The sequence below is a fragment of the Moschus berezovskii genome, chromosome 13 (genome assembly GCF_049115385.1).
Source record: "Moschus berezovskii isolate FMDL1 chromosome 13, NW_MosBer_1.0, whole genome shotgun sequence".
NCBI classification, from domain to species: domain Eukaryota; kingdom Metazoa; phylum Chordata; class Mammalia; order Artiodactyla; family Moschidae; genus Moschus; species Moschus berezovskii.
Window position 1 is genome coordinate 71,937,062 of NC_142472.1, and position 144,179 is coordinate 72,081,240.

The following is a 144,179-nucleotide window of genomic DNA, read 5'->3' on the forward strand; positions in this document are numbered from 1 at the left end:
TATTTCCCATGAAGTGATGGGACCAGATGCCATGATTTTTGTTTTCTGAATGTTGAGCTTCAAGCCAACCTTTTCACTCTCCTCTTTCACTTTCATCAAGAGGCTTTTGAGTTCCTCTTCACTTTCTGCCATAAGGGTAGTGTCATCTGCATATCTGAGATTATTGATATTTCTCCCAGCAATCTTGATTCCAGCTTGTGCTTCTTCCAGCCCAGCGTTCCTCATGATGTACTCTGCATATAAGTTAAATAAGCAAGGTGACAATATACAACCTTGACGTACACCTTTTCCTATTTGGAACCAGTCTGTTGTTCCATGTCCAGTTCTAACAGTTGCTTCCTGACCTGCATACAGGTTTCTCAAGAGGCAGGTCAGGTGGTCTGGGATTCCCATCTCTTTCAGAATGTTCCACAGTTTATTGTGATCCACACAGTCAAAGGCTTTGGCATAGTCAATGAAGCAGAAATAGATGTTTTTCTGAAACTCTCTTGCTTTCTCCATGATCCAGCGGATGTTGGCAATTTGATCTCTGGTGCCTCTGCCTTTTCTAAAACCTGCTTGAACATCTGGGAGTTCACGGTTTATATACTGCTGAAGCCTGGCTTGGAGAATTTTGAGCATGACTTTACTAGCGTGTGAGATGAGTGCAATTGTGCGGTAGCTTGAGCATTCTTTGGCATTGCCTTTCTTTGGGATTGGAATGAAGACTGACCTCTTCCAGTCCTGTGGCCACTGCTGAGTTTTCCAAATCTGCTGGCATATTGAGTGCAGCACTTTCACAGCATCATCTTTCAAGACTTGAAATAGCTCAACTGGACTTCCATCGCCTCCACTAGCTTTGTTCGTAGTGATGCTTTCTAAGGCCCACTTGACTTCACATTCCAAGATGTCTGGCTCTAGGTCAGTGATCACGTTATCGTGACTATCTTGGTCGTGAAGATCTTTTTTGTACAGTTCTTCTGTGTATTCCTGCCACCTCTTTTTAATATCTTTTGCTTCTGTTAGGTCCATACCATTTCTGTCCTTTATTGAGCCCATCTTTGCATGAAATGTTCCCTTGGAATCTCTAATTTTCTTGAAGAGCTCTCTTGTTTTTCCTATTCTGTTGTTTTCCTCTATTTCTTTGCATTGATCACTGAGGAAGGCTTTCTCATCTCTCCTTGCTATTCTTTGGAACTCTGCATTCAGATGCTTATATCTTTCCTTTTCTCCTTTGCTTTTCGCCTCTCTTCTTTTCACAGCTATTTGTAAGGCCTCCTCAGACAGCCATTTCGCTCTTTTGCATTTCTTTTCCATGGGGATGGTCTTGGTTCCTGTCTCCTGTACAATGTCACGAACCTCCGTCCAGAGTTCATCAGGCACTCTATCAATCAGATCTAGTCCCTTAAATCTATTTCTCACTTCCACTGTATAATCATAAGGGATTTGATTTAGGTCATATCTGAATGGTCTAGTGGTTTTCCCTACTTTCTTCAATTTAAGTCTGAACTTCGCAATAAGGAGTTCATGATCTGAGCCACAGTCAGCTCCTGGTCTTGTTTTCGCTAACTGTATACAGCTGTTCTTCCCACAGGTCAAAGAAGTAGAAATGAAAACTAAGTAATTAACAAGATGACCCAATCTCTTCCCTAGCTTCCCCTTCGGTAATCTCATGAACCAACTGGGTGAACAAGATAGCATCTACAAGCCTGCACACAGTCTGTACACAGTGGGGGATGGCAACAACTCTGATTCCCAATCTCAATGATCAACTGAGGTTACTTGCCTTTTTTCTTTTAAAAACTCATGACTGAGTGGAATATTCAGAGGTGGTTTTAGAGGGGCACTGATTCCACTGTCTGCTCACATCACCAGCATTCTGATTAAAAGCAACATTCCTGAGTATTTTTGACTGATGAGCAGCTAGACTTGATTTAGTAACAGGTCATTTTTTGAACTGCTAGCTTGAAAAGACCCTGATGCTAGGAAAGACTGAAGGCAGGAGGAGAAGGGGACAACAGAGGACAAGATGGTTGGATGGCATCACCAACTCGATGGACAGGAGTTTGGGTAAACTCCAGGAGCTGGTGATGGACAGGGAGGCCTGGCGAGCTGTGGTCCATGGGGTCACAAAGAGTTGGACACGACTGAGCGACTGAACTGAACTGAGCTTATCATTTTTTTAGGTTTCAGCTTAAATAACATTTCTTTAGACTTTCCTTCTCTCTATACTCAGGTAGGATTTTCATCCTCAATTACCTGTTGGAGTGTCCCACACCCTGTTTTCTTTATAACACTTACTACATACAGTATGTGACTCCCCCCCAGTTTTATTGAGTAGTTAACATACATCACCATATGAGTTTATGGTAGGCAGCGCGATGCTTTGATTTACCTACTGGGAAATGACACAATAGGAGTGGCTAACACCCATCTTCTCATAAATTCACAAAATGAAAACAATCTCCTTGTGAAGATAACATTTAGGATTTCCTCTTTACTTTCCTATCTACAACACAGCAGTTATTAGCAATTGGCACTTGTCATCTACCTACCTCCACAAAGATTAGATTAGATGCTGCTGCAGCTGCTGACCTTCAACATCCCCTGGAAGTTCAGGGTGAAGAGCAGAAATGAGGCACTCTGCTCTGGGAAAAACTGGCTGAACAGGTCTTCAGATAGTTATTTTCAGGAGCTAGTTTTATGAACCCAATTCTTCTATCTCCTCATATCTAGAAAAGCACAAAAGTACTTCATGGTTTTTTCCTTCATCCTCCACTGCTGCTCATGATTGGAAGTAACCTTCCTGAGACTTGCAGAAACCTGCTGCAAAAATATGTGCTTTAGTTGCATGCACTCCCCCATCACTAAAATCACCAATATACTGACCTTCCCCTACCTCACTGGAGCAGTTTCTCAGAGCTATCTGAGATATTGTCTCCTGGGCTACAGTCCTCATACTGCCCCAAACAAAACTTAACTCAAAACTCTCACGTTACGCTTTTAAGTTGATATCATCATGTGCACTTACTTTTAAAATGACATCTTCTGCTCTCCCACTTATCATGAGGCACGGAATCTGGGTTACGTACCTGTGAACACTCTGTAGTGACTAGCACAGAACCTCCTTTCATGGACAAGGGCTACGAATGTCTGGTTCACCACTGTGTTCTTAGCACCTAGAATACACCCGGGTATTTAACAAATGTTTACTGAAAGAACAAGTGCAGTATTTCCTCAAGAAATACTTACTATAGGGAAATGACCTGAAAATTCAAAGGCTCTCTTTCCTTGATACTGTATGTCCAGATTCATTTAATGCTTAGTTTTTGTATTGCTAAGTATCTCCTTTGGTCACTTCCCCAGTTAAGGAAGAGAGAAATCCTGAGTCCTGTTTCCCTAGTAGTTTAGTTTCTGACACTATGTAATACAAAATTAGAACTTAAAAACGAAAACCTCATTTCTCCCTGGGATTATAAAAGAATATATGCTTTCTGAAAGAATTTGAAAAGCAGAAAAGGCAAACAGAACAAAAAAACCCCTCAAAACAAAAAGCAAAATCCACAGAATCTCATAATCAACCAACCCAGGAAAAACCCACAACTGTCATATAATCCTCCAATATGCAGAACAATGAAATATTGGTTATAAAGCTAGTGTCAGCCCCTCTTGTGCCATGGTGCTCTTAAGATCATTTCCAAATTGTCTATCTTATGTTTTCAAATAAATAGTTAATTTTTTATTTAAGGCTGAGCTATGTGGCATGAGGAATATTATTTCCCCAATCAGGGCTCAAACCAATGCCCCTTCCATTGGGAGAATGAGTCTTAACCACTGAACCGCCAGGGAAGTCCCAAATAGTTAATATTTGCAGTTATATTGGGATAATGAAAATCTGGCAAGTGAGTTGGGTTGAAAGACTTTACCCCCACAATGACCTGACTGGTTAGAATAAATCTTTACAGGACATTCTCTTTAAAAACATTGCCTGCTTCAGATAATTAATATTAAAACAAAGAAAAAATAAAAGGCCACAACTTCTCAGATATAGATGCATCTTTATTCATACATAAAAAATAATACCTCAGAAATTCTTCTTTTCTAAAAGCAGTCTTTTAATCATAAAGTCAAAAATGAAAAGGTTGAAAGGCAGTGTATAGTTTTTTAATTCTGTACACACTATAGTCACAGTAAATATTTAAGCTGCAAAAAAATATACCTCTCCGATAACAGGAAATGCATGATCTTCTGGAACTGTAGACTAAACTTACATGATAGTTTCAGAAGTCAAACTAAAAAAAAAAAAAAAAAATTAACATTCTCAAGTAGAAGACTCAGCATTGCTGTTATATGGGTGACTCTCTCTAGCTACTTGCCCCATGTTGATTCTTCCTCTTAGGTATACAACTCAACAGAGAATTTATTTTCCCTAATAATACTTATCACTGCCATGGAAAACAGGGAAGAGAAGTGATATGGGCTCCTGTAAATAGTCTAAAAACTATCTCCCATGATCATATGTTTCAAAGTAATAATGTTAACATTATCCACCCGATATAAGAGACAAAAAGTACCAAGATGTTTCAGGATCAAATAACTTATATATAATGACTGATTATCTCTCCTGGAGCATGGAGCATGTAGGCCTTGGTACCATGTAAAGATCAACCTTACTTCTAAAAAGAGCATTACTTCAAAGAACCATAAAACGTTCAAGTGACAAATGTCAAGAAGCTGCTACATCCAAACAAGATAAAAACTTCTTAGTAAAACTGTAGCTTTTCTTTGGGCATAGGGATTACTTTATGGTATTTTTCCCGACACAAAAAAGTGTTATCTGATGAGACAGCTTTATTATGGGTGTAGCTACCACCTCTCACCTTTTGTTTCCTCTGCCAATTCCCCCCTTGCTAGAGCCATTGATTTACCGGTAATGCTGGTACTATTTGAAGCATCAAAATCTGAGATGACAATTTAGAGAGTGGAACAAAACTCGTATAATTTCAGGGGCAATGAAACTCAAACATCACCTTCACCAAACAGGAAAAAATGTTAAAAGTGTCTGCTTCACTCTTTGACTTGAGTTGTTCTTTTTTCTTCTTTATTTTTAGGTTTCAAAAGAGGTCACAGTTCTACAAAATTGGGCCAAGAAGTAAAGAAAATTAAAAAGTTCTTAGAAAATGTCAACAATCCCAATTTTTTGCCAGGGGGAGCACAGACTTGATTTTTCGGGCCTTGAGCAGCTTTGAAGAGGGGAGGAGATGAAATGAAGACCACTTCTCCATCCTGTGCAAACCGCTGTTTTGTTCCTTTATTGTCAGTGTTGTTATATTGGGTTTAGTGTCTCCACAGGGCAAAAAACCTCTGGTTTGGCCTCACATTTTGTAAAACTGTCCTCAGGGTGGCATGAAATAGCATTAGACCTACGATACCAGTGATGTGGTCACTCGCGGAAAGTATCAGTATTTTCTCCCTGTTGGTGAGGTTACAGACATTCCAAGCATGATGGGAGAAACAGTAAATACATACTATAGGAACATCCCTCTCTATCTTACGGTGAGGAAAGCAAAGCAAAAATAAGTATTCAAAGACCACATTTTAATCTTAAAAATACCAAAAGCTTCTCAAAAAATGTTTACATGAGGATGAGGAACTAGAAAATATCTCATCAGAAGAAAAAAAATTATAACAAAATCAGTGAAAGTAATAGACACTTCTACAAAGTTTTGTGTTCAGAAAATATCACCCACTAAAAATGACATCTTTGATCAAAAGGTAGCTCTGTTCAATTCTGCTTAGACTAGGAACCTTTTCAATTTGCTTAGGAAAAAAAAATTAATCTTTTAAACAGTAACACTCTTGAGTGGGTTACTCTTATGGAAGGTATCATTGTATTTCTATAGTCTAAGAAGTCTAAGAAGAAAAATCTGGCCCATAATCTGACTGAACAATTTACTCATTTCATGAAGCCTAAATGAACTAGGACTCAGAATCTTTCCCCATTAAAACCATGTGCTTCATCAAAACTAGAACACAGAACTAGCAGAACAACTGGGATTAATCTGTAAGAAAGTGTAACTTCCAGAATTTGAATTTAGGCCTAACTGTTCAGAATTTTCTGTTTAACATCTTCAGAGGCAGTGCTTGAAGCATCACAGACTTACCATCCTCCACCACGGTGAGTTTGATTACTTTCCATTTTTATATCCAGGGAATATGAGTTTGATTAAAAAAAAAAAGTCGTTCATGGTTGATTGCAAAGATCTGTCCACCATGAATTAGTTAAAACATGTTACATATAAAAATAAGCCAAGTCAGATCATCCTGAAGCAGTTTAAAGACTTAGAAAGCTTTGGTGAAGAAGAGAGACCAGGTCTCAGACCTCACACCACTAAAGGTAAATGGTGTGACCTCTGAAGGCATCCTCTAGGATTACTTACTAAGGTTGGAAAAATCAAAACGGTTTTTCCTTAGCACATGAAATAACGCACAGGTCCCTCTTTGTGACACCAACCAAGCAAAAAACCCAAACCACAAAGAAAAAGCTCTGATAGCCCAAACAAGCAAACTGCTAACAAAACAGAAAAAACCTTCACACCCTCTGTTTCCAAGTAAATGTTGTCTGTTCACTGAGTGCAGTTTAGAGGGAAACCAAAACAGCTTCAAATTCATGGATTCACTGGGAGGATCCCACTCAGTCTCTCAGGGCAGGCTGGTGATATCTGATGGGGGGTTCAGGCTGTGTGAGAGATGCCCTGGATCGGCCTGAGCAGATCTTACGGAGCACTTGTGAGGGTGGGTGGGAGGATTCTAAAAATGATTATTTGAAGAAAAGCCCACACATCCTCAGAAGCCAAAGACACATAAATAAAGTTCTCCTCTAAAAAGACACACCGATTTTATGTTTTCACGTGATTTTAAAGAATGCACAGAACAAGGTAAATCTTTTTGGTTTTTTTAGACTAAAGTCATCCTCTAATCCTAAGAAACTCAAAAGAAAGGAATAAAGGTGGACAGAGAGAAAAAAAGAGTATTCTTCAACTCTTCTTCATTGCACAGGGAAATCCCCCTGAAGTAAGAATAAGAAAATTCAGTAAGTCGGAAAATAATTCTCATCTGAACAGTATTTTCCCTTAAAGCCACACTTTAATACTGATGTAGGTTTCATCCAATTAAAAATCACAAAGATTTTAAGAAGCAACCTTAGCTTTTATTCAATCACCATTATGAACCCTTGTCAGTTTGGGCTATGTACGAGTGATGTAATGGCTTTGAACCTTAACTTACACAGAACCTTTCAAAAGCAATGAACATCTTCTGTGATCTTATTTAATAACATAAGAAAATTGCTAAGAAACCTCATTCTTTAATAAAGCATGCAGATTTACTCAAGCTTCAAATCACACTTTTCTCTGCCGTTTCTCACCAATGAAAAGCTTTTATTTCAGCATTCTGAATAGTAATGCCCTGTTAGGTTATTATCAGGACCAGTCTACTTTTCCAGGATAACATATTTTTTATTCCACAAGGCTGAATTTTCAAAATTGACAGTTATTTAGAAAAAAAATCTGCAGGTTTATAATCTACTTTATTATAAAAGGAAATCGGTTTTTACAGTTATAGGTAACAGCATTTAGAAAAAAAGTTCAAAAGTTATCAATATGAAAATATACCTTACTGATAGATACTTACTTATAAAAACATATTGCCTTTGCCATGTGAAAACCTGCTGTTTAGTTCTCTAGATTTCTTTATCAAGGCTTTTTTCTGAGCTTCATCAAACCGATGAACTTTGAGATCTGTATCACGGTCAAATGGTATTCTCTCTTGGGGCTTATTTTTATCTTCAGAAGCCTTATTCTTTAATTTTTTATGATGAATGTCCATAAGAGATTCTGACCTTTTTGATTCCTGGGGAGAGCAAGACGGTAGAAATAAAAATCTTAGTTTGGATAAGTCATTGGCAGAATATAATAATCATGAAACAAAAGAATGAAGTAGTAATGGTGAGCATTAAGGAAGGCTATTTACAACCCCAATTGTTTTTCTTCTTTTTTAAAAAAAAAATTATTATTTTTATTTATTTGGCTGTGCTGGGTATTAGGTGCAGCATGTGGGATCTAGTTCCCTGATCAGGGATTGAAGCCAGGCCCCGTGCATTGGGAGCACAGAGTCTTAGCCCCGGAACCACTAGCGAAGTCCCCTTCTTTTTTTTAATACTTAAAAAAAATTATTTATTTATTTTTGGCTGCGCTGGGTCTTCTTTGCTGCACAAGGACTTTCTCTAGTTACGGCGAGCGGGGGCTACTCCCGACTAGCAGTGTGAGGGCTTCTCACTGAAGTGGCCTCTCCTGCTGCAGAGCACAGGCTCCAGCACACGGGCTTCAGGAGTTGTACCATGTGGGTTCAGGAGTTGTGGCTCTTGGGCTCTACAGCATGGGTTCAGCAGCTGTGGTGCACAGGCTTAGCTGCTCTGCAGCTTGCAGCATCTTCCTGGGCCAAGGATTGAACCCATGTCCCCTGCATTGGCAGGTGGATTCTTAACCCCTGGACCACCAGGGAAGTCCTTCAGTGGTTTTTCTAAATCCAAGACAGCATCTCTGAAGAAAATATGTATTAGAGGCAAATTCAATTCAACCAAAATAAAGGTATCTATGAACTCACACCACATGATCAAAAAAGAACAAGACGGACATGAAACTAATGTTTAAATAACCATCATGCAAAGCATTGTATGATGAGTCAGTGTTAATTGTGAGAAAGGAGCAATTACTTTCTCTCTTGGGAGCCTGATTAAAGCTTCATGGATGCACTGGTCCACGAAGCCTTTGTAGGTGGAATGGAAAAGACAGGTACCGCCAGGCTGAAGCGAAAGCACACTCAAAGCAGAAAAACAACAGCACAGAGATGACAAAATCCAAGGCTGGTGCAGGTAAAGTCTGCACGGTCCTGGCGTAGGCTGTGTGCCAAGAGAATTTCTGTCTCTTTCAGCTTTCCTTATCGCCCTCATTTTCTTTCTTTCAGCTGGGGAAGGTGCTCACATTTTCTTTTTTAAAAAAATTGAAGTATAGCTGATTTACAGTATGTTATTAGTTTCACATTTTCAAATACATCTAGGAGGATGAGGTTTGAGCAGAGGCAACTGGTTTTATAAATTAAGAGATTTATCACAGACCTTTCGGTATTAGTTAAAGGACAAGACAGAATAGCCCTGGATTGGAGGAGCAGGGCGTGAGATGCGGGAGTAGGTACAGGCAGTATAGACCAGCAGCCATCCAACTGCAGTGTGTGTCTGTGTGTATGTGGTGTGTGTGTGTGTCCATCCAACTGCAGTGTGTGTGTGTGTGTGTGTATCCATCCCTGGGAGCCACACAAAGTGGATTACAAGTGGTATTGAAGGCACCAGGAATTTAAACGTTCTCTACCCATGATTCTCAGCTTCTTCACGTAGCCTCACTTAAAACGGACTCGCCTGATAATGCATCTTGTCAGGATGTCTACCCTTTTACTACAGCCCTTTTCCATTTAATGAAGGAGAGGGCTTTCAGAATCTTATTAGAGAACACTGTCTTGGGGAGCAAGGCTTCAGAGCATCAAATAAAAAAACCTGCAATACTGGTATGAATGAAACTTCTAATCAAGGAACTGTAAACCCAGGAGGCTTTGTGCTCTTTTGGGTCTCAAACATAATTTCTCTTAAAGAGTGTAATATCCTTTTGGAATGGTATTTCTGCTGTTGTTGGAATGTTTCTGAATTCAGATACATTGCAGAATGGGACAATGAAAGACATGGCAAGTTTTGCTTAACAACCACATCTCTTCCAGACCCTGTCTCCTGTCAGAGTATACATTTGAGAGCAAAGAAATGAAGAGAGCTCAGTGAAAGCAAAATAACTGGCAAGAAATGTTAAAGGCGGCAGCATCTTATTTCATCAGAAGACAAATTCATGGCACCTACTCACCTACAGTACAATTCAGAAGTGTCATAGAAATGATCATAATCATATTTATTTGAACAGAGAAATGAAGTCTGACTTTTTCACAGAAAGTCAGCCTCACTTGTCTAATTTGACAGTGAGATCTGACTTTGTCAACTAGGTTATCTGGTTATTTCCTATAAACTTAGCTCTAGCTGGATGCTATAACACTTAAGTATTTATTTAAATTGGCACTATTTCCAACTTCTCAATCCCTTTCATTTCATAAATTGGTCATTTCATACATCTTTAGGAAACAAAATGATTTGCAAGTTAAGTGCTTTCCAAATCTTTATTTTTAATGAAACTGGAGGCAAAAAGAATCAAATATTGCTAAGAAAAAATAACCTATCAATACACATAGCATGGAGAAACAGTTAAGAACATAAGTGCTGACTTTGGGAAAAGCAGAGTAGCAATGATGGTGCTGACATTTTCAGCACTTGTTGATCACAGGCAAGTAACCTATGCCCAAGTTTCTCAGCTGTCAAATAACAAATCCTAGTAGTAATAATGTCCAAATATTTGGATGAGGTAGGAATTAGGTCACCTAAAGAATACAAAGGATTTAGTACCATATCGGGGTACACAAGAATCAGTCAATAAATGTTAAGTATTCAATTTACTGAGCATTTACTATATTGTAATCTGGACAACATCTAAATTTATAATCAATATAAATTAAATGTTATTATTGCTGTTATACGGATTTGGAAAGTGAGACTGAGAAATATACCCTGTTTGGGGACGCTGGAGAGTCAGGGCACTGCAGTCCTTCCCCTCACTGTTTGCCCCGCCCTTCAGTATCCAGTAGGGGCAATGCTGCCAGCTTGGACCCTTTGGAAAAAGATGGAAACAGCCCTCAGCTGAGAAGTTACTAAATGTCAAGCTGTTCTAATTGCAAAAAAAAAAAGGAACTGATGTGAAAAAAAAAAAATCAAATTTGAGACAGAGTGAAAGTTGGGATATCATTAATAATAATTTTTTGTTAATAGATCATTCTGAGGTTTAAGTAAATAAATAGAAACTGTTTAAAGAACTGAATGACATCGTGATAATGAACTGTGTTCCATTCTTACCCACTGCTTTATGTGAACATGGTTTCCTAACTCTTAACCGTAAGATTCTTAACTATAAAAATGAACAAACAAAAGAACATATTTGATGTTGAAATCTGTCTTATTCTAGCAGTAGGTAACATTCAATGAAAGACCAGAAAGTAACTGGGAAAAAGGTCTTTCATTAAGATATTAAGTTTACATTTTACTTTTGACATTTAATAATTATCAAAATCTGAGATATGTTTCTATTGTTTCGATCAACTGAATTTACAGCTTAATCCAAAAGGAAAGAAAAGTGTAAACATTTAAAGACTTTAGATACAGGAAATTAAAACCTTTTGGTTTCAATTTATGTGCACAGATTTGCTGAAGTGAAATATGACTTATCAAGTCTAATCATAAAAGACTTTCAAGCATAAAAGTGAATTCCATTAAGATAAAATTTGTGGCATAAGAGAAATGAAATTATGTATTCAAGGAGAAAACAGGATGAAATAAAATTTCCAACTGTTAAGGAAGAGCTTCTTCATACATATTTTTAAAGGATAATAATAGATAATGAGTTGCTAAGGCATTTAGATTCCATTTGAACCACTGAAAAGAATAATAAAACAAGCTATAAATTGTATCTCTGCAAACTGTTGAAACTTATAATGACATCCAAACTGTTTTTGGATGTCCAGGAGAAGTTTTCTGAGGGGACAATACTCAGTAAATACTAAGTAAAAATACTTGAAAGGCCATCTCTCTCCACCCCTGACTGGTTGAAAAGAAAAACAGATTCCTGAGCCCCATGACATATCCAGTGAGTCAAAACTGTCACCGTGGATCTCAGGAACCTGTGCTGTTAAAATCCACCCAGGTACTCACACCGGTGTCCCGTAAAACAGATGGTTTTGTCTGGTAGTTTGGTATTAACAGAGGGGGAAAGAGAATGGAAAGCACAGGAGTAGGGTTAATCTGAGGATGGAGAACTATAATGGATAATAAATAAAATTATATGCGTACATATAAATGTAAAACATTTACACTGTAAAATTTAATCTTTTAGTGCAATTTCTCCACATTTGCCCTCCCTTCTTCCACTAATGAGATAATAATTTACTAATGAGACAATAAGGATGAAGGCAGACAGGCTATCAAGAGTTGGAAGGGAAAGGCTGAAGATTTCAGAAAGAGCTGGAGGAAACAGACAGCGGAGTTTGGAGAAACTGAGAAGCTGTAGAAGTCCTGCTGTACTTTCTAGAGCTGAGGAAAATGGTCTACACTGTTGGGTGACACTGCAGAAGGCAACAAAAAGTGAACGCAAATGGAGGAAAAAAAAAAGGTCAGTTTCCACTGACTGATCCCCTGAAGTAGTAAACTGAACACCAAGCAAGACAGAGGGATACATTAAACCACTAGACTATTACAGTCAATTCACACAATTCAAGTGGACCGTTAAGATAAAAGAAATGAACTGTTATATCAGTCTGTTTCAGGTGCACCGTCTGCCTGGTTTAGCACAATTTGCACACTGTGACTGCCACAGAGGACCGAATTGATACGTAAGTAATAAAAACACCTAGAAGCAGTTAGTTCACAGAAAATCACACCAAAAGCCAACTCATGTGAGATCAATTTGCTAAACGATCAGTTTGTTGATTTACCAAATTTAATAATTTAACAAAACATGTATGTTTTATACTAATTTGTAAAAAGCTAGGGCAATTAATTTTGAATGTGATAGTTTCTCAGAAGCTTTAGAAAATTCATGCTAAGATTCTAATTGTTTGGTTTTTCTTTGGCCTTCGTGTGCTTACTTGCTCAGTCATGTCCGACTCTTTGGCCTTCATGGTCATATTTTATAAAGATTGTTCAATTTATCAATACTAGGAAGTTGTTCAGTCTGAAAACAATATTTTGAAAAGTAGGTCTCATAAGTAACCAAGATTTCACCATAAGACTCAAACCCTAATTTTTGGGAAGCATTTTAAAGTAAATTGCAGACATCATTACATGTTCTATATTTGTTTACACTGTTTTCTTTTAAAGTAAATTTACATATAATGAAATATGCAAATCTTAACACTACATTCACTGAGCTTTACAATTTGAACTCCTAGCAATATGCGGAACGTATTTCCATCACTTCAGGAAGCTCTGCATGTTCCTTTCTCGTCCATCTCCATACTCCCATTCCAGCAACAACTATTCTGATTTTTTCCCACCACAGACACATTTTGCTTATTGTGGAGCTTCATATAAATGGAATTGTACAGTGGTACATGTGTATGAAATCTTGGGTACGACTCCCTGCACTCAGCATAATGACTTAGAGATTAATCCACAATGTTGCATTTATTGTAATTTGTTGCTTTTTATTGCCAAGTAGTATTTCATCATATACACACTCCCCCTCACCCCCTGCTTACTGATAGATACCTGGGCTTATCAAAGAAATTAGCTGTTAGGAATAAAGCTCCTATGAAGATTCCTACAGAAGTCTTTTTAAGGCTATTTTAAGTGAAGCACTCTTAAGCCTGTGAAAACTTTGCTAACTATATTTTTAATGCTTATAGAACTTTTCATAAAACAAATGCACCGGGAACAGAAGGTAATTTTCCTAAACACCTGAATACCTTTCAGGAGCTGAAGGGTTCAGTGGTTTATTTATTCTTTGAGTGAAATACCAGGTTTTTTTGCTGCTGTTATTTTTTTTCTTAAATGAGTAAGAGACAATTATAAAAATAATACTTCGCCCAATGAATCCTGACTGTTTTCAAATTTAAATTGAACCGTATTTTAAAGTTTCATACTTTTATTTAAATCTTTACATCAAATATTCCAAATTGGCTTATATTTAGAAATGTATGAATCGGGATCTCTAGGAGTTAATAGGGCTCTTACTTTCTGATCATGTGCTACCCATCTCTAGGAATTGAATTTCTGATATGTGATTCAAGTAAAAAATGAACTGGGGTGGGATGATTTGGGAGAATGGCATTGAAACATGTATATTATCATACGTGAAACGAATCGCCAGTCCAGGTTCAATGCATGAGACAGGGTGCTTGCGGCTGGTGCACTGGGATTACCCTCAGGGATGGGATGGGAAGGGAGGTGGGAGAAGGGTTCAGGATGGGGAACACATGTACCCATGGCGGATTCATGTCAATGTATGGCAAAAACCACTAAAATATTGTAAAGTAATTAGCCTCCAATTAAAAAAAAATAACTAAAAAAAAAAAAAAGAACCAAGAATATTAAGAAATGCATTAAAAAAGCCCACAACATGAAAATTATACATATAATACATATATGTACACACAAGAGTATTTTTCATGACAGATGTATAGAAAAAAGACAGATGAAAAGAAAAACATATAAAAGAGAAACAAGAAAAAGAGAAAAAAATGAGAAGAGCATTAAAAGATGTTAAAAAAGAAAAAGGTTATGCATTTTATTCTCTGACTTACATTGTATGAGGATACTTGCTCAGACAATCTCTTATCCCTTCCTGACAGTATACACTCTTCATCCTTCTTACTGAATGACTTTCTTGCTTCTTGCATCTCCTGAGGAATGAACAGATAACACATTATGGAACCACAGTATCAGGAAAAAATGAACAAGAAATACTATTATTTTAATTCAGATTGAGTAACAGGAGACTAGACAAAGCCAGGCCTGTTGATTCTCTTCCCACTAGAAATGTTAGTATTCTTGGTAAGGGATCTGTTAGTCTCCTACTCTAACATTTTCCTGAAAACAAGAAAAAAAAGCCCACAAAACCTCCATCCAATCAACTAACTGGATTTTATCAAACTCAGAGATGAGTCTGACAAATGGTAATAAAATGCAGAAGAGAAAATAAGGCTTAAGAAGAAATCTTAGATTAACTGTTTTCAAAACCAGGAAAAGCACTCTTGACGGAAAAAAATGAAGAGAAAGAAACAAAAGGGGTATAGAAAAATAAAAATAAAACTATCTTTATTCACAGAAGACATATGAGTGTCAACGTAGAAAACTCCACAGAATCTATTAAACAACTCTTAGCATTAATAAGCAAGTATAGCAAAGCTGGGGCTTCCCAGGTGCCTCAGTGGGAAAGAATCCGCCTGCTGATGCTGGAGAGAGAGGAAATGTGGATTTGACCCTGGGTCAGGAAGATCCCCTGGAGAAGGAAAGGGCAGCCCACTCTAGTATTCCTGCCTGGAAAATCCCATGGACAGAGAAGCGCAATGGGCTGCTGATCATGGGGGCGCAAAGAACTGGATATGACTGAGCACACACAGATGCACAGCAAAGCTGCAGGATACCAGGCCAACAGACAAAACATACCAGCAAGGAACAATCAGAATTTGAAATTTAAAAAGATATACTATTTATTACAGCACACACACTGATGAAATACTTAGGTAAATTTCCAATAAATTTTAGTTAGGAAAAAAAAAAATTCTGGAGAATACAGCCCCAACCAGGAATGAATAAGGCTCAGACAAAAAACTGAAAACTATTTTTCTCAAAGCATGTTTTTATACTGTTGCTATTTGCTTAAGAAAGTCAAAGAGGACCCCAATTTTTATCTAAATAATGGACTAAAACAATACTGTACTTAATAAAGTACATTAAAAAACACAGGAGTAGTTCATTTCTCATTTTCCCATAACAATTTTCCCAGAAACAGATTCTTTACTTGTAATATTAAGAGAAAAATGATGTTCTGATAAGATGGAGGTGAAGACCTGACCATCTAAGAGTTAGTATATCTAGTCAAGACTGGGAGGTGAGACCATAACAGATCTTATTCAATTAGTTTATGTATAACACTTTCATTTCTTTCTAATTTTACTTCATTTAGGCCATGTTGGCATTCGTGGTAGGGAGAGGAATGCTGGGGAATCAAATATATAAAAAGTAAGATTGCTGGGAGAAATATCAATAACCTCAGATACGCAGATGACACCACCCTTATGGCAGAAAGTGAAGAGGAACTCAAAAGCCTCTTGATGAAAGTGAAAGAGGAGAGTGAAAAGGTTGGCTTGAAGCTCAACATTCAGAAAACAAAGATCATGGCATCTGGTCCCATCACTTCATGGGAAATAGATGGAAAAACAGTGGAAACAGTGTCAGACTTTGTTTTTTTGGGCTCCAAAATCACTGCAGATGCTGATTGCAGCCATGAAATTAAAAGACGCTTGCTCCTTGGAAGGAAAGTTATGACCAACCTTGATAGTATATTAAAAAGCAGAGACATTACTTTGCCGACCAAGGTCCGTCTAGTCAAGGCAATGGTTTTTCCCGTGGTCATGTATGGATGTGAGAGTTGGACTGTGAAGAAAGCTGATCGCCGAAGAATCGATGCTTTTGAACTGTGGTGTTGGAGAAGACTCTTGAGAGTCCCTTATACTGCAAGGAGATCCAACCAGTCCATTCTAAAGGAGATCAATCCTGGATGTTCATTGGAGGGACTGATGCTAAAGCTTAAACTCCAATACTTTGGCCACCTCATGCGACGAGTTGACTCATTGGAAAAGACTCTGATGCTGGGAAAGGTTGGGGGCGGGAGGAGAAGGGGACGACGGAGAATGAGATGGCTGGATGGCATCACCGACTCTCTGGACATGAGTTTGAGTGTACTCCGGGAGTTGGTGATGGACAGGGAGGCCTGGCGTGCTGTGATTCATGGGGTCGCGGAGAGTCGGACACGACTGAGCGACTGAACTGAACTGAACTGACTGAAGATGATAAAATAAATTTTAAAAAAAAGGGGGGGAAATGATGGAAAAAACATACAAAAAGGATATTTGGAGAGAGAGAAAAAAAGGAAACTTGACTAAGATCCATCACAAAAATAAAAAATTAGTCTTGACCTTTATAAAGGACAGCTCTGTGATACTTTCTGTGATAAACTCTACCACAAATATAAGTCTGCAGTATTACATGCTGTGGTATAGTACCACATAAGATTTAAGGGGTATCAATAATCCCTTTGTGAGTCTGTTGTAAATATACAACAAAACACTTTCAGCCATAAAAAAAAAATGACTAGATCTAAAGAACTCAGTCACAGGACCTAAAATCTTAAGTTCAAATTGTACTGGTTACTTTCTCTTCATTCCATTTTTCTGTGATATTTTTCTTTGAGGAAGACTTCTTGCATATCTAGCTATAGGCTAGACATCTACTCACACACAATGAGGAACAGGAGGTCTGAAAAAAGCACAAATAAAAAGTCCATGTAAGGGATTTTCCTGGTGGTCAAGAATCTGCCTTGCAACGCAAGGGACACAGGTTCAATCCCAGGTTGGGGAATTAAGATTCCACAGGCCACAGGACAGCTGAGCCTGCACGCTACAACTGGAAAGTCTGTGTGCTGCCACCAAAGATTCCACATGCCACAATGGAAGATTCTCCATGCGGCAAGTGAGACCTGAAGAAGCCAAATAAATATTTTAAAAATATTTTTAAAAAATCCATGTAAGCAAGGGTATTAAGTTGTCTTTATGGAGACAATCTTATAGGCTAAATTATAAAAATGCCAGTACGTTATTTTTATAAAAGACCAGTTAAGAAAGAGCAGACAGGCATTCCAACACTAGTCATTCATGGTGTGTGGCTCACATCTTTTAATTTTTAAAATTTATTTAACTGGAGGATAATTGGTTTACAATATTGTGTTGGTTTCTCTCATATATTAACATGAATCAACTGTAGGTATATATATGTCCCCTCCATCTGGAACCTCCCTCCCAACCCTCCAGGTTGTCACAGAGCCCCGGTTTGAGTTCCCTGAGTCATACAGCAAATTCCGACTGGCTCTCTATTTCACACATGGTAATGTATGTTTCTGGAAAAGACTGATGCTGGGAAAGGTTGGGGGCAGGAGGAGACGGGGACGACAGAGAATGAGATGGCTGGATGGCATCACCGACTCTGTGGACATGAGTTTGAGTGAACTCCGGGAGTTGGTGATTCATGGCGTGCTGTGATTCATGGGGTTGCAAAGAGTCGGACACGACTGAACGACTGAACTGAATGTATGTTTCCATGCTATGCTCTCAATTTGTCTCACCCTCCCCTTCCCCTACTATGTCCACAAGTCTGTTCTGTCTGCGTCTTCACTGCTGCCCTGCAAATAGGTTCATCAGTACCATCTTTCTAGATTCCATATATGTGTTAATATACATTAATTTTTCTCTGTCTGACTTACTTCACTCTGTGTAACAGGCTCTAGGTTCAGCCACTTCATTAGAACTGACTCAAATTCATTCTTTTTTTTATGGCTGAGTAATATTCCATTGTGTATACGTATTAATACCACAAATTCTTTATCCATTCATCTGTCGATGGACATCCAGGTTACTTCCATGTCCTAGCTACGGTAAACAGTGCTGCAGTGAACACTGACGTCTTTTCCAATTGCAGTTTCCTCAGGGAATATGCCCAGCAGTGGGGCTGTGGGCTGTGGCTCTCTTCTATCCCCACCTTCTGTCGCCTCCTCTGCCCCCAGGTGTGTCGGTTCACCTCACTTGTCTAACTTTTGGATTTCCTTGAGTTTTCAGGGCAAAAGAGAACGTATGGTTTTACCACATATTCTGCTAAAACGAGGTGATTTCCACACATCATCCACATTTTAAGAACAACACCATTTCACAACCAATTCTTCATGAAAATCAAAGTGTCTTAAGGAGTTTTTTCTGTCACCTGTGACCAAACATGATGCTTGCCAGAGGAGACATTCAATTTTTGGTTACAGAATGAAAATAGAAATCTTTATAATTCTAGGTACTAATGAACAAGACAAACAGAGTTAGGGGCATGAATTAAGTAAGGAACTGTTTAATTTAGAACTGGTAAGTTATAATCATAAGGCGCCAATTAGTCAAGCATTTAAGATAGCATTCACAACTCAAGGAAAATGGAATCTCTGATGAAGTGAATTTAAGGAGTTAGTACTGGTTGGATTCTTAACAATGGAATATTTCATAATAATTGTAGAAATCCAAGAAAAGAAAATCTAATAATAATGATGTATTTTATGCATAGTTTTTTCTTTTTCTGGTAAATTATTCAATGTATTAAGGAAAGGGCTTTTTTGCCTATCTTGACAGTAATGTGAAGTTTAGTGCACTGGAGCTACTGTTATTTTCAGAGACAGTCACTATCTATCACTTAATTTGCTAGGTTGATCTGTGCCTTGATTTTTTCCAAGATATTTTAAAAGAAACTTTCATGGAGACAGTATGACGTATAAAGACTGGGGGTTTTGGAATCAGAAAGGTCTAGAATGGAATTACTGTTCATCACTTACCAGCATTTAATTCCAGAAAAAAATGACCTCATAGGGGACAGCGTCTCCTTTCATAAAATGAGGTTAATAAACTTATGTCTCCAGGTTCTCTTGAGGTTTAATGAGACAATTTATTGGGAAACAGTATCAGTATAAGTGAATACACAGGAAGCAACTGGTGTCGCTTTCTTTTGACTTTTCTGCAGGGGAAATCCTTTCCCTTGGGAATCATAAGCTAAGAAACAGTACCCTGGAATAATTCTGCCTTCTATTTTTTCAAAATAGAGCCAACATGGACAGAAATACAGGAACGCAAAAGTCCTTTCACCTTAGCTTTCCTTTCCCTGTCGGCTGGAGTGTCGGTCCAGACTGATCGGTCTCCAGATTTGCCATCAGCTCTTCTCTTGAAAGTTCTGGGCCCGAGACCAAAGTCTTTCATTTCTGGTGGAAGTTCAGTCATCCAAGACTCTCTCGTAATTGGTTTAGATGAATCCTTTAAGAGAAATAAAAAGTTAAACAACAAAAAAAGGTAGCCTGGAAAGTATGGACATGTGTGCATATATGTGTAGAATACCACCTAAGTGACTACGCTTCTCAACTGAGGCAGATGTTAAGAGAGAGACATTAAGTGAAAGACAAAGGTCCGTCTAGTCAAGGCTATGGTTTTTCCCGTGGTCATGTATGGATGTGAGAGTGGGACTGTGAAGAAAGCTGATCGCTGAAGAATTGATGCTTTTGAACTGTGGTGTTGGAGAAGACTCTTGAGAGTCCCTTGGACTGCAAGGAGATCCAACCAGTCCATCCTAAAGGAGATCAGTCCTGGGTGTTCTTTGGAAGGACTGATGCTGAAGATGAAACTCCAATACTTTGGCCACCTGATGTGAAGAGTTGACTCCTCGGAAAAGAATCTGATGCTGGGAAAGACTGAAGGCAGAAGCAGAAGGGAACGACAGAGGATGAGATGGTTGGATGGCATCACTGACTTGAAGGACATGAGTTTGAGCAAGCTCTGGCAGTTGGTGATGGACAGAGAAACCTGGTGTGCTGCAGTCCATGGGGTCGCAGAGTCAGACACAACTGAGCAACTGAACTGAAGAGAAAATGATTTAATAGATGGCTGGTTTTTCTTGTCATATATGTTATAAATACTGTCATCTAATTTATTGTTCTTTGGACTTAATGTTATCTTTTGCCATACTGTCATTTTTAATTGGGCAAATTTGTCCGTTTTCTCCTTTTATGGCTTCTGAGTTACCCTAGAGACCAAATTTTTATATACATACACACACAGAAGGACATTTTTAAAATGCCTGTTATCAAAATTGAGATGTTTGATCTATCTGGTTGATTTCTCAGAGTAAAGTGTACCGTGTATTTGAAACTTACGCCATCTCCTTTAGTCAGTTTTTCTTTCATTCTCTGGGCCCTCTTTTCAAACTCTGTTGTTACACTGGAGTTAACTGGTCCTCTGGCAGGCATCGGGCCGACAATGTCTTCCTCCTCACTGCTATCCATTTCCTTCTGAAACAAGACAGGACCTTTAAACCAAGAGTGGAGCGACACATTATAAAAAATGATCCTAAATTACTCAAAATTTAACTGAGACCGATAACCGAGAAACAGAACGAAAGAGCAAACACCGTGTCACTGGCTAATCACTGAGCACCTTTCCTGTGTCTTCGTCATGTACAATAGAGATCACAAACCCAGGGTGTGAGATCTGTCCCACCTCGTCCCCTGCGTCCACGGCAGAGCTCATTAATTCACTTCAGCTCTATTCCCCATGGACACAGATGTGGCCTCACAATTCCTATATAATACTCCGGGGAAGTGGTCAGAGAAGACAGAGTTGAAACCATTCTCTTTCCTGGTACAGAAAGAGCTCTTTGGAAGAAGAAACACGTGAATAAGACATTCTTGGAAGCTTCATGATTTAGCATGGTCCACTGAAACAGAAATGCTGTGTAGCACCTTCCAAAATGCTGGCCCAAATGAGTGCATTTGCTGCCAAATTACTCTAGAGACACAACATTACTGCAAAAATTGAATTCAAATTGTTCTTGGTAAATCATTTTAATAAAGGGTTTTCCTGTAAGACTCTGTTAGATGCTATATACACTAGGGTTTAAAATAGTCCTTGACCTCGAGGAGGAGAGAGAATAAGATAAACAACAAGATGAATCACAGTAAGATGTTTGTACTCCAGCTCTGACAGGTAGTTTCTTCCTCTTATTTTTTCAGCTACCAGGACCAGGCGAGTTAATTTGTGTTGTTTACACTTTCCCTGTTAACCGCTCAGCGGTAACTCTCTATGGTTTCTGCTCTGAGCCTTTACAGCACTTGTTCTCAGTACAAATAACTACACCTTGTCTATGGATGATTCTAAGCCACAGTCTCTCTCTCAATAACTGGACTTTGTCTCATTTGAACCTCATAATAAAACCGGGAAATAGCATTATTATTCCTGTTTTCTTTTTGAGGAAACCTAGGTTTAGAGACGGAGAAGGCAATGGCAAGCCACTCCAGTACTCTTGCCTGGAAAATCCCATGGATGGAGGAGCCTGGTAGGCTGCAGTCCATGGGGTCACTAAGGGTCGGACACGACTGAGCAACTTCACTTTCACTTTTCACTTTCATGCATTGGAGAAGGAAATGGCAACCCACTCCAGTGTTCTTGCCTGGAGAATTCCAGGGACGGGGGAGCCTGGTGGGCTTCCGTCTATGGGGTCACACAGAGTCAGAAACGACTGAAGTGACTTAGCAGCAGCAGCAGGTTTAGAGAACTAAACTTGGAAAGATTAAACAACTTGTCTGAGGTTATAAAACTTGTACCTAAGACTTAAATGTTCTAAGATCAAAGCAAGTATTTTTTCTACTTACACTACAGCAGACTATTATTTCCTTTATTTCAACGGCTAAAGATTTAACTTTAAATGTTTTAGCTTTTCTCAACAACAGTAAGCTCTTTGATGGCAAAGACATTATCTTAAACATATTTATAGCCCCCTACAAACATAACACTTGGTGACATAAAATTAGCAGATGTAAAAGGTATAATAAATTTAAAAATTACAAGAAACGTGATATCAATAGAGTGCTGACATTTAGGATGATGGGATAAGCTAATATTTACACTTCCTTCTAAAAAGAGATAGTTTTATAAAGGTAGAGGCCTGAAATTTGTAGGGACTGTAACAGCTCCAACCAATAACTATTGCTAAGAGAACCCAGTGTTTTGTTCATGCTGGTTGGAATCACGCTCTTTAAACCTTCTCTAATTCCTGGGGAAAACGCTGATAATTCTAAGCCAATCACTTTGGTCTCACTCCTTGTGCCCAACTGATTGGCTTGAGCATGGGCAACTGATTCAGTGTGTGCCACAGAAATGCGAGGAGAGGTCTATGGGAAACCTGGAGAGGTTTCCCTCCCCCTAAAAAGGGGGTACAAGATAGGGTTCATTCTTCTGTGTCTGGACATTGCCAACTGTGTGTCAATCTAAGGACTCTGGCAGGCTTCCTGGTATAAGGAAGGGATCGGCCTAAGAGGAATTAACATACTGCAAGTGACAGAGAAGACGTACAGAAGTGGGGTCCTGGGTGATCTCGTGAGGCTATTAAGTTAACCAACTGTGGAATGTCCCTATCTCTAGACCTCATCTTAGGTATGAAACACATTTTCCTTAATTTGAGAATACAGATTCTAAATCATTCAGGAAGTTATACAAACAACCCATTTGCTAACTAGGAAGGTTGAGACTAAGCTTCATTGTGAGTTGGACTTTCTGTTATTAGCAGCTAAAAGTGCTATAGCTGGTGGAGAGCCAGCCCCATAAATATCTGGGGGAGATGTGGACAGCCGGTATCAAGACTCAGGGGTAGGAGCCTGCCTGGCATATTTAAGGAGCGAGTAGCCCAGTGTGGTCAGATCAAAGAGGAAACCAGGGAGTTAATGGAAGCCAGATTGTGGAGGGCCCTGTAAGGACTCTGGCTTTTATGCAGAGAGGGGAGCAGCAAATTAGTTTTGAGTGTGACTGACCCAATCTGACTTTATCTGGGCCACTAGCTGCTGTGTTGAGAAGAGGCAGCAGAGCATGGAGGGCTAAGACATGAAGACCAACAATAACACAGGTCAAACAGGATACTGGCTTGGGTCAGGGTGGCAGCAGAAGTGGCTGGATTCTGGACGTTTGGAAAGTGGGAACAGAATCTGTTGTCAGATTGATTTCTGTGACTAAGAGCCTGACACACTTAGGTGTTCTACAATCATTTCTAGGTATTCTATATCATTCATTGAAAAAAATGAGTAAATGCTGGAGTTGATGAGCTTAACCACAGAATTCTATTTCCTTCAGTAACAACCTCTGTGGAACTGATGAATTCTCAGTGGAGATGCACAGGAGTCTATGAATTCACATATAGGAAGGCACTGCAGAACAGCAGACTGAACAGTGATTTAAAGTCCTAAGAATTGGGTTCTGAGTTTTGGCTTTGCTAAGTAGAAACTGTGCTATTTGGAGTAAGTTACCCAATTTCTCTGGCTTTTATCATCTCTAAGATACAGATCGTAATTATTTCATAAGGCTTTGGAGAAGCCGAAAATAGTATCCATATATGGAGAAAATGCGTTACAAATTATGTTCTTCAAAGCTCAGCTATTGTTAAAGACTAGCCCTCTAATAGGAAAATAGACTTCTTCCTTGATTTTGGAATCACCTGCTCTTTCTTTTCAAAACATCTTGTACCCACGAGTGACCCTGTTAAATAACGGTACCAGAACTGGGTGGGACAAAGTTAATTTCAGTATTTTATAATAATTATTTCACTATTTAAACATTTCTCAGCTTGTTCTCTTTTGCATCAAATCACAACGATTCCTTAAACTGTTCACCGTATTCTACTTTCTAGGACTTAAAAGCTTCCCTTTAAGGATGAGAAGCATGAATAGGTCACACCCTGTCAACACATGACTGACTTGTTATTTTCCTAACAGAATCTCAGGTCTGTGACAGCTTTTGATTTCGTCTACCTATGCTACAGTCCTAAATTAGTATGACTATGACACATCTTACATTACACTTGAGTCAAATGATTATAGTTATTACTATGTAAAGTCCTGAGTTTCTTACATCTTGTTCTTTAATAGAAAAATCCCCAAACCTCAGAGTTGAAATATGATGATACTTGTCCTGGATCACTTCTGCCTTTGTCACTTTTCTGTGTAGATTTAAGAAAACCAGGTGGTAGTGCAGGACCTATCATAGGCCTGAAAAATAAAACGTACCTTTAAAAAGTCAGCTTTCAATTGACTTTTACTTTTTAGTAAAAGCACACATAAATAATAAAAAGCCATATAATAATAACAAATGTGGGAAATGAGAATCTTATTCAATGTATTATTTTTACTCTGTAACTTAGTATCATGTATGGATGTGAGAGCTGAACCATAAAGAAGGCTGAGCACTGAAGAATTGATGCTTTTGAACTGTGGTGTTGGAGAAGACTCTTGAGAGTCCCTTAGACTGCAAGGAGATCCAACCAGTTCATCCTAAAGGATATCAACCCTGAATATTCATTGGAAGGGCTGATGCTGAAGCTGAAGCTCCAATACGTTGGTCACCTGATGAGAAGAGCCAACTCATTGGAAAAGACCCTGATGCTGGGAAAGACAGAAGGCAGGAGGAGAAGAGAGAGACAGTGGACGAGATAGTTAGATGGCATCACTGTTAGACTTGATGGACATGAGTTTGAGCAAGCTCTTGCATTGGTGATGGACAGAGAAGCCTGGCATGCTGCAGTCCCTGGGGTCGCAAAGAGTCAGACATGACTGAGCCATTAAACAACAAACCTAGCATTTTTTCACTGAGTATCATAAAAAAATTTAATTTCTACACTTTAATTTTCTATTTATTAGTTAATGATTAGATGCTAAACCAGTAATTCTCAACCTTTGTGACAGTGGTGTAAACCCACTTCCTAAAAGAACTACGGTAAATAAAAATAATGACCAAAAAACCCCCGAATCCTTATTATGTATTATGGACTAAAGCCTGTGAAGATCTTTTTATCTTGTGCCTTGGCTTTCAGTTTTGATAGTCACTGTCCACTGAAAAATACCTTAGTGGCATTTTAATTATAGTCAGAACTACTTAACGACAAATGGAGTCTTAAGGACACACGTAGCAAATGCGCACAAAGCTGTTAGTAATTTATTTATGGTTACATGTGTCAAGGCAGTATAAAAACCAACATTTTGTCCTTATTAACAACCCAATGATGATGCGGAAACGTGTAACAAAGAAAATAGTTCATCTGAGACCCAGAGAGAAAGGAAAAGGTAGTACGCTAACCTCATTTCAACCAGAGTGCATTTTTCTGTTTCCCTCAAAAAAAACCTGGTTAGTATAAGTCGCTCCATTTTCTACCTAAGCAAAATGATGCCCAAGGACAACACAAACTAGTAAGTGGCAGAACTGGAGCTTCTGCTTTGTTTGTTTTGTTTTCTTTTTGGCCATGCTGCATGGCATATGGGATCTTGGTTCCCCAACCAGGGATCAAACCTGTATCCCCTGCATTGGAAGCATGGAGGCTTAACCACTGGACTGCCAGGGAAGTCCCCAGAGCTGGAGTTTGAACCCTGGTCTACGTGATGTCAAAGTTCATTTTCTTTCAAGTTGCCCTATTGCCACAGTCTGAGGCAACTAACATCTGTTCAAAAGAGAAAACTTGCTGAAATTCTGGGTCTTCGAAAGAGAAAGTGCTACTCTTTGTGTGGAAAACACAAAAAGAGGAATGATGCTTTCTGCTCTTTCATACTGTCAAGTTTCTCCATTCTATCTTTGCTCTTTCCCAGAGATGTCCCTGTGTCAGTGGAACCAACCAAGATGGCAGTGATGTCCTAAGCTGAGTCTTCCAGATGGCACTATGTTCAATCAGGGTCTTACACACAGGTCTCCCAGCAGGGCAGAAACAGTACTAGAGTCACAAGGTCTGGGTTCTGATCCTGGCCACTTAGTTACCTCTTGTCTTGTTCATAAAAGTGCTATGAACCGAAACAATTGTACATATGAAAAATGCGCAAGTCGGTGTTAAGAGACATCAAATCAGTTGTCATTTATAAAGTAGAAGGAAGTGCTCTAAGAGTTTTTTCTGAGTTTTCAGCAGATCTACAAATGCAAGTACAGCTCAATTCTCTGGCCTCAGGGAATTTTGTGAGGATAAAATTACTAATACATACAATTTTAAAATATAGTAAAGGAACATAACCATGGCATGCCACAGGCTTATGGAAGGTTTTGTGCTTCCAATACATACTACCACCTGTTTATTTCAAACATATATTTTATTATCGTCAGGACAGAATTCTCAAGAAACTGCTATGCCTCTAATAACTATTTTCTTGAAAGGAATGTTACATCCCAGCAGTCAGCAAGTTTCCCATAAAAAGCCAGGCAGAAAATGTTAGGCTCGGAGGGCCACATTTGGTCTCTGCCTCATATTTGTCTTTGCATTTTAATGGCCCCCTAAAGAATGCTCAAACTACCGCACAATTGCACTCATCTCACACGCTAGTAAAGTCATGCTCAAAATTCTCCAAGCCAGGCTTCAGCAATATGTGAACCGTGAAATCCCAGATGTTCAAGCAGGTTTTAGAAAAGGCAGAGGCACCAGAGATCAAATTGCCAACATCCGCTGGATCATGGAGAAAGCAAGAGAGTTCCAGAAAAACATCTATTTCTGCTTCATTGACTATGCCAAAGCCTTTGACTGTGTGGATCACAATAAACTGTGGAACATTCTGAAAGAAATGGGAATACCAGACCACCTGACCTGCCTCTTGAGAAACCTGTATGCAGATCAGGAAGCAACAGTCAGAACTGTACATGGAACAACAGACTGGTTCCAAATAGGAAAAGGAGTACGTCAAGGCTGTATATTGTCACCTTGCTTATTTAACTTATATGCAGAGTACATCATGAGGAACGCTGGGCTGGAAGAAGCACAAGCTGGAATCAAGACTGCCGGGAGAAATATCAATAATCTCAGATATGCTGATGACACCACCCTTATGGCAGAAAGTGAAGAGGAACTCAAAAGCCTCTTGATGAAAGTGAAAGAGGAGAGTGAAAAGGTTGGCTTGAAGCTCAACATTTAGAAGACAAAGATCATGGCATCTGGTTCCATCACTTCATGGGAAATAGATGGAAAAACAGTGGAAACAGTGTCAGACTTTATTTTTTTGGGCTCCAAAATCACTGCAGATGCTGATTGCAGCCATGAAATTAAAAGACGCTTACTCCTTGGAAGGAAAGTTATGACCAGCGTAGATAGCATATTAAAAAGCAGAGACATACTTTGCCAACCAAGGTCCGTCTAGTCAAGGCTATGGTTTTTCCCGTGGTCATGTATGGATGTGAGAGCTGGACTGTGAAGAAAGCTGATTGCCAAAGAATTGATGCTTTTGAACTGTGGTGTTGGAGAAAGACTCTTGAAAGTCGCTTGTACTGCAAGGAGATCCAACCAGTCTATTCTAAAGGAGATCAATCCTGGGTGTTCATTGGAAGGACTGATGCTAAAGCTGAAACTCCAATACTTTGGCCACCTCATGCGACGAGTTGACTCACTGGAAAAGACTCTGATGCTGGGAAAGGTTGGGGGCGGGAGGAGAAGGGGACGACAGAGAATGAGATGGCTGGATGGCATCACCAACTCTGTGGACATGAGTTTGAGTGAACTCCGGGAGTTGGTGATGGACAGGGAGGCCTGGCGTGCTGTGATTCATGGGGTCGCGGAGAGCGACTGAACTGAACTGAATGATCATTCTTAGCTTGGGGGCCAGACAAAAACAGTCATGGATTGCCCAGCCCTCTTATTTCTTTTAATAATAAGCATCCTTTTATTTGTAGACACCATTACAAAAACTGTTTTATATTCACAACAAAAAGTGTTTTTTTGACTTGTAGTCAGAGGCAGTTACTTCCAGAAAGTTATATGAAAATTAGAAGCTGACAATTGTGATTACAACCTCTGAATATAAAATGTACAACAGCCTTTCCTACTTGTTCTTGCACACTGGGATATAGTGTTATGAATTATAAACAATTTGGTGTGCAATTTCATAGTCAGCATTTAAAAATTTTGTAATATCAAGAAGACAGTATATACTATATGTTTATTCTGTGCGAGGCGCTATAGAAAAATCAAACATTTATACATGTATACAGACACGACATCTCAATCACCATGACAATTCTGTAAGGGCTGTGTTGCTATCTTAATCCACAGATGACACAATTGCAGTTCAGTTAAGTTACCGGTGTAATTTGGTACATAGGGATTTGCCTGTTCTTTCAATAAATAATTAAGAAGATGTCTGAATTAGATCCCCGGTTGGGGAACCAGGATCTCGTATGTCAAGTGGTGCAGCCAAAAAAAGAAAGAAAGAAAAAAGATCAAATACCAGGATTCTAGTCTTTGGCTATATGTGAAACTTCGTTAAAAAAAAAAAAAAAAGGGAAAACGGTTATCTTTCACCCAGTCTATCACAGAACGCTGTTGTGAGTATCAAATAAAAGATATGACTGTTTTTCATGAATTGTTAAGTGTCATAAACATGTAAATAATTATTTTTCTTATGTGGATTTTAAATTTAATTTCAAATTTATTTCAAATGTTATATAAATATATAAGCTAAAAAACAATTTCAGGGACTTCCCGGTAGGTCCAGTGGTTAAGACTCTGAGCTCACAATGCAGGTGGCCCAGGTTCGATCCTGTGTCAGATCGACACAGAACTAGATCACACACATTACAACTAATAAGACCCAATGCAGCCAAAAAAATAAAAAAAACAAAACAAACAAAACAACAATTTCAGACAACTCTTTAATGAATTAATAGACAAGAGAAAAGACTGCCCGAAAGGGTACACATCCTTACCGTGGAGGAGACTCATCTTGCTTTTTAAACCCGGGAGGAAGAGCTGGTCCAAAAAACCCTTCATCGTCATCATCGTCGTCATCATCTTGATTTCTCCTCAGTTTTCTGAAAACAGAGTACTGTAATTTTATGCATGTATGTCAGAAGCTTTTTCATAGGGAAATTTTAATTTTTAAAGGCATATTAACTTCAACTAGTTATATAAACTCTCTGAGACAATAAATTTATCTTGTCAAGTAAAAACAAAAAGCTACCACAGATCTTATACTAATCTTTTCCAGGAATTCACTTGAGGTCTAAAATAGAGACTGGTTATTTCTTTACAGCAGTAATGTATCAATTTTCTGTATTTTCTGTGTTGATAAAAACTCTAATCAGTGAAGTTTCAAATATTCTACTTGATAGATATTTTTAAGCAAAGAGGTTATGACACTGGCTTGCAAAGAGTCGGACACGACTGAGCGACTGAACTGAAGGGTTGCTATTTTTGTCCCTTAGTCATTAAAATGTATTAAGAAAAAACCCTTGCTATCCAATAATAACGATTTGATTTCTTATCTACATGGGCCTCTGGTGAGTAAGGCTAGGTCAGAGGGAATTCTTCATTTACTTAAACAAAAAGCACACACTGCACTGCACACATAATTTTTAAAAGAAGATGTACGGTTTATTCAGAATATTTAATCACTTCAATAATACCTTATGGAAAATCTTTTATATAGGACGTTTATTGAAATTCTAGCTATCTCTGGAGCTATATACTACTAAGACACATTTTCTGTAAAAGGTATCATTCATGAGGAAATGAAATGTGAAGTGATTTCCTCTTGTGCTGTAGCAATGCAGGTTGCGATAGCTCCTTGAGAGAGTGTCAGTCGCTCAGTCGTGTCTGACTCTTTTGCGACTCCATGGATGGTAGCCCACCAGGCTCCTCTGTTCATGGGATTCTCCAGGCAAGAATACTGGGATGGGTCACCATTTCCTTCTCCAGGGTATGTTCCCAACCCTGGGATTGAATCCAGGTCTCCTGCACTGCAGGCAGATTCTTAACCATCTGAGCCACCAGGGAAGCCCCTCACCAGCTATCTGCTCTAACCAACATGTGCCACATCTGGAGCCAGGTTCACCACATAATGTAATCATGGACTGACCGTGCCGGTGGGCCAGTGTCATCGTCTTCAGATTCCTGATTTCCTTCTTCGGACAAAGAACTACTGTCCTCGTCGCTGTCTGATGATTCTGAACTACTGCTTTTATAATTAGGAGGCAGAGCCGGTCCTGCAACTGAAAAAGATGTCCTGTGTTTGTCATAAGGAGTCACAACTGTTTCAGTGAATCTCTTAGCTCAGGGGTCCTCAGCCTTCAGGATCTACTGCCTGGTGATCTGAGGTGGGGCACATGTAAATGCACAATAAATGCAATGTGCTTGAAATCACTCCAAATCACCCCCTACCCCATCTGTGGAAAAACTGTCTTCCCCGACACGGGTCCCTGGTGCCAAAAAGGCTGGGACTGCTGCCTGAGCTGACATTTCACACTTTATTTTCTAAAATTCACAACACTGGCAGGCTATCATTTATTATGGCCTTTAATCTCATTTGCTCTTGTTCTTCGTATAGTATTTTAGTCTTTCCAACTCCAGGAAGGCAGAGATCATGTCTTATACAGCGTCAACTATGAGATTCACAAAAACTTTAAAACCCGAACTTATAGCAACAGCATGTAATTTCCTGATATCTTACAGTTATTGCGTTGGTTGTAATTTTGGTTGGTGCAACTGCCAAAATGGTTTCATGATTTCTTTTTTACTAACAAAGAGCATACGGTAGATAATACATCACAGAGCTAACCAAACAACAAATCTGCCGTTTCATACTGTAATACGTTAAAAATCAAAATTCTTCATTCTGGTTTCTGACTAAGAATCACCACTTTACAAAATATCTTTACTAGCATTACCATACTTCTCAGTTAGTTTTCTGTTCAAGATGATTTCCAAGCAGAGACAAAAGCAGACACACTCTAAATTCTGCTCCTTCCTGACAGAGACTCAGAAGAGAATGAGGTTGCACTGGGGTGGGGATGCTGAGGGAGGGAAAATGGTTTTCTGGGCCCACTAACAGAGCCAACTGCTCTTACTTGATGGCTCAGCAAAAATTATTATTGCATGACGTTCCGTTCCGTTCCATCTCTCAGTCGTGTCCGACTCTTTGCGACCCCGTGGACTGTAGCCTACCAGGCTTCTCCGTCCATGTGATTCTCCAGGTAAGAATACTGGAGTGGGTTACCATCTCCTTCTCCAGGGGATCTTCCCGACCCAGGGATCGAACCCGGGTCTCCCGCATTGGAGGCAGACGCTTTAACCTCTGAGCCACCAGGCACACATAAAATTGTCTGTGTTGATTCTGAGCAGTGATGCTAAAACTCTACTGCTGTAGTTCTCAAGACTGGATATTTAATAAATTCACCAAAATATTTTCTTAAAAAGAGATTCCTGGGCCCTTGCCCCAGAGACTTTGACTCAGTTGGCCTGGCGGAGGACCTGGGAATATGATTTTCCAAAGAGCTTTCCAGGTATGCTGTTCACTCAATATTAATAACAACAATAACTTAAAGAGAGACTTCTGTGCATTTACCTATTTAATTCTGACAACAACCTTTTTAGGACAGTAGTATGACTTCTATCTCGTAGACAAGGAAACTGAGGTAAAGAGATAGTATCTGGCCCAATTTTACACAACTAAACAGAGGAGTTATGATATGAACCTCTTAACTACTACACCAAACAACAGTCAACAAAGGGTCAACATTCAACAAATATTTATTGAGTAAATACTTCCAGAGACATAACTTAGAAAATAAAAAGGTGACTGTGAACATGTGGGAGGGTAATTTTAAAGACAGAGGTCAGGGAAGGTCCCCCTGAGAGGACATTTGCACGGAGACTTAAATGATGACAGTGGCCGTCGAACAATCTGAGCGAAGAACATTCTACATGGGGGAATCACTGCTGCGAAGATCCTATGGAGAGAACAAGCTTGAAGTGCTTGAGGGACAAAAAGGCCAGTGTAGCTAAGGCAAAGCAAGCAAAGCGACAAGACAAAACCTGATGGTATAAAAGGGGTTAGTTACACTGTACGCTATGGGGTCAGACTCTAGCCATGCATTCCAGCTCAGCTGCTTATTAGCTGTGTGATTTGCATGTTATTTAACCTTTCCATGCCACGCCCTCCCTTTTTTCTTTTAAATAAGACTGACTGACTGATTTTTGGCTATGTTGCACAGCATGTGAGATCTCAGTTCTCCCACCCCGGACTGAACACGTGCCTCCAGCAGAGGAAGTGTGGGGTCTTAACCGCAGGACTGCCAGGGAAGTCCCTATCTTAACAAATTGGATGCATTTTCTTCTATATATCATTAAATAAAGGAAGGACTTTTAGGAAAAAAATGCTAAACGTGTAACACAGCATGCCTAGAAAAGAACAATCAAGCAGCAAAAGGCGGAAAACATTAAGAATTAAGGGATAGAACTCTTGTCTCCCACTGCTGTTTAAGATTGCAGAACAGTTAATGTCTTAGTATGCAAATATTCCTCAACCATAAATGAAATTACAAATGACTTCTGATTGTGATGAATAGTGCCTTTACTGATTTCTGGTTTATTTCTGTATATAGTGCTAATCCCAGAGGAAGCACCTTTTAGAATATAGCAAGAAGGGGGGAATACCACCTTGCACAAATAACCCTTTCTTCAAAATTCTAGGGAGTCATAGTTTAACATGAAAGAGATTAAAATTAAAAGTTAAAGTGAAGTCGCTCAGTCATGTCTGACTTTGTGTGACCCCGTGGACTGTAGCCCACCAGGCTCCTCCGTCCATGGGATTTTCCAGGCAACAATACTGGAGTGGGCTGCCATTTCCTTCTCCAGGGGATCTTTCTGACCCAGGGATTGAACTGAGGTCCCCCACATTGCAGGCAGACGCTTTACCGTCTGAGCCACTAGGGACTCCCACGAAAGAGATTAAGAGATTACATTTCATTCCCATGATTGGTTCTTTCCATCTTTTTGTTTCTAAATATTAAGGAGGGAAGTTCTTTTCTTTTTTCCTTTATATTTTCCTCTTTTGTGCCTTTCTTTTCTTATATATGGGTGTTATCAATGAAATATGTCGATTTGACACTACTGGCTAATTCTGGGTTGGTTCCAATCAAGATGAGATTTTAACACTCGTTTGTAAAGTTCAAATAATTAAAAGGTTAAATGGGTTAAACATGTGCTGTATTATAACTAAGGGATAAATCTGCCTTGAATTTTTAAAGAAATATGTGGGATATATGTTTAAAGATGGGAATAAACAGATGAAGACAAAACTCCTCTGAGAAGAATGTAAGGCCTTATTTTTTTAAAAAATGATCCCAGGAAAAATAATGTAGAAAAGTAACATTCAGAATATAGAATTATTTTCCATTTGGGTTGTGCCAAAAGAAACATTACACAACAAAATAATACTAAGAAATGGTAACATTTAAAAAAAAAGAATATTGAAAACATAAGTTAGTACAATATAAGCCCCATTACAGACTTTTTAATAAAATTGAGGATATGCTTGGCTTCACTTTTTTATAGGTATCATTCTTCAGAACTATAGAAAATGTCTCAAAATACTGTTTTAGGTGCCTGTAATGAACAATTCCATCTCACTCCTAGAGCAGTGATGCGTGTTATTAAGGCAGCTCTCCCACTGCAGTGGTAATTTTACCAATAGATTACAACTTCCATAACAATACAGATTATGCCTTATATATTCCATTATGTTCCCCTTGTAATATCTATCAGACAGAATGATGCAGACACAAAAAGAAGTACTCAGTATATAGCACATCAAACCTCTTTACAGATCAGTGATTGATTATAACAGGAAACACCGACTCTGAACCCCAATTAAGCAAAATGTTATTCCTTCTAAAGCAATTCCATTCTTCTCACTAGTACGTTTATACTACAAAAGTATTATACTCATATTATGTTTTCAATTTCAACAATAAAAATTTAGGGACTTGCCTAGTGGTCCCAAGGTTAAGATTTCACTTTCTGATGAAGGGGATGCTGGTTCGATCCCTGGTCAGGGAGTGAAGATCCCAGTGACTCTCAGCCAAAAAACCAAAACATAAAACAGAAACTATATTGCAACAAATTCAATGAGATTTAAAAAATTTGAGAAAATTTCTCATTTGTTTCATACATAGTTTCACAATAATCTTGAGTTTGCCTGTTGACGGGCAAAGTCTTAAATATTTACTGTCTGGTCCAGGAAAAGCTTGCTGATCCTGTGACAGGCTTAAGTCATGGAAATATCAATAAGGAGCATCCGAGTGTCTTTTGATGGCACCAGGGAGTGACATCAGAGAAAGCTGCCTAGAAAGAGCGATGGGTGGGCTGAGGTCAAAGGACGAGACTGAGTTAGCTAGGCAAAGGAAGCGTGGGTTGGGGCAAACGTGGTCCATGCAGAGGGAAAAGCACCTGCAACGAACTGCAAGCCAAAGGGTCTGGCGCATCTAGAAATGTGCTCAGAGGAGTGGCTGGAGCCAAGAGAGGAGAGAAGGAGGGATCACGGGAGTGGGAGCCGGGTGGGGGATGTTGCTGTGAGCCCAAGCAAGGTCAGGACTGAAAAGAGTGCCTTGAATTTAGCAACAAGTTGCTGAGAGGGACTTCCTTAGCGGTTCAGTGGTTAAGAATCTGCCTGCCAAAGCAGGGGACCTAGGTTCAGTCTCTGGTCTGGGAAGATCCCACATGCCACCGAGTAACCAAGCCTGTGCCCCAGAGCTACTGAGCTCATACTCTGGAGGCCATGATCCACAACGACTGAGCCCACGTGCAGCAATTACTGAAGCTCATGTGCCCTAGAGCCGGTGCTCCGCCAGTGCTCCATGAGAGAAGCCCCCGCAGTGAGAAGCCTACGCACTTGGCCCGGCTTGTCACAACGAGAGAAAGCCTGCAAGCCGCAATGAAGACCCAGTGCATCCAAAAATAAACAAATAAATAGAAAAAGCTATTAAAAAAAAAAAGGTGCTGAGAGACAACTGGTGGGTTATTTTCACAGTGAACTTGGTGAGAGCAGTCTCAGTGGAATGGGAAGAACAGAAGCTAGGATGCAGTGGGTTAAAAAGAAAACAGTGACGATCCAGAGTTGGTCAGAGAGAGAGAGCAGCGGCTACAGGGGATGTGGAGTAGCCTTCATGAAGATGGCAACAATCTGAATGTTCCAGTTAAATGTCAAAGGCAAAGAACCCCCAAGAGAAATGAGGGAAGGGGTTTCGAGTAAAAATGGAATGATTAGGCTTGGAAGGACGTAGTTCCCGTCTTCCATTACAATCAAAGGGAAGCTGAAAGAGCTGGGCAAGAGATTCAGGAGAGTTTTTAGGCAAAGTACCAGAAAAGTGAGGAAGTTTAAGATGGCGTCTACTTTTTCTGTGATGGAGAGAGAGGCTAAAGAAGAAAGAGTAGGTTTTAAAAAGTCAAAGTTGATCACTGGGGCAGAGAGCTGTGTGGGAAAACATCACAGGATGGCAGGGCAGAGCTGAGGACCCAGCCAGGGAGGAGATTATGGTTTGTAGCAGCATTAGCCTGTGGAGGGGTGAGGTTTCATCTAGCAGCATGTGGAAGCCTGGGTGTGGTTCACTAGGGGTGAACATCTGGACTGATCCAGGGTGGGAGTTTTGTCAGATGGATTTACAGAATTACTGGATGGGAAAAGGCAGCGGAAGATGCTGACAAGAGAAGGGACAAATGGATGGATCACAGAGGCTAAGTTGAGAAGGGACAGAAACAATAAAAGGAAGGAGGCCCATCAGGACGGAGGCAGAGAGGCTCAATGAGACTAAAACGAAAAATAAAAAAAACTGTGATGAGAGTAACCAGCATATTAAAAAGCAGAGATATCACTTTGCTGACAAAGGTCTGTACAGTCAAAGCTATGGTTCTTCCCATAGTCATGTGCGGATGTGAGAGCTGGACCATAAAGAAGGCTGAGCACTGAAAAACTGATGCTTTCGAACTGCAGTGCTGGAGAAGACTAAGAGTCCCACAGACAGCAAGGTCATCAAACCAGTCAATCATAAAGGAAATCAACCCTGAATATTCACTGGAAGGACCGATGCTGAAGCTGAAGCTCCAATTCTTTGGCCACCTGATGCAAAGAGCCGACTCACTGGAAAAGACCCTGAAGCTGGGAAAGATTGAAGGCAAAAGAAAAGGGCGGCAGAGGATGAGATGGTTAGACAGCATCACTGACTCAATGGACATGAATTTGAGCAGACTCTGGGAGATAGTGGAGGACAGGGGAGCCTGGTGTGCTGCAGTCCAAAGGGTCGCAGAGTCGGACATAACTTAGCGACTGAACAACGAAAGGAAGCAAGGAAAAATGATGAATAAGGGGTTCTGGCTGAGAATGAGGCTGAATTTTTCAGAGATGTGGAAAATCCCTGGCGGTCCAGTGGTTAGGACTCCGAATCCGTGGTCTCATTGTGGAGGGCCTGGGTTCAATTCCTGGTCATGGAAATAAGATCCCACAAGCTACGAGGTGCCTCCCTCCCTCCCCAAAAAAGTTTTCAGAAATGGAATAAGGCCCGGTGTGTGACTGCAAATGTAGCTGAGATGAGTGGTATGAAGGTCACTGCAGATGAAGGGAATAAAGTCAGAGTATGAAAGGTCCGGGTTCCACTCAGCTTCCACAAAGCAGTATCTGGATGTTGGGACTTGTCTTGAGAAAACAGCTGCACCCCAGTTTTAAAACATGATCTCAGGGGACATTTCCCAACATGCAGTTTTCCAGAGTAGTCAAATAAAATTAATTTGGTCCATCTCAAACCTGTGTGCTAAATAAAAAATTGGGTTAACCCCACTTTTCTTCAATCACTGTTGAAGGGAACTTTCCTTGCTAAAATAAACACCTAACTTTTTAAAAACCACAGCGAAAACAAGATCTGGGAAGAAACCTCTAGGTGGAAACATGGCCTCTGGGTAGTCAAGAGTGCAAATGAGATTCAGAAATGGGAGGGTTATTCTTTCAGCTCTACTAACTTCAGTCAGCCCCAGGCTACACATTAGAACAAACATGAAAGGAGATGGATGCTCAGGGAGGGGTCTGAGAATCTTTTTTTTGGGGGGGGAAATACAAGGTACCAGTTATGTGTTAAGACTAGAAGACTACCGAGTAATGGGTGGAGACAGTTATATCAACAAGTGATTTCAAAAGTGTATTAAATACCTGTTGTATTTAAGTAGGAAAAAAAAAACAACCCCATGGGTAGAGAGCGGGCGTGACAGTTGGGAAAGGCGTCACTGAGCTGACGTTGAAGTTAGGGCTTAAAGGATGAGGGAGGGCCTGGCGGGCGGGTAACTCGCCGCCGCTTACCGGGGCTGGAGTCCCGCTCCTCGTCCTCCGCCGACCCGCCGGCCTTGAAGCCGGGCGGCAGGGCCGGCCCAATCAGATCCCTCGCCATCCGCGGGGTCAGACACTGCAGGCGCACACAAGTGTTTCCAAGCCGAGTCAGAACTCCAGGACTGGCAGCCCGCGAGCCGCCGAACGCGAGGGAAGCTCTTCCGGCGCCGGCCGATGACATGTCAGCTTGTGATTGGCTGATCCTTGCTGTTGGCGATAACGGAAGTGACGCCTAAGGCTTGCTGCGCACTCGCACGCAGGCTTGACTACCAGGCGGGTGGCGATGGGCGAGCCGGCTGGTGGTGCCGTGCCTCCCGCCGGGTGGTTCCCAGCCCCGGAGCTGACCCCCACGCTGGGGCCTTTACGCGATCGAGCCTCGCGGCCGAACAACTGGATGCTGTGGGCGATGCCGCCGCCGCCGCCGCCGCCTTCGTCGCTTCCCGCAGCGGGGTCCGAGCCTGCCTTAGAGGCTCAGCCCCGCGCGGAAGCCCGCACTTTCCCCGGGGCACCTCCCCCCTTCGACGCCCACATTCTTCCCGGGGCGCAGCCCCCCTTTGACGCCCAGTCCCCCCTCGATTCTCAGCCTCAAGTCAACGGCCAGCCTTCCTGGAATTTCCAGGCTTCAGCGTCACGGTACTGGACGCAGTCTCCTGGTGGTTTTCCTTGGCATCAGCAGCCCCACAGCACCCCAGGTAGGTTGTTAACGCTTCTCCGTACCACCCCGTATCTTTCTTTTCCATCCCTACTTCCTCCTCCTCTTCTGATACTGCCTTGCACTCTTGGAGTCCGGTCGTTAATGTCTCACAGTTTGTTCCACAGTTACGTTTTCCCGACTTGTTCTTTTAGTTCAGCAATTACTTGGTTAATTCTAACTATGAACTAGATATTAAAAAGCAGAGACATTACTTTGCCAACCAAGGTCCATCTAGTCAAGACTATGGTTTTTCCAGTGGTCATATATGGATGTGAGAGTTGGACTGTGAAGAAAGCTGATTGCGGAAGAATTGATGCTTTTGAACTGTGGTGCTGGAGAAGACTCTTGAGAGTCCTTTGGACTGCAAGGAGATCCAACCAGTCCATCCTAAGGGAGTTCAGTCCTGGGTGTTCATTGGAAGGACTGATGCTAAAGCTGAAACTCCAGTACTTTGGCCACCTGATGCGACGAGTTGACTCACTGGAAAAGACTCTGATGCTGGAAGGGATTGGGGGCAGTAGGAGAAGGGGACGACAGAGAATGAGATGGCTGGATGACATCACCGACTTGATGGACATGAGTTTGAGTGAACTCCGGGAGTTGGTGATGGACAGGGAGGCCTGGTGTGCTGTGATTCATGGGGTCGCAAAGAGTCGGACACGACTCAGTGACTGAATTGAACTGGATTCAACTATGAACCAGGACGTGAGGGTACAGCAGTAAGCAAAATATTCAGAAATCCTTATCTTAGGCCTTGACATCTCCTGGTGTAAGATGAGAGAGACAATAAACAAAATAAAGCAGTGAGTATTAGAAGGCAGTGAGTGCTGTGGAGAGAGAAAGCAGAGTCACAGGCAGTGCAGTTTTAAATGTCAGTGTCAGTCATGAGTAAGATGACATTGGAGGAGAGACTTTAAGGGAGGTGAGGGATCAGTTGTTGTTGTTTAGTAGCTAAGTCATGTCTGACTTTTCTTTGAGGCGCCATGGACTGTAGCCCACCAGGTTCATCTGTCCATGGGATTTCCCAGGCATGAGTACTGGACTGGGTTGCCATTTCCTTCTCCAGGGAATCTTCGCGACGCAGGGATGGAACTGGAGTCTCTTGCAGTGCATGTGTCTGGGGGTTAGCCGTGCAGGCAGAGGGACTTGTAAGTGCAGAGGCTTTGAGGCAGGAACTGTGTGTGAATCACTATTCTTCCTAGAAAGGGTGAAAATGAAAGTCACTCAGTCATGTCGGACTCTTTATGACCCCATGGATTGTAGCCTGACAGGGTCCTCTGTCCCTGTAATTCTCCAGGCAATAATTCTGGAGTTGGTTGCCATTCCCTTCTCCAGGGGATCTTCCTGACCCAGGGATCGAACCTGGGTCTCCTGCATTGCAGGAGGATTCTAGAGACGGTGGGCTGCCACTATTTTAACTCAAGTATTTATGATGTGCTCTAGCAAAATATTAAATAATCATACAGTTTTTAACATTTATGAATCTCTTTTTGTTTTCCAGTTAAACATACTTATTTTCCACGAAAGCATGATGCAAGGGTCAGTGACTTCAGCGTCTCTCCCAGAAGAAAACAGAAAAAAAAGGTATTTTGAAAGATGTTCTTAAATGTGACACTTTGGTTCCTGTGTCACTGATTCATGTCTCATCTGTGGTAACTTTGCTTTGCATTTGTCATTGACACACCATAGCTTAGCTATGAAAACATCTTTAAGGGTCTTGGCTGTAAGTAAAAACTTCAAGCAAAATCTTCTTGTGAAAAAGTGGAGAAATTGTAGAAAAAGAAAACAGTCAATCCATTTACATATAGTATCAGGGGAAATATGGGGAATTATGATTACAGATAAATATAAATATTATTGAACTTCAGTGAAGTAAAAAATACATAATTATATATAATATATATATTTATTTCACTAGCAGATTGGGAGGGGAAGGATGAAATGAAAAGTTTTTGTGCATTTTCAACCCTTGATTATGTTCAGAAACTGAGCCTTAAAATAGACTTCCTTTATTCTGATGTAGCTTAACAGTCTGGTCTTTTGACTTTTAAAATATATAAATAATGTTATTAGAATAAATTGAATAAGATCTACATCATGAAATTACTACCCTTCATTTTGGTATCAAAACTGTGTTGCTGATATTTACAAAATACTGTGAATGTGTAATATATTTAATAACTTAATCTCAGCATTGAACAATTGGAGGCTACTTCCTATATAGTCTTATTGTGATAATCTTTTTTATGTTTAAACATAAAAATAGTCAATTGGGAATGAGAAAATAACTAATATTTACCTAGTTTTTCTCATTTAGTAGTTATATATATATACACACACATACTCTTTTATTTATCCTAAAGGAATAAATGCTGTTTTTACCCTAAATATTTATTTTTAAGTTATTTTGACATATCCTCTACTCCTTTTTAATTAGATTACCAATTTGAAATCTGTTCATGGTTTATATTAACTCTATTCAGATTTAAATATTTTTTTTTTGGCCATGGCTTGTAGCGTGCGGGATCTTAGTTCCCTGCATGTCTGCTCAGTCACTCAGTCATCTCTGACTCTTTGTGACCCCATGGACTGTAGCCTACCCGGCACCTCTGTCCGTGGGATTTCCTAGGCAAGAAATGAGGAGTGGGTTGCCATTTCCTCCTCCTGTGGATTTTCCTGACTCAGGGATCAAACCTTCATCTCTTGCATCTCCTGAGCTGTCAGGCAGATTCTCTACCACTAAGCCACCTGGGTAGCCTTGAACAGGCATCAAACCTTGCCCACCTCATTGGAAGCACAGAATCTTAACTGCTGGACCACCAGGGAAGTCTTAAAAATTTTTTTTAACAAACCTGGCTTTTCCTAATGTATGTATTAAAGAAACAGAATCACCCCTTCATTAAAAATATATTTAGAAGTTTCTCCCACATGTAAGAGTATGTGAAAAATCAAAACTTGCATATTTTTACTGCTGCTTGAGTTCTCACCCAAATCCTAATGCTGCCTTATTTTTATTTGAAGAAAAGAAAGGAACCTGTTTTTCACTATTTTTGTGATACCTGTGATCGTGGTTTTAAAAATCAAGAGAAGTATAATAAACACATGTCCGAACATAGAAAGGTAGGTTTCTTGGTTATCCTGATTTTATTTAGCAAAATGGGTGTATTTGGTAGAGATTCTGAGGTTTCTTCCTGTAAAAGTTTAGAGTTATCATTAGAAATGTTGTTTGAAGCCAAGTTGAGACAGTAACCCTGGGATTTGCAATTTGAGGGTGGGAAGCCTCTGCTTCAGGAGTTGGCAAGATGGCCGTGGAGGACAAGGGAGGTCTGGCAGCTGTTGAGGAGTAAAAAAGTTAGGCAGTTCTCAGGTGGGTAAGTGCTCTTCAGCTTGTAGGAGTCATGCTCAACTTTAGGAAATAGGAACATTTACACCGTTGCTGATGTCCGGCGTTCACTTGAATGGAGAAGCGGGTGCTATGTATTATTGTACTATAATACTTTTAGAGCACAGCTTGGTTTTGGAGTGAGTTTTGTCTTGCTATTGTTGTAAGTATTCACAGATAGCACCACATAGATAGGATACTAGGTAATAATGCCAGAATGTGTCTGTATGTATAGTAGAAGAGTACATTTTTTATGGGAAATGTTGAATTGAGTCTTTTTTTTTTTAAATAAAAACACTCCTTACAGTGCCCTGAGGAAGATTGCTCTTTTAGTGCGCATGAGAAGATTGTCCAGTTCCACTGGAGGAATGTAAGTTGTCTTTTTTTTTGATACACGCTCTTTTTATTTCATTGGTCTGTTATCTTCATAGCGGTTTATCTGCATAGCCTAATAGTAAGCAGCATTCGTTAGCCTTTGTGCTTGATGAGGCATGTTTACAATCCATCATTCAGTTTCAGCCTCATCACCCACTGTGGACTAGATAAACCTCGGCCCTGTCTAACAGATTTATGAAATGATTTGCTAGGGCCTCAGAACTGATTCTTGCACTTTGGTTTCTTAGCTGTAATTCTGTGCTTGTTTTACTGAGCTGTGCTGTTTCAGACTGCTTTGTGTTCTCATCTCTCTGGCTAACTCCCTCCGCTACAGTCGCTCAGTCATATGAATGTCTAACGTTACTCAAGAAATGGATGACATTTGCCTTATAGCCAAGATTATATCATAGCTTGTTTTTCTCTTTAATCAATAGCACTAAAGACATGAAAAAAATTACTCTTTTTTCTTTAAAGGAAAAATCATAATAAGGATAGATAAAACCTGCTTGTTTAGTTTTAAAATTGTCTCTGCTAGTAAATGTACTGTTGGGTACAGCGTCTTCATCATCCCCTATAATTCTTGAGGTTTAGTCAAAAGCATACAATATGCTTCCTGATATTCAGCAGGCCTTTTCCCCTTAGATGCATGCTCCTGGTGTGAAGAAAATCAAGTTAGACACTCCAGAGGAGATTGCAAGATGGAGGGAAGAAAGAAGAAAGTGAGTAAAGAGTTCAGAACTTGCGCAGCAACTTTCCTTTACCCTGGCAGGGCTGAGTACTTCAAAACAAAGACCATCTGGCCCTAAGGAGCAATTTGAAAAAGGAAATTTGGTCTTTTATGACATTGCAGATGTTCAGCTCAAAATGGCCAGTCCTAACTTTTGTTGTTGTTCTTTAGAATTGGTTTACAGTGACTTTGAGAGTATTGTTACTTGATGTATGATAATCACATAATTTTTATTATTGTAGTTTTGATTCATTGCACTCCCTTATAATCTTGCTGCTAGGAAATGGGACTGTCAGCTGTATTATATGAGGCTATTATTAAATGTAGCTTTTGGTAGACCTAACAGGAACTCTTGATAAATAACTGATGTCATAATGGGACTTTGCTCTTTGAGGGGAACCACTATATGCTCCCTCGTTTGATGTTCAATACAAGGCAGTGATGGGTGGTGCTATGTTAAAAAGCATAATACTTTGCTATATTTATTGTTTTGATTATTTTTTTAAAAAGTTGTTGAATGCTTGCAGTATGCTAGGCAGAGGGAGTATAGTGACAGGATAGTACAAGTGCCTGTCCTTATCTATAAAAAGACAGGGGACTTCCCCGCAGTCCAGTAGTTAAGACTCCACGATCCCAATGCAGGCATCATGGGTTCAATCCCTGGTTGGGGAACTAAGATCCGGCATGCCACATGGCATGGCCTAAAAAAAAAAAAGCAAAGACAAGAAATGTTTTCCTGTAAATAAAGTCTAAGAAATTTGAGCCTTACCATGATGACCTGTAGTTTTATACTTATCAGGGAGGAAAGCTGAGTAGGTATCTAATCAGAAATGGCAACCCACTCCAGTATTCTTTTGTGGAGAATCCCATGGACAGAGGAGACTGACGGGCTACGGTTCATGGGGTTGCAAAGGGCCAGATGTGACTGAATCGACATAACCACCATCTCCAACTGGAATCTACCAGTGAAAAATCCCATGAGGACGCTATTATATTGTCTTCTTAGGAAAGACCAGGATACCTCATCCTGAAGCACAAGACCAAATCAGAACTATTAGGGGATGATCAGCTGCACTTTTAGGTCAATAGCTGTTTTTCTGGAATTAAAAAATGAGAGCTTGAGATAGAAGGTTGTTGTTTACTGCTGTTTAGTTGCTAAGTCTTGTCCAACTCTTTTGTGGCCGTATGGACTGTAACCTGCCAGGCTCCTCTGTCCATGGGATTATCCAGGCAAGAATACTGGAAAGAGTTGCCATTTCCTTCTCCAGGTATCTTCCCGACCCAGGGATCGAACCTGCGTCTCCTGCATCCCCTGCACTCTTTACCACCGAGCCACCAGGGAAGCCCTAGTTAGGAAGAGTTATCCTCAAAGGTCAAGATACTTAAAAACTTTTGACCAGCTGATTAAGCTTATTCTTAGTTCAGCTTAAAGTTTTCAACTTAAATCCACTGTACGTATGCATACGTAGTGCTATGTTGGATGTTACACTATTACGTGAAAAAGTGAGTTACTTCCCTTTAAAACTTTACAGGTAATTCTGAGGAAAACCAGCAAAAAGGTTGAGAACCGACTGAGAACAAATATCTTTCAGTAAATGCGTGTATCAGTATCAGTTTGGAGAAGGCAATGGCAGCCCACTCCAGTGTTCCTGCCTGGAGAATCCCAGGGATGGCGGAGCCTGGTGGACTGCTGTCTGTAGGGTTGCAGAGTTGGATACAACTGAAGCAACTCAGCAGCAGCAGCAGATATCAGTTATTAATACTGTGCACAGAGTTGGTTGAGTCTGGACAACCAGAGGAAGTAAACCTGGATCCAGCCAGTCAGCATAGGCTCAATGGATTTAATAGAATTTCAAGAGCATTTTTGGCCAGCAAATGTAAGAATCTTGGCCACCAGGAGTAGGACGTACTAAAATGCCTTTTCCTCGTTATCTCCTGGCAGAATCCTATTTATCTTGTAAGACTTGCTTAAATGTCACTTCATTTGTCATTCTCTTCTTACTCTTCATTTCCTCTTAGCTCAGTGCTGTCAGAGCACCAGTCTGTAATGAGATAGGGAGCTTGTACCAGAATGTAAAGCTATACCTTACTCCCTTCATTGAGAAAGTCTTGGTAAGAAGAAGTAGTCAGCTAACCTAAGTGCTTAGGGACATAGTTGATTTATACCCTGGCCTAGGTGTATGGATAGGCTGCCAGTCCATGGACCAATCTCCTGTAAAGTATTGTTCACTACTTTCTGTATGAATACATAGCTTATTAATACAAGCAAAACAGTATTTTTTGCATTATGTGGCCCTAGTCTTGGACACCTTTGATTCTGCTGCCCTTTGTACAGTACCTGGAATCGAGTATGTAGAAAATTAGTATTTGTGGACTGAATGACTGTTAAATGGTGCAGTATGGGAAGAATCTGGTGGCTCAGATGGTAAAGAATTTGCCTGTAATGCAGGAGACCCAGGTTCGATCCCTAGGTCAGGAAGATCCCCTGGAGAAGGGAAAAGCTACCCACTCCAGGTTTCCTGTCTGGAGAATTCTGTAGACAGAGGAGCCTGGTGGGCTACAGTTGTGGGTTCACAAAGACTCAGACTCAACTGAGCAACTAACTTCAACTTCACATGAGAGGAGCCAGTGTTGGCATTGATAAGAAGCCTTAGCCATGGCATAGTCAGACTTAGAAATCAAAGAAGTTGGGACCATGCCTTGATTTGACTCAATGAAGAATTCGAAGCGGTGCATGTAAAGCGTCTTATCTCCTCTAGGTGGCTTCTTTACAGGTATAATGTAAAGAATTTCTCCTCGTGATTCCACTTCACTCTGATTTTTTTGGTTTTTGTTTGTTTTACATGTTTGTTCTTTATCTCTTGGTTGTATCTTTTTCTCATTATTTTGCACGGAGGAGTGCTCACTTCAGCAGCACATATACTAAAAAATTATTTTGCGCAGAGGAATAATCAAACAGGAAGAGTTAGCTCCACTTCCTGATAACTTAGTTTTTGAGGCCTGGTGATGATGGTATTGAAGATTATATCCTGTTAGATGGATCAGAAGTGTCCTACCTGCCAAAGTTTTTCCCCACTGACTTTCTCCCACTGACTTTCCTCTGACTTTGGTCAGTAGGAAGTTGTTGCAGCTCAGTGGTGCTTACCAGTGTTGTGCTGATAGATGTTTAATTCTTTTGAGGAGAATGACGATAGTTACTAGTTGGCAATGATTATGAAGCAACTACTGGCGTCCCTGGTGACTCAGAGAGTAAAGAATCTGCTTGCAATTCTGGAGACCCGGGTTCGATTCCTAGTTTGGGAAGATCCCCTGGAGAAGGAAATGGTAACCTACTCCAGTATTCGTGCCTGGAAAATCCCATGGACAGAGGAGCCTGGCGGGTTACAGTCCATGGAGTTGGAAAGAGTCAGACATGACTGAGCGACCAACACACTACACTACATATAAAGCAACTAAGAAGTTAACTGTGTCAGCTGTTTAATCTCTCAAGTTTGGAGTTCACTTAAGACAACAGGGAGGGTCTGAAATGAGTCACTGATTTGCCATCTTTGGTTCTTTTATCTCTGCTGCTGCTGTTGCTAAGTAGCTTTAGTCATGTCCGACTCTGTGCGACCCCACAGACAGCAGTCCACCAGGCTCCGCTGTCCCTGGGATTCTCCAGGCAAGAACACTGGAGTGGGTTGCCATTTCCTTCTCCAATGCATGAAAGTGAAAAGTGAAAGTGAAGTCGCTCAGTCGTGTCTGACTCTTTGCGACCCCAAGGACTGCAGCCGACCAGGCTCCTCTGCCCATGGGATATTCCAGGCAAGAGTACTGGAGTGGGGTGCCATTGCCTTCTCCTCTTTTATCTCTAGCAGTTGTTTAAATTAAATCATTATGTAAAACTGAGAAGGTTGGACCTCTTATTAAACTTGTACTCTGTCTATAGCTGTTTTACTCTCCCCAAATCTTCCACTCCACCTTCCTCCTCAGCAGATAAGAGGAAGGACCTCATCTAGTCTGGAGGAGTGGGGTGTTCCTTGACGAAGGGAGGTTGAGTTGAACTTAGACCTAGTTGGGAAGAAATAAGGGGGGGCAGGGACTAGTGCTCAGACAGGTTGGCATGGGCATCAGTAAGAGATGATAGCAGCTTCTGAGAGATGGCAGTTGTCGGGACAGAGAGAAGGAGGTGGGTGGAGAACACTTGGGAGATAGGCACTGTTTGGTGGTTGAACGATTGTGAGGTTGAGGAGGAGAGAGGTTTGGAGGAGACATCCGAGTTCCTGGGATGACGTGGTGCCTGTGACTGAGACGGGGACCCTGGAAGAGGATGGGGTGTGGGGGTGTTGCTCTGAGACCTCACTGAGTGTGAGGAGCTTCCAAGACGTCTATTTGAAGAAGCTGTGTAGGCATTGTGACTCAGACCAGACTGGCTAGAGCGAGACATTCGAAAATCACGAAACCACGAATTCAGAAGACTTTAGGAACTAAGTTCCCAATCAGGTCCAGGTTCAACTCAACCTCGTTTTGTCAAGGAACATCCCACTCTTCCAGACTAGATGAGGGCCTCCTTCTTACACGCTGAAAAGGAGGGTGGAGTGGAGGATTGTGGGAGAGTCAAACAGCTACAGAGTAGAAATTGAACAGTGAGTCCAGTTTTCTCACTTTGTCTGAAAACTGGTTGGTTTTACTCCCTATCAAGCTATCTTCCCTTTCCATTCCACCTACAGAGAGAGGGAAGATAGTCTGACAGGGAGTGAAACCAAGCCTGCTGAGCGAGAGCCAGAGAAGTAGAAGAAAACTCAGAATGTGACCTGTCATGGAAGCCAGGAGAGGGGAGGATTTCAAGACAGGAAATGAAGAGATCAGTGCAGATTGCTGTGGAAAGGTCAAATAAAACAAGCCCCCAGAGTGACTTGTTTTGCGACCTGTAGGGCTGCCTTGATGCGGATTCCAGACGATTGCTCCTTGGCCCTTCTTGGGGTTTCCCGCCGTCTGTCTCTACAACGTTCTGCAGCTCTCACACCCTTCCCCATGATTCTTAACAAGAGGGATTGCCATCGTCTTGGCCATTGGGGTTGTGGTTCCACCGGAAGGGGGCATACTTTGAATTCCACTGACTTTTTTGAGACTCACAGTTTACCGTAGAGCTCATCCAGCACCTTTACCTTCCAGTTTCCAGGGCCCTCCATCTCCATGCAGTCTCTGCCGCTTACTTTAATGGTCGCACCACGGATCTCATCTTCTGGGCTCTGCTCCAGGAGTCCTACAGTTGGGCTTACTCCTCTCTGGATCTAACTTCTGCCCCATCCGCTCTCTCCCTGTCCCTTCTACCTCTGTGAACGGCACCGGTCCTGGACGAGTTGAGACCTCTCATCTCTACCCACCCCTCCTTCTCTTCTCACGCCTCTTCCATCTTGGCCTCCTGCCAAGTTGAAATCACTTCCACTCCTCTCAGCAGCTCAGCTCCCTCATTCCGTTGCCCTTCATCACACCCACCGGCAAAAATCTCAGCTCTGCCTCAGTTGCTCAGTGTTGTTGAAGAAAACCACACAGCTGAAGTGTGCTCTGCAGGTGAATATTCAGCAGTGTTATCACACTTAAGGAATTGACTTGACCAACAAGGTTAGGTTATTCTCTTTTCATTTGCTGTTTTCTTCCATGCAAAATTAGATGCTGATATGCATGTATTTCTTAGTTACATAGGTGACTATATAGAATAAAATTTAAAAATAAATTTGTTAAGCTGATTTTATCTTAGCCAACTCAAATGCCAGTGAAAACAGAATGTCTTGGAACTGACAGATTGCTGTGGAATCTGTCTCGAATGTGAGTAGAATAAGGTGGGCTTTATATGTCTTATCTTTTCTGATTAACTGCACATTGCTTGCTTATAGGAGCTCTTTGTCCCAACCAGACTTCTTTTTCCTTTTATCGTATCCCAAACAGGTTCTTTGAACTTTCAGCTTCAGTTTTGATCATGTTGCTGCTTCTAGAAAATCTTACCTTTTCCAGCCTTGAAGTTCTGTTCGCTGCTTTAGTCCACCTGAAATCCTGCCAGCCTAAGTTTGGGGGAATATTTTTCCTCATCCATCTAGAGGAATATCTTGTCCTTCTTTGAATATGGTATCCCCTCTGCATATTTGGTGTAGATGCCCCTTATTCTGGTCCTGTTGATGAACATTTTTGCTTATAAGTCTTTTAAAAAAATTATAATCTTTAGAAATGTTATTACCTGCAGTTTATGTGGCTGTTTATATCCCGTGGTGGCATAGATACAAGGGATGGTTATAAATGTTAATGCTGGGAAAGATTATAAGGCTAAAGGAGAAAAGGGCAGCAGAGGACGGATGGTTAGAAAGCATTACCGACTCAATGGATGTGAATCTTAGCAAATTCCAGGAGACAGTGAAGGCCTGGTGTGCTGCTGAGTTGGACACAACTTAGCAACTGAACAATAACAACATAAATGTTGATATGTGTAAATAAGATTTGAAAATATTTTTATTGTGGGTGTAATTCTGTTTTGGTACTTGAAAGTAGGCAGTTGGAGAAACTGTACTGAGATTCATATTTTAAATTTATGTTATAAATTGTATATCATTGTTAAAGAAATTGGGCAGTGTTGATCTGATTAGTAATGATAGTTGGAATTAATATAATTAGTGGTATTTATACTGCTGTGGTTTTGAACAGTAAATTCTCATCTCACAGGACAAATCATCACTGAGACAAACCAAACTGATCTGTATTTGAATGCATTACTTTCTGCAGTAGCTGTCCTCGTGTGAGTGTGAGCTCTGCCACCTTGTGGTTTTTGTGCAGCAAGTGCTTTAAAGGAAAAAACTCCATTGGCTAGAGAAACTTAGGGAAGAGTAACATGGGAACTAGCTTAGGTGGTGTATATTTATATAAAGTTCCTGGTGGAAGACCAGTTTGGTTTGCTAATATAATCAAGAAATCTCAGCCACTTTTGAATTTATGTTGATACACATTATAGCTTTGAATAATTTCCTGACAAGACTTTAGTTTGAAATTAGAGATAAACATTCAGTATTTGAGGCTTCCCAAGAAAACTAAGATCATGGCATCTGGTCCCATTACTTCATGGCAAATAGAGGGGGAAACAGTGGAAACAGAGGCTGACTATTTTTTGGGCTCCAAAATCACTGCCAATGGTGATTGCAGCCATGAAATTAAAAGACGCTTACTCCTTGGAAGAAAAGTTATGACCAACCTAGACAGCATATTAAAAAGCAGAGACATTGCTCTGTCAACAAAGGTCCATCTAGTCAAGGCTGTGGTTTTTCCAGTAGTCACGTATGGATGTGAGAGTTGGACTATAAAGAAAGCTGAGTGCAGAAAAATTGATGCTTTTGAACTATGGTGTTGGAGAAAACTCTTGAGAGTCCCTTGGACTGCAAGGAGATCCAACCAGTCCATCCTAAAGGAGATCAGTCCTGGGTGTTCATTGGAAGGACTGATGCTAAAGCTGAAACTCCAATACTTTGGCCACCTGATGCGAAGAGCTGACTCTTTTGAAAAGACCCAGATGCTGGGAAAGATTGAGGGCAGGATAAGATGGGGACGACAGAGAATGAGATGGCTGGATGGCATCACCGACTCGATGGACATGAGTTTGAGTGAACTCTGGGAGTTGGTGATGGACAGGGAGGCCTGACATGCTACGGTTCATGGGGTCACAAAGAGTCGGACACGACTGAGCCACTGAACTGAAGTGGTGCTAGTGGTAAAGAATCCACCTGCCAGTGCAGGAGACGTAAGAGACTCAGTTCAATCCCTGGGTCAGAAAGATCCCTTGGAGGAGGGCATGACAACCCACTCTGGTATTCTTGCCTGGAGAATGTCATGGACAAAGGAGCCTGGTGGGTTACAGTCCATAGAGTTGCAAAGAGTTGGACACAACTGAAGTGACTTAGCACAGCATACCATTCAGTATTTGAAAAGGCAAAGATTGTTTTATATATGACCTAGGTTACTGAAAAACAGGAGTAGACTCTTGACCTTAAGACCCTCACTCTAATAGGAGACGTAGGAAGATCTTTAAATCTCCAGGAGACCACAGGCACCAGAAGCCTTCATTTTTGCCACGTGGGGCTAACACTTTCAGTCAAGGGATACCTGGTGTCTTTGGAAGGCAAGCAATCAGATCGTTTTGTTAGACTTCTTGTAAGAGGGGTCATGCCACCCCTTTTCCCACCCCAATATATTTTAAGGTGGTATTTATTATTTTTTAATGTGTAGTTCCAACAAATATATGGAGTTCTGTTCAATTAAAAACCTTAAGGCTTTCCACTCAGTTCAGTTCAGTCGCTCAGTCGTGTCTGACTCTTTGCGACCCCATGAATCACAGCACGCCAGGCCTCCCTGTCCATCACCAACTCCCGGAGTTCACTCAAACTCATGTCCATCAAGTCGGTGATGCCATCCAGCCATCTCATTCTCTGTCGTCCCCGTCTCCTCCCACCCCCAATCCCTCCTAGCATCAGAGTCCTTTCCAGTGAATCAACTCGTCGCATGAGGTGGCCAAAGTATTGCAGTTTCAGCTTTAGCATCAGTCCTTCCAATGAACACCCAGGATTGATCTCCTTTAGAATGGACTGGTTGGATCTCCTTGCAATCTAAGGGACTCTCAAGAGTCTTCTCCAACACCACAGTTCAAAAGCATCAATTCTTCAGTGATCAGCTTTCTTCACAGTCCAACTCTCACATCCATACATGACCACTGGAAAAACCATAGCCTTGACTAGACGGACCTTGGTTGGCAAAGTAATGTCTCTGCTTTTTAATATGCTCTCTAGGTTCGTCATAACTCTCCTTCCAGGGAGTAAGCGTCTTTTAATTTCATGGCTGCAATCAGCATCTGCAGTGATTTTGGAGCAAAAAATAAAGTCTGACACTGTTTCCACTGTTTCCCCATCTATTTCCCATGAAGTGATGGGACCAGATGCCATGATCTTTGTTTTCTGAATGTTGAGCTTCAAGCCAACCTTTTCACTCTCCTCTTTCACTTTCCTCAAGAGGCTTTTGAGTTCCTCTTCACTTTCTGCCATAAGGGTGGTGTCATCTGCATATCTGAGGTTATTGATATTTCTCCTGGCAATCTTGATTCCAGCTTGTGCTTCTTCCAGCCCAGCGTTCCTCATGATGTACTCTGCATATAAGTTAACTAAGCAGGGTGACAATATACAACCTTGACGTACTCCTTTTCCTATTTGGAACCAGTCTGTTGTTCCATGTCCAGTTCTAACTGTTGCTTCCTGACCTGCATACAGGTGTCTCAAGAGGCAGGTCAAGTGGTCTGGTATTCCCATCTCTTTCAGAATTTTCCACAGTTTATTGTGATCCACACAGTCAAAGGCTTTGGCATAGTCAATGAAGCAGAAATAGATGTTTTTCTGGAACTCTCTTGTTTTCTCCATGATCCAGCGGATGTTGGCAATTTGATCTCTGGTGCCTCTGCCTTTTCTAAAACCAGCTTGAACACCTGGAAGTTCACGGTTCACATATTGCTGAAGCCTGGCTTGGAGAATTTTGAGCATGACTTTACTAGCATGTGAGATGAGTGCAATTGTGTGGTAGTTTGAGCATTCTTTGGCACTGCCTTTCTTTGGGATTGGAATGAAGACTGATCTTTTCCAGTCCTGTGGCCACTGCTGAGTTTTCCAAATTTGCTGGCATATTGAGTGCAGCACTTTCACAGCATCATCTTTCAGGATTTGAAATAGCTCAATTGGTATTCCATCACCTCCACTAGCTTTGTTCGTAGTGATGCTTTCTAAGGCTTTCCACTAATAATCTGCAAAAAAAAAAGAAATTGCAGCCGAAAAAACTCAAAGTGAGTCTTTCTTCATTCCCATATTCTGGGGGTACAAACGCTGTATGATTTGGCATTAGGGAAATTTGAGTGAGAGAGGTTCATTTCCAAAACCTGGCTTTTCAAGACTGAAACCCACTTCACAGCAGATGGGGTGTCCACTAGGTGGAGTAGTACTGTGTTATTTATTGAAGCAGTTAACTGGCTCTGAGGAAATGCTTAACAGTTGCGCCCCCAGTTCTTGCAGAATTCCAGCAGCGGGGGTGTGCTCCTGAAGAATGCTCTATCTTTTTGAAGTTTGAAAAGACTTTGAAATAAAAATGTAGTCGGGTTGAAGCAGCTGTGGTTCAGTGAGAGTCCAGAGGGATTGTGTTTTTCTAGAGAGCAGGCTTAGGGGAAAAGCCAGTGAGTGGGTGGAGACTTGAGAAGGAAAGGATAAGATGTATCCAGAATGAGATGTGCCAAGATAATGATTGGTTCCCTGTTGCCCATTTATTGACTCTGGGGCTTAAGAGCTGTCACTGGAAGCTTATAGGGGAAGGCAAAGAGGAGTTAAGAAGTGAAAGAAAGAAAAAAAGTGTGACAGTTTCAGGGTCAGTTCCTTTTGGGGTGCTGGGGAAAGATGGAAGTAGGGAGAAAAGTGATAAAAATAGAGAAGCCAACTGTGGAAATATCACTTCTCAGTCTATAGCTTCATAACATCCGTTCTTTACCAGGAGATCCTGAACTGTTATCGTTATTTAACTGTGCAGTCAGTGTAAGACCGTTTGTGATGTTGTTTCCAGCAGTTTGCTGTGTGTTGTGTGCTTTAGAAACCTGAACTGTGTCTGTATCCAAGATCCAGCCTTTTCCTTAATCTTGTATCTCAGTAGTATGTTGCTGGAAGGAGCTTCCTGATGATCGTTGCATGTCTAACTAGGTCTTGTGTTCCTGGTTTCCCATTTTGGGGAAAAAAATTTGCTTTCTAGTACCCTTGTTTTCTGTAGTTTTTAGTCTCTGTGTACAGAAGAGTGGCATAACTTTGGGGAAGAAAATTATATTTAAGCACTGAAAAACAGAATCTTAAAACTTGGGGAGGGTTATAAACAGCCACTACCTTTAGGAAAGTGATAACTTTAATCAGCCAGAAAGAAAAAGTGAGCTGTTTTAAAAGACTTCCACCAAAGGCGTTTCCACAACATTCTCGATGTCTCATTTCAGGGGTTCTTTCTTGTATCTCACCTAAAACCCACTTGCTATAACAAATTCTGTATATTGCTCATCATTGAGAAGCACTTCCGCACCACGCATCACTGGAGGACCAAGTCCTTCTGTTCAGCACATAGCCCAGCATGTTAAGCCAGGGTTGGTCTGCAACGCTCAGAAGAGAAATGTGAAAGAAATGCAAGTGGTAAGAATCAGTGAGTTTCAGAGGTGTGAGAAGTGTTGAGTAGCTGTGTGTTACGTGTCTGGACGCGGCGGGGCCTGTGACAGTCATCACCTTTTCCCTCATCATCTCTGCTTGCGTGGAGTTTGTCTTCAGATGGAGAACAGCTGTCGGCCCTCTTCTCTAAGATTGTGGCGTTTGTCACTTCTCTTCCTCTTAAAGGCTGCAAGTTGTCCCAGTTCCTCTCATCTTTCTTCGGAGGTTTTATTTTTCATCCTGTTAATCATCTGTGAGTCCCTTCTGAATCCCTCCCACGTCTGAGTTTTCCTCAACATTCCTTTTCACTTCAGCAGTACAAAGCTGGCTGTATCACCCCTAGAGTTTCTGGTCACTTTTGAGTGTTGTGAGGGGAGGACGGCACACTCATACCTGCGCTGGAGTCCTTGTATTTGCTTTCTGAAAGTGTAGTCATGCGGTGCTGACTGGCTGTCAGGTTTTTATCTCCTGTGACCTTGGTCTTTTCTTCTTATGTTTATTTATAGCTTGTACATTAATCATGTTTTATTTATGAAGTTTATTTTTCTTGGCTGGGTAGATTGCCTTGTCACGTCCTCGCTGAAATCCATTGCTTTTTTTTCTAATTACTTCACCGCTTACTCAGTGTCATTTCCATTCTGATCTTCCAATGTGCCCAGCCCATGAGTTTCATGTTGTCTGAGCTGTGCACGTCAGTGATGCAGATGTTGTAAAAAGAAGGGTGGGAACAGTGTCCTGGAAGTAATGGCAGAACACGGTGTGTTGATGTTTCTCAGAATTCCTTCTGATGAGCAGCCAGGCTGAGTGGGAGGAGAGCTGTCTGTGTTCGCCCTCCTAGGATCTGTTCCTCTCACCACCAAGGTTTGGTGCCTCCGTTTCCACACAGCTGTGCCAAGGAACAAAGAAAGCTTTGTCAGAGCAATGCATCTTGCACACTGCTGTCAGGTTTAATCTCACTCACTGCCTTGTTCATCTCTCTCCCTGTTCGTAACTTTCAGTGGCTCCCCATCACCCCTGAATCAAAAATAGGCTTTCTAGTCTGTCATTCAAGGCACATTTGGGCCCCAGCCTCCCTTTCTGTTCTGATTGCCTGTAACTGTTTCATCCAAAATGAACCACTTGCCACTCTCTGGGTATCTCTCACACTTTTAGACCTTGGTTTGTCTGTGTTGTCTGCTCTGCTTAGAACACTGACACTCCCCCATTGGATTTGTGTCTATTAACACCGTTTAAGGCTGTGTCTTTTGTGTTCCTTTCTTTGTGGATTTCTTCTAGATAATGATCTTTCCTCCCCACCCTCCAATCTTTATACTCCCAAGGGGGTGCTTATTTTATTTTGTACCCTGTTATAGTTGTTCTTTAGAAACAACCATGCTTTTCTTATCCTTCCTGGTAGACCGTTTATTTTTTGAGCATTGTCTCTTTCTTATCTTGGTGACTTTGGATATACCTGCTAGTATGTGTTTGCATAAGTGCATGCCTAAGAAAGTACATTTTTTTCTTACAGTATTTATGGATATGTGCCAAATATGTGAATTCTATCCATTTCAGCACATTATGTGCTTGCCTTGCGTTCTGTTGTAAGTTCTCACCTGGTAGCAGACTGGAAGCAGAGTTTGTGGACTGGCCACTGGTCTAGGTCGTTGTAGACCTACTTTTTTTACCCTTAAAAAAATCTGGAAGGAATTCAAAGTTTACATCAATTTACTGTATTAGTCATTTTTAGTTAAACCAGAACTGTTAAAGCAGTTGCTTGACTGCATAATTAAAACTGTACTCTGAAAGCCCTTTTATAATGGATTCTTATTGTTTTCTAGAAACTACCCAACTCTAGCTAATATCGAAAGGAAGAAAAAGTTAAAACTTGAAAAGGAAAAGAGAGGAGCGGTGTTGACGACGACACAGTATGGGTAAGTTCCTGAAAATTGCTTGCACTCTCAGTGCTCTTTTTAAATGCCTGTACATTCTTCCAAATAATGAAAAGAGGACACACCCAAATCCTAAAACCTCTATACTTTCAATTCTGAAATTTTTGCTTTTGTAACTTTTTTGCTGAATTTTTAAAATTATATTTTAAAATAATATACCTATGCTCATAGGTACAGTGTGAGTATAATAATACCCTGTACTCCCATGGGTTTCAGAATGATCTATATTAGCAGGTTTTTTCTGTCGTTGTCCCCTGGCTGAACAGCTCTCCTTCCCAGAGGCAACCCGTTTGTCCTTCTGGAGATGCTCATTTGTATCCAGCGCATAGATAGTAGTCTCTTTTGTTCTTTTCCTTTTGCGATACAGTCCTCCATCTTGCCTTTTTTAGCCAAATAATAAATTGTTCTGTATTAACATAAAAACAAGACTCCTCATTGTCTGAGGGTGTGTAGGAATATTCCTGCAAGTTTGTCTTTTTTTTTCATTAAACCAATTCTCTATTGACAGACGTTCGTTTTCAATCTTTTACTAATAAAAAGTTGCCCTTATTGCCCTGTACATACATTTTACATGTGCAGATGTTTCTGAAGGTTTGCTCTTAGAGGTGGATTTTCTGAGTCAAAAGATATGTATTCTTAATATTGATAGCTAACTGCCAAATATCTGTCATAGAAGCTATCCCAGTTTACTCTCCTAGCAGCAGTGTATGAGACCTCCCATTTTCCCAGTACCTCACCTTCACAGAACTTTCCCATTTTATTCTGTATCATGTACAACTCAATGAATTTGTCCATGCACACATGGCTACATACCCGTGTAACTTCCACATAGATTAATAATATATAGGATGTATTTACCTCACAGAGCTTTTCTCTCTTAGGCCTTCCTACCTAGTTCCACGCCTCCCCACAAAGGTAACCTCTTTTGAGTTCTATCATCATAGATTGATTTTACCTGTTCTTGGAACCTTGTATGAAAGTGAAAGTGGAATTCGCTCAGTTGTGTCCAACTCTTTGTGACCCCATGGACTATACAGTCCATGGAATTCTCCAGGCTAGAATACTGGAGTGGGTAGCCTATTCCTTCTCCAGGGGCTATTCCCAACCCAGAGATCGAACCCAGGCCTCCCGCATTGCAGGCGGATTCTTTAGCAGTTGAGCCACAGGGAAGCGGAACCTTGTATAAGTGGAATCACGTAGTATATCTTCTTTGGTATAGTTTCTGTGACTCAGAATTATTTTGTGCTGTTCATCCATATTGTTTATAGCTGTAAATCCATTCTTTTTGTGTGTGTGTGTGTGTGTTTTTTTTTTTTGGTAAATCCATTCTTAACTGCTGTACAGAACTCAGTTGTGAGAATATATCTGGATTGGCCAAAAAGTTCATTGACTTTGACTGTTTTTTAATAGACTTTTTAATAGACTGTTTTTTAATAGAGTTGCTTTTCTTGATTTGTAGGAGTTACTTCCTTAGATACAGGTCATTTTTTGTGTAGAGTATAGGTGGTGCAGATACAGTCTTGCAGCTTGTGGCTTGTCTTTTTACTTTTAATAGGTGTCTTGTTTTGTTTTGTTTTTTTTCTCTCATATGTTAGTCTCAATAGCACATGTATCTGGGGTCAGTTGGGGGTTATCTGCTGATCTTGACAGAGTCACAGCCAGGGGTTGGTTAGCTGATGGCTAGGGTGCCTATGTAGTTAACCATTTCTTGTGCCTTCATTCTTGAGTGGAGATCATCTTTCCATCTGATACTATTTTTCTTTTGCCTAAAAGACCTCCTTTAACATTTCTTATAGTGAGGGTGTGCTGAAGATGACTTCTTCCAGCTTTATGTCTCTGAAGAGATCTTTATTTTACCTTCCTATTTGAAGTATAATTTTGCTGGATATGCAGTTCTAGGTTAATGGTATTTTTGGTATTTAAAGTACTTTAAAGATGTTACCCCACTGTTTTATTATTTGTATGGTTTCCAAGAGAAATCTGCTGTTACCATTACCTTAAAATACCTTTTATCTCTGGTTGCTTTTAAGATTTTCTTTTCATCACTAGCTTTATGTTTATTATTATATGCCTTAGTATTATTTTCTTGCCTTGTATTGTCCATTGAGAGTATATGTAATGAACCTTTTTTTAAAAGGTCTTTTTTTTCCTGTGCATAATTTACATAAGCATGTGCTCGCATAATTATTTGTTTTCCTCTTAAGTGTAGTAATTAAGGTGGTTTGAGAGGGCACTTGATTTGAGCCAGCTGTGAAATTGTGCTTGGTCTATGATCTTTAAGTTTATCCTCCTGTAACATGAAGAAAATAATAATTGAGTTGGCCAAAATGTTTGTTTGGGTTTTTCGGTAAGATGTTATGTAAAAACCAGAACGTTTTTGCCAACCCAATACCTGTCTAATCTATTTCAAGGAGTTGTCATGAAGCTCAAATAAGAAACAAGGTAGCCTGTTTGTAAAATTCTCAGAAACTTGAAGGCTCCTTAACATTAAGTAGATAAGAGTTAACACACTTTGTAAAGTCTTAAGGAATATTTTGTGTGCTAAGTCGCTTCAGTCTTGTCCAGCTCTTTGCAACCCTCTGGACTGTAGCCTGCCAGGCTCCTCTGTCCATGGAATTCTCCAGACAAGAATACTGGAGTGGGTTGCCTTGTTCTCCTCCAGGGGGTCTTCCAGATCCAGGTTGCACTAGCAGGTGGGTTCTTTACCACTAGGGCCACTTGGGATGCCCTGAGGAACATTTTATCTTATGTATAATAGGAATGAAAGAATGCTGCCAATTAAACTCACTTGCTGTTGATTGTACAACATAGCCCAATTTAGAGGGATTAAATTATGGGAGGAAATGCACAATTTGGAATTGATAAAGTATGATATATTGTGTGTTTTCATTTAACGTTCTGTCTTTGGAAGCCATTGAGTTTATTTTTTTCTGATCTCTTCAGTGTAGTAGGTGACAAGTAATTGATTTGACAGCTAAATTTCTTTTGCATTCAGTAATCTTTTTCAAATTTTTCTTGGAAGGTCAGTGCCTTTTATATTAAGAATTGCATTTTTCTTATTGCAGCAAGATGAAGGGGATGACCAGACATTCGCAGATGGCAAAAATCCAAAATCCTGGCAAACATCATAAATGGAAAAATGGCCATGCTGAACAGAGAACAGCTACTGGGTCAGGCAATCACTTGGGTGATTTGAAGCCTGAAAGTCCACCTGAGGCAAATTCAGACCCCCTGGGTGTTTTGGTAAACACTGATTCTGGTAAGCTAAATAGGAAAACACCGTGTTTTTAAGAGTATAGACAATGATGCAGAAGTTGATTCTTCACATCCTTGTTTATGGAGAGTTTAATGGCAAAAATGTAAAAAAGTAGAATGATGCTTTTGTTTCTAATTCCGTTCCGTCGCTCAGTCGTGTCCGACTCTTTGCGACCCCGTGGACTGTAGCCTACCAGGCTTCTCCGTCCATGGGATTCTCCAGGCAAGAATACTGGAGTGGGTTACCGTTTCCTTCTCCAGGGGATCTTCCTGACCCAGGGATCGAACCCGGGTCTCCCGCTTTGGAGGCAGACGCTTTAACCTCTGAGCCACCAGGGAAATCCTTTGTTTCTAATAGGAGTGTCTTATTTAAAACTTCACTTTAAGAAACTTTTTATGAATCTTGGGAATGAATGCATGAAGCAGGCAGAATGTGGGAGAAAGATTATATTTATTGGGTAATTTGCATATAATCTTGGAAGTATCTTAAGACTGTTTTGAATGTATTGATGCTGATTCAGATTTATACCATTAGATGAATTTTCCCACCTAGAAAGCAGTAATTCCAGGGGAAGCCAGTATTTATGTTCCTCAGCATGAACCTGTTCTCTTTGGGTAAATAACATTAATTCAGTATATTAAATAATACTGTTCTTCCTCACAGCATAGAATATATTTATATGTTTATTATTTATTCTTGAGTTCCCTCTAGAATTTAGGAGATAAGTTTACTGTTGCTTACAAGTTGAAAAATTAAAGGAAAGAAATGTTGTTTTCACAGAAAGATATCATTCAGCCTCTAAGGCTTCATTTCTCTTCTGAAAAATGAAAACGTTGATGTCAATATTTTACCATCTTTCCTTCTAGTAACAAGGTGTGTGAGGCTTTATCTAGTTGTGAGTGCTTCTTCTTTTGCACAGGTGTGTTACCAGTGAGTGGACTGATGAAGGATTGCTGTAGGTTTGCCAGCAGGCCCTGCTCGGCTTGGGGGAAAGTGGCTTCTCTGATAATCACACAGCAGATTATTGAACTTAAAGGATGGGAAGAAATGGGCGGGGGGTGGCAGGCAGCTGCTTCATTGACTAAATCAGGATGGAATCAGATCTTGGCATAAGGAAATGTTGGGCTAAGAATGACAAGATAAAATTCAGTAGGAATTGCAATAATAAATATTTTAACAGCAGCTAACACTTATTAAGTAAGGTACTTAACTGTGTGCTAAGTGCTTTGTGTATAGTAGCGCTTTGCTTCATAGCAACCTTTCACGTACGTGCAGTTGCTGCTTCCGTTTTTGAACCGAGGAACTTAGAGTCATTTACCTTCATCATGCTGCTAGTTAATGACAGAGTCAGAGTTAGGAGTCTTACTCCTAGTACACCTCGTTACCTCCAAATGTGAAATCTGAATCTGGCCCCCAAAAGCAAATCTATGTTGTGTGGGTCTAGGATAGTTGAGATGTGGAAGAGAGTTTTAAAAAAGCATCTTATCCTTACTGATAGTGAGGAAAAGGCAGAAGACATTTGGGCCAGGGCTCAGTTTACTCTTGGGCACTGTTTTGTTTTTTTTTTTCCCCCTTCAAAAAATGTTGGAGAGTGCCCACACACTTATTCACGCTTACAGCTGTGACCTTGATGATGAAATACAATCTGCCTAAATAGAAACTTCCACGTCATTAAAATACTTGAGACACAAATATGAAGACTACTGTTACAAACGTTAACTAACTTGAAAATTGCGTAGTTCTTCCCTTTATGCGACTTTCTAAATGAACATTTGAAGGGTTCTGTAGTGTTGAATAGTCTTTGCCTTCATATTGTTAGCTCTGGTTGGGTAATTCTGTTTTCCCATTTTTTAAAGAAGTGTTTCAGTGTGTGCTCGTCTGGTGAAGCACTAACGAAAAGATGACTGTATCTTGCCTGTAGTTAAGCCTGTATCTGGATCTTCAAGAGACGCATTAGACCTGAGAAACAGTCAGTACCTTTCATCCTCATAATAGAAAGCATTCAGTCAGGTTCCTCGGAGCAGTTGAGTGAGAGATATCAAGTCATTTTGTTGTAGCTTAATGTTGAAACCCTTACTTTTGTGAAGGTCAGAGATGAACTTGTAAGGCTTGAATACAAAAATCCTAAAAATAAGCTATCTATTAGTGATGTTGTTTGAGGAAATCAGAATACCAACAGTCAAATTATGGTCGCTTGATTTTGTAGGAAAGGTTCCATTTAAATTCCTGTTATCCTTTACTTGATATTTCTTCTGGTCTCTTACACTTTACAGATCTATGTTTAGAGCATTGGCTTTTCAGCTTTCCACTCCCAAGTAAGCTCCAGGAAACCACATGTACCCTTTTCTTCATATACCCTCAGTATTCTCAGCATCTCAACTCTCCAGTTGATCAGTTTTACCTTGTTTAGAGAAGCTTCCTTCACATGAGCCAGAGTCACATGTGGTGTGTCCCCAGAACATAACTGAAGGTAGTGAAATAGGAAAAAAGTTGTTCATTTGTGTGGACTCCTAACTCTTACCCTTAGGAAGGCAGTTAAGAACAGTGAGCTGTAGGGCAGTCCTAGTAATGAGTACACCAACCACCCAGGTTGTGGTTTTAACATCTGTCTAAAATTCTTTGCTATTCCTTATTCCAAGAGATAGAGCTTAATTTCCTTCCCCTTGAAAGTGGGCTGGACTTAGTGACTTGTTTCTAGAAACAGAATAAGGAAAGAGAAGAATAGTAACTTTATGGTGGGGACCACCCAGTGGTCACGGCTGACATCACCAGTAATAAGTCAGGTTGATGTGCACCTCCTGATAGATGACAAGAAGGACACTACCTAAAACCCATGACCTCAGTGTAGTCATCAGAAAACATCAGACCCAGCTAAGGGATACTCTGTAGTAATTGACCAGTAGTCTTTAAAACAGTCAAGCTCTGAAAGGCAAGGGAGTACTGAAGAATTGTCACGGATTGAGAGAAGACACAGATCGAGGAGTCCGGAGACTGAATGTGACGTGCTCTGGTGGGTCGACTCCTGGAGCAGGAAAAGGACCTTAGTGGAAAGACTGGTGAAATGACAGCACGGTCTGTCGTTTCGGTGGTAGTATTCTCCCAGTGTTCATATGTTAGCTGTGGCGAATGCACTGTGGTTATGTAAGGTGTTAATGTTAGGGGAAGCTAGGTGAAGGGTGTATGGAAAATCTTGGCACTAGTTTTGCAACGCTTGTGTAAATCTAAAATGGATTCAAAATATAAAGTCTGGAGAAAAAGGAAGGCAGGAAGAAGGGTTGATATGTAGGCCAATTAAAGCTGTGCAGTCCTCTTCTTGAATTATGAGGAAATACTTGCCTCCAGGTTACATTTTCCTGTGTTTTCTTTATAATTCATTTTCTGATTATAAAAATGATGCAAAAAATAGGAAAAAATAAACGGAAAAGCATAAAATAAAAAGCAATATACTTCCTTAACTTATGGGGACAGCCCCTGCTCACGTTTTATACCCCTCAGTATTTTTGTTAGATGCATATATGTGATTTTTTAAGAAAAATAGAATCATTTTGTTGAAAAAAAGAAATAGTCTCTGAATCCAGATGAAGCCAGGTTTCTGTTATGGCCCCACCTCAGCATAGTTCTGTCATTCTGTTCTAGTTTCCCTTTTTGAACTTGTCCTTATTTAACTGATTCACGCAACAGTTTGTTCTTCAAATATTTGTTGAGCATTTATGTACTGTTCTAGGCTCAGAAGATACAGTATACTGAACAGAGCCAAACCCCTTCTCTCCTGTACCTTATGTTCTGCTTGGGGAAGCTACAGTAAATAAATGTGGGTTGATAGCCTTCAGAGGACGAGTAACGCCAAGGAAAAGGACTGAGAATGGCAGTTGTAGAAAGGAGTGTGCTATTGAGTATAATTAGCGAAGGCATCTCTGATAAGAGGATACTCAGAAATCTGAGTGAAGTTAGGAGCCGAGACCTGAGAGTTTTCCAAGCAGAGAAGGCAACAAGTGCAAACACGCCATGGGGAGAGCATGCTTTGTGTACTTGGGGAACAACAGGGTTGCAGTGGAGTAAGGCAGGAAGAAAGTGGTGAAGGATCAGCTCTAATAGGGTCTTGTCTAAGGCAGGAAAGGACTTAGGACTTTACTCTGAGGTTGAGCAGAGAGGTGATGTGATGTGTAAAAGTGGCGAATGGACTGCAGAGGTGGGCAGATCATATCAGGCTGTTCTTTTAGGAGGATGCTAGAACTGCCTGGGTAAGAAGTGTTGTAGGAGTGAAGTAATGAGTGTGATTCTGGATATATGTTCAAAACAGCTGACAGTATTTGTTGCTGGGTTGGATATGATATGTGAGAAAGAGAAGAGTCAGGGTGATTGCTAGGTTTTGCTGTAACCATTGAAAAGAGCTGGCATTTACTGAGATGGAGGCCAACTGGCAGGCATGTTTGGAGGAGAAATCAAGTGTTTTCTGTTTTGGGGCATGCTAACCTTTGAGATGCCTGTTTGATATCTAAGTGGAGATGTTGAACAATTAGTTTATTCTGGGCTTTAGGGGAAAACTGAAGGTATATAGTTGTGATTTACTGGCCTCTAAATAGTACTTTAAGATGTGAAATAAAGTGAAATCATAAGAGGAGAGAGACGCACAGAGGGAAAGGTTGCTGAGGACTGGACCCGGGGACAACTCAGGAATTCTGAAGTCGGCCAATGAAGAGAATTAGGGAGACTGGGAGAGGAGAGCCAACTGAAAGGGTTCTGGAAGTCACATGAAGGTCTCCCGTTGACCTTGAACAGTTGCAGGGGTTAGGAGCGCCAGCCCTCCACGTGCTTGAAAACTCGAGTCTAAATGCGGTTCTTCTGCATCCACAGCCCTGAATCCATGGATTCAGCTAATCGCAGGTTGGTTTCAGCAGTATTTAGTATTGAAAAATACCTGTGTATAAGTGAACTTCAAGCCTGTGTTGTTCAAGGGTCAGTTGTACTGTCAAATGTTGTCACTAGGTTAATTAAGATGAACACCAACAAATGACCTCTAGACTTGGCAACACAGAAGAATCTGGTGAACTTGGAAGAAAAAGTTCTTTCTTTTTCAGGCCCAGGTGTGGTGGGCCTGAAAGATTGAAGTAGATTCTAGAGGGTCAGATAGTTGTAGGAAATTTCAGGCCCAGGCAACTTCCCTGGTGAGTTATATAAATAGTTGGGGTTTTGCTGTGAAAGGGAACAGAGAAATGGGCTGTAGCTGAAAGGCGTTTCTTGGCATTATTCTTGACCATAGAGAGAGTTTGGAAGGATGACTTAATTTTCAGAAAGCTTTATATATCTGTAGATGTTCTAGCCCACTAGTTAATATTTGGGATTTAGAGTCAGGTAGCCAGGGTTTAAATTTGACCCGGCTGTTGTATAGTTCTGTTACCTGAGGGATCATCCAGTGCAGATTCTCCTGAGTTTTGGTTTTATCACCTGTAATTAATAGTGAAGGTGATACTTCAAAAGGGTTAAATGAGCTCATGCTTTTAAAGAGCATTATTTAGTCATCTGTATTGTACTTTTTGGTGCTTCTACATTTTGGCATATCATCATTTAAACAATGAGATGGACAGTCTCCACACTAATATTGTTGCAGAGTCTGTTTTATCCACTAGTCATTTGTAAATAAAACTGCGTATTTTCAATTCCTCTCTATTAATTCAGGAGAAAAGATAAGAAGTTAGCTCAGAATTGACAAGGAGCAGTTTTTGGAGTGGGTGCTGGGCAGTGTGGGTCAGTGGAGAGAGAGGTCACCTACCAGAAGGTGGTAGTCCCATACTCACTTCTTGTTCCCACTGGCATGCTTCGGTTTCCCTTAGACTGACTTGGTGAACGTTCAGTACTGTCTTGAAACATTTTCTATTGGCTTTGGGTTGAGCTGGTTCATTACACAGGCAAGTTATTGCCTTCATTCTTCCATCAGGCACTGCTGACTTGTTCTGAATAAATGTAATACACTTTCAGAGCTGCCAAAAATAAACGCAATAGGTGGTGTCCTGGGGCTACAACTAAACTTGCTGGGCTCTGATCAAACACTTTACCTTTGGCAGGCTCTTAGTACTCGCTAAATTTTCATACTTGGCTTGTTTACTTAAGTTCTTAGAAGTTCTAAATAATAAAAATTTAGGGCAGATTCAGTGAAGCATTATGTTTGTGCCTTTAACTGTAGAAAGGTTGAAATACTACTTGTACCCTCTAAACCAGTCTTAAACAAAAAGAGTGGCCATTTATATTTTTATTTACTCCAAATCTAATTTTCAGAGTCCATGATCCTAGTCCAGTGATGTTAAATGCATTTATGGCCTTCCTGGTACTGTAATAAAATTAATTAATAGCATAAAATAAAATAACAACAAAGACTGTATAATTCATTTAGAGAAGACCCAAGTTCCATAACCAGTGAAGCATGGTAAGAGACTTGAGTTGCCTACAGCTTCCATGTGCCCCTGTTTTCTCTTTGGGGTAGATAGCTTCTCTGACTGTAAAGATTTAAACCAGGGGGAAAATGTTCAGGTCTCCTGGATTTCTTTTTCAGGCAGATTGAGGAAATGATCGGGAAGTGCTTTCCTCCACTCACGCATGAGGCGTGGGGGGCTGTCAGCTTGCTTGTTTATGCTGGTACGTGTTTTTGATACAGTTTCATCCTCAGTGCTTCCTGTTGCAGAATCTGACCAAGAGGAGAAACCGCAGAGTGCTGTCATACCCAAGGAGGTGACGCCAGCGCTGTGCTCCCTGATGAACAGCTACGGCAGCCTCTCGGGGTCGGAGAGTGAGCCGGAAGGTGAGCCTGGCTCCAGCTGGTAACAGTGGGGTGTGGACTGTTCCGTTGTTGCCTCTGATGTACACTGTGCGTCGGTAGCCTCCTTTCACGTGTATGTACCTGAGGACGAGATGTGTCACGCGCATTCTTTAGTTGAGCCTCAAATTCCTTTCTCATGTGATTCAGAAGTTAGCATGGGATGTAAGGAAGTGGGAGAGATGGAGAACTGTGTTGCTTCTCTAGGGGAAAGGGGCAAAAATAACATAATGAAAGAAGAGGAAGGCGAAGAGATAATATCCACTAGTGAGAAGGCAATGGCAAGCCACTCCAGTGCTCTTGCCTAGAAAATCGCATGGACGGGGGAGCCTGGTGGGCTGCAGTCCGTGGGGTCGCTGCTAGTTGGACACGACTGAGCGACTTCACTTTCACACATTGGAGAGGGAAATGGCAACCCACTCCAGTGTTCTTGCCTGGAGAATCCCAGAGATGGCGGAGCCTGGTCAGCTGCCGTCTATGGGGTCGCACAGAGTCGGACACGACTGAAGCGACTTAGCAGCAGCAGCAGCAGCAGCAGTGAAATCAGAGAAAATCCTAAGATAAAGCAGAGGGAGTTAATTACTTCTTCCCACTCTCAAGAACCCTTGTCTTAACGTGTTTCACAGCTTTTGAAGCTGGAGAGAGGTCCTTTATGACAAAGAGGATGGTAAAATTCCTCACCTGTTTATGGGGCATTGCTCCTTATAGAGCACATTTACCTAAACGGTCTCATTCGGAGAACACAGGAATCGTCTGTGCTTGTGTTGCATTGGCCTGTGTATTTTTAAGGTTGGGAGACATGGAATCCTTTTGATAGTGTTTCTGAGAAGTTAATGTTATTCAGGATACATGTTTTAACCTTAAAAGGTGATGACAGACTCCCCCTCCCTCCAAAAAAAGCAATGGTGATAAACCAGCTCAGTATCTAGCATCTCTTTTAGGGCCTCCTAAAAGGGCTATGAGTAGGCTTGGCAGTATGGGCAGCTCAAGCCGAGGTTCGCGTCAGTAACCCAGCGTTTGTTTAGTGAATAACCTGTTGCGCCTCTGAACCTGGCTCTGTGTGGTCGTTATATCTGGGCTTCACCAGCCACGAGATAATTCTGAGTGTGTGTCTCAGATGCGTCATCATAGTAGGGGCTCTACCGAAGACAGGAATAGAGGGTCTTCAAAGTGAAAATGGAGGATGAAAGGGGGGTTTCAGTGTAATTGGATGAAGATGGCAGGACTTTTAATGTTGACTAACCTAGAGAAAATCGATGTTTACGTAGTTGGAAGATGCTGGAGAAGGAAGAGTTGGGCTTTAATATGAAAGTTAAGGTGTAGATCTGGGTATTTATAACATGAGTTTTTTTTTTTCCCCTCTCTTTTTGAAAGGCCAAGCTTTCACTATGGTTAAAGGCTACTTGAATTTTGAAATATAATCTACTTTGGCTTTATCAGAGGAGTCCTTTACAGATGGTTGCCTCTTCTTCATTTTTTTTTTTAATTTTAAGAAAAATAGTATTTAGTTCCTTACTCTTGTTTCCAGTACACTGATATGAAGATGAAGTTATTCTTTAAACACATATTACGTTTCCTGCTTATCTTGTGTATTTATGACATGTGATAGCAAAGAAAGCTATTACCAGATTACTGAATCCTATAAAAACAAGCCATACAAATGCTTTCCTCTCTCATTCCTAAGATAAGATATTTAATAGTTTTATACTCATGTCTTCATTTTGAGGCTACCACTTTGAGAAGGCAGAGAGGAAACTGGAAGGATCGAGGTTTCAGCCCTTTATTTTAAAGACGCTGAAGCTTCAAGAGATACACTGGCAAAACTAGTATGTGGCAAAGCTGACGTAAAACTTAGGTCTAAAGAAGCCAACTATATTGCCTTCCATTACATCTTTCTTTGTGTGGCAATGGGTGGTGCATAGCTGTTCTTTTGACTTTATATGAATTCAGTTTGATTGATTGTCTGAAGTGTCCTGCCTTCAGGAAAAAGTCCTTGCTTCACATTCCTAAGCCTTAAGAATTATTTTATGTAATTGAATTCGCTTTTATTAAGCCATCCAGGTCACTAGCAGATTTCTAGCTTGCAGTGTTATTGGGCTATAGGATGGGATAGGATATTGACACAGCAGGACTTTGCAGTAAGTAAAACAAGGAAATAAAGTGAGCTTTCTCTGAACCATGAAACAGCATCTCTGTTTTTGTTTAAGTTGCTAAGTCATGTCCTACTTTTGCGACCCCATGGACTATAGCCTGCTAGGCTTCTCTCTCCATAGTATTTCACAGGCAAGAAAATTAGAGTGGGTTGCCATTTGCTATTCATGGGGATCTTCCCAACCCAGAGATCGAACTTGCGTCTCCTGAAGCTCCTGCATGTCAGGCAGACTCTTTACAGATGACCCACTCAGGAAGCCTGTGGTTATTAACCATTAGTGTGGTTATTAACCATATACTAATTTCAGTATAATGTCTCAGGGAATAGGGAGGCCTGAGGAGAAGGAGAGAGAGAGAATGGCAGGAAGATGGAGCAGTCAGAACATAACATTGTTAAATTGATTGTCTTATATGGACATGGTTCATGGTGACCCAAAATAGTTATAATAATAGTATCAAAGATCAGTGATTACACATGACCATAACATATAATAACAGTGAAAGTTTGAGACATTGAGAAAGAAATCATCAGAATGTGATGCAGAGACATGAAGTGAACGAACAGTGTTGGAAAGATGGTGCTAACAGACTTGGTCAGTGTTGCCACAAACCTTCAATTAGTACACAGTGCTGTGTCTCTGAAGACCATTAAATCAAAGCATAGCAAAACGAGGTGTTCCTGCAGTTTAAGAAGTTTACAGCAATATAGTTAGATTTTCCTCTTCCCTTCCTTTGTGCCGTTCTCTCAGGTTTCAGTTCTGCGGATGCTAATAAGCCCCACATACATTGCTGTTTGCATTTTTGCTTTCAGTTGTCAATTATCTTTACAAAATTTTTTCCAATGGAAAAGGTCGTTTGTATTTATCCACATATTGACTGTCTCTGGCCCTCTGCATTCCTTTGTGTGGATCCAGGTTTCCATCTGGTATTACTTCTTCCTTAGGGATCGTTTTCCATAGCTCTTTGCAGTAATTTCCGCAGTTACTGGCAGTCATAGTTCCCAATTTGAAAAATTTTGTGACACACTGTACATGCTCAGTTTTAATTAAGTAACTGTTATGGCTGGGGAAGGAGATTGTTCTGGGGGGTGTTTTTATTGGTTATTTTTGGAAGTTTTACCTGTTTTTTAATTTGTTATTTTTGTGTTTATTTCTCATCACATGTAGAAGCTCCCATCAAGACTGAAGCAGACATTCTGGCAGAAGACCAGGTTCTTCATAGCCATACTCCTAAGAAACCAAGTCAAGATGTTAAAGCAACTGTTAAAAATTCCTCAGAAGCCAAGTGTGAGAGCCAAAAGAGAAGTTTTAAAATCACAAATCCAAAGAGGAAAAAAAATGATCTCAACTATCGAACATTATTTGAACCAAGAACACACCATCCGTATCTCTTGGAAATGGTAAGTGGCCTTTGTGTACTCATGTCCTGAGAATAGAGCTGCTGGGCTCGTGTGTGTGTGTGTGTCCGTGTGTGTGTGTGTATCCGTGTGTGTTTTAAGGTTACATATGCTCCTTGTATCTTAGTTCTGAAACTGCCTTTGGAATATAGCTGAAACTCAGTAAGTGTGGGATAATTACAATTTTCAAAACTGCTTAAAATAAAAGAACCTAGCCTTAGGTAGTTGGTCAAGTATCAAAGTGTACTGACCTTTTTAAAATTTTCATTGAAAGCACAACTAAATACAGTGCAGGCTAACGGGAGAAAAAGGGTTTTGTGTGTTTATTTTGTGCGTTGACTTTATTCTCAGTGTGATGTGCTTAAAAACTTATGATTTTTCTTTAAGTTATAAAGAAACAGTGCCTCTTTTGATTCTAGGTAATGGACATGAAGCTGTTCAAAGATCTCAGACTTTCATATCTAAGAGTGATAGAAATACTCTGAAATTTTTAGTGGAATTGTAAAACTACCTGGTGACGTTCTGTGCAAAGTCTGATTTTTACCTCGTTAGAGAAGTGCTGTGCTGCAGCTCAAGTGTTCTGTGACTGCAGACTGTGGCATGTTACATGTAGACACAGTTGCTTCTTAATAAAATTGATCTGAAATGTACTTTCTATTTCATAAATTTTGGTGCTATGTAAAGGAAACTACATTTTTAAAATGTTTTCCTTGTAAGTGGTATATTATATCATCTGTTTACTGAAAGTTCCTCTGTGGGTGTTTCTGAACTACAGTGACATTAGAAATAAAATGAGTAGTTACATTATTCTTTTTGGCGAATCACATGTGATTCCTTGGTTATGTATTCTTGATACCAGGGATTTTCAGCTTTCTTTCAATTACATTAAGCACAAAAGTGGGAAGTTCTGAAAGACCAGGAATGTTGGGATTATTTACTATTAGTTTCATTATTACTATATTTACTATAGCTCCATACCAGTTTCTATACTTATAGATTTGGGTTTGGGAGGATCCTATTTAACATGATTTTTAGATGTAAAGAATTGTAAGCTTCTAAACCTAATTTTCCCATCCCTTCCTTGATACTCCTGGAGAGGACCTTGAATACTGGTGTTTAAATCTCGATAGTTTTGGTTAAAAGGAGATATTCTTACTTGTTTTTTAGTGAAATAATTAGTAAATATAATACAAATCTTTATTATTCTGTGTTCTTCATATAGAGAAGGCACATAGAATATCTTATATGGTGTTTCTTGGATGTATTTTATTTAAAAGCTAATCTTTTTATTTATTATTTTTTAGCTTTTAGCTCCGGACATTCGACATGAAAGAAATGTGATTTTGCAGTGTGTTCGGTACATCATCAAAAAAGACTTTTTTGGACTTAATACCACTACTGTGAAAACTAAAGATGAATAGGTATCCGGTGTTTTAGCACACATGTCTGAAGCATGTAAAATAGTAACAACCTCAAGTTTGTGGGTGAAAATTCTTCTTTTTTCAACTGGATTAGTAATTGTAAGCCTCATGGGCTATTATGTAGGATTTTCAAGTCTTTGATGCTATACAAATAAACACCTAATTGATTTTTAAGACTGTCTGTATTGTTGGGATCATATGTAATATTTGCTGACAGAATTCTACTTTGTATTTATTGCTGTTGTATAAGGAAGTCTACTCTTCCAGGTAAGAATTGAAGATGCTGGTTTAGTGGTAAGGAAAAAAACTTAAAAAATTTTTTAATTCAGCTGAGGAGAACTGTGTGTTGGGGAGAGAAATACAGTCATTTTGTTTTTAATAAATGAGAGAGGAAGAATCATTCTTTAACCCCTGCAAAAGGAGGGTATTTTAAAATAAACCAGAGCAAATACGATGAGAACATCTTGAAATTTAAATTTCTGCTGTTTATTTCAGAGGACATGTTGACATTCACCTGTTGGCAGCTCAGGTATTGATCATTTGAAATATTACAGATATGGCTTCTGTTTATGTTCCAATTCAGTAGAAGTGCTTCTTTTTGGTATGGTTCAGAATTGGACGTTTTAACATTTTTTTCCTGTGAAAAAGTATGTAAAGTATAGTACTTATGAGGTTCAGTTAATTTTTTACAGCATAGACAGTAATTTGTGAAATAGTACATGAGTTTTAAAAGAATTAAAATTTGCTTATAAAGGTAATAATTGAACCTTTAAAATACGTTTTAAATAACAACTACTAAGATCTTTTTATCTCCTATAATGCCAGAGGTTCTGGTCTTTTATGTTCTAGTCATTTGTGCTAGCTAGTGCTAGAACTCTACTCTTTTTTTTTTTTTAATGTATTTATTTTGAATTGAATAATTCCTTCACAATATTGTGCTGGCATCACACAGAGTCGGACACGACTGAAGTGACTTAGCAGCAGCAGCAGCAGCAGCAGCATACATATGTCCCCGCTTTCCTAAGCCTCCCTCCCACCTCCCAGCCCGTCTCACCACTCTGAGTTGTTCCAGAGCCCGGGTTTGAGTTCCCTGAGTCATACAACAAATTCCCACTGGCTGGCTGTTGTACATGTGGTAGCGTGTATGCTTCCATGCTCCTTTCTCCGTTGGTCCCACCCTCTCCTTCCTCCTCTGCCACCCGTGTCCGTGTCTCCACTGCTGCCCTGCAAGCAGGTTCATCAGTACCACCTTTCTAGACTCCATATATATGCATTAATACATGATGTTTGTTTTCCTCTTTATGACTTATTTCACTCTGTATTATAGGCTCTAGGTTCATCCATCTCATCAGAACTGACTCAAATGCATTCCTTAGAGCTCCTCTCTTGACATTCAGCCAAAAGAGCTAGATTTTTAAAATTTAGTCTCTTGTAGTTGGAAAATTAATTTTATTTGACGTCATGATTATTGAAATCCACGAATCTTGACTTCAAGAAGTAGGGCAAGAGAGCTGGTAGCAGCCCTCTGCCCCTTTTGCTCCTCTACATCTGTAAGATCCCATCCCGAATCCTGGAACATTTGGTACATAACACTGTGACATCACAGACCTGAGATTAACAGTCATATTGAGGTCAATGTTTCCCAACCTGGTAACAACCATACAGACCTTTTTTCTGTTTTACTCTCTTCCTCCAAAGAGCCCCGTATTTTGGAAAATTACCAACTAGTTCATTCATTAATTCAGTTCATATAATACTTTAATGGAGTAAAAGAAAAATGAATAAAACCTTGCATTATTCAAAGATGTGACTCTTAACCCAGTTCATCTCAACAGGACAGAGAAGTAACCAATATTACAAACTGATTTAATATTCAAATTTTGACTAGTCTCCAGTTTTATCTCAGGTTACCATGCAATTTCCATAGGTTTCAAATATATAAATGAATTCACAGACTCCTAGTCTGTTTTCAAAAAACCATCATGTCTCCAGGGGCTTTGATAATCACTGCTCTAAGGTATATTGTGCAAAGTTTTATTTTTAGTCTTTCTTGTTTTCTAATAAATGTAGTAAAGACTGAAAATGCCCTGCTGAGTACTGTCCTAGCTGTGTCCAAAAGTGTTAAGCTGTGGTGACTGTTGTTTATTTCTAGGGGGTAATTTCAGATTCAGTTCACTTTATATTTAACCCAGGAATTGGTATTAAGTATGTTTATAATTCCCAAGCAGGTTGAATGTAACCTGTATGGTTTCTGCTTTATGGAATGCATGGTCAATATTTGTAAATATTCTGGATTTTGAGGGGAGAAGGGTGCCTTGCCTGTTCTTTTTTGGATTTACCTTGTTAATTGTCAGACTTTCTACATTCTTGATGTCCATTTAATGAATTGATTTCAGAGATATGAAAGCATTATGTGACTGTTGGTGAGTTGTGCCTTTTACAACTATGAGATATTCTTTTTTGTCCTTAATACTTTCTGCATTGGCTTCTATTTTCAAAACAGGTTTAGGGGAGTCAATCTAAGAGTCTCTGGGAAATTTAATCCATTCATATTAATTGAAACAGTTGAAATGTTTGGACTGTTCCTGCCATTGTATTTTGTATTTTCTGAATATCGTGCTTGTTTTTATTTCACCATTTTATTGGCTTGATTGATTGTTGTTTTTTCTCCTTGTTTTTCCTCCTAGTGCTTTGAAAATTAATTCAACGTATTGCTGTTTCTTTAGGGGTTACCTTTTTTCTCTATGCTTATTAATCAGTAGTCATATTTTCCACTCACCTCCCAGTTAAGTCAGTTACCTTAGCATTCTTTCACTTCCCCGCCTGGATCCTCTTCTCCCGGTGCAATCGTGTGAGTGTTTTTAGATTCATCTCCATTATGTTTGTGTGTGTGTGTTTGTGTCTTGACATTATGCATCATTACTTAGAAAACTATTAGTTTACTGTTTCCTTCTCACTGCTTCTCCCTTTATCCCAGGGTTAGTTTCTTTGGTTTATTGCAACATATCATCAAGTAATTAAATGTTGAATCCTCATTTCAATTAAAAAAAAAACGAGTTTAGGGTATTAGGTTCAAAAGAACACACGATCGCTAGCATCCAGTACTGCTTCTTAAAAGGCAGGCAGCAGTCCGCTTCTCTCTATCTTTATTGGCAAAAACCTGTTTTCACCTTCATGAGAAACCTTGGGTTTTCTTTTTAGGCTTGGAGTCCTAACATTTCACCAATAATGCCCAGGTATGTGGGATATAATATATGTCATTCATTCTGCTTACCTGATGGTCCTTTCACTCTGAAGAATTGTACCATTCTTGGACTAAGGACAATTTCTAAACTGGTTTATTTTCTTTGCATTTTTCCTTTTGTTTTTCTGGGCTTACTGAGTGAGTATGGAACTTTGTGACCTGATCCTTTCACTGGACTTGTATAGTTTGTTTTGGTCTTTTTGCTCTATTCTGAAAGATTTCTCCAGATGTTATCTTCCAAGGACTTCCTTTGCAGTCCAGTGGTTAAGACTCTGAGCTTCTACCGCAGGGGCGAGGGTTCATTGCCTGGTCAGGGAACTAAGATCCTGCCTGCTGTGCATGGTGCAGCCTCCCCCCCACCCCCCAAAAATGTTGTCTTCCAAATCACTAATTTCCTCTTCAGGGAATTCCCAATTCATTTTTTTGAATTGAAATGAGGATTCAACATTTAATTACTTGATGATATGCTATGATATGCTACAATCATTTAGCTTTTCTGTTTAGTTTTTAATATTTAGTCATTTGTTTTCAAATATTCAAGATTGCTTTCTTATTCTGCTTTTTTCATAGGTGTAGTACCCTTATATTTCTAAGGATACCAGTGAGAATTTTCACGTTATTTTCTATTCCTTGAATTATCTGCTTCCTCACTGATTGTCAGTTCTTCTGTTTGTTCAGTTTACTGAACAATTATCTTACTGCTATTTGTTGAAAGACTCACTTTTACATATGAAAGAGGTTCTCTTGATTAATGGGTTGGCATGGATTTTCCCCACATTTGTATAAAGCCTTCTTTGCTCCAAAAGATGTTTACCTTGACTGAGAAAAGGAAGCTTTGTTCACACCGATTTTTTAGAATAGAGAGGGAGTGGGCAAAAACAATCTAGGCTCTTGGCGTCACTCCCATCTCTTTGCCAAAATACCAAGAGGTTTTAATCTGCTGCTGCTGCTGCTAAGTCACTTCAGTTGTGTCCAACTTTTTGCGACCCCATAGATGGCAGCCTACCAGGCTCCCCGTCCCTGGGATTCTCCAGGCAAGAACACTGGAGTGGGTTGCCATTTCCTTCTCCAATGCAAGAAAGTGAAAAGTGAAAGGGAAGTTGCTCAGTTGTGTCTGACTCTTAGCAACCACATGGATTTCAGCCCACCAGGCTCCTCCGTCCATGGGATTTTCCAGGCAAAAGTACTGGAGTGGGGTGTCATTGCCTTCTCCGGTTTTAATCTGAGGTTGGAGTTTTTTTCCGGGGCAAAACTCTTATCTACCACTCCCACCAACCGCTTGGTTTTGGAGGTGGGCAGGTTTCAGTTCAGTTTAGTCGCTCAGTCATATCCGATTCTTTGCAACCCCATGAATCGCAGCACGCCAGGCCTCCCTGTCCATCGCCAACTCCCGGAGTTCACCCAAACTCATGTCCATCGAATCAGTGATGCCATCCAGCCATCTCATTCTCTGTCATCCCCTTCTCTTCCTGCCCCCAATCACTTCCAGCGTCAGGGTCTTTTCCAGTGAGTCAACTTGTTGCATGAGGTGGCCAAAGTACCGGAGTTTCAGCTTCAGCATCAGTCCTTCCAATGAACATCCTTTAGGATGGACTGGTTGGATCTCCTTGCAGTCCAAGGGACTCTCAAGAGTTTTCAACACCACAGTTCAAAAGCATCAATTCTTCGGCGATCAGCTTTCTTCACAGTCCAACTCTCACATCCATACATGACCACGGGAAAAACCATAGCCTTGACTAGACGGACCTTGGTTGGCAAAGTAATGTCTCTGCTTTTTAATATGGTATCTAGGTTGGTCATAACTTTCCTTCCAAGGAGTAAGTGTCTTTTAATTTCATGGCTTGCAATCACCATCTGCAGTGATTTTGGAGCCCCAAAATATAAAGTCTAACACTGTTTCCCCATCTGGGCAGGTTTAGGACTTAGCTATTGCGGTTAGTCCCCGGCTTTCTGTCATCTGTTGACTCGGCTTCGAGTACCTCTGGAATTACCTTTACCTTTCCTGTGGTTGTCTCTGGGGCTGGTTTGGGCAGAAGCCTTCCTCTTGTGTCTTGTCATCCTGGTCCGCATTATAGTGGTTCTCAAAATTTGGTTCATCAGAATCACTTGGGGGCTCGTTAAAACCCGATTGCAGGCTCTGCCCCCAAAGGTTATAATTCAGAAGAGTTGGGCTGTGGCCGGAGCATCTGCACTTATGACAGGCTGCAGGTACTGCTGGTGAGTTATTTTGGGGGGTGCGTTTTGAGAACCACTTGAGGAACTTAGAAGTTTCTCAAGGCACTGGCTTCCTGATGCCGTCCTTTATCTTGTATTCTTCCCTGTTGTAAGTATTCCGTTGTTTTTAAAGATTATCATTTCAAGGAATTTGGATCATAGGGAGAGAGTAGTCGGTTGTTTTGATAAAGACTTTTAACTGAATCTCTTTTTTGGGTAAGTATCTTTGTTTTATTTTTTTCTCTCTCTCCTTTTTGTGGCTTTTTTTTTTTTTTAAGTAATTTTTACTTACTGGCCACACCATGTGGCATGTGGGATCTTAGTTCCTGGACCAAGGATCAAACCCTCACCCTCTGCATTGGAAGCATGGAGTTTTAACCATGGAACAGCCAGGGAAGTCCGTGGGGCTTTTTTAAAAAGCATTTTATTTTGGAAAACTTCAGGCACACGTAAAAGTATGTGAGGTATAAAAAGAGAGTAATGTAATGACAGCCTTCTTCCCACCCGCCCTGCAGCTTCAGCACTTTATGTGTCCATGACCAGTCGTTTTCATTTACACCTTAGCCGTGCTGACCCACCTTACCTCAGCCCACCCCACTGGACGTTATTTTGAAGCTTATGCTCAAGAATCTTACTATTTTATCCCTGTATATTTTAGTGTACATCTCTAGAAGATAAGGACCTGAAATAAAACCCAAACTATCATTTATAAATTAACTCGTAAAATCATCAACCACCCAGTCAGATAAGCTTCTGTAACTTTTTATGATAACATAGGTGAGATCATCCTGTATATTTCATATTATGCCTCGTTTTGTGTGTGAGAAGTGGAAAACTATACTTTGGATGTATTTAAAAGCTCAACCTATTTCTTGTATTTACTAACACTTTCCTCTTTTCCATTAAAAAAATGAGTTAAATTCTGAGCAGGACAGTATGTTTGAATTTAAGTGTGAAGATGGTGGTGCTCTGTGGAGCTCTTCCCCACTGCTGGGTGCAAGTGAGTCCTCAGGGAGAGGGGAGGCGAGACCCCCACTGATGGACAGGCCAGGGCAGTCTTTCTTCTAAGGGTTTTCTAACTTCCACAGCCTACACTTTGAGTTAGCATTTGAAAGTTGCATTATTCACTTCCTTTGTCCGGTGACTGCCTGATACATAAGGCTGAAATGGACTGAGAGGTCGCCAGGAGAAGAGAAGCCACTTCCTCTGATGGAAGCTGAGCTCTGGAGAGCAGACTTGCTCCCGAACAGTCTCTTGTTAGCAGACCTGCAGGCAGCTTGGGAGTGACCTAGCAAACGAAGGATTTTTTCTTTCTCAAAATTGGAAGAGTGGAAAATCAGTAAGTATGATTAAATGGAGCAATAAAGGGGACAGATACTCTGATGAACAGACAAAAGACCCCAACTCTGAGTTCTGTTCTTTAGAGCTGTAGGCCTGGAGACTGTGCCCTGCAGTGCAGTGCATCCTGTGAAACACACTGGTGTGGCTAAGGTTTGGAACACTTGCTGGGTCTTCTCATAAAGACAGCAAGTGGGACTTCCCTGGTGGTACACTGGATACAAACCTGCCTGCCAATGCAGGGGACACGGGTTTTATCTTTGGTCCGGCAAGACCCCACCTGCCACAGAGTAACAGCCCCTGCACCCCAGCTACAGAACCTGTGCTCTCGAGCCTGGGAGCCACAACTACTGAGCCTGTGCATTGCAACTGTTCAAGCCCGATCACCTAGAGCTTGTGCTCCGCAACAAGAGAAGCCACCACACCACAACTAGAGAGTAGGTCCCACTCCTCACAACTAGAGAATGCCTGTGCAGCAAGGAAGACTCAGCTCAGCCAGGAATAAATAAAATTAATAAAAAAAAAGAGCAAGTCTCTTCTCTTGGTCCTCTGTACCCAGCTGACTTATGTAAGTCTGTACAAATCCTGGAAAAACTATGACATCTTCGCTTCAGGATCTTTCACCCCTTGTATGAAGGTTTGCACATTCCAGTTTCTGGTTATTAGGAGGGAATGCCATCATTTCCTGGGTTTAGTATTTGCAGTTCAATGTCTGCATGTCTTTCTGCTTATTTTTGTGCTTTAATTTGTAAAGCCAAACTACAGGCTTTATTTCAATTAATATCTTCAAAGTCACACTTATTTAATCAAGGCTCCCTTTTTTTCCTTTCTATGCACTTTTCTCCATTTTCTTAAAACTATTGAAATTTCTTCCTTGTTTTTTAGGGGGTTTCTTCAGCTGCATCAAACCCACGCCCCTTGCAGTGGAAGCATGGAGTCTTAACCACTAGACTAGGGAAGTCCCACCTCCTTGTTTTATTGGAATGATAGCAGCAGCCACTTCACAAATTCTGGTTTTACACAATCAAAGATTGCTCCCCCTAACCACTAAACTATCTGAAGATAACCAATAATTGAGGCCTTTTTTTTTACATTACAATGACCACTCATTTTTTTGTCCCTTTTCACTGGCCTATGGCCTTATATCTTGAGGGAAGTAAGTCACCTCGTGTGAAGAGTTGACTCATTGGAAAAGACCCTGATGCTGGGAGGGATTGCGGGCAGGAGGAGAAGGGGACGACAGAGGATGAGATGGCTGGATGGCATCACCAACTCGATGGCCATGAGTTTGGGTGAACTCCGGAAGTTGGTGATGGACAGGGAGGCCTGGTGTGCTGTGATTCATGGGGTCGCAAAGAATCGGACATGACTGAGCAACTGAACTGAACATATATCATTAGCTTGTTTGAGAGTTTCTGAGACATGTAAAATTATCTACAATAGACAAGTCAAGGTTATTGGCAGATGAACTTCATAAATCCCAGGATATGGAAGAATTTTAAGATACGAAAATTCTTAAAAATCCTGTTGCTTGCAAATAAATCTAGGATTACATTTATGGTTTCAACTCTGGAAATATTTTCTAGTTTTTGTTTTTAGACTGTCTCAATTCTTCCCATATTTATTTGTATGTTTATTTAAAACGCTGCCAAATCACTATGATAGAAATCTATTTCCTTGCAGAAGCAGGAAAAAGAACTGATTTAGATGCATATTTGTGTTACAAGGCTGGGCACTTTTGAATATTTTGGAATGTTGGGGACATTTTCAATAAATAGATTTCTGACCACAACTAAGATAATAATGTTTGAATTTGGTAAGCACCTATTAGATCTCATGTGGGTTTTGGTGGGTATGATGATGAGACCGAGACCAGAAGACATTCATCAAAAAGCGTCAAAAGAAGAACTCTCTGAAAGGTACTGCTTTAAAATCAAACAGCTGAGAAGATAGAAGATACGAATCAAATTATGTACTGAGTTTGGCTTGTAGAGTTTGTGGTACTTACTGGCCTTAAGCACCTACCAAGGAAAAGTGGCATATGAAGATTAATTGATCACCATGTCAGATGCTGAATTACTTTGATGTCGACCCGTGGCTCCCACATCAGGCTGATCACCTGAATACAGGTTCCCACCCTGAGATTCTGGGTTTTGTAGATATGGGAATGTAGCCCAGGAATATTTTAACAAGTTCCTCAGGTGATTGGGATGATTGGACAGGTTTGGAAACATCTCATGCAGACCATTCTGTGTTTTAGAAGCCCCTGCAGGATGTCTTGCTTGTTCCAATACAGATTGCTGGATCCACCTCCCAAGTTTCTGACTCACAGGTCTTTGGTGTGTCCTGTGTGTATGTTAATAGCTCAGTCACGTCCGACTCTTTGCAACCCCGTGGACTGTAGTCTGCCAGGCTCCTTTGTCCATGGGTTCTCCAAGCAAGAATATTGGAGTGGGTTGCCATTCCCTTCTCCAAGGAATATTACCAACCTGGGGATCAAACTCGGGTCTCCCTCATTGCAGGCAGTTTCTTTACCATCTGAGCCACCAGGGAACTCCGTTGGTGGGTCCTGAGGATTTGCAATTCTATTAAGTTCCCAGGAGCTGCTGCTGCTAATGGCCCAGGGACCACACTTTGAGTGCCACTGACACAGACTATTCCCCAAGGCTCCCCAGTCCCCAACTGGTCAAACTCCACAAGGAAACAACAAATTGAGTTCTATGGCAAGGTCCTCAGTTCGTGTTCTACTTGGTCATTTTTATCCTTTGGCGTGAGCGTTCACTGATGAACCTCTGTCTCTACAAAAGGTTTTGTGGTTTTTGTTTGGTATTTGGCCAAGCTGTGGAATCTTAGTTCCCCCACCAGGGATTGAACTCACGCCCCCTGCAATGGAAGCAAAGAGTCATAACCACTGAACTGCCAGGGAAGTCCCTCTATGGAAAGTTCTGAGTGGAAAAAAGGTGATGTTTGTTGGCTAGGATGGCCTGGTAGTAGAATGGAATGTGTAGCTCTGGGCTAAATTCCCCATTTTTGACTTTGGTTTTATTGTGACCTTCAGCAGGTAACCTGATCTCTCTGCTCTCCAGCCATGGAGCTCCAGTCATGCTTCCTCCTGCCAGGAGGCCTTTACTCCCCTCCATGCCTGGAAGTTTCTTCCCTTTCTCCTAACATCTTATTATTGCTTGCTTTGACTTGGATCTCTGCTCAGCCCTCACTTCTTCAGGAAAGCCTTCCCTGACCTCCCCAAGTAGGTCAAGTCCTCCTTTTCACATACTCACAGCATGTACCTGCCTTTCTCAGCATTGCCAAAGTTGTGGTTTTATATTTACTTGTGTGATCATTTGATTTGTCTCTCTCCACTAGACTGTAAGCTCTGGGACTTACACTGTAAAAATTTTTAAAAATCCATTTGTGTTTTCTATTGTGTTCCAGCTGCAAACACTGTGCGTAGTGTGTAGGAGTTGAATGAATGACAATGAATGTGGTTACATTATACAGAGAGGCAAAGGCAGGGTGGGCATTTCAAAATAGGCTGCATTCCTGCCTTGGGTTTCTAGAAGACACCCTGTTACAACAAATTCTTTATTTTGCACAATTCTTTATTTTGCCAGAGTCATGATGGTACAGCTACTATTTATCAAAAGCTTCCTATATATGTCAGGCATCAGCTATGATCTCACACTTGACATTGATCTAGGAGGTCAAGAATTTTAGTCTGTTACTATCTAGGGCATTACTTTCCTCTAATGAAATGGCAACCCACTCCAATATTCTTGCCTGGAGAATCCCATGGACCAAGGAGCCTGGGGGGCTACAGTCTCTGGGGTCACAAAAAGAGTCAGACATGACTGAGCAACTAAACAACAATATTCTAAAAGCCAAAGTGTACTATAAAGATATCTATAGATAGAAGACAGATTTCCTTAGCTCTGTATTAAGGAAAAACAGCAGAAAGCAATTTCATGCTCAAACTAAACCTCTAAGGTGGTCTTTGAGGTTGGGTGGTTTCCAGCTACAGTAGTCCATCCTTTTCCACTTTCTGTGGTTTCGGTTACCTGTGGTCAACTGCAGTCCAAAAATATTAAATGAAAATTCCAGAAATAAATAATTCGTGTGTTTTCAGTTGTGCACTACTCTGAGGAGCATGAAGTCCCACACTGTCCTGCTTTGTCCTGCCCAGGACAGGAACCTCACATCATCACAGGAAGGAGGGCAAGTACAGTGCAGTAAGGTACTGTGAGAGAGAGGCCAAGTTCATGTAACCTTTATTACAGTGTGTTGTTAAGATTGTCGTATTTTATTATTTAGTTACTGATGCTAATCTCTTACTGTCCCTAATTTATACATTAAGCTTTATCGTGGGTATGTGTATACAGGAAAAAAAATAGTATTTATAAGGTTGGGTGCTCTCCATGCTTTCTGGTGTCCACTGGGGATCTTGGAACATAGCCCCCAGGGATAAGTGAGGGCTACTTTACTTACAAATAATGACCTCTCTATATAGTTAAATCATATAATGGGTAACATTTGGACAGTGTGATCACTTTCTAGGGACGGATGGTTTAGTTACTGGTCAGAAAAGACTTGACTAACATTTATATATTCAAATTACTTCCATGTCAATGAGAAAAGGGACTGATATCCTATAATTTAGAAAATTTAGAAGCTGAAACTCCAGTATTTTGGTCATCTGATGTGAACAGCTGACTCACTGGAAGAGTCCCTGGTGCTGGAAAAAAATGAGGGCAGGAGAAGAGGGAGTCAGAGGACGAGATGGCTGGATGGCATCACTGATGCAATGGACATGAACTTGGGCAAGCTTCGGGAGATGGTGAGGGACAGGGAAGCCTGGCGTGCTGCAGTCCATGAGGTCGCAAAGAGTTGGACATGATTGGGCAACTGAATAGCAACAACTTAGAAAAATCTAGACTCAGAGAGTCTTAATGGCACTAAATAAGAAAGGGGAACCCTGGTCCAAAGCAGTGGCCACAGGACTGGAAAAGGTCAGTCTTCATTCCAATCCCAAAGAAAGGCAATGCCAAAGAATGCTCAAACTACTGCACAATTGCGCTCATTGCACACGGTAGTAAAGTCATGTTCAAAATTCTCCAAGCCAGGCTTCAGCAATACATGAACCATGAACTTCCAGATGTTCAAGCTGGTTTTAGAAAAGGCAGGGGAACCAGAGATCAAATTGCCAACATCCTCTGGGCACGGAAAAAACAAGAGAGTTCCAGAAAAACATCTATTTCTGCTTTATTGACTGTGCCAAAGCCTTTGACTGTGTGGATCACAAAAACTGGAAAATTCTGAAAGAGATGGGCATACTAGACCACCTGACCTGCCTTTTGAGAAACCTGTATGCAGGTCAGGAAGCAACAGTTAGAACTGGACATGGAACAACAGACTGGTTCCAAATAGGAAAAGGAATACGTCAAGGCTGTATATTGTCACCCTGCTTAGTTAACTTATATGCAGAGTACATCATGAGAAACGCTGGGCTGGAAGAAGCACAAGCTGCAATCAAGATTGCCGGGAGAAATATCAATAACCTCAGATATGCAGATGACATCACCCTATGACAGAAAGTGAAGAGGAACTCAAAAGCCTCTTGCTGAAAGTGAAAGAGGAGAGTGAAAAAGTTGGCTGAAAGCTCAACATTCAAAAAACTAAGATCGTGGCATCTGGTCCCATCACTTCATGGAAAATAGGGAAACAGTGGAAACAGTGTCAGACTTTATTTTTTTAGGCTCCAAAATCATTGCAGATGGTGATTGCAGCCATGAAATTAAAAGATGCTTACTCCTCGGAAGGAAAGTTATGACCAACCTAGACAGCATATTAAAAAGCAGAGACATTACTTTGCCAACCAAGGTCTGTCTAGTCAAGGCTATGTTTTTTTCCAGTGGTCATGTATGGATGTAAGAGTTGGACTACAAAGAAAGCTGAGTGCCGAAGAATTGATGCTTTTGAACTGTGGTGCTGGAGAAGACTCTTGAGAGTCCCTTGGACTGCAAGGAGATCCAACCAGTCCATTCTAAAGGAGATCAATCCTGGGTGTTCATTGGAAGGACTGATGCTAAAGCTGAAACTCCAATACTTTGGCTACCTCATGCGAAGAGTTGACTCATTGGAAAAGACTGATGCTGGGAGGGATTGGGGGCAGGAGGAGAAGGGGATGACAGAGGATAAGATAGCTGAATGGCATCATCGACTCGATGGATATGAGTTTGAGTGAACTCCGGGAGTTGGTGATGGACAGGGAGACCTGGTGTGCTGCGATTCATGGGGTCGCAAAGAGTCGGACACGACTGAGTGACTGAACTGAACTGATTCTAGGTCCTGATAGATCACTGGTGTGGAAATGTAAGCAATTCAGTTATCCAGCTAATTGTCCTTGCTCTGTGTTCACATGCAAACTTCAGATAAATGTTGGGAGACCATTCTCCTTAGGGCCTCTTGTGTTTCCTTTTTCAAGGATCTTTCAATAGCAGCCAGCCTTGAAAAGAGATGTTGTCTTTCTAAAGCGTGGGGCAGACGTGCTTACTGCACATTATGAAAATATCTAGGTTCCCTAAACTCAGGGTTCTTCTGACTCAACCCACTGCTTGTACAGGTGTCACCTAGCCCTGTTGTCAGTGCCTTGTGAGAATTGGGGCTTGAAAAAATAATGGGAATGCTGACACTTGGTTGTACTGTTGCCATGAGCAGAAAGCCCTTTCTCTCCAATCCAGGAGTTTGGGGGCTTCCGGCACCCATGAAACCTGACCTGGCTAACTTGTGGTCATGCTGGCTCAAATGTCCTTTTCCCCATGGAACTGATAAAAGGGACTGATTTGCTTTTATTTTCTGACGTAGTTCTTATTCTTTCAAGCTGAGGGCCAGTCCCTGGCCTTGAAGGAGCACGAGTTAACAGAGATAAATAAGGACCTCTTGGAAGACAGCAACCAGCATTTGTGTTCTTAAAGAAGTGTTGACGTGAAATCAGACTGAATGAGTTCCTTTACTGGAGTTGTATCAGAGTCCAACAGGCTTCCCAAGTGGCACAGTGGTAAAGAATCTGCCTGCCAATGCAAGAGATACAAGAGACGTGGGTTTGATCCCTGGTTCGGGAAAATCCCCTGGAGAAGGAAATGGTGACCTACTCCAGTATTCTTGCCTGGAAAGTTCTATGGACAGAGAGCCTGGCAGGCTACAGTCCATGGCGTCACAAAGAGTTGGACATGACTGAAGTGACTGAGCACACACATCAGAGTCCTTCAGGAGACAGAAACCACAGCAGGTATTTTAGTAGTGAAAGTGAGAAAGAAAATGAAGTCGCTCAGTCGTGTCTGACTCTTTGTGACCCCATGGATTGTAGCCTACCAGGCTCCTCTGTCCATGGGATTTCCCAGGCAAGGATGGTTAGTCATTCTATTGGAGTGGGTGGCCATTCCTTTCTCCAGGGGATCTTCCTGACCCAGGGATTGAATCCGGGTTTCCCGCATTGCAGGCAGATGCTTTACTGTCTGAGTTTTAGTAGTGAACTTAATATAAAAAAAATGGTTAGCCAGGTATTAGGAAAGAAAAAAGGCAAAGACAGGACATAGGTGCCATAGAGGTAAGAATTATAGGGAATAGCGATCATCCCTAGTGTCAGGCTAATACAAGGAAGAGGCTGGGATATTTGAAACCTAGAAGCTTGGTGCTGCGCCCTGACTGAGACCTCTGGGCTGGAGGAGATCCTGCTTTGTTGGTCCTGTTTCTTCAAAAGCTTAAAAGGGAGACTGTGGAGCTGGCATTCCTGCCTCTGCTGAGGGCCTGCTGGCCAATCAATGCTGGTGTCTCTGAGCAAGGAAGGGAGGTGGTGTTGTGTTGGTTCTGGAAATGTTGGAAGCAACTGCTGCTACTGGAACCAGCAGTTGCTGCTAGGATGAATTACAGTACGGTTGTGGGGCTTCCCTGGTGGCTCAGACGGTAAAGAATCCGCCTGCAGCATGGGAGACCCAGGTTCCATCCCTGGTTTGGGAAGATCCCCTGCAGAAGGGAATGGCAACCCACTCCAGTAGAATGGCTACCCATCCTTGCCTGGGAAATCCCATGGACAGAGGAGCCTGGTGGGCTACAGTCCATGGGGTTGAGAGAGTGGGACACAACTGAGCAACTAACACTTTCACTTCTTCCATGGTCACCCTCAGAAACTGGAAGCAGCTCCCCAGTCTCCTTCTAGCGCCTCCTATTGGCAGAGACAAACAGGGAGCCTGCTGGAGAGGGTAGCATGGCTGCAGGTGATGCCCCAGCATCACAGAGCGGTTTTGTTGTTCAGTCACTCAGTGGTGTCCGACTCCGCAACCCCATGGACAGCATCACACCAGGCTTCCCTGTCCTTCACCATCTCCTGGAGCTCGCTCAAATTGATGTCCGTTGAGTCATTGATGCCAACCAACCATCTCATCCTCTGTCGTCCCTTTTTACTCCCGCCTTCAGTCTTTCCCAGCATCAGGGTCTTTTCTAATGAGTCGGCTCTTTGCATCAGGGGGCCAAAGTATTGGCGCTTCAGCTTCAGCATCAATCTTCCAATGAATATTCAGGATTGATTTCCTTTAGGATGGACTGGTTTGATCTCCTTGCAGTCCAAGGGGACTCTTGAGAGTCTTCTCCAACACCACACTTCAAAAGCATCAATTCTTTGGCGCTCAGCCTTCTTTATGGTCCAACTCTCACATCCATACATGACCACTGGAAAAACCATAGCTTTGCCTAGACGGACCTTTGTTGGCAAAGTAATGTCTCTGCTTTTTAATATGCTGTCTAGGTTGGTCATAGCTTTTCTTCTAAGGAGCAAGCGTCTTTTAATTTCATGGCTGCAGTTACATCTGCAGTGACTTTGGAGCCCAAGAAAATAAAGTCTGTCAGTGTTTCTATTGTTTCTCCATCTATTTGCCATAAAGTGATGGGACTGGATGCCATGATCTTAGTTTTCTGAATTTTGAGTTTTGAGCAGAGGAGAGAGAGAACGAGCAAAGGGAGTTTAAAAGCCTGTTTGACTAGAGGTTAGGTGGTGGGAGGAGGGAACGATTCATTTCCTGGGGACAGCTGGGCAATTGCCTCAGGAGTCTCCAGCATTACCTTGAACTTAATATTTTTCTCTAGGTCATGGAAGAGAGCAGCCAAGGACAGCTGACTTGGAGCTCCTGTATTATTACTTGGCAGCATGGGCCTATTTTGTGGGGTACATTAGGTGGAGGCAGGAGGAAACATATTCAGATGATCCAAGGAGATAAACCCATTGCAACTTTATTGGATTACATACGATTTTATGGCCTTGTCACAAAGCTTGTGTAAATTCCCATGTCTGACCCACACCTTGATAATGAACGATATCTTTTAAGATAGAACACCACAGATGTTTGATTATATCTCACCCTTAACCTGTGAGCCACATGAGTTCATTGTCTATGAGCTGATTTTATAATCTGTGAAGCATGATGTAAATGAAGTGGTTTTATTATTTGTATCCTTTCTGGTCCTTAACTGAGTTCCACAGAAGTGATGGGTTTTTGTACCCAAGGGAGGAGTTCAGAGGAGATAAAGAGAATCAAGAGCAAAGGCTCAGAATTTACAAAATTAACAGAGCAGTTTTATACTTTTAAGACTTGGTGTTTACAAATTATGGCCCCCTGACCATTCTTTTAGAAGCCAGAATTTGGACCCAGGTAAGTTGGGTAAATATCTCAATAGAGAGTTCTAGTATACGAATTGTCACTTTTAAAGCAGCAATGACTGGGACTTCCACAGCGCTCCAGTGGTTACAAATCTGCACTTCTAGTTCAGGGGGCTTGGGTTGGATCCATGATCGGAGAACTAAGATCCTACCTGCTCTGTAGTGTGACCAAAAAAAAAAAAAAAAAGAATAAAACAGCAGTGACTGACTTGGACCATGTTTTGGGAAGTTTCCAATAGACTTTTTTTTTTTTCAGAATCCATTTATATTAATTGAATGGAATTTATTCATAGTCTGGTACCATGAACTGGATAAAAGCTCATGCCATACCAATCTTCATGGTGGATAACTAAGTTTTAAGGTGTTCCAGGAGTCAATCTAGATCTAGGTAAGGAGTACTGTCGTACGAGATGCTGTTACACCAGTCTTTATTACACTTAACCAGTGTATTTTGTTTGGATTGTGAATGTGGAAGGCTTATTTCATTCTAATCATTGCCATGTGACTTTTAGATTAGTAGTTTTCATAAGTGAGAATTTAATTAAATCAGTATTTGAATGAATAAATATATATACATACACACACACACACACACACACATATATATATATAAAACTTTGGGTTTTCCAGATGGCGCTAGTAGTAAAGAACCTGCCGGCCAATGCAGGATATGTAAGAGACGCAGGTTCGATCCCTGAGTTGGGAAGATCCCCTGGAGGAGGGCATGGCAGCCCACCCCAGTATTCTTGCCTGGAGAATCCCATGGACAGAGGAGCCTGGCAGGTTATAGTTCATGGGGTTTCAAAGAGTTCGATACAACTGAAGCAACTTAGCACAGCACAGCAGAACTTGTAGTCAGTTGCTTTGCCTCTTGGGTGCTGGGTCAAAACCAAGACTATTCCCCTGGGATGGACTGATGGATTGATTACTAAATGAATGAATGAATCAGGTAGGTGATCACTTAAACATTTGCTGAGTGTGGCTGATGTGGCAGGAAGGATACCACACTGTGGAGGTATTTTTACCTGAGGGAGAACTTCTTCTTGCCAAGCGCTGTGCCAGGAAATCACAACAGAGTGAGACCCAGACTGTGCCATCAGGAGCTTAACATCAGCCCTGGAGAGAGAGGCGGGGCAATTCATGCAACCCACTGACTGACGGGTGGGCCCACAGAACAAGACCTAACCCAGTTTCGGGGGTTCAAGGGAACTTGTCCTGAGTCCTAGCATGAGTAGGAGATACTAGACTTGGGGCGGAGGTGAAGGGCAGGCTTTTACAACATAAAAAAAGCCCCGAGGAAGCTCTGTTATCCCAGTGGCCTCCTGAGTTCAAGTCCACTTTTAGAAACTGAACCAAGTGTTAGGCCATGAAGATTAACTCACCCCAACTGGTCAGCAGGGGCAGGTGCTGTTACCCAAAAGAGCTTTGAGGTTAACTTAATGCCCTAGGCTGGGTCTGTGCCTGCCAGAGCTCTCCTTGGGAGAGTGGAACTTAATTGGCATTTATTTTCGATGCCCTTATAAAGGGTGACTCCCGGGCCCGCTGAAATGGAAACCATCCGCGCTCCTAAATGACTGGCAGGCAGGGGACCTGAATTGCACTCTCTGCTTTGGTTAATCTAGATGCCCGGCAAGTAGAATGTATTTGGGGCTTTTTTCCAGGATCAAATGTATCAAATGGTGGATGAAATGGGAGAGCTGCCCAGTGAGAGTCAGCCTTAGATGCATGGGAACAGGAATAGCGGTTCCTTCTGTCAACAAGGAGGCTTTTTTTTGTGTGTGTGTGGAACTAAAGAAATTCAGCTCACTTACTGGTCTGGCTAAACTTCAAAAATGTGTGTTTTTTCCCTTCTCCCAGGAACATTTTGTTCATACTGTTGGTTAAAAGGAGGCAGCTTTCACACAGAAGTACAGCAGGAAGTATTTAAGTTAGATAAAAGGAAGGACTACTTGGCAAAAAGGAGTGACTGCAGGACTGGGTTCCCAGGGGGATTATGGAATCTGATTTTTATTCATGGACTTTCCTATTAAATAACTTAAATAATAAGGGTGGCTAGGCATAAGCCTTGTCACCATTTTTTAGAGGCCTGTGCTTTGAGATTCAGAGGCAATGAACCCACAGCCCTGAGGTGGCTTTATGGGGGTTGAGCTGGCCTTGGAGTTGGGGTCAGATGTGGGAAGACGAGTAGGGAAGGTGCAGACTGAAATGGAACAAAGAGATCAGGGCAGGACGTCACGAGGGGCAAGTGGGACAGAGAAAGCAGGGAGACCGGCACGCAATCGCTGAAGACCAGGCGTGGGAGGATAATATTAGCAGGTTATGTGAGGGCTGGGTTATAGCAAGCTGGGATGGTTTGGCCACGGAATTTATAGATTTTACTCAACAGGGGACTGGGCCTTCCCTGGTGGTTCAGTAGTTAATAATCTGCCTGCCAATGCAGGAGACTCGAGTCCGACCCCGAGGCTGGGAAGATCTCCTGAAGACAAACGACAACTCACTCCAGTATTCCTGCCTGAGAAATCCCATGGACAGAGGAGCCTGGCAGGTTACAGTCCATAGGGTCCCAAAGAGCTGGACATGACTTAGCAACTAAAGAACAACAAAAATGGCAACTAGGAGTAATTTTTCCCCCCTCAGGTTTTTCAGTAGGAAAAGGAAATGATGGAAATTGTGCTTCAGAGGTCATGGCCTTCTAGAGGTTGAAGGGAACTTAGGGTCATGTAAGGGTTTCTCAAGCTCTAGTGGCATCTGAGTCATTTGGGAGGAGCGGGGGTGGTGTGCTTGTTAAAATTCAGACTCCCAGGCCCTGCTCCTTCAGGAGCTCTGGGCGGGGCTGGGAATCTGCAGTTAAACAAAGGCAATGGTGTCACTGGTATAAGACCTACACTGGGGGGCCACTGCCAGCCTCTGGGAGACACCGTCCAAGGGGTCCTAGCAAGGAAGCCTCTGGTGAACTCATAGAGAACCACGGAGAAAAGAGCCCTAAAACCATGTGAAAAAGAGCTCAGGCCCCCAAAGAAAGAAGCTGACTCTTGGTGGCAGCAGTCCAGTAGGAAGTTTCAGTCTCCTTTCCTCTTGCTCTCCCCCACACTCCAATCTTGGAGGGCCTTGAAGCATCAATGGGACGAAGGCCAAAGAAAGAAATGAGAAATAGAACACACCCTCTTTCCTGGACAACAGACCCTAGCCCAGAGTCCATTTAACCAACTCACTATTCTTAAACCAGTACACCAGCTCTCCAAAGTAATTAAGCCCTGCCTTGGAGCATCTGCCTACTTCTGTGGTGTAAATACTCTCCACCACGGCCATCTACCAATATGATGTCAGGAATACAGGGTTAGAAAGAGAAGCTAAAATAAGATCTTGTGAGCTGGCAGGAGTCTGATCCAGCTCATCACTGTTCCTAACCTGAAGTCATGCCCAAGCTGGGGTGATGGGAACGAACTGTCTAGAATGAGGACAGAGTTGCTAAATAGTATATTGTCCTGAGCTGTGCTTTATTGTTTAAAGTGACCATAGGGGAACCTCCCTGTTAGTCCAGGGCTAAGATTGCTGCTCTACCACAGCCAGGGCCCAGGTTGGCTCCCTGGTCACGGAACTAGATCTCACATGTAGGAGACAGCCATATAAGTAAATGTAAAAATAGTAATAAAATATAAAGTGACCATAGGGCTTTCGCGTAACTACTCAAGTTCTCATCCAATTACAAGGGGAAAACTGAACAAATTTCAGATTGGGGATAGTAAGAGACCAGACAAAGTTACAGTTTGGTTATATCCGAAGGATGGTGCCTGTCTTATGGGTTACTAGGGGAACTTTTATCTTTAAAACTGGTAAGATACTTTTCAAAAAGAATTATCACGTGGAAATACAGAACTGAAAGGTACACGTGAACTCTCTAACCTCAGATTGAGAACCACAGATGTGGGATATTCTGTAGTTGATGAGGTTTGTTTTGGAGAGTTTTTTTTTACTGTTCCGAAACAGATGTCCGCCAGAGGAAGGCAGCTGTCTCACTGATTGCAAAACAAATAAAGTGAAATTGTTCAAAGATGCAAAAAAATGGTACAGGAAGAACCCCCAAAGACGCGCATGAGACCTATCACATAGGAATACTATGAAGATGAAATGAGCAAACAGACTGGAACGCGTCTAACACACACAGTAGGTTTGCAGTCAGTTAGGCTGTGATTTTCCTTCAGAGCTTCATTGCATTTAGTGGTGTTGGATTATGTTGACTCCCTCTGAGGGAGCATCCTCCGTGTTAATAAATGTTAAGACTCACTTATAGTTCCCCTCTGACGAATGAAGAGGAGAGCGAGAACCTTCTCAGACCCTTTGGCAGGTGGGGGATGAGGAGGAAATAAATGAGAACCAGAGCCAGCTTTAACGTGGGCTCCAAAGTGTGGGGCGCTCGCGCAAACAACTTCTGGGTAGTTGAAGCCGCCTCGAGAACAGCAGAACCAGCTCTCCCACACGGGCTCCCTCGTCCCGGGGCTGATGCAGGCAGAGAAACTGCGCCCGGAGAGATGCTGCTCCAGCCGAGAGCGGGCGGGGAAACCACGGGGGCCCTCCATCCTTCACGCCCGCTGGCAGCGAGGGACTTTCTCCGGTTTTAAAAACTACGTTCACAAGCCACCGTCTCCCACTTTCAACGGCACAAGCAGTGCCTTTTGCCGTTGGGCCAACAGAACCGGGACTGTTCCGGGCAGCCCCTGTCCTGCACCCTGAGAGGAAAGGGGCCGTTTCCGGGGCGGGACGGGGCCTGCGCGCGGCCCCGCACGGCGCGGAGAGACGGGCAGACCCGGGAGCCGGGACGCTCGGGCCGGGCGGGCTCCCCCGGGCGCGGCTCTGCCCGGGCTGGGCGCGCGGGGCCAGGGGGCGGGCGGCCGCCTCGCAGGGGCCGCGGCGCCCAGCACGCGCCGGCCTCTACGGCGGCGCTTTCACGTCTTCACCCAGAGCAGCGCCAGCCCCCATGCTCCGCCGGCTTCTCCCGAGGAATTCTGAATAATGACTCATCAATCTAGAACCTACACAGGCGTAGACGCGGCGTCTCGAATCAGGAGACCGGATGAGATCATGGAGGCCGCGAACGTGTGCAGCGGGGACGCGAGCGCCGCGCCCCCGGGCCGCCGGCCGCCAGGCCGCTCCGCATGCGCAGGCGCCGGCCTGTCCGCGGACGTCGGGAGGGGCGGGGCGGGCGGAAGCCGAGCCTCAAGACTCAATTTGTCTAGGTTTGCACCACTGCTCGTCGTCTCCCACATGGTCTAGCGGTTAGGATTCCTGGTTTTCACCCAGGCGGCCCGGGTTCGACTCCCGGTGTGGGAACGCCATCCCCTTTTTGGGCAGAAAACGAAGATAATTCAAACACGTCCAAACTAGGGGAACACTGGTGTTTTTAGAAAGAACTCTAACCTTGTTTCAGAGCACCCAGGGGAAACTGACGCTGAAGAGAATCGGGGTTTACCCTAGAGTGAATGGCTGTACAGCCCACTCAAAGCCGGTCGACCGGCAGGACCAAACGGAAAGGAAGCAGCTCGAAAGAGGGCTGAGTTTGCTTTTGAAACAGGTCTTTAAATCTGAGGAGCAGGGAGTCAGCCGGCCCCATGCTAAGATAGTTGGTTTTCCTGCGTAATTTCTCCTTGTACCGTGAATATGGAACAAATGATCAAAAAGTGCTCTTCTTTGAAAAAAAAAAAAAGACAAGACACATTGTAGGACATTATAGGCTTTTCAGTTGCCTAAAGCCATTCCTTTGAGGACAGCAAGATTTTCAGAAAAGTCATATTATTGAGGGCACAGTAGTTCAGAATACAGTCTACTGTGTTTTGTGATTCAAAAGCTCACTGAAGCAGTTATCTTGGGGTGGGGGGAGAAGGGGAGGAAGGAAAATAGAAAATTATATTATTACACATATTGAGGAGTGAGGCAATGGCAAAATAACACTTTCGTCTCACGCCCTGTTTGACACATTCTGTTTTTAAAAACTTCAGGAATCCATGATACACTCAATAAGATCTCTAGAATTAGAAATGTGAGTACTGATGTGCGACAAGACAGTTTCCAACTGTTACCCAAATAAGTGCATCTTCTGCTGTAATCGTTTATCTTGCTTGCTTCTCCAAACATTTGCTGCTAGGGAAAACCTCCAGGCATTTAGAAGCCACACTGCTGTCCCACTGGTGTCGAACTCTTTGAAGCTTCCCCAATTTATTCTCAGACTACCATTAACCCTGAGAAACGACTGTGAAAAAGACTTGGTATCCACATAACTTTGAAATTTGCTCTCTTTTTAAAGTCCTTTGGGATTTTACTGGGACACAAAAATGTCACTTTCAATGAGAAACATACTAGGCTAAATATATGCTTATTCAAATTGTCTAATAAAGAGCCTGGAGGAGAAATTGATCATCAGCAGGTGATTTGCATTTATTAAGTCGAGTAGGACAGAACAGATAGGAAAATATAAAACCCCATAATAATAGATCACTGAATAACAAGTATTTTATTGAGCACGTACTATGAACTTGGATAAATGTTTTATATACTTTTTTCAATTTAATCCTTATTTTGTTATCAGATAATATTATTATGTCTGTATTGGCCAGGGGCCCAGTAGGAAACTGATGCCATTCTTAACAGAGTTGAATAAAGGGACTACATAGGTTTTGTCGAGGTTCTAGAAAAACAGCAAGCAATAATGCCGTCTCCAGGGCTCCTGGATCTAAAATGAGTGGGGAGAGGGAGGGCGGCTGCCACTGAGGAGCTGTGGTTTCTGTTTGTCTTGAAACTTGCTTTCTTATGGCAGGTGAGTTCCATTCACACGAAGACTGCTAAATCCACCCATCCTATGAATCATTCATTTCCATAAAATAGATCTGTGGCCACACAGATTTGACACAAGCATCCTTTGGATGAATATGATACTTTAAGAGACGCAGAGCATAGTAGATGCCTCTATAGACACGTACTTAATTAAGTGAAAACAGCTTAACTTTGTGGGGAAATATTTGCTTGAATTTTATTTGCTATTTTTATAACTTTGTATTTTTTGCAAAACATTTTGCCATAGTTTCATTAATCATCTTCCTTATCAGTCTTTATATTCATAGACTATTTTGAGCTACAAATGCCCTTGGCAATCATTTAATGGAGCCTTTCATTTTACCCATGAAGCACTGGGTCCTGGATTTTATGCTTCGGATTCCCCAGGTTTGGTTTTTAATTTACCTTTAAAATATTTATTTATTAAAAAATAAAATATCTATTTACTTATAGCTGCACTGATGCGCACTGGCTTTCTCTGGCTGAGGTGGGCGGACTTCTCATTGCAATAGCTTCTCTTGTCGCAGAGAACTGGCTCTAGGATGTGCGGGCTTCAGTAGTTGCAGTGTGAGGGCTCAGTAGTTGTGGCTCATGGGCTCAGTATTTGCGATGCAGAGGCTCAGTTGTTTCATGATATGTGGGCTATTCCCTGACTGTGGCTCGAACCTGTGTCCTCTGCACTGGCAGGCAGATTCTTAACCACTGCTCCAGCAGGGAAGTCCTAGGTTTGGATTTTTAGATTATGTATCTCCCTAAATTGACTCTTTCATGGTGTCCTTGACAGTCACCACTCCCTCTTGCACCACTGGGTGCAGAGAAGATAAATTTGAAGAATTTGGTTGTATCTTGCTTTGGGTCAATGTTCAAAGTATAGCTGCAACAACACAGTTGTAACATCTTTCCGTTTGACGTTTTGAGTTATTAAATTTTAATTCACCATATACACATTTCTAGAGAGAGATGATCTTTGGGACATTTGAATTAGTTGTAGGTTCTCAGCATGCTTTTATTTTTGTATTTGATCATAAATTTGGGGGGAGTCTGAACAGATATCATTTTATGCCTACTCACATGGGTACCTGGAGTCACACAGATTTGTATGTATGTTCCCTCAGAAATATATGTTACACATAAAAGATGTCCTAACTAATTGCAACATTAACACTTCATATTAATGCAGGAAAAGGAAGGCAAATAGGAATTTTAACTTACCCACGTTGTAAAACTGAACAACCTGGAAAAACACTGAATACTTGGAAAATCACTGGAACAAATAATCAAAAAATCAATTTGCAAACACCTAGAAGACCACAGGGTACTGGGTTATCATCCCGCATAGTTTTGTGAAAAACAAAGCTGATCAGATGAATCTAATTTCCTTTTGTCACAGAGTGACAGGCATGGTGGATGGGGGAGCAGTCAAGATAATCTATCCTGATTTAAGAAACCTTAGGATTTTGTACTTCGTTGTACTCATGAAGAAAATGTAGGTAAGACTACTGCTGTCTGGCAGGGACACATTCAAGCTGAAGTTTGGGGCTCAGCTTCATCTAGATAGGCAGCTTACCCTCGTTCCATGCGGCAATAACTCTATCCTCCTTCCTGAGTCCCTGCCTGGATTCCTTAAAAAAAAAAAAAAAGTTAATTCAGATTCTCTGTGCAAATTACATCATCTTTCTGTTCCTCAGTTTCCTAGACTGTAAAATGGGGGTAATAATCAGATCTATTTTATAGGGTTGTGAAGATTAGACAAGATAACGCATATAAAGGGCTTGGTCCAGTTTGGGGCTGATGACCATTGGTTACCATCACCACCATCATCATTGTCATCGTTATCATGTTTAGTTCCTCTTTCTCTACTTCTAATCACAATGTTAAATCTCATCTTTTCTGCCTCTTCAGTGATGCCAAGGTATATTCTTATCTATTTCTTTTACCACTGTGCTGGGCAGATCGTCTTGTTCCCTGCGCTGTTAAATAAGCACCAAACTGGTTTCTTTGACCCCCTATCTCATCCAGCTTTTCTGTCTCACATCCTGCTGCACATTGCAGCACAGAGCTGAGGGTGCTGCTCTGCTGCACCTCGGGGCTTTGACCTGCTGTGTGCTCCCAACCTACCTTTACAACCTAAAAGCTACCACTTCCCTCTGTGCATCCCAGTTTCCAGTTAGCTTCTCACTGAGCCCTGTATCTGGCTTTTGCTCAACATTTCCTCTGCTGAGATGTTCTTGTGCCCTTTCCCTAAATATTTGCATCTTATCCATCCTTTAAAGCTTAATTCTAATGTCCTGCCCTTTGCGGAGCACCCCTTACCTCTCCTGCTGGGAGACTCCTGATGGGAATGTGTTCTGATTCCCCTTAGCATCTTATGTACCTCTCTTCTGATAGTAATTCCTCTCTGACTTCAGGTCTTAGCTTAGATGTCATTTTCTCCCTAAGTCTCTCCTGCTTCACTGGCAGTGGGGGAGATGCTTTGCTCTGCATGTTGCTCTCTCAAAGCCCTGGCCACGCACCCCTCTAGAGCACATGCTCCAAGACCAGTGCCCTGCAAGCAGTAAATACTTAATAAACATGTGTGGAGGGAACGTGTGAGCCAGACAAGGACTGTATTGTCTCAAGGAACATCTTAGGTTCCAAGTTACAGAAAACCACTGGCCGGAGAGAGAATGATTGGGTTACGTAACCAAACTGTGGGAAGTCGGGTGGTGTGGTTGGCCTCAGGGACAACCAGAACCAGTGTTCCCTCTCTCTGTCTCTCTGGGTGTCAGATTTATTCCACCTATTATGGACTGGCTATTTCCACATGGCAGGGATGTGGGCACCACTAGCTCCATATTCATTTCTCACAGCTCCTCCAACTAAGAAGGAAGCTCTTGGTTTTCTTAGTTTTTGTTGGAAAGTGCTGGGGAGGAGTGTGGTCTTCCCTGGGCTGTGTATCCTCCTGATGATTGATGTGCATAGGGTATTGTGATTGGCAGCCTTCCCAAGTGGCTCAAAGGGTAAAGAATCTGCCTGAAATGCAGAAGACCCTGGTTCGATCCCTGGATCGGGAAGATCCCCTGGAGAAGGGAATGGCTATCCACTCCAGTATTCTTGCCATGACAGAGGAGCCTGGCGGCCTAGTCCACAGGGTGGCAAAGATTAGGACATGACTGAGCGACTAACACTTTCATTAGAACCACATGGTGGAGAGGAAGGACAAACAGGGACTAAAATTAAGCCAGAGAGGGACTTTTTTGGTGGTCCAGTGGTTAAGATTCTATACTTTCAATGCAAGATACATGGGTTCTAATCCCTGCTCAGGGAGCTAGGGTCCCACCTGCCACATGGCCAAAAATAAGTTAGTTTATTAAAAAAAAAGAGAGAGAGAAATTTATGATAAAAAATTAAGCCAGAGAAATTAAACACTGGTGATGGTTGTGTAACTTTGTGGATACACTAAAACCCCCAAATGGAAAGTCTGGATTTTATGGTACATGAATTATATATCAATTAAAGAAAGAAAACAGAAAAGAATTAAGCCAGAGGTGAAATTTTGTTGGCAAAATGAGCACTTTTAATTCCTTTTACTTGAGCTACTCATTTATTCAGCAAACATTTGAAGGCGTCTATTATGGCCCAGCACCCATTTAGATTTACATTTTAGCTGTGGAATCTTCCAAACACACAAACACATGAACAGAGTTAGAAGTCTGGGTTTCATTCTAAATGTGATGGGAAACTTCTGGAGGCTTACACACAGAGTGGGTTCCACCCCCCAGGATGAGACTGGATTTGAGGGGCTTCGAGAATCTTCTGGCCAGTTTCTCTGTCTGTGGTCAGCATCAACCACACACTTTTATGGGAAGATGAGAAATGTTTAACAGGTCTTTGAAATGGCTTATATCACCTCATTTTCAGAACCCAGCAACCTTGTCATAAAGTGTCCTTGTGGACCAACCTGGATCACATTATTCTTTGTTTTCATTTGCCTGTGAGCCAAACTGCAAAGTTCGGAGGTGCAGTCGTCAAGACTGCCCTCACTTTGGACGCTGTCCTCAAGTCTGGGGCCTTGCCAAAACCACTCTCAGGTTTGATGATGTGCTAGAAAGACCCACGGAACTCGGTGAAAGCTGCAGCACTCACAGTTGTGGCGTATTGCAGGAAAAGGAGACAGACTGAAATTAGCCAAAGGGAGAGACACAGGGCAGAGTCTGGGCCAGTTTTCTGGAGTCCTCTCTGCCCTGTGGAGTCAGGATGGACTCTGTCCTCTCCCCCCAAGTATTGGTGTGTGACGCTATGCATGGAATATTGCCAATCAGGGATGCTCACCTCAGTTTTTGTTGGGGCTTCATTATATAGACATGATGGATGGATTGATCTCCCATGTGGTTAAACTCATTCTCTAGGCTCCTTGATAACATGTGACCCAAAGCCCCCGTCCTAAATCCCATGATTGGTCTTTCTGGCTTGGCCAACTCCCTGAAGCCATGAGGCATGGCCCGCTCTTGCCCTAAACAAAGACCCTCTTATCAGGTCTGTCCGTCCTAAGTCGCTTCAGTCATGTCCGACTCTTTGCAACCCTATGGGCTGTAGCCCACCAGGCTTCTCTGTCCATGGGATTCTCGAGGCAAGAATGCTGGAGTGGGTTGCCATTTCCTTCTCCAGGAGAGCTTCCAAACTCTGGGATTGAACACGCGTCTCTTACATCTCCTGCAGTGGCAGGCAGCTTCTTTACCACTAGCTCCACCTCGAGACATAGATTACTTTCCAGAAGTCAAGGGCAAAGGTCAGGTCTCCCTTTTGCTGTTATTCAGTTGTTCAGTCGTGTCCGACTCTCTGCAACCCCATGGACTGCAGTGCTCCAGGCTTCCCTGTCCTTCAGTATCTCCTGGGAGTTTGCTCAAACTCATGTTCACTGAGGCAATCTTTCCTAGCATCAGGGTCTTTTCCAATGAGTTCAATGCTTCGAATCAGGTGGCCAAAAGTATTGGAGCTTCAGCATCACTCCTGCCAATGAGTATTCAGGGCTGATTTCCTTTCAGAAATCTCTTTGGGCAAGGCCAAATTCTTTACTATGAACCATTTTTTCCCTAGTTTACTTCTCAATGGAAATGGAGGAGACAGGATTAATTATGGTCATAACTGTTTCCCAAAATGTAGATAAGTGCTCAGGGCAGCAGCTCATGATGACTCTTTCTCTTTTTTCCCAATTTCCTAAGGGGAATTTTCCTATGCTCAGATGGGAAAGAAACTGCCTGCAATGCAGAAGACCTGGGTTCAGTCCCTGGGTTGGGAAGATGCCCTGGAGAAGGAAGGGAATGGCAACCCACTCCAGTATTCTTGGCTGGAGAATTCCATGGACAGAGGAGCCTGGCGGGCTACAGTCCACAGGGTTGCAAAGAGTCGGACATGACTGAGCGACTAACATGAGGGGAAGTTCCAGAACGAGAGGTGAGGAGGGGCTTTGGGGAGTAGTAGGTTTTCTCTGAGACGTATTGTTTGTCTGGCCGCCTCACCTCATGCTCTGATCTTAAAACGAAAGCAGTGGCCCCATGGGGAGTGTCTGATGCTGGGGGTTTCTGTCTCATCAGAACCACAGTGAGTCTGAGGGGTGTCACCTGCATTAGAATTTCCACTGGAAGCTCAAAAGCAAAACTGCACTCGCGTGCAGAAAATGGAGGTCTGTTAGGGTTCTGTCTGGAGACTGCAGTGTGACAGTGGAGCTTGGGTGTTCACCTGGCTGTTATCAAGGGACCCCACCCCCTCCCCTCAGTGGGTTTTAGCTGTGTTTGCCCAACACCTACAGCAGTCCGGTGGCATCATTGCCTTTGACCTGACTCACTCATGTATAAACTTAAATGAAATGGAGTATTTCCTGCCATATCAATAAACAAGGATGTCACAGTCATTAGGGATACCGGCCCTCCAAATGTGAATTTCTGAGCCTAGGAAGAACAATGTCTGTTATCTGGCAGCCACTGCACTGCCTCCACTCCCTACCATGAGTGAGGAAGTAAGGATGTGAAAAATCAAATTGCAGGATGATTTCAGTAAGCCAAGAATCTTGTGCCGTCCCATACATAGAAAAGTGCTAAATTCCTTGAGAGATCTGGTTTTCCTTAATTAATAATAAATCTTTCAATGTTCAGACTGCCTCCCCCTGGCTGCAAACTTCTATATAATCTGACTCCTCCCACCCCCAACCCCATCCCCGGACTAGTTCTCCCAGGATCACTTGACATGCTGTCTCCCTGGCTTGAAGTCCTAAAAATTCCCACTGAATAAAACATAACTGTCAACTTCCAGGTTGTGACTATTTTTTTTTTAAGTTGACACTTCGAACATCTATTTGCCAAAGGCAGAGAGCTCCATCATTTATGTCTCTGGGTACCTCTGTTCGGTGCTGTTTTCCATTCTAGGCTCAGTACAGAAGTTTGGGGCTGCAGGGAGGGTGCAGAGGAAGGCAGGAGATTTCATAAGCATCAGTGTGTTCATTGAGTCTGAGGTGGGCACAGTGAAGCTGCCAGTTATCAGAAGCTGGAGTAATTTTCCATCACCGGGGCTTGTTAATGTCCTGGGATTGGAGTTAATGGATTCAGGGGCATCGAAGAGAGCGGTGCATGAAGGGGAGTGAAGCAGGAATAATCAGAATTTGGCAACAGCTCAGCGGTGGGGTGTGAAGGGCAGGAGTGATTTGCTGACAACCCCAAGATGATAAGCATCCCGGGAGAGACCGAGAAGTGGGGCAGAGAGAATGAGATTTGTCTCCTCTGACAAATTTGAGGCACTGCGGGGACATCTAAATGGAGCAAACAGAGAGCGCAGGCAAGCCGGGCTGGAGCACCTGTGAAAGCAGAAACCTGGGGGGGCAATTGTCGTGGTCAGGCAAACAGGAGGCTTTGAGGCTTTCTAATGAATGGTGCCTGGCTGTTGCAAGCAGCAGTGTGGTGGAGAGAGTGTGTGTGCTGGGGAGGAAGTGAGAGATGCTGTCGCGTATCTGGCCTGCAGTGACAGACACACAGTTTTGTACATAAGCCTCTAGCCTGCAGTGACACATTGCTCAAGAGCACCAAGTGAGCCCCACACAGCTCACAGGGCCTCCAGTTCCACTGCAGTCATCATAAACGCTGGTAGCTTTCTGGCAGATGGCAGTAAGGGTCTTGAGAAAGGTGTGAATTTCCCAATTTGAGCAAAGGTACTATGTATGCTTCCAGGAGCTCTTTTGTTAGGCTTCTTTTTTTCTGACTGCACCAAGTGGCATGTGGGATCTTTGTTCCCTGACCAGGGTTCAAACCCATGCCCCCTGCATTGGGAGCACAGTCTTAACCACTCGACCACCAGGGAAGTTCCCCCCACCCTTTTATAATTCTTTGTGACCCCATGGACTGTAGCCCACCAGGTTCCTCTGTCCATGGAATTTTCCAGGCAAGAATACTGGAGTGGGTTGCCACTTCCTTCTCCAGGGATCTTCCTCACCCAGAGATTGAACCCATGTCTCTTGCATTGCCTGCGTTGGCAGGCAGATTCTTTACCACTGGTGCCATGTGGGAAGTCTTTTTAAGATAAAATAAATAAAGCCTGCAGAATTTCCAATCCCTTCGGATCTTGTTACATGATGTGAAGAATCAAAGACCCTGAACTACTAATTATTTTATAAAGTGGGCACTTTAATGTTTCTTGTACATGTTTTGTGTGTGATTGTGGGACATGCTGGAAAGTTGAGTTGGTACAAATTTCATGGAAAATTGTTTAGCATGCAATGCACATCAAGAGTCATAAATATGTTTCTTCCTTTTATCTGCTTATTATACTTTTAGAAATCTACATCCAGGGAAGAATCAGAGAAGAGCAAAGATACAGACTGATGAACAAGGATGCTTTTTTTTCCCCTTATAGCATCATCTATCATTAAAAAAATACTTGAAACAATAAAAGAAAGTCCTGTGATAGAATGAATGAACACATGGTACGCCCATATGGTGGAATATTGTACAGTTGATTATTTACAGCCAAGATTATCTAATGACATGGAAAGAAGCAGAATCCCAAACTCTATGTATACTTTGAGTCCTACTTTGTCTAGAAGGCAATACACACATACCTGAAAACAGGAAGGAATACCAAACATTAACAGTGGCTATTTCTGGATGGCACAGTTACATTTATTTTTTTTTCCTTTTACTTATTTCAATTCCCCAAATTGTTTTTGAAATGAGTATATGATTGCTTTCATAGTCAGGAACTTTCCCCCAAAGTAATACCATACAGCTTGGGAGTCTGGGTTGAGTGCCATGAGATACCCCATGGTAAGCTCTCAGCAACCCCCAGGACAAGGGCATTTCAGAGCCATCCAACATTTTATGGGTCTCTATTTGGTGCTCTTACCCTTTAGACGGGGATCCTAGGCTGACCCCTGCAGTGGGCAGTGCTGGCATTGAGGGACAAGGCTTCAGGCCCACTAAGGACCCCTTCGGGCTATCATCCAGGCTGACGTGGGTGGCCCACCTTCTCATCAGAAAACAAAACCTGAATGTCCTGGGTCTTATGCAGGAAATGCCATTTTAGCTGCAAGTGCCTTCCCAGGTGGCGCCAGTGGTAAAGAATCTGCCTGCCAAGCAGGTGATGCAAGAGATGTGGGTTCGATCCGTGGGTGGGGAAGATCCCCTGAAGCAGGAAATAGCAATCCACTCCAGTTTTCTTGCCTGGAAAATTCCTTGGACAGAGGAACTTGGTAGGATACAGTCCATGGGGTCACACGTGACATTCTTTTAGGAAACCAGGATTGAACTATTCACTGACAGCTCTTTGCTAGCACTGAAAGATTTTAAAGCAGAAACCTAGATCTCATTAGTCTTCTCCATCTGGTAACTTTCCTCCTGACAGAGTGCTCCCTTTACTTATTGCTCTTTTGCAAATAAAAATCACAGTGGCTTTAAAAAAAATTATTTTCAGGTGGATTTTTGATCCATTGGGTGTAGAAATCCCTGAGATACTTATCAAAATGAAATTCTATATCAAGAATCACAAAAATTGGAATTCTTTTTTGAGAGTTAGCAGAAAAAAATGGGTAATTTCACAAGGTAGGGAGAGGCCAGTGTCAGATAAGACAAATTTAAATAGCAAAAAGAGAAAATTGAATTCATTTCTATTAGACTCGGTAATCACGAAAGCATAACTTGGATATTTAGAGAGAGCTCTGTATCTTTTAAACAGGCTCTTTTTTTTTTAATGGATTAAAAAAATATTTATTCGGTTGTGCCAGGTGTTACTTGTGGATCTAAGCTGTGATTTCCACTCTGGATCTTCCATCTTTGCTGTGGCATGCCGGATCTTTCATTGCGGCAGGTGAACTCTTAGCTGTGGCCTGTGCATTCTAGTTCTCCAACCAGGGATGGAACCCAGGCCCCCTGCACTGGTAGCTTGGAGTCTTAGCCACTGAACCACCAGGGAAGTCCCTTAAACATGATCTTTTGAGGGAACAAAACATTGACATGTATATGTAGAAAGTCATTTGGCTTCCAAGAAAGTTAAGACTCCAAAAGTTCATAACTCTCCAGTCTCCACGGACTCTTAGCCTCAGGTTGAGACCCCAAAGGGCAGAGACCTACAGGAAGGGGAACACAGCGTGTGTGACTACAGCTCTCATCTCGGGTAAACAACTGTCAACATTCAAATGTTCTGCAGCTTCCTGTGTGTATACAATTATTTCAAAATAGAAAGTTAAAAGAAATTAAGTGAGAAAGAGAAACATTAGAAGCTTAAGGAGTGTGGCTTCATTATAGTAACTTTTGCCACCATCCCTAGGAATGTGACATAAAGGTAAAGTTAGATGCTGGTAAGTGGAGGGTAACTGGCTTGGGGTAAGGGGTGGACAGGATGCAGAGAGACTAGAAGAAACAAGTTGGGTTTCCACTGTCCCACCACTACTACAGACAAAGTGGGCAGGAGTTGAATTTCTGTGAATATTTTGGGAAAAGCGTTAGTTGCTAGTGTCTGACTCTTTGTGACCCCATGGACTGTAGCCTGCCAGGCTTCTCTGCCCATGGGATTCTCCAGGTAAGAATATTGGAGTGGCTTGCCATTTCCTTCTTCAGGGAACCTTCCCAACCCAGGGATGGAACCTGGGCCTCCTGCATTAAGGGCAGATTCCTTACCATCTGAGCTACCAGGGAAGCCCTGGTATTATGGGATGGAATATTATGGGAGGGGGATATGTGAGTATTGTGGTGGGAGGGGTAATGCTAGAGTTGGTTGTGTGGGTTTTTGGTTTGGTTTTGGTTGGGTTGTTTACGTTTAGACGACTGGGTGCAGACACGCGTCTCTGGCATTGCTGTTGAATTCCAGTGTAGACACACGAGGTCTTCTGTCCTTTGCTCACCACCAGCTGCTAGCTTGTTCCGCCCAGGGCTGAGTTAGGTCAAACAAGTTCAACAATTCCTGGAGATGTTCTAAGGGATCAAGTGTGCAGCCAATGTAAGATTCTTTCTTCCGCTGGTGTCATGGATTCATTCTCCAACTTCTGCTTGGGCCACAAGCCACTGGTGGATAAAATGATCTCAGTGACTGGATGTGGTGCCCATGGGGTGCTCTTCCTTCACTGGTTCTGTTTGCCCTGGAAGCTGGAGCTAGAGCCAAACTTTTCTGGCAAGATCCCCGACTGGCCTACATTTTTAAAAAGCCAGCAGTTCTGGTCAAAGAACCTTGGCTGCTTCCATGACACTTTTTGAGCACAGAAGCTGGTTCCATGCACTTAGCGGTTGCCCAGTGCACAGCTCTGAATGGAGCTCTTCCCCAGTCCTTCCCACTGGTAGCCAGAGCTCACGCTCCTTTTCTGGCAAGGACACCGGGCACAACTGCCTGTACCCAGAGAGCTGGCTCCACGTCCGAGCAATTCCACGAGGTTCCTGCTCTGTGATGGTAAACATGGAGCAGCCTAAACTTTTCCAAAGCACTGGGATCGAAAACAGAAAGTACCTGGGGCCCTGGTGACAAGCAACAGAGTCCCCCCGCACCCCCTGCTCAGCAGAGAGCTTTTAGAATGTAGAATAAATCTGACACTGAAGGTTTGGTCACAGTGATTGGTTCACTTTGGGGCATGGATATTTCAAATTTCTTCTCAAGGCTTGGGCGAATGCATAAGCTTTCTTTATTTTGTCATCTGTAACCATAGGCAAACAGCTAGTTTTACAGAGGAGTAAAGCTGGGCAGTGAATCAAACAGCCCTGGTGCACAGCTTCAACTTGACATAGACTTGGAACTGATTTTATTGCCAATGTGTGATATAGGGGGGAAATTCTGTATTTTCTTCAACTTACAGTTCTTTATCTGAAAACCAATAGAAAATGCAGTGCCTGTGTGACAAGATCAGTGAAAGAATAAGCAAATAAACTAATACAAAGGCATCCGCTAAGCACTCCCTGGTGGCTCAGAGGTTAAAGCGTCTGCCTCCAATGCGGGAGACCTGGGTTCGATCCCTGGGTGGGGAAGATCCCCTGGAGAAGGAAATTGTAACCCACTCCAGTATTCTTGCCTGGAGAATCCCATGGATGGAGAAGCCTGGTAGGCTACAGTCCACGGGGTCGCAAAGAGTTGGACACAACTGAGCGACTGAACGGAACGGAAGCACTCCGGAATCTTCCCCTACCTTCTCTCCTTCTGCTCTCCATCCCCTTTTTCCATCTCTAGAGTGGTAATTTTCAAACTGTTTTAATGTCTGGAACTTCCTTTTTTTTTTTTTGCTGCCCTGCAGGATCTTAGTTACCCAACCAGGATGGAAACTGTGGCCCCTGCAGAGGGAGCATGGAGTCCTAACCACTGGACTGCCAGAGGTTCCCATGTCTGGAACTTTCAAAACATTTAAATGTATATGTATGTAGAAGCCAGGCATAGAAAATAGATAAAACCCCTAAGCTGCTACAGAAGTGCCTGACTGGTCCTGTCTTTCCTCAGAAGTTTCTTGCAATTTAATCCTTGGGGATGGCCTTTCTCCTTTACTGGGAGACCCAGAGGGGGAGTTGTTGTTCAGTCACTAAGTCATGTCCGACTCTTTGTGACCCCATGGACTGCAGCATGCCAGGTTTCCCTGTCCTTCACTATCTCCTGGAGTTTGCTCAAAGTCATGTTCATTGAGTCGGTGATGCCATCCAACCATCTCATCCACTGTCACCCCCTTCTCCTCTTGCTCTCAATCTTTCCCAGCATCAGAGTCTTTTCCAACGAGTTGGTTCTTCCCATTAGGTGGCCAAAGTATTGGAGTTTCAGCTTCAGCATCAGTCCTGCCAAAGGATATTCAGGATTGATTTTCTTTAGAATTGACTGGTTTGATCTCCTTGCTGTCCCACGGACTCTCAAGAGTCTTCTCCAACACCACATTTCAAAAGCATCAATTCTTTGGTGCTCATTCTTTATGGTCCAACTCTCATATCCCTACATGCCTACTGGAAAACCGTAGCTTTACCTATACAGACGTGTGTCAGCAAAGTGATGTCTCTGCTTTTTAATATGCTGTCTCTGCTTTTTAATATGCTGTCTAGGTTTGTCATAGCTCTTCTTCCAAGAAGCAAGTGTCTTTTAATTTCGCAGTTGCAGTCACCATCCACAGTGACTTTGGAGCCCAAGAAAATAGAGTTTTGGGCTTTTAGAGAAGCTTTTTAAGGCAGCTTTGACTCTGCTGAGCTTCTCAATTTTATCTTTATTTTTATTGATGGGTGTGTCTGCCTCCCAAGAGTGAGGTGGTCTCGGCAGGAGACCTGCTTCAGAGGGCCCGCAGCTAAGCAGGTCCCCGCCCTCCCAGAGCGGAAGTCCCGGTGGGTGCCACGCCCATCCCACCCCAGGACCGTGCCCTGTCCCCGCCTCCTTCTCCTATTGGCTCACGATTTCTTTTCCTGCAGGACCAACCCGGGCCTTTGGAGAAGTGGTCTCCAGGGGCTGGGAAAAGAGCTTCTCCCCTTTCTGTGGCTCCGATCATAGATCGCTTGGTCTGAAGGGTGAGGACTGCCTGGAGTGCTGCCCTCAGCCTGGAGTCGGAAAGTACAGTAGTGCTTTGAAGATCTCAGTCATCGTAAACAGCCTTTATGTTCTGGGTCTGGTGTGTTTTCTCTTCTGCTGGGCCGCCTATGGTTGCCATGGATATGGCTTTGTCTCTGGAGGCCTATAACCAAGGAGGATTTAAATCCTTGTGGGTCAATATTTCCATAAAACCAAAAAAAAAAAAGAAAAAGGAAAACTTTCTTGAATAGCTCTAAGATACGCTTAAACCATATGACCAAAAAACAACAACAAAACCAGCAGACTTTCCAGAACCCATGGGGACACATATTTAAAAAAACGACTCCGAATTATGAAGATGAAGCCCACTTAATGCCTCTGACTGCAACAAGTGAAAATGATGCTATTTCCCAGTGAATGTTTTGGACAATATAAAGCTACTTTTTTTTTTTTTTAAATGCTGCTGCTGCTGCTACTGCTAAGTCACTTCAGTCGTGTCCGACTCTGTGTGACCCCATAGACGGAAGCCCACCAGGCTCCCCCGTCCCTGGGATTCTCCAGGCAAGAACACTGGAGTGGGTTGCCAATGCTAGTGCTTATATTTCAGAATGCCTCTAGATTTGCCGTTTTTACGATGTGCCATATTCCAGCAATAAATGAACCTATGTTTCAGGCAAACAGTGGTTATTTCTGTCTGACACGGGAGGTTCAGTGACACTGGGGGATGACTATGGAAGATGGGTAGATTGAAAAGGCTTTTTAAAAAAAAAGGAGAAGAAGAAGAAAAACTGTGTCCTGCTCAAACCAAAGAACTCTGGAGTCTTTGTTTAAAAACACAGGAAACGTTCTCCCGGGATTCCTCATAAGTTACTCGGGAGAAAGCTACTGTCGCCTGGTAAAGCGGAGGTCAGGGAGTTGAGGAGCAGCCACAGTCCCGCCATGCCTTGGTTCTTTGCTCAAGAGCATCATCCTTTTTAATGGGCTGCCCTTTGTGTATGTTTCTTTGTGTCTTCAGGGACCTCACTGCTTCGGCCAGGGAAACAAACTGTGGACTTTGGGCTGAGGACCTTGGCGGAGGTGCCCACAGCTGCGAAAGAGCTGTTTCCATAGCAGCATCCTCGCCAGCAGCACTCAGCTGCCCCAAGTCCTCATGGTAACAACTCAGGGTCTTATCATCCCTCCCACTTGCTGCCCTGTTTTTTGTCTTGGGGAGCAAGACACTTCCAATAAAGAAGTTGCGTCTGAGTTGCAATTACCAGCGACCCTTTTTTTTTTTTTTTACTGAATTGGGGCAAAAAGAGACATTTATTTCCTTTCTGTGTACTTGGGTTTTCCCATGTTGGTACTTTGTAATAACCACAATCTCCTTGCTTGCCTGCCTTAGGCATTCTCCCCAAACCTTGCCTGTGCCGGTCTCCCGGCCACCACTGGGACTTCCCAAGTGAAGGTTAGGACCCTCTTGCTCTGACTCCAAGTGCCTGGATTGCAAAGGCCTTGGTGATGATTAGGAACAGAGAGGGCAGTGCAACTGCTGGCAGGCTGCCACCAGGGTCGGTGGTGGCTTATCTGGATGAGGAGGGGGAGCTCAGGCTTGAAACTGCCTCCCAGGTAGGTCCTGGGAGAAATGGTTTACTCCCAGGCCAGCTTGCTCCCATCCTGCAGCCAACCGCCTGGGCGGCGGAGGTGGGGTGCCTTGGTGGTGGGCCAGTGAACAGAGATTCAGCTTTTTGGCTTGATGAGGTCAGTTATGGGGTGGGTCTGGGAGCCCTAAGAAAACTCTGGGGTGATAGGAGGAGCCTTTGGATAAACAGCTGCTAGGTTCTCTGAACCACTGTATAGACACTTGGAGGACTTTTGACCCCTGCATGCATGCACACGTGCATGTCCTGTCTAACTTTTTGCAGCCCTATGGACTATAGCCCATTAGGCTCCTCTGTCCTTGATTTTCCAGGCAAGAATACTGGGGCAGGTTGTCATTTCCTTCTCCAGGGGATCTTCCCAACCCAGGGATCGAACCTGCATCTTCCTCATTGCAGGCGGATTCTTGACCACTGAGCCATTGGGGAAGATTTTGACCCTTTTGGCTTCCATAAAGTTCCTCCAGGGCCACCACCAGAGGGGAGAGATTTCATGAAAAAGCTGGGCTACCCTGGTCCTGACTTGACACCAAGCTGAGAAAGATCATTTTGATCTGGACTAAAAGGAGTTTCCTGATGTTCCGAGTTCATGAATGGGATAGATGTGATTTCGATTTGAGGAAGATTCCAAAAGGACCCAGGAAGGTCATGAAGTTTGATGTGACATGCTTTCTGTACCGGTGCTGAAAACATCACTCGGAAGAAAAGGAAGAGGCAGCTAAAAGAACCGATGTGCTGGTGAGGGGAGGCTGTTAGAGCTCTGGTTTCAGATGAACACAAACAAAAGCCAGAAGGAGGGGGACGTAATGAAGGGTGTCACAAAAGAATAGCAGGAATCTGTATATTAGTGTCAGGAAGAGCTGAAGTCCAGAATATGCTAAGATTTGTGAAATAGCAGCTGACATGAGAATAATGCTCCATAGTTTGGAAAGCATTTTCATGTAAATGATCACATGGATCCTCACAATAATCCTTGGGGGATGGGGTGGGTAAGAGTTATTATCCTCAGAGCATGTGGGGGACGTCTCGGAGGCGAAGCTGGGATTTGAGCCCAGATCATTTCAGGCCAAATGCTGGGTCTTTCCATGACTCCACATCTCTTTCTGTGACACTGCTCAAAAGTATAATTAGAGAAAGATGGAGCAGGGCTATGCTTAGGGAGCCAGTGTACCACAGGCAGGTGACAGAAAGCAGGACCAGCAGGTTCTTCAATGCATCATAAAGCGAAACCATCTTTAAAGGCTAGAAAAAATGTCTCAAGGCGGATGAGACCTTCAAGGGGGGTTGAGTTTTCCAAGCCTCAGGTCTGGATGTTGTAGATGTGTGTGTGCTGTGTGTGCTGAGTTGTGTCTGACTCTTTGCAACCCTCTGGACTGTAGCCCACCAGGCTCCTCTGTTCATGGGATTTCCCAAGCAAGAATACTGGAGTGGGTTGCCATTTCCTTATCCAGGGGATCTTCCTGACCCAGGGATCAGACCCAGGCCTTCCACATTGCAGGCAGATTCTTTACCACTGAACCTCCGTGGGACCCAGACATTGTAGATGGCTGTTTCCCAAAGGGACCTGAATTTCTCCTGCATGACACTCACTCCAGAAATTACCTGTTCAGTATCTGTGTTCCCCACTAGACTTAGCTTCTCAAAGGCAGGGACCATGGTCATCCTGTCCATCATATTATGGCCATTGACTCTTCAGGCATTGAATGAGCAACTCATCACAGACCTGTGAGCAGTCATTTCTGGGAAATTATGGGAGGTATGCCACAGAGAGAGGCAGAAGTCATCATGATTTACAAAAATGAGAAAAAGCAGGTTCTAGAGTCTGCTTACCAATTAGCTGACATTAATCTCGAGGTATTTACATTCATGTCAAAGATAAAACTGAGGTCCAAAGGCATAAAGAGAGTCCTGTGAGCCCATCTCACTCAGCCCAGAGACCTGATCCAGAAGCATCTGTTTTGGGTCGCTCAAGACTGAGGTCTTGAAGGGCCATCTGATCGACAATGTGTCATAAATGCAGAAGAACAAGATTTTGAGGCAAGAATAGTCTTTTTTTTAGGCTTTAGATTTTGCTTTTACAGTGATTTGTTCTGTTAAGTATTTAGTCTTAGAGAAGGAAGTTTCACTTTCTGCTTGTGCTGGAAGATACATATTTTGGAGAAGTTCGAAGTGGATACATTTAATACCAAAGTTTAGGGAAGCTTTCAATTGTCAACCCATCTCATCATCACCATGGTTACCAGATGTAAAAGTGTAAACACAGGCAGAGACCTCTCTAAAGGACTTTGAGATCTTGAGGGACTGGATTCAACTGACATAGATTTTCAGGCATTTCTTAAGCTCCTCTTTCCTTGGGAAGGACGTTGATTAAGGGTGGACCTCCCATTTCCTCTTTTCCTGACTCCAGGCCCAGCTTTCCAACTCTATGTGTGGACTTTTAATGGCTAAAAGGAGCCTGAACTAACCCCATCTCATGCCCTCCTCCTTATTCATGTCACTGAAGCCAACAAGGGTCTTCTATCTGCCCCTCTAAACACCCAGGGTGTTCCCACCCCGAGGCACTGGCATCTGCTGTCCCTTCTTCCAGAATTCTTCCCCAGGTCCTTATCCCCATGACTGGCTTGGGGGAGCCAAGCTCAATCAGTCTCCTTGGGGAGAGGCCAGCCTGACCCACCCCCCATTGTATTTTCTTCATCATGCTTTCATCCCAATATGAATCTACGCTCTCTTCTCCCTGTTCTAGGTCCCCTTTCCTCTCTCTCCTTCCTGGTTGCTCCTGTTTCCCTTCCTCATCTGTCTCCCCGCCTAAAATGGGAGCTCTGGGAGGTAGGGAACTTGTTCGTCTTGCTCTCTGATGCATCCTCAGTGTCTAGGGTGGTACCTGAGCAGGTGCTCCACACACATCTGCTGTCTGAATGAGTTGACTCACCCACATTCTTTCTTGGCTGCTTCCATTGGGAGCCCTTTGGGACACTGGATAATCTGTTTTCAACAAGTGGAGAAAGGGGGAAGGTCAGTGGAGACCACAGAAAGTGCTTTGATATTGGAAAAGAGTATTCATGGTTCAGGGGTCTCTGATAACCTGAAAGCAAACCACAGCGACAGGCTCAGACCACAAGTTCTGGAAGCAGCCTTAGGTCCAAAGGAATGGTGCTCTGTCTGGGTGCAGTAAATGAAACCTCCAGGGAGGCTGAGAAAAAGGAATGGGGTGAGTTCCTTCTTGGAACGTAAAGAGCACTGCTGACTGAAGGTAAGCCTTCTCAGGGTCTCTCAAAATATCCTTTACTCAGATCATCTTGGACCTTCTGATGGATTCCCGTGAGCAAGATTGAGGTTGGAAGGAGCTAAGAAAAGGCCAAGAACAGGGAGGAGAGAGAAGCTTGGGTAGCAGAGGAGGCAGAGAAAAGCAAGTCTCAGGAGGTCCTGGCTCAAATCGAGCATTTCTGCTGATTTTATTGAATGATGTAGGCATACCCACTCTTTACCTTTGGCAAAATGGGGACGGTACTGCTGATATTTTTAGTGGAGAAGGTAGGAAAGGGTGAGACTATCAGGTCATCTTTGGGAGCCAGACCCAAATAACAGTCAGTTAAATAAGATAAGAAGTGTTCTGTCACATGGAAACTCTCACAGGCGCCTAAAGCACTAATGGCTTGCAAGGCGGTGATGGAGTCATTGACCCAATTGCCTTCCACTTTTTTGTTCTGCTATCTTTGGAATACTGCCCTCATCTATATGATGGTCACTCCTTCATCCGTATTTAGACCAGAAAAAAGAAAGAAGGGGAAAGACACTCACATTACAAGCTTGTACATACCTTCCATTCACATCCTATTGGCCAGAACTTTGTCTCAAGGCCATACCTCAGTGCAAAGGAGTCTGGGAGATGTGGTTTTTTACCAGGGTGGCCAAATCCCAAGTGAACATTCTACAACCACAAAGAAAAGGATATCAGGAGACAGCATATCTGCCATGGGTGACTGGAGGAAATACAGTCAAATCCCTTGTAAGTACAGTATCGGCTTTCCTTTGCAACTGCCCCAGGGGAGGAAAATCTAATGGAAATTGAGAGATTCTCTGCCAGGTCTTTGCAGAGCAAGGAACTGCATGGATTTTGATGAACAAAGCAATGAAAATTTATTCCTAGAAAGCATATTAAGCCCACTGATAATAAACAAGGCATGTTAATGCCATAAAACGGAATTGGAGCAGTTCTGAAATCTTCATGAGAATGTAGTGGCTACCAGCTAATTTGCCTAATCAGTCAGGATACTGCTTCTTGCCTCTGCCCTCAATCACTTAGAATTAACTTTAAAGCAGGTCCACTGTGGAGTCTGGATCAAGAAATACTGCAATATAAGTGTTACAGGAAATGTGTGGCAGGCACTTATTTACCCGGTGTACAATTACTAAAACCTTGCCCAAAGCGTCATGCTGGACTGTGGGGGTTCGGCAGCTCTGCCCTAGAGAATGAGAGAGATGTACCTTGAGGGTTCACTAACAAAATGCCAGCCTGTGAGTTCATCCATTCACTCAGAAGATGCTAACTATTATGAGTCAGACTCATTGTGAAAGGGATGAAAAGCTGATCAAGATTTCTGGCCTCAAAGTGCACATCCTAGTGTGAAAAAAAAAAGAAAGAAAAAAGACTAGAGGGACTTCTCTGGTGAAGAAGCCACACATGCAAGGAGCCAGGCAGAGAGATGGGAAAAAGCTTGGGGTGTGAATGGACTAGCAAGGGCGCCAGTGTGGCTGCAGTGAACTGAGTGCGGGCAAAGGGAGGTAAGCTGAGACGGAGAGGAAGGGTCTGGGCTCAGAGGGTTTCTGGAAGATCAGGAGCTTTGGCGGGTCCTGGAAGGACAGGCAAGGTTAAAGTCTGAGAGAAGGGGAAGACGTTTGCAAAGCAGGGTGAGCTGTGAAGGGCTTGAGCAGTGTAAGTGCAGGCTCAGGGTAGTAGATGAGAAGGGTTCTTATTGGGAGTAGGGGGTAAAGGCTGGAAAGAGAAACTGGGGAAAGTTCTAGAAGGCCTGAAAGGTCAAGGAGCTTAAATTCTCAAAGATAATGTGCAGCCATTTGAGCAGGAGTGAAGCATGATCAAAATGTGGTTTTAGAAGCATTTTCTTGGTACTGCACCAAGGCTTCTTAATCTTGGGACTGTTGATGGATCTTTTTTTGTGTGTGTGGTGAAGGGCTTTGCTGTGCATTGAAGGATGTTTAGCAGTATCTCTTGTCTCTAGATGCCAGCAGAACCCCTTCAGGCAGGACAACCAAAACGGTCTCCAGATGATTGCCAAGTGTCCCCTGGGGTGTAAAATGGCTCTTGGTTGAGAACCAATGCTTAAAAAAAAATTGCTTTAGGTCGTTTTTATGTTTTGGTTTTCAAAAATCAGATTTTTGGACTTGAAGTATCTTGGTAATTGACATTGCTTCTTCCACTGTAACTGTGTGGACATAAGAAGGAGAAACTTTAAGTAGTGGGAAGGCAACCTTCATTAGAATTAGAATTCCTGAATTTTATTTGAAAATTTAAGAAAAGCTCATATGATTTTTATACAAACAATTTTTTATTTTTTTTTTGGCCCTGCCGCACGGGCATGCAAGTACCCCAACCAGGTATCGAACCCATGCCCTCCTGCAATGAAAGTGTGGAGTTTTAGCCCCTGGACCACCAGGGAAGTCCCACAGATAAGTTTTAATTCACCCTAAAATGAGGCTGTGAAAGCCCTAAGGGATCTTTCCTCCACACTCGACACTGACATTTTTACTTTTCTTACTGTATGCACCTCTCTTCTCTGACAAGCAGCCACCCAAGAGCAGGCCCTGAACTTGGGAGGTGGGAGAGGCAAAGCACAGAGGAAAACGGCTCTTTTCTAAAGAGGAGCTGTGTATATTGAGCTGAAAAATAAGCATTAAGGAGGATCATTGTGAAATATTATTTCGAGGCCCCTAGGTTTAAATTATTGTGGCAACTCTTTGGGATTAAAAAACTCCCCAAATTAACATACTGTAATTTTTCCTTCTCCCCTACATTATTTTTGAAAGATATGCAAAGAGAATATGAACAAATCCGGACAAGTTTTTAAAAAATCCATCTTCTGGACTTCCTGGTGGTTAGAGGTTAAGCATCTGCCTGCCGGTGCAGGGGACATGGGTTTGATTCCTGGTTTGGAAAGATCGTGTATGCCATAGGGCATCTAATCTGGTGCCTCCAACTACTGAGCCCAAGGTCTAGAGTCCACGCTCCACAGCAAGGGACGCCACTGCAATGAGAAGCCCTCACACCTCAACAAAGAGGAGCCCCCGCTAGCCGCAACTAGAGAAAAACCCGCACACAGCAACGAAGACCCAGCACAGCCAAAAATAAAGAAATAAATTAAAAAGAAACTATCTTTCTATGTTTTTCGAATTGTGTACTGGGTTGAATAATGTCCTCTCCAAGTTAATGTCCATTTGGAATCTCAGATTTGGAAATGGTCTTTGCAGATGCAGACAGTTAATAAGATGAGAGCATCCTGGATTACAGCGGGTCCTAAACTCAGTGAATGGTGTCCTCAAAGGAGAGGAGAGAAGGCCCAGGGACACACTGAGAAGGCCACGTGGAGATGGAGGCAGAGGTGGGAGTGATGCATCTGTGAGGCGGCACGCAGGATGGCTGGTGGCGCCAGAACCTCCGAGGAGGCAGGGTAACATCTTCCCCCAAAATCTTTGGAGAGAGCACCTTGATTTTGGACTTCTAGCTTTCAGAACCATGAGAAAATACATTTCTGCTGTTTAAAGTCATCCAGCCTGTGGCAACTTGTAGATCCCCCGGAGAAGGGAATGGCAACCCACTCCAGCATTCTTGCCTGGGAAATCCCACAGACAGAGGAGTTCATGGGGTCTCAAAGAGTCAGATGTGACTGAACAACTAATATACAGTAGTCACTGCAGCCCTAGGAAACTAGCACAAAACGTAATTTTATAACTGCTTTTAGTTTTTTTTTTTTTTTTTAATTAACAATTGGGCTTGCTTCTTCCTCCTTGGAACTGTCTGCTTTTCAGAACCGGCAAAACTTGCAGCAAAAGGCTGGTCTTTGCTCTGTGTTTGGCCACCAGTGGAGTGGCTTCAAATGTGACCACTTAGACTGCAGTTCCCGCTGCACCCAGAAAACACAGCCAAGAATTCTGTGCACAAAACAGGTTTCCGAGCGGAAGCCCGCAGGGAGCAGTGATGCTTCCTTTGGATCGAATTCTGAGACCAGAGGCTTTGGGCCGCCCTCTGCCTCGATGGGTAGTGGCTCTCAGTCTCTGTAATGAAGGTTAGCGACCTCGTTAGAGAAGATGTCACACTCCTAAATTAAAAGGGAAAGGCTTCTGGTTGGGTCCCAGAGGAAATCAGGGGGAGGTGAGTCAGAGGATCATGGGGTGGGAATAGGAGAGAGAACTATGGACTCTGGGGTGGGGGGCACCCAGGGGAGGGGGAGAGAAAGGGAAGCTGGACAGCTGAAGCCTTTCAGAGGAGAGGGAAGTGGTCTTAATTTACCATCAGTTCAGTTCAGTCGCTCAGTCGTGTCCAACTCTTTGCGACCCCATGAATCATAGTACGCCAGGCCTCCCTGTCCATCACGAATTCCCGGAGTTCACTCAAACTCATGTCCATCCAATCGGTGAAGCCATCCAGCCATCTCATTCTCTGTCGTCCCCATCTACTCCCACCCCCAGTCCCTCCCAGCATTAGAGTCTTTTCCAGTGAGTCAACTTGTCGCATGAGGTAGTCAAAGTATTGGAGTTTCAACTTTAGCATCAGTCCTTCCAATGAACACCCAGGATTGATCTCCTTTCGAATGGACTGGTTGGATCTCCTTGCAGTACAAGGGACTCTCAAGAGTCTTCTCCAGCACCACAGTTCAAAAGCATCAATTCTTCGGTGATCAGCTCTCTTCACAGTCCAACTCTCACATCCATACATGACCACGGGAAAAACCATAGCCTTGACTAGACAGACCTTTGTTGGTAAAGTAATGTCTCTGCTTTTTAATACACTATCCAGGTTGGTCATAACCTACCTTCCAAGGAGTAAGTGTCTTTTAATTTCATGGCTGCAATCAGCATCCACAGTGATTTTGGAGCCTCCAAAAATAAAGTCTGACACTGTTTCCACTGTTTCCCCATCTATTTCCCATGAAGTGATGGGACCAGATCTTTGTTTTCTGAATGTTGAACTTCAAGCCAACCTTTTCACTCTCCTCTTTTACTTTCATCAAGAGGCTTTTGAGTTCCTCTTCACTTTCTGCCATAAGGGTGGTGTCATCTGCATATCTGAGATTATTGATATTTCTCCCAGCAATCTTGATTCCAGCTTGTGCTTCTTCCAGCCCAGCGTTCCTCATGATGTACTCTGCATATAAGTTAACTAAGCAGGGTGACAATATACAGCCTTGACGTACTCCTTTTCCTATTTGGAACCAGTCTGTTGTTCCATGTCCAGTTGCTTCCTGATCTGCATACAGGTTTCTCAAGAGGCAGGTCAGGTGGTCTGGTATTCCCATCTCTTTCAGAATGTTCCACAGTTTCTTGTGATCCACACAGTCAAAGGCTTTGGCATAGTCAATGAAGCAGAAATAGATGTTTTTCTGGAACTCTCTTGCTTTCTCCATGATCCAGCGGATGTTGGCAATTTGATCTCTGGTTCCTCTGTCTTTTCTAAAACCTGCTTGAACATCTGGAAGTTCACGTAATTTACCGTAGGTCAATGCAGAAAAGCAAGATTACACAACATTGTTAATGACAGTGTTTCTGTCACTCATCCTTATGGTAGTCATTATGCCTATTATGCAGATTTGGTGGTTAAGGTGCCATCCTGCCAGCCTGCTCCCAAGGGGATTGATGCGGGAGGGTTAGCGTCACCAAAGAGAGCCCTTGAGGTCTGGAAGCTCTCATTTGTAATCCGACAAATACACGAAGTTTCTGATAAAACCAGCTCTTCAAATTAACTAAAACAGGTAGACATTTTCTCCTCCTCTCAGCCATGTCCTTACTATGTCCTGTGTTTTTCTGCTGATGGAGGAGGCTAGACATTTTCTGGGCTTGATTTTTAGCCAAAAAAAAAGAAAAAGAAAGAAAAGGTTTGCACACATATTTTTAGAAGTGTCTGTATTGCTTTTCTAGAGAAAAACTCAGAAGTTCACCCCAATTTTATGTGAGGGATGGGGATGGTGAGGTGAGGGGCATTGGGTAAGTCATTTCCAGGGCAGCCAGGGAGCAAACATTGCCTGTTGACAGCATGGAAACATTTACTACATTCAAAAACATTGATTTATCACCTACTGTGTGTTAAGCACTGGTACAGGGGCTTTGGATTTAGAAATGATTTTTCTAAAGGGAGTCTACAACTAACTACAAAGACTGATGATTAAATGATTCATTCATTCATCAAATAGTTCCTGAGTGCCATCCATGTGCTATTTACTTAAGGTACAAGTAAAACTGAGCTGCCGAAGGTCCTACTTTCTCTGGGTGAGAGAGAGGAGGCACACGTCCTGTGGATGGAGGAGGTGTCTATTTGGCCTGAAGTAGCTGAGCAAGCATGGAGAAGGAAATGGCAACCCACTCCAGTGTTCTTGCCTGGAGAATCCCAGGGACGGGGGAGCCTGGTGGGCTTCCATCTATGGGCTCACAGAGAGTCGGACACGACTGAAGCAACTTAGCAGCAGCAGCAGCAGCAGCAGCTGAGCAAGCTTTTTCAGCACAGCTGTCCATAAAAGTGTGGAAGGCACTGAGGAGGTCTGCTGACTGCTTTTAAAAGAAAGCATATTTATTTAACTGTGCAGGCATCTTCGTTGCAACACATAAGAGCGTCAGTTTCGGCATGTGGGACCTAGTTCTCTGACCAGGGATCAAACGTGGGCCGCCTGCATTGGAGCTCGGGGTCTTAGTCCCTGGACCGGCAGAGGGGAAGTCCCTAATGACTGCTTTTTTTTTAAAATTGTGACTGCAAAATTTTTGTGCGGTGATCATCACCATTGTACTTCCTAATAACTCAGAAGTGACCTGATCCAGGAAACACAGCCTCTCAACAGTGGCCATTTTATTGTATTCTGTTTATTTTTTGGCAGTACTGTGCAGCATGTGGGATCGTAGTTCCCTGCCAGGGATGGAACCCACGCTCCCTGCAGTGAAAGTGCAGTCTTAACCACTGGACCAGCAGGGAAGCCCCAAAGGACATCCCAAAGTGATGTTCTATGCTACCCATCTTCTTGGTCTACTCACTTCTGCTATGCATATTTGTCCAGCCTCCAAGTGTCAACCCCTCCCTGCTCCCTGATGACCCCAAATGCACGATCCCTGAGCGCCAAGCCCTCTGTCTGCCTCTGGCTGGATGTGTCCACTCCCCAACCTCCGTGACCAGGGTCTGCCAGATCCCTTGCCCAGCCTGGAGCCCTCTAACAATCCTCACTCCCTTCCTCTCATGCTAAATCCTTCTCTGAACTGTACCCTCGTCTCACAGATATGCACAGGATCAGAAGCCTGTCCTTACCTGCTTGACCTCTGGATCTGCCCAGGACTTGAGGAGCCAGGGGAGGCCCTGGGTGACCTCCCAGCATCTTTGAGTCATCCCCCCAGCTGCCTCCAGCATAATACCTGGCCCCTGGCCCCTGGTGTGGGCAGAGACGGGGAGGGCTTCCTTTCCTTAGCCACTCCCTGGAGGTCTTCTTAAGCTCTCTTACTACGAAGCTGAGGTGCATTCCCCTGGCTCCTGGGTTTCTAATCTTCGGCTGTGAGGATCCATTAGCAACGTTCTCTGAGGACTCAACTGAAAGTGCAGTTTGATCGCAGCTGAGTTTGGGATGGGAGGTTAAGAGGAAGGGAGGAAGGCCCTTCTGGCCTCAGCGGTCTTTGGCTCCTGGAAGGGCTTCAGGCCACGTTGTCATCTCTGCAGGGGGGCCCCCTTCCAGCCCTGGGGCTCCCCATTTTGGCCACAATGCTGTTGTTTTCTGGGCAGCCAGCAGCCTGGGAGACAGAAGGCGGGAGTCTTGGCCTGTTGGTCGCTGGTGCTGTGAGAGGCACCGTGCTTGCCCCACTTCTCCTGCTGAATGAGCTGTGTTCGTTTAATGCTTGGAGGCAGCATCTCTGCCCCGTGGTCGTACTCAGGGCCTCTGGGTGTAGCGCTCCATTTACATCAATCCTCCGCAGGACCTCACTCGGGGCCCCACCTGCTGTCTCACCATCGCCATGCAGTGCAGCCATCTGAGGGCCATCACTGTCCCCCTTCAGTCCAGGCATGCATTTTAAACTATCTTTTCTATTAAGACTCAGGTGACACAGGCCTGTCCCCTTCTCTGCCCTCATAGAACACAGCTGAGGTCTCCATGAGCTGTTATTCCACACAGCGGGGCTCTTGACACTGCTGAGAAGCAGCACTTGCTACTTATTAACATTTGAAACCTCTTCTAAATATTTCAGGCTTTCTGAATGGCCATGGAATTAATTTTAGATTTAGAGCCTTTATCGAACTGCTAAAAGAGCCCTTGTAGGCGAAGAAATCTAGCCCCTCAATTTGAGACTCAGAGATGTTGAAGCATTTTTCTGAGGTCACACAGCGAGTTTGGAGAAGGGTCAAAAGGAAAACCCAGGTCTTCTGAGTCCCAAATAGAAGCCCCTTTATCATACTCTGATCTTTAAAATGATAACAGACTTAAGTAAGGAAACCAGTCTCTAAAATGACCAAATATTCAAGAGAATAGTGAAGTACGGTCATTCGCCTAATAGTGAGCAGTAGTTACCATTATTCAGTTCCTTTGTCCCATTAAATCGGTGGAAACGAAGCAGTTAAACTCTGAAAGTGGGGGTTTCCCTGGTGCTCCAGTGGTTAAGAATCTGCTTTCTAATACAGGGGATGTGGGTTCGATCCCTGGTCAGGGAACCACGGTTCAACATGTTGCAGGGCAACTAAACCTGCGTGTCTCAACAAAAATCTTTCGTGCCTCAACTAAGACCCAATGCAGCCAAAAACAATAGACAAATATATACAAAAACAAACAAACAACAAAAAACACCAAACCCTCAAAGCAGAAACCAAGATCTCAGGGAAAAGGAGGAGAGAAAATAAAATCTCAAGGAAAAGAGAAACTGCAATAGAAGTGGTGTCACGGGAGCTTGACTCCAGAAAGCCATCAGTGTGAAATGGGGCAGGGCCACGTGATCCTTTCCCCCACGTGCTCAACCTGCCTTTTGTCTATAGAGAAGCTTTAGCCAGAGAGGAAGTTTAATCAGAGAAGTGAGAAAATGCAGAAACCAAGAAAAATAGTCAGAGAACCAAACAGTAATAGTCTAGTTGTGAAGCAATGTCATGGATGTTTAGTTCCTCCTTGAGGGCTACAGATGATATTCTGAGCCCTTTGCTGTCAGCTGTCTTGTAGATACTGAAGCTCCCACCAGGTGTAAGAAGTTAACTATGTGGTGACTAGACTGTAGCCATGACATGCTGCTGCTGCTGCTGCTGCAAAGTCACTTCAGTCGTGTCTGACTCTGTGTGACCCCATAGATGGCAGCCCACCAGGCTCCCCCGTCCCTGGGATTCTCCAGGCAAGAACACTAGAGTGGGTTGCCATTTCCTTCTCCAATGTGTGAAAGTGAAAAGTGAAAGTGAAGTCGCTCAGTCATGTCCGACCCTTAGCAACCCCACGGACTGCAGCCTACCAGGCTCCTCCATCCATGGGATTTTCCAGGCAAGAGTACTGGAGTGGCTTGACATTGCCTTCTCTGAGCCATGACATAAGCTGCCACAATTCTGAGAACTGGCCTCAAAGAAATGAGAACCAACCTTGGAACTAAAGACTAATTGTACTTAGAACAATAAAGATGACGCTGATCAAATCACCGCATGACTAATTTCAAGATGACGATCAGAGCTGACTGTGCTGTTTTTGCAGGTAACCCTTTTCCTCCATGTATAAAAGCTCTTGCCCACTGATTGTCATGGTAGGGAGCTGGCCTTTGGACAGGTGTCCACCCCCCACCCTCTGTTTGCCACCATCCAAAATAAAGCACACTTTCCTTTCCACCAAACTTGCCTTTTTATTGGTCTTTGAGTGGTGAGCAGCAGGACCTCAGTTTACAAATGGACATGCAGGGAGGCTGCAGAGTATATTTGAAAAGGTGGGAACTCTAAACTCTGCAAGACAGTTTACATCCCAGCTTTAGCATTTACTAAGTGTGATTTGAACCAGTGAACCAGTGAAGTTGCTCAGTTGTGTCTGACTCTTTGCGACCCCATGGACTGTAGCCTACCAGGCTCCTCCATCTGTGGAATTTTCCAGGCAAGAGTACTGGAGTGGGTTGCCATTTCCTTCTCCAAGGGATCTTCCCGACCCAGGGATTGAACCCAGGTCTCCCACATTACAGGCAGACGCTTTACCATTTCAGCCACCAGGGAAGCCCAAGTGTGATTTGGGGGTAGCTAACTTCTCAGAGCTTCAGTTTCCTCCTCTGTGAAATGAAGCTAATATCTGTTTTGGCATGCTGATGTAGTGATAAAGTAAGAAAATACATATGAGCGCACCCAGTGGTGACTTGCACGCAGTAAGCACTCGGTAAGGGGTAAGATTTGTGACCATAGCACTTAAATTAGAGGGGAGACCCTGGTACCTCTGAGACAAGCCCTGAGCAGTGTTAAAAGAGGACTGGAAGATCTCTGTCTCTGGCACCTAGTTTCCAGTAACCCAATTTTCCCACCCAGGATTCCAACTGGGCAGGCCTCAAGGCAGGGGGACCCAGATGGACTAGGTGACTTGGGTTTGTCTTTCCTGGTGTGTGTTGAAAACTCTTCTTTTCTGTTTTCCTGCCTTCTAACATGGAGGTTCATAACTGGGAGGCTGATCCCCCCCGCCCCCCCCGGAAACATTTAGCAACGTCTGAAGACATTTTTAGTTTCACCACTGGGGTTAGGGTGAGGACAGGATCTAGTTGGTAGAGATGAGGATGGAGGAGGCTGCTCAACATCCTACAATGCCCCAAGCAGACCTCTCACAACAAAGAAGCATCCAGCCCCAAACATCAAGAACGCAGAAGTTGAGAAACCCTGTTCTGCTACATCAAACTGTGTCTTTATTTGTTTAAGATGAATGTTCAGGTCTGTTCAAGTTTGTATTGGGTGTAAAGCCAAACCTCACAGAGGATGGGAGACAGGGCTGTGAGTCTGGGGACTTCTTAGTTTGTATCATATGATGACTTTGTTTTAACCTCTGTTGTTACTGGTGGGGCGGAGAAGGAACTAGCAGTATTTCCAGTATTGCCTGGAAAATCCCATGGATGGAGGAGCCTGGTGGGCTACATTCCATGGGATCACAAAGAGTCGGACACGACTGAACGACTTCACTTCACTCACTTCACTTTATCACTGGAGAAGGAACTGGCAACCCACTCCAGTATTCTTGCCTGGAGAATCCCATGGACGGAGGAGCCTGGTGGGCTACAGTTCATGGGGTGGCAGAGTCGAACACGACTGAAGTGACTGAGCATGTAACTGGTGGGGAACTGGGCTAGACTGTGGATTTCACTCTTCAGTAGACATCACCACCTCCCTCTGGTAGTAGCATCCTGATTTTCTGTGAGACACCTTCCTGCACTTACTGTCCCTGTTGTTTGGGTGGAGCTGACTTTCAGGTGTGGGAACGTCGCTCTATACATGGTTGGTTCAGCAATGGACACCGGCCAGTTAGAAGCAGGGGAGGTGAAATTCCAGAATGTCTGTGAATTGTGGGAAGAGGGACTGTCTTTTTTTTTTTTTTTCTGGATGCACTGAGAGCAGAGGATATAGGCTTTAAGATGCAGAAAGGCATCTTGCTATCAGGATCATGTATGTGAAGATGTACTCAGCAGAGTATTCACCAAGAGACTCAAGAGATGTTAGGCATTCTTGTTATTATCAAGCGTGAGGATAAAGTGAACGGTCTGTTTTGCGCCTTTGAAAATGAATTTGCCAGAAACACTGACAGGGAATCAGGGTCTTTCCTTCTACTAGGGTTCCTCAACTAGAGTTATCATCCTTGGTTCATGACGCTGCAATTAGTCACCCCTGGAGAGAATTATAAAGTTGCAAATTGAAGATTAGGATTTCAGGTGAGATGTAAATGGGAGAGAGTGACCATTTTAAAGGTTTTTTGTTTGTTTGTTTTGCGTTTGTTAATGATATTGTTCCTTGATTTGGTCAGTTAGCTGTTCCAGGCATATTTTCTTTTGCATTTCTAGCTCCTAACCCAGTGTCTGACACCAAGTTGATGTTTAGCATGTCTTTGGTGTGAATTGTTTTGTCTGAGCCCTACATGTCCATCAGGTACCAGGGCAAGTGTGGTGGTTTGGCATACGAGAAGGTAGATGACAAATACCAGATGCGGCCCCTGGAGTGGGCAGAAAAGGCTGAGCAGAGGTGGAGTTTGATCTGATCTATCTATCTGTCTCTATATATGTATATATAATATGTTGATTTATTTATTTGGCAGCCCTGGGTCTTAGTTGCAGCATGCAGGATCTTTGATCTTTGTTGTGGCACATAGGAGGTTTAGTTGTGTCATGTGAACTCTTAGTTGCGGCATGTGGGATCTTGTTCCCTGACTAGGGATTAAACCTGGGCCCCCTGCATTTGGAGCATGGAGTCTTAGCCAGTGGGCCACCAGGAAGTCCTGGAGCTGATCTTGAAGGGGAGAATGTGTGTGTGGATTGGCAGCTTGTCCCCTTGTCCGGTGAAATGGCCTTTCTGTTGCTCCCATCTCCTAGTGAAGATCCCTGTCCTTGGCTGCGTGCTGGAGAGAAGTGTCCTTCCTTCAGAGCCCTCTGGGGGAAAGTGGGATTTAATAGCAGGTCTTTGAAATCTTTTTGAGACGGGGAGAAAGAGCATTTCCGTGCTCTCAGCTGTTTTCAATCATGCATGAGGTAAAGTCTTGAATATACCTTTGATGGAAACCATTCCTTTTTTGGGCTTCCCGGGTGGTAAAGAATCTGCCTACCAATGCAGGAGACACAGGAGATGTGAGTTTGATCCCTGGGTCAGGAATATCCCCTGGAGAAGAAAATGGCAACCCACCGCAGTATTCTTGTCTGGAGAATCCCATGGACAGAGGAACCTGGTGGGCTATAGTCCATGGGGTCACAAACAGTCAGACACGACTGAGCATGCACACATTCCTTTTTTTAGGGAGATCCACCCGAATGGGCCATTTAATTGAGAAGTCAGAGATACCAGCAGTTAGTTGCTGCTCTTTGTAACAATGTAAAGGCGGTGGGAATTCCCTAGTGGTCCAGTGGTTAGGACGTAGTGCTTTCACTGCCAGGGCTGGGTTCAGTCGCTGGTCAGGGAACTAGGATCCCACAAGCTGCTTGGTGAGGCTGACACACACACGCACACACACAACCACAACAACAGATATAAAGGCTATCTTTGTGTAGGTGGGGAGAGGTATATCTCTGCAACCCATATTTCCTTTGGGACAGACTTTTTGTCCGCCTGTAGACCTACCCGGCGCAGTGCCTGTGGACCATTGTGCTGTGGAGTTGAGTGTGTTAGGTTTGGCTCAGCTGCTTGCAGATCACAAAGAGCTGAGAGCCCAAGCCCACAGCAAGAGGACGCTGGCATCGCCTTTGCCCCACGCTGGAGAAGGGGCAATGCAAACGCTGCACTGAGTTTGGCAAATGTGCACTGGTTCTCCTCTAAGTCTCAGAATAATCTAGACTTTAAAACACAATAAAATGCAAGCAATTATACTCCAAAATAAATGAATAAATAAGAAATGGAGGGAATTCCCTGTAGTCCAGTGACTAAGATTCCGAGTTTCCCACGCAGGGGTCCTGGATTCGATCCCTGGTCAGGGGACTGGATCCAACAAGCTGCAAACTAAGACCTGCCACAGCCAAGTAAAGAAATAAATAAACATAAATATAAATAATAAAACATAATAATAAAGGGGAAAACATAGCTGTTGACCACTATAGTTGCCTTGGGAGGGAGGTGTTCCTTGGAGATAATTCATCCAGATATGCGTTAGAATTTGTGCAATTTTCTCGAGGTATATTGTATAGCAGCAAACATTTATAGAATTAAGAAAAAAACTGTCCATTCTTTTGGTAATTTTTGCTAATTTAGGGAGCAGAGACACACTTCAAACACTCCATGAATATTAGATGGATACAGCCTTGGCATGGAGAGGGGGATTCTCCCGGAACCGAGTGGATTTTGCCACTGTCATCACCTGGGAAGAGACGGTGTTGGGACCAGAAATAGGAAATTCGCTAGGCAGGCCTTCTGTGGGGCGGGAGAAACTCACCCCTTTCTCCAGACCTTGTGATCCTGGGGACTGAGATATTTTGGTAATTCAATAGTGGCTTTTAGCTAGACAGGAAAGAATCTTGTAGGGGAATGCTTATCAACCCTTAAAAAAATCTGTGTCCTATTTGATAAACATAAAAGTGTCATTGATGAGAGGAGTGTTTTGAAGGCTACCCAGAGACAGGAAGACCGAGGTGTGTCTGATTTAGTATAGAGTGGCTTCAACTGCATTGCAACTTCGTGCACACTCCTGGAATTACCTAGAAAGGACATATTGGAGTATTCTACCATTCACACTGTCAGTCTCCTTGTATTGTAATCATCTGCTTTTTGTCCGCCTCGTCCCCTAGATCGCATGTTTCTGAAGGGCAGGCATCAAGTCTATAGCTTTTAGCACATCACTTGGGCTCAGCAGTATCTGTTGAACAAATGCTTGAACCTCTGTGCTCACCTGTTTTGTGATGTGTTTCCCCGTCTAAGCAGTCTTTCCCTAGAGACTCACCTTTTTATCCCCAAGGCCTGGCACAAATCTGGGGCTCTGTAGACATTTGGGGGCCTAATGAAGTGTTGAAGTTTGATCAGTGATAGGTCCATCACTGGTGCAAGCCCTCAGAAAGCAGAGTGAAGTGGGAGCATTTAGAATAGAGTCCATCTGCTTATGGAAACTGAAGCACGCAGGACCATTTTCATAAGCCTAGTCATTCACAAGCATCCTCCTTGAGACCAAAACACTGAGTCTGAAAGAGAAAGGTTAGCAGGGCAAGAATAACAGATTCTTTCAGGATGGATTCATTTCTCTTCTGCCTGAACTGACTCACTCTTGGGGGGGCTGGGGCGCACTTGTGCCCTGGAGTTAAGACGGGAAAATGAGATGCTAATTTTACTACTTGATTTTATTTCTCTTTTAGGCCATTTGGCTGCTGCCAAGATTTCTCTTTGCTCCCAGGGATGTTAAAATAGCAGCAGTTGTTGATATATTTAAGGCTTTAGAACACTTTCAGAGTGTCATACTATCCTAGTTTCCCCCAGAGAAACATAATACTCCTGGGGGCACACAGAGTTTGGTGGCCTTATAACCACAGTAGCTTCTATTTAGGGGGAATTTATCGTGTGCTGGTGGCTGAGACAGTAAAGAATCTGCCTGCAATGCAGGAGTCCCTGGTAGATCCCCTAGCGAAGGGACTGGCTATCCACTCCAGTATTTTTGCCTGGAGAATTCCACGAATAGAAGAGCCTGGTGGGTTACAGTCCATGGGGTTGGAAAGAGTTGGACACGACCGAGAGACTAATACTTTCTTTTTTTTTTTTTTTATCATGTGCCAGGCAACAGGCTATACATGACATTGAATGATCTCACTGGCTGTCACAATTTCCCCTTTGACAGATGAAGAAACTGAGGCTGGAGAGTTTAGGAATCTTATAGGTCACAGAGCCAGTAGGTGGCAGACCTGGGACTTGAACTGGGCTGCAAACTTGTGAGGCTTCCTCGTTGACTGGCTCCAGGGGAGGAGAGGGGTTGTCATTTTGCTGGATTCCAAAATGGTGAAGGATGAATCAGAGTATAGGATGTTTCCAGGGGACCCTGGAGCCCTGTGAAATCCCGATCACTTCCCAGAGGTGGTATGTGCTTGCTGTCACTTGCATCTCTTTAGGACAGTCTGGGTTCTTTGACATGGCACTGGCTGCTACTGAGACACAGAGCTGTAGAGGTCCCAATGTGGAGTTGCAGACAATTGCTACAACCCCATCCTTCTAACTTTGCCTGTGGCTGGAGTTTCAGGCTTTTTTGGCTTTACCTGTCTCTTGTCCCAGGGCCATGGCGCACAGGCTCCAGCTGACGTCAGATGGGTCCAGCAGTGCTTGCCTATGCACACACTGGCCACCTCTCACCTCTCCCCGCTTTCCACTCCCTCCCCCTGACAGGACACCTCTGTTGATGTCTCCATGAGACCTGCCTGGTGCCCACACACGTGCGAGCTGAAAGTGTGAGCTGAGAGTCCCTGCCCTGTGGGACGCACCTTCAACCAGTGGGAGGCGAGAACTGATGAATAAACTCTCCCCCTCCCCACACTAACATGGGCAGACTTTAGATGCTATTGCGATGATTTCTCTGTGAGGACAAGGACCAATTCTATAGCTTTTTGCATAATGCTGGTGGTTTAATGAGTGTTAAAGAAGTATATTGACACTTGAATGAATGTCAGCATTTGTACTTAGTGAAGGGAGGCGGTTCTGTGACTGGTGTCCTTGAATTGATCCTCCCCCTGTCTCGCTTGATCTCACTTCCTGTAATCCTTAGGGGATTATATTCCCTAGCAAAGTTTTTTAGTTTTAGGAATTTTTATTCACTTTTAATTAATTGACTTTTTATCTGAGTATAGTCGCTTTCAGCATTGTGTTGGCTTATGCTGTACAACAAAGCGAATTATCTAGCCATGCGTCTTCTGCCTCTCTCTCATCCCAGCCCTCTAGGCCGTTGCAGAGCCCTGAGCTGAACCCTCAGCAGCTTCCCACTGGCTGTCCATTTTACACATGGTCTTAAATATGTCAGTGCTACTCTTTACCCCACCCTCCTACGTCCACAGGTCCGTGAACCAAAGTTTTGAAGCATCTGAGCCCTCTGCCACAGACTCTGCTTTCCGGGGCATCCTGGCTAAGACAGGGGGGCGAGGTCAGAACAGTTTCATATTTATTCATGGTCCCTTGGGGACAGCCAGCATACCTGGTATGCACACAGGTTTGTGGTTTTGAGTTAAGGACCAGACTCACTGAGATGGAGGGGAAAGCTGTGGGTCTACGACCTGAGGCTGGGAGGTAAGCCGTAGAGCCTGACCTATATCTTCCTTCAAACAGCTTTCCGTTTCCTTCTCCCCACATCAGACTCACCTGTAAGTGGCCTCCCCGCATGACCAAGAAGTTTCACCAAAGGTCAGCACCACCCACTCTTCTTAGGCTGCTTTGTGCCGCTGTAGGGAGAAACAGGATGTGACATTTGTCTTCATGCTTATCTGACTGAAACCTGACTCCTGGTCCCCCGAGTGAACCAGGAGCAGCTTTCATTGCACAGGGAGCACGACACACAACATACAAGGAAGACACGAGAGAGCTGCCATGGCATCTGAGACCCAGTGGAAAGACAGATGAGAACTTCCAGCCAAAGGGCAGATTTAGGGTCACAGTTTCTCAACACGTAAGGCCGTGTAAGGTGGTCATCAGGCTGAAGAGAAGCGGTCTGATATGCTAGCAGCCAGTGGGTTCTGGGGACTCCGGGTCCTCGGCCATCCAGCCGGGGAGGAACTATATTTATCCAGCCGTACGTGTCCTGTTGCTGCTGGCTGCCCCAGAGAAACTACTGGAACACCCTCTCTAAAAATGGGGCCTACAGACTTCCGTGGTAGTCCCATGGCTAAGACTCCGAGCACCCAGTGCAGGGGACCCATGTTCGATCCCTGGTCAGAGAGCTAGATACCACATGCCGCGATTAAGAGTTCACATGCCAAACGCAAGATTCCACATGCTGCAATGAATATCAAAGATCCTGAGTGCCACAACTAAGGCCTGGCAAAGCCAAATAAATAAAATAAATATTAAGAAAAAAATTAAAAATGGGACCATTTGATGGCAGTCCTGATTCTTAAATGGAGATGTGAGAAATTCAGTACCAACAACTCCTAAAATCAGTACAGCTAAAAACGATTCACATGGTTCAGTTCAGTTCAGTTCAGTCGCTCAGTCGTGTCCGACTCTCCGCGACCCCATGAATCACAGCACGCCAGGCCTCCCTGTCCATCACCAACTCCCGGAGTTCACTCAAACTCATGTCCACAGAGTCGGTGATGCCATCCAGCCATCTCATTCTCCGTCGTCCCCTTCTCCTCCCGCCCCCAACCTTTCCCAGCATCAGAGTCTTTTCCAATGAGTCAACTTGTCGCATGAGGTGGCCAAAGTATTGCAGTTTCAGCTTTAGCATCAGTCCTTCCAATGAACACCCAGGATTGATCTCCTTTAGAATGGACTGGTTGGATCTCCTTGCAGTCCAAGGGACTCTCAAGAGTCTTCTCCAGTACCACAATTCAAAAGCATCAATTCTTCGGCGATCAGCTTTCTTCACAGTCCAACTCTCACATCCATACATGACCACAGGAAAAACCATAGCCTTGACTAGACGGACGTTGGTTGGCAAAGTAATGTCTCTGCTTTTTAATATACTATCCAGGTTGGTCATAACCTACCTTCCAAGGAGTAAGTGTCTTCTAATTTCATGGCTGCAATCAGCATCTGCAGTGACTTCGGAGCCCCCAAAAATAAAGTCTGACACTGTTTCCACTGTTTTTCCATCTATTTCCCATGAAGTGATGGGACCAGATGCCATGATCTTTGTTTACCACATGGCAACTGTGAAAGAGATGGAAGTGAATGTAGCCGATATGAGTTGCTGCACAAGCCTGGGGCCAGGGTCAAAGACCCCAGGGTCATACTTATTTGTGTATAATGGTTCACAGCATAAGTTTTATGTGTGCAATGTTATATTTCCGCTTCTGCATATACCACAGCATGCTCACCATCAAAGGTTTAGTTTCCATCTGTCGCCATATAGTTGACTCCTTTACCCATTGTCCCCCAGTCTCCCTTCCTCTGTGTGTTTGTTTTTGGTTGGTATGACTTGTTCGTTTATTTTGTTTTTGCTTGTTTGTTTTAGATTCTACATATGAGTGAAATCATAAAGTATTTGTCTTTCTCTGCCTGACTTATTTCACTTAGCATATTAATCCTCGAGGTCCATCTACATTGTTGCAAATGGCAAGAATTAATTTTTTTAGGGCTGAGTAATATTCCAGTTTGAGGTAGTTTATTTTTGTGGCTGATGTGAGATAGTGATCTAGTTTAATTTTTTTCTTTTGCATGTGTCTGTACACTTTTTTCAACACCATTTCTTGAGGAAACTATTCTTTTTCCATTGTATTTTCTTTGTTCCTTTGTTTGTATATGAATGGGTTTATTTCTGGACTTTCAATTCTGTTACATTGATAATATGCCTGTTTTTCTTTTCTTTTCCTGCCAATGCCATGTTATTTTGATTACTATAGATTTGTAATATAATTTGAATCAGGGAATGTGATACCACCAGCTTTGTTCTTTTTCCTCAAGGTTGTTTTGGCTATCTGGAGTCTTTTGTGTTTCCATATTTATTTTAGGATTTTTTTTGGTCCTATTTCTGTGAAAAATGTCATTGGTATTTTGATAGGAATTGTATTAAATCTGTAGATTGCTTTAGGTAATATGAACATTTAACAATATTAATTCTTCCAATCCATGAGCAGAGAATATCTTTCCCTTTCTTTATTTCAACAATTTCAACAATTTATTTCAACAGTGTTTTACAGTTTTCAGTGTACAGATCTTTGACCTCCTTGGTTAAATTTATTCCTAGGTACTTTATTCTTTTTGTTGCATTTGTAAATTGTATTATTTTTTAAATTTCTCTCTCTGCTAGCTCATTATTAGAAATGGAACAGATTTTTGTATATTGATTTTGTACCCTGAAACTTTACTGTATTTGTTTACTATTCTTAATAGTTTTGTTTTTTTTGGTGGAGTCTTTAAGGATTTCTACATATAAAATCATGTCATCAGCAAATAGTAACCGTTTTACTTCTTCCTTTTCCAATTTTGTGCCTTATTTATATTTCTTGCTTAATTACTCTGTCCAGGACTTCCCAGGCCTTTATTTAAAAAGGCTGAAAGGATCCAGACCTGCTTCTGCAGGCTGAGAAGGCAGAAAGCGAGCCTGATCAGACCATTCCCACAGTTGGTCACTACTGCCACACCAGTGCCACTGTTGGAGACAATTCTTGCATAGCTCTACCCTCTGCTCAGATGGTTCCCCAGCTGGCTCTTACCCAGTCTTCAGTGGTTATTTGAAAGATGACAGCCCCACTGAGCTGCAGGGCCTGCTTACCTTCTTCGGTGTATTCACCTGTGGTCCCCAAGCAAGGCAGCTGTGCAAAGTGGCTGGGTCCTGGGGGGATTAGCATGCCAACACCAGCCTGACTGCTGCCTTTCTTTGTGCTGAGGGGGCCTACGTCCTTCCCCAGCCTTCCTTGGCTTTCCTGCTGAGCACCATCTTGAAGCATGCTACCATACTTGCCATTCTGCTTGCTGTTTTGAACTTGAATTTTGGCCTGGTAAGTCCCTAGAGAACTGCTGGCTATATCTTCTGGTATGTGTTGTTCAGAGCCCTGTGTCTGACCACAGATAGCCCCCTGTCCCCTTCCTTCTGGGCTGCAGATGATTTCTGCCTCTATATACTTTATGGTAACTTCTATAACTAAGAAGACACCCCGAATGTGATTCTCAGAGGGAATGATGATTCCCCTTAAGGTGACCTGAAGCTCTTCCCAGGCATGGGATGGATACCATAATGTATAAATATCCATCTCAGCAGGTAGCTATGTAATCTCTGCCTCAAAATGTACCATTTTGCATCAAAAAGAAGCATATTGGGACTTCCTTGGTGGTCCAGTGGCTAGGGGCCTGGGTTCCATCTTGGTAGGGAACTAGATACCACAGGCTGCAACTGAGAGTTCACATGCCACAACTAAAGATCCTGCATGCCGCAGCTAAAAAAGAAATACGAGAGAGATCCTGTGTGCCAAAACTAAGACCCAGTGCAGCCAAATAGGTAAATAAATATTTTTAAAAAGAACCATATTCAGCAGAAGTGTAGACAGAAAACTTCTACCGAAATGACATCAAGCTGGAAAACAAAGTCCCTGTTTCTTATTATCTGTGTTGAACATTTAAAACCGTTGTGACAAAAGGCAGTGGAGTGTCTGTTCATCTGTTCACAATATTTCTCTGGTGTTTGTGTTTGCAAAGAGCCCTTTGCTAGCTTAGTTATAAGAAGTAGGGTCACTTGCTGTTCTGGGATTCTTAAAAATGTGCAGAGGACAAGAACCATCCTTCTCAAGTGGCTGGGGAAGTCTCAGGTCTCATTTCTTCTCTGTGTGTGCACAGTAGCCTTCTGACCCCATGGACTGTAGCCTGCCACACTCCACTGTCCCTGGGGATTATCCCCAGCAAGAATAATGGAGTAGGTTGCCATTTCCTCCTCCAGGGGATCTTCCCGACCCAGGGATCAAACGCTCATCTCCTGCAGTGTCTACATCAGCAGGCGGATTCTTTACACTGAGCCACCAGGGAATCCGTCTTCTTATTAGTTCATCTTTTTTTTTTTTTTTTTAAATCTTTAATCTGGCTGTGCCAATGTTAGCTACAGTATGGGAATTCTAAGTTGTGGCATGTGGGATCTAGTTCCCTGACCAGGGATCGAACCTGGGCTCCCTGCTTTGGGAGCATGGAGTCTCAGCCACTGGATCATCAGGGAAGTCTAATATGGTGGTGCTGGTGGTGTGTCTGACTCTTTGCAATCCCTGGACTGTAGCCCACCAGGTTCCTCTGTCCATGGGGTTCTCCAGGCAAGAAAACTGGAGTGGGTTTCCATTTCCTCCTCCAGGAGAGCTTCCCCACCCAGGGATCAAACCCACACCTCTTGCGTCTCCTGCATTGGCAGGTAGATTCTTTACCATTGCTCCTCCTGGGAAGCTCTGGTAATGTGACAGGGTGAATTTAAAGTTGATAACATTCTTGTGGACTGAAACTTTTTAGGAGTTGTTTTCAAAGCTTTGCTGAACATCCACAAAGATGAAGATATCTGAGGATGCCAGTTCTGGTCCTCATCAGATTTTGGAGATTCCCGGCTAGTACCTATTTCTTCTTGAGACCACAATGAGCCAACTAGAAAGAAATTCTCTTGTTTTACGTTCAAGACTTTGTACTGAGTTCCCAGTAGAAAAGGTGTTGACCCTTCTCGAAGCCTCCTCTGCTCCTCCATGTTCAAGAAATCCCCCTAAGGAAGTGTGAGAAAGGCGAGGACCAGTCTTGACTTGATTATGTGTTATATGGATATTTCAGGGCTGGCTTCTCTAGCAAAATATCTCCACCCAGCTGGGCTCCACATGTAGAAAAGAAGGGCCCTTTTATAAAATACCCAACACAAGATGTTGACCTCTTGAAATCCTTTGGCCAGACTATTTCAAAGAGTGGGTCTTGTCAAAGGTCACCTAAAAATAAAAAATGGTAAATAGAAGTTAATCAAAAAGGGCTGAAAGGACATCCTCTGGCCAACTCCGGGTGATAGATCACCCAGGATCGTGGGAGGTGAAATGTCCCGCCTGTACCTCTGACTCATCACCCCAGAGGGATGACTGCTCATCTGAATCCTGGGTCTGGGGGTTGGGAGTACCTTGCATTCAGCCACTCTGCTTAAGCTCTGATATTCTGAGCACTAGCCCAGGCTCTTGTCAGCTGCTCCCCAACAACCATGAAGCAGATGCCATTTGGTTTTGGGGGTTTTTGCTGAAGTCGGGTTGCCCATAGTCTGCCCCTCAATGCCTTCTGTGGCTATTTTGCCAGCTCCTCCTCCAGCACCCATTCAACCTCAGACCCCCCCAGCATCCGGGTATGAGTAACAGGGTGCTTGGCAAATTAATTTAAATTCGATGTGGCCATCATTTGTCAAACATCTGTTATGTGTCAGAGACTCTTCCCCCAACACTCTCACATGCTCAGTCATGTCCGACTCTTTGCAACCCCATGGACTGTGGCCTGCCAGGGTCCTCTGTCCATAGAATTTTCCAGGCAAGAATACTGGAGTGGGTAGCTATTTCCTTCTCCAGAGTATCTTCCCGACCCAGGGATCAAACTTGTATTTTCTACGTCTCCTGCATTTGCAGGTGGATTCTTGACCACTGAGCCACCTGGGAAGCCAAAGACTAGAGTCTAAAAATAGAGCTATTCTGTAGATTGGGAAGCCAAGACACAGTTTAGCCTCAGAGCAGAGTTGGAAACCAACAAAACAAAACAAACCACAGCAACAAAGGACACAGTCCAGCTGCCAAAAATGTAATTTCAAGCAAATATGTGTGTGTAATTCATGATCATCCCTAAGTGGGACTCTGGCCTTTATTTGAAAACACCTTTGTTGTCTCTTCTCCACTTTCTTTTCACCGCACAAGTATCCCATGTCTCACTCAAACTCCCTGAAAGACTCTCCTCTGCTCAGCCCTCAGGCTGCTTCTGTTTGACCGTTTCTGCTCTCAGCTCCTGGTTACAAAAACCCAAAGGGCCAGCTGGGCAGAGGCAAAGCACAAGCATGGGGTCCCAGGGCTGTCTTCAGTGGAGATGGGACAGGCTTGAGCTGAGACAGGATGTTCTGACTTTTGGTCCTGCCCTACAAAAAATGAGGGCTTCCAAGGTGGGGCAGTGGTAAAGAACACATCCACCAGTGCAGGAGACTCAAGAGCAGTGGCCTTGATCTCTGGGTCAGGAAGATCTCCTGGAGAAGGAAATGGCAACCCGCTCCAGTATTCTTGCCTGGGAAATCCCATGGACAGAGGAACCTGGTAGGCTACAGTCCATGGGGTTGCAATGAGTCTGACTGAGTGACTGAGCACGCACGAAGCATGCATCCCACCGAAATGAAAACCATCTAGCTCTTGTCTCAGTGGAGATCACTTTTGGGACTTCTTGGGTGGTCCAGTGGCTGGGACTTTGCCTTCTAGGGCAGGGGCTGTGGGTTCAATCCCTGGTCAGGGAGCTGGGATCCCACATGCCTTGAGGCAAAAAAAAAAAACAAAAACAACAACAACCCAACAAAAGCATAAAACAGAAGCAATATGGTAACGAATTTGATAAAGACTTTGAAGAAAATAAAGTTCCACATTAAAAAAAAAAACTTAAAGAAAATAAAAAAGATCACTGTAATTGAAGACGTGAGCCCTAAACAAGCAATTTAGAGTGAAAAGTGAGTTGCTTTGGGATCCTGGAGAGATCAAAGGTAGCCCAGCGAGAAGAGCTCTAAGGCTTAAAAGATGAACCCAACTTCTACGAATTTGGGGCAAGTTGCCTAAATTCTCCATGCCTCAGTTTCCTCCTCAGTAACCTGGGGATAATACATGAGATGGCTGTTGTAAGCCTTCTGTGAATAAAAGCAAAGTGCTTGGTTAGGGCTTGCCACAGAGCTCAGCAGAGCTCGACAGACATCTAATTAGTACATTGCTATGTTGAATAAGCACATTCCTGGGGTGTCGTCACAAAGCAGCTTTGTGTTTTCTCCCACATACCCGGGGCATCTGGATGAAAAGTCTCAGGACTTCTCTGGTCACTCTAAGGCAATGCAAAGCTGTAGATTCATTTCACACGCTGACATCAGAATGTGCGTGCTGCTCAGATACCGGCAAACATTTTAGCCTTTCACCTTTGTGCCGGGGGTTGGCCGGGCAAGGCTGAGGTCAGCTTTCTCTCTCTTTCGAGTGCACTTCCTCCCATACTCACCAGGTTGTCCCTGGCCTCACTGCAGAAAGGGAGGAGAAAGGGGAGTGGGATAGCATGGATGCACCTGCCACTCACTGCCCGGAACAGACTCTGGGGTGGCAGCTGCCTAGAGCTGACTTGTTCTCTCCTAGTGCTTCTGTGGGGTCTTCGGAGAGCCCCTTCCCACATCCACTCATCACCAGGGAGGTTTTTTTTTTTTTAATATATATTTATTTATTTGGCTGTACCGGGTCTTGGTTGTGGCATGTGGGATATAGTTCCCTGATCAGGGACTGAACCTGGGCTCCCTGCATTGGGAGCATTGAGGACCACTGGACCACCAGGGAAGTTCCATCACTAGGGAGCTTTGCCTGTAGCTGCCTTCGCTGAGGCAGAAGCAGCTCTAGTCTGCCCTTCCCAGGCCCTCTGGATTCCAGCAAGTCCACTTCTGGCAACTCCAACCCCGGACAACCACCTCTTGCTCAACGCAGAGCTGTTCCTTGGGAAGCTCTAGGACAACTTTGCTGCAACCAGCTCTGTGAGGGCAGGCATTTCCCCTGCCGTCGGGCCCTCTTCAGTTTCCTCCACCCTGGAGGGCTGGTGCACAGCGAGGGAGTGGAGCCCCTCCAACGGAGCCTCCTCCATCCGCAGCCCCAGATGTGACGGGTCTGCGTCCTCTTCTGACGGAACTCCTGGAAGTTCTGCCCTCTTGAACTGAGGGAAAGATGGACCCAACCACTGTGTGTCCCCTAGGGTGGGACTCCCAAACAAGTGGATCCTTACGAGTCCTCTTCACAAGCCCTCTCTTTCCACAATGCTCTCCGGCCCTTGCTGTGTGTGTGTGTACATGGTTGGGAGTCTGGGTCCCCTGGTGGTCCTTGGCCTCTCACCCTTGCCCAGGGTTCTCGCATAACTCAGGTTTGTGTCTTTATCTGTTGTCTCTGCATTTCAGCTAGGACTTGAACTTCCTCTGCAGCAGTGAGAAATCATCATGATCCCCTGGGTGGTAGGTTATGAGCTGGCGGTCCCCTGGACGGTGGTACATGTTGGCGAGGGTGGAGGCGAAGTGGCAAAGGTGGACGGGGCTTATGACTGTGACCCTTGTCTGCTCAGGTCTTGCCTTGGGTGCAGGAAAAAGGGTGCAGGAGGAGAGGCCCCCATCTCCTTATGAGAATAACAAACCTGTGTTTACCGCTAAGCCATCAGTTCAGTTCAGTTCAGTCGCTCAGTCGTGTCCGACTCTCTGCGACCCCATGAATCACAGCACGCCAGGGCTCCCTGTCCATCACCAACTCCCGGAGTTCACTCAGACTCATGTCCATCGAGTCGGTGATACACGTGTCTTTGATGCGCAGCTTCTCATTTAAGGCTCACACCATCTCAGTGAGAGCCTGGTTCTGGTCTCTCCATTTTCACTGACAGGATCCAGGTGCAGGAAGCTAAGTGTCCAAGGTCACAGGCTAGGAGGTAACAGATCCGAGTTTATAATGGGCCTTCTGTTGTGCTTTTTTCATTACACCACGAGACCTGGAGCAGGGGGAGGAGGAGGGCCACCATTCTGAAAGCTGGCGCTGGGCAGGGTGTTGTCCCTTGGGAGGAGGCAGCTGTGGGAGCCACCTGTGCCCAGAGCGGATGCCTGTGCTCACAGCTGCGGTGGACATTCCGTCCTCCACACCCACCTGCCAAACAGAACGGGCTGAGCTGGGCAAACACGGGCTGTGACTTCACTCTCCTTGCTTCACACCTGACATCTGAAAGATCCAGCTAGTCTTGCCCAGCCTCTGAGCCTCCCCACCCTGTGGTCATATTTCCCACATCGCCCAGTACCTGGTTAAGGACAACTTCATCCCCCAAAGGGCCCTGGATGAACGCCCTCTATCTTCCAAAGAGGGTAGAACAGGCTTTCAGCAAAGAGGTAACCCACTTCATCCAAGACCTTCAGGATCCCCAAGCCTCAGCAGCTGCACTAACCCTTTGGCTACCAGTGTCTCTGGAAGTTCACTCAGGAATTATCATCCCCTCTCGTCTCTTCTGCATAGTTTTATTTATTTATTTATTTGGCTGTGCCAGGTCTTAGTTGCATCACCCAGGATCTTCAATCTTTGTTGAGGCATTCAGACTCTTAACTGGAGCATGTGGGATCTAGTTCCCTGACCAGGGATTGAACCTGGGCCTCCTGCATTGGGAGTGTGGAGTCTTAGCCACTTGACCACCAGGCAAGTCCCTGCATAGTTTTATTTTAATACCTTAGGTGATAGGAATGGGGAAGATTAGAGATCTCGTCAAGAAAATTAGAGATACCAAGGGAACATTTCATGCAAAGATGGGCACAATAAAGGACAGAAGTTGTATAGACCTAACAGAAGTAGAAGATATTAAAAAGAGGTGGCAAGAATACACAGAAGAACTATACAAAAAAGATCTTCATGACCCAGATAACCATGATAGTGTGATCACTCATCTAGAGTCAGACATCCTGGAAAGTGAAGTCAAGTGGGCCTTAGGAAGCATCACTACAAACAAAGCTAGTGGAGGTCATGGAATTCCAATTGAGCTATTTCAAATCCTAAAAGATGATACTGTGAAACTGCGGTACTCAATATGCCAGCAAATCTGGAAAACTCAGCAGTGGCCACAGGACAGGAAAAGGTCAGTTTTCATTCCAATACCAAAGAAAGGCAATGTCAAAGAATGCTCAAGCTACTGCACAACTGCACTCATCTCACATGCTAGCAATGTCATGCTCAAAATTCTCCAAGCCAGGCTTCAGCAGTATGTGAACCAAGAACTTCCAGATGTTCAAGCTGAATTTAGAAAAGGCAGAGGAACCAGAGATCAAATTGCCAACATCCGTTGGATCATGGAAAAAGCAAGACAGTTCCAGAAAAACATCTACTTCTGCTTTATTGACTACACCAAAGCTTTGACTGTGTAGATCACAACAAACTGTGGAAAATTCTTAAGGAGATGGGAATACCAGACCACCTGACCTGCCTCCTGAGAAATCTGTATGCAGGTCAGAAAGCAACAGTTAGAACTGGACATGGAGCAACAGACTGGTTCCAAATTGGGAAAGGAGTACATCAAGACTATATATTGTCCCCTGCTTATTTAACTTTTAGGCAGAGTACATCATGAGAAACGCTGGACTGGATGAAGCACAAGCTGGAATCAAGATTTCCAGGAGAAATATCATCCTTAGATATGCAGATGACACCACCCTTACGGCAGAAAGCAAAGAACTAAAGAGCCTCTTGTTGAAAGTGAAAGAAGAAAGTGAAAAAGTTGACTTAAAACTCAACATTCAGAAAACTAAGATCATGGCATCCGGTCCCATCACTTCATGGCAAATAAATGGGGAAATAATGGAAACAGTGAGAAATTTAATTTTCTTGGGCTCCAATATCACTGCAGATGGTTACTGCAGTCTTGAAATTAAAAGATGCTTGCTCCTTGGAAGAAAAGCTATGACCAACCTAGATAGCATATTAAAAAGCAGAGACATTACTTTGCCAACAGAGGTCCATCTAGTCAAAACTATGTTTTTTCCAGTAGTCATGTATGGATGTGAGAGTTTGACTGAAAAAGAAAGCTGAGTGCTGAAAAACTGATGCTTTTGAACTGTGGTGTTGAAGAAGACTCTTGAGAGTCCCTTGGACTGCAAGGAGATCCAACCAGTCCATTGTAAAGGAAATCAGTCCTGAATATTCATTGGAAGGACTGATGCTGAGGCTGAAACTCCAATACTTTGGCCACCTGATGCGAAGAACTGACTCATTGGAAAAGACCCTGATGGTGGTAAAAATTGAAGTCAGGAGGGGAAGGGGACAACAGAGAATGAGATGGTTGGATGGCATCACCAACTCTATGGACATGAGTTTGAGTAAGCTCCAGGAGTTGGTGATGGACAGGGAAGCCTGGCATGCTGCAGTCCATGGGTTCTCAAAGAGTCAGAGCTGACTCAGTGACTGAACTGACTCAACTGACTTAGGTGATAGCATCATATGCCAAAGGAATGGGTGAGAGAGGGAATTTATATTGTCATCTCTAGGAGGGTTATATGACCTTTTGTTTTAATTAATTTTTGTTTTTAGCACAATAAAAGCAATATATATTGTTGAAAAATCAGAAAATATAAAAAAGTAGATGAAGACGTTAAAAGATCACTCATGAGCCTTTCTTGTACCCCAAGATTTTTGTATATTTCCTAACAGCATACCCAAATATATAAAGCCTATCTACAGACAGGTGTGTCACAATATCATTTTTTAACTTAGTTTTATTTATTTGGCTGTACCACATGTTAGTTGCAGCATTTCAGATCTTTAGTTGCGGCATGTGGGATCTAGTTCCCTGATTAGGGATTGAACCTGGGCCCCATGCATTGGGAGTGTGGAGTCTTAGCCCCTGGATTACCAGGGAAGTCCCTATGTCAGAAGATTAGAATTATATAGTATTTGTGTGTCTGTGTGTATGTGTTAGTCATTTAGTTGTGTCTGACTCTTTGTGACCCCATGGACTATAACCTGCAGGCTCCTCTGTCCGTGGAATTCTCCAGGCAGGAATATTGGAGTGGGCTGCCCTTTCCTTCTCCAGGGGATCTTCCTGACCCAGGTTCAAAGATCCTGGGTCTCCTGTATTGCAGGCAGATTCCTTACCATCTGACCTACCAGAGAAGCCATTATATAGTATAGACTGTATTGTAAGCTTCTATTTTCCCTACTTATCAGTATATCACAGGCATATCCCCATAGCATTGAGCTCAGTGAACTTTTAAACAATTCTCTATGGCAGATTTCACATTGACTAGAAAGACATCAGATTAATGAAAATAGTGAGGGGATAAATTATGAACATCCTCTTGGGACCTCCCCTTGGTGAGACACAAGTCACATCTTAGCAACCCAGCCTGAAAAAGCTGACCCTACTGTGTTAAGGCTCAGAAATCTCCTTTCTTTTCTTCCTTAAAAATAAAATTGAACTGAGTGTCCCCAAGTTCTCCCACACCCTATGACCCACAATGAATGGGTCCTCCAAAGGAAACCTAAGTTACACCCTTGCGTTCTTCCTCTTTCATCTGCAAGTTCTGGCCCTTAGCCCTCCAAGGCTCCTCATCTATTGTACTTTTCAGTAGAGGCTGTAGGCCCAAACTCCATCCCAGATCGCCCACAATTAAAATATGCGCAACTCTAATGAAGGCCCTTTCACATAAGAAGATCACTTGGCCCATTGAAAGATGGGACTTTGAATCAGATTTCCAATAATAGATGAAACCCTGTCACCTCACAATGTCTCAAAGGAAAGCTCGCTTGCTTTTAAATTCAAGTACACAGTACATTCAGCCAAATGAATTCAGAAACTCAATGATTTGGCAATGGATTGTGTTGGGGGGTTTTAAGACAACTTGTAAATGTCAACAATAGGACTAACAGTTTCCAACCCTCTCTCAGGAACTTTTCTCACAGCTGTGACTAAAAGTGCTCCCTGCCCCACCGGCCCCAAGTCTTGGTCTAGTGTGAAAACCATGTGATGGACTATTCATAGAAAAGTTTCTCTTTCCAGTTCAGGAATTTGTTAGAAAGGGCTTTAACCACTTTCAGATTGGGGCTCTAGCTTAATCCTCTTTTTTCTACCTCCAAGGTAGGAATATTTCTACAGGAACCATTCCTGTAGAATGTATTTAATAACATATTAAATAACATTTCACACATATTTCTATTGGAGAAAAATTGGAGTAGTCATTGGAAGTATTGCCAGCTGTACTTCCATAGCCTGTACATCTTGTTACCCTGGGGCGTGGCACCCAGTGAAGCCGTGGGTTTGGGGTCTTCAGGTGGAGGGTAGATAGCCATTTTAACCACAGGACAGTTGGTCATGTTTGACTGCTCAAATACAGTTTTGCTTTTGTCCCCAGGAAATGAGGAGGGGAGGGAATGTGGAAGGCAGACTTAATTTAGCATATCAAGAACTACAGGGGCTTCCTTGGTGGGCGAATGGTTAAGACCTTGCCCGTTTACTGCAGAGGGCAGGGGTTCAATTCCTGGTCAGGGTATTGAGATCCCACCTGCTGCTCAGTGTGGCCAAAAAAAATTAAAAAAAAAAAACAAACTATGCCTGAGTGGAGACTCAAGTCATTAGCGTTTCTTCAGAAAATTAGCGTTTCTTCAGAAAATTATCGTTTCTTCAGAAAATTATCGAGCAGCTTCCTCTGTCTCTGATGGTTTAGGCCTGAGGCTCTCTGTCACCAGCATTGAGGGGGAAGGGACATGAGAAGAACAGCCTTGGGCCTTCTGTTGAGGTTGTCAGAGGTACAAGTGAGGCAGAGGGTAACTGGTCACAGGAGGTCAGCAGGACTCTTGCTTCTTCCCTTGCTTCAGGTTGAATCTGGCGGTGGGGATGGAAGAAGCCATTAGAAACACCAGAGAGTTAGGGAGTGTAAGGATTCACAGAAGTCATGAAGTGAAGGCTGAGGACTCTAGGTGAGCCTCAGCTCAGCACCTGGACCAGAGCTTGGGTGTGCAGTCGGTGGCAGGGGCCAGTGGAGATAGCACTCTTGACTCCTGGGCACCCTCAACAGAGTAGGCTGGATCCAGATCTTCCCTGGTGTCTTTTTTTCTGTTCTGTTTTAATTATTTATTTATTTTTGGTTGCACTGGGTCTTAGTTGTGGCAAGCGAACTTAGTTGCCCTGAGGAATGTGGAATCTTAGTGCCCTGACCAGGAATGGAACCTGAGTCCCCTGCACTGGAAGGCAGAATCTTAACCACTGGACCACCATGGAAGTCCCTGTTTTGGTGTCGTGAAAAGAGGCTTTGGAAGTTGTGTTGGGCAGAATTATAACCTCCTGAAGGTGTCTATATCCTAGTCCTTGGAATCTGTGTATTTGTTATATTACATGGAAAGGAGAATTAAGGTTGCAAATCAGCTGATCTTAAAATATAGGAACTCTCCTGGATTATCCAGGTGGGTCCAATATGATCTCAAGGGCCCTTTAAACTGGAAGAAGGAGGTAGGAGAGAGAAAGAGAGACTGCAGCATGAGAAAGACTCAATCCACCATTGCTAGCTTTGAAGATGGAGGATGGGGCCATCAGCTAAGGATTGTGGGCAGCCTCTAGAAGCTGGCAAAGACTGGAAACAGATTCTCCCCTGGAGCCTCCAGAAGGAAGGCAGCTCTGCTGACATCTTATTGTGAGCCTAGAGAGACCCATCTTGGACTTCTGACTTCTAGAACTGTACAGTAATAAATCTGTGTCATGCCCCTACGTTTGTAGCAATTTGTTACAGCAGTGATGCAAGTGAAAGTGAAAGTCACTCAGTCGTGTCCAACTCTTTGTGACTCCATGGACTATACAGTCCATGGAATTCTCCAGGCCAGAATACTGGAGTGGGTATCCTTTCCCTTCTCCAGGGGATCTTCCCAACCCAGGGATTGAACCCAAGGATCGAACCCAGGTCTCCCTCATTGCAGGCGGATTCTTAACCAGCTGAGCCACAAGGGAAGGGAAACCAGCAGCAGCGATAGGATATCACTTTAATCCCCCATTACTACTG

General features: G+C 43.0%; 2 protein-coding genes and 1 non-coding gene across 5 annotated transcripts; 2 read left to right on the top strand and 1 right to left on the bottom strand.

Moving 5' to 3' along the window:
- Positions 1-4,013: 4,013 nt before the first annotated feature.
- GPALPP1 (GPALPP motifs containing 1) lies at positions 4,014-37,848 on the bottom strand. Of its 3 annotated transcripts, none has more exons than XM_055426055.2 (9): positions 37,641-37,848; positions 30,378-30,510; positions 29,227-29,331; positions 24,449-24,554; positions 20,679-20,810; positions 19,621-19,785; positions 14,476-14,574; positions 7,672-7,890; positions 4,014-7,048 (listed from the first exon to the last, which is right to left on the bottom strand). In XM_055426055.2, the coding sequence occupies exons 1-8, from the start codon at positions 37,846-37,848 to the stop codon at positions 7,672-7,674; spliced, it is 1,167 nt and encodes a 388-aa protein (XP_055282030.2). In that variant the 3' UTR covers positions 4,014-7,048. The 3 variants fall into 3 exon arrangements, with proteins under 3 accessions (XP_055282030.2, XP_088698891.1, XP_088698892.1); XM_088842765.1 differs by having other exon boundaries at positions 4,028-4,271; XM_088842766.1 differs by lacking the exon at positions 4,014-7,048 and having other exon boundaries at positions 7,079-7,890; positions 20,679-20,813; positions 37,641-37,828.
- Positions 37,849-37,904: 56 nt separating this feature from the next.
- On the top strand, positions 37,905-71,489 carry NUFIP1 (nuclear FMR1 interacting protein 1). Its single transcript, XM_055426051.2, has 10 exons — positions 37,905-38,359; positions 39,863-39,945; positions 41,383-41,481; positions 42,051-42,113; positions 42,761-42,837; positions 55,882-55,974; positions 59,058-59,251; positions 65,925-66,041; positions 69,374-69,606; positions 70,908-71,489. Exons 1-10 carry the CDS (start codon positions 37,951-37,953, stop codon positions 71,022-71,024), a joined length of 1,485 nt encoding a protein of 494 aa, XP_055282026.2. The 5' UTR covers positions 37,905-37,950; the 3' UTR covers positions 71,025-71,489.
- A 21,290-nt stretch (positions 71,490-92,779) lies between these two features.
- On the top strand, positions 92,780-92,851 carry TRNAE-UUC (transfer RNA glutamic acid (anticodon UUC)). The gene has a single exon. It is a non-coding gene; the product is annotated as a tRNA-Glu (tRNA).
- The last annotated feature ends 51,328 nt before the right edge of the window (positions 92,852-144,179 follow it).

Bases quoted from the DNA above. Each gene is read 5' to 3' on its own strand.
- GPALPP1 (XM_055426055.2), bottom strand. From the start codon at position 37,848: ATGTCATCGGCCGGCGCCGGAAGAGCTTCCCTCGCGTTCGGCGGCTCG. The intron at 30,511-37,640 runs GTAAGCGGCGGC...CATCTTTTTCAG, and splicing joins GGAGCGGGACTCCAGCCCCG to TTGCAGGACCGGCTCTGCCT. The intron at 20,811-24,448 runs GTTTGGGGATTT...TTGTTTCAGAAG, and splicing joins CATCATATTTCAACTCTGAG to GAAATGGATAGCAGTGAGGA.
- NUFIP1 (XM_055426051.2), top strand. From the start codon at position 37,951: ATGGGCGAGCCGGCTGGTGGTGCCGTGCCTCCCGCCGGGTGGTTCCCA. The intron at 38,360-39,862 runs GTAGGTTGTTAA...TTTGTTTTCCAG, and splicing joins GCAGCCCCACAGCACCCCAG to TTAAACATACTTATTTTCCA. The intron at 39,946-41,382 runs GTATTTTGAAAG...TTTTATTTGAAG, and splicing joins GAAGAAAACAGAAAAAAAAG to AAAAGAAAGGAACCTGTTTT.